At 42.2% G+C, this 144,179-nt stretch overlaps 1 protein-coding gene across 1 annotated transcript; it reads right to left on the bottom strand.

The window, feature by feature from the left end:
• Positions 1–28,517: 28,517 nt before the first annotated feature.
• LOC132395194 (suppressor of cytokine signaling 6-like) lies at positions 28,518–93,992 on the bottom strand. The gene is made up of 2 exons (XM_059971487.1): positions 93,418–93,992; positions 28,518–30,796 (listed from the first exon to the last, which is right to left on the bottom strand). The coding sequence occupies exon 2, from the start codon at positions 30,674–30,676 to the stop codon at positions 29,063–29,065; it is 1,614 nt and encodes a 537-aa protein (XP_059827470.1). The 5' UTR covers positions 30,677–30,796; positions 93,418–93,992; the 3' UTR covers positions 28,518–29,062.
• Between the last annotated feature and the right edge of the window lie 50,187 nt (positions 93,993–144,179).

A 144,179-nucleotide genomic window follows, 5' to 3' on the forward strand; every position in this document is an offset into this window, starting at 1 on the left:
CACGACCTGCTGGTTAACTCGGCTCTTCCTCGATGTCCCCTCATACTTTGCACTGCAACTAAAGGAGATGCAATACCTCTCCCTTCACCTCCTCCCTCACCGCCACCATCCAGGGACACAAAAACACTCCCCAGTTGAGGCAGAGATTCATGTGCACTTCCTCCAACCTGATCTATTGTGTTTGGTGCTTTCAGTGTGGCTTCCTCTGCTTCAGTGAGTTCAAGTGTAGCCAAAGCAGCTGTTTCACAAAGCACTGGCAATTCATCCACAATGACCAGCGTGACTGCAAACAAGAGATCATCTACAGATGCTGGAAATCTGAGCAACACACACAAAATGTTGGATGAACTCAGCAGGCCTGGCAACATCTATGGAAATAACTGCAAGTCATTTTAACTCTACACACTATCCTATCTGTCTTCAGCCTTCTATAGTGCTAAACATAAACTCCAATGCCATCTCATATTTCACCTGGGCAGCCATTTTTTTTCAGTGTGATCACTGGAGTCGGGTGTTATGTTCTAAGGGGTTGGCTATTGGTAGATCCTCAGGTGGCAGAGGATCCACATATCCAGGATATTAGGGTGGAATCCTAATAATGGAGAATGTTGTGCATGACTTTGCTTAATGTATGGAGGCTGGAGTAAGGGTTCAGTGACATGCAGAGCAAGACAACTGGGGACACTTCACAGCTACAGCCTTCCTCCACCTGCACCAGTATTGTGTTGTGTCCTCATCTTCCTCCAGCACAACTGTTGCGGTCTCGGTTAGATCTCTGTATGTCTGGGACGTTCCCCTTGACCTTGCCACCAAGGCTAAATTCCAGACAGTATCTCTCTCAGGATCTCAGGAACTCACAAGCCTCTTCAGCACAAGAAGGTGACAATACTCGGAGAAGATAGGGTGGACCATAGATCAATGACATCAACATTGAAAGTTCCAGTTTTAGATAACCCACACCCACTGTGTTCCTTCCCAACTCCTACCAGGCCACCCAGTATCCCTCTTCCATTTTCCATCTTTTCCATTCAGCTCCCCAAGCTACCTTCTTACCAAGACTTGTTAGCCTCTCAAAGGTGATTCCAACTGCCCATCAGCCACAATCTTATCCACCTAGGTCTCTTTTCCATTGGTTCTCCTTTCTTAACCTCTCCCCCTTCTGTTTCTATCTGACCTCACACTCTAACTCATTGTGATCTTGCACCAAGCTCAAGGATACCTTCTACCCAGCTTGTGTAAGAATATTGAATGGTTTCTGAGTTCTTCACCTCACAATCTTTTTCTTATTTATCTTACGCCTTACTTGCACTGCGCTTCCTCTGTAGCTGTTTCATTTTATTCTGTATCATTTTACTTTGCTCTATGTCAACACACTGTGTAATGATCTGATCTGTATTAATGTTAGGCAAGACAAGCTTTTCACAGTACCTTAAAGCATGTGACAATAACCTTGTACCTGAGTCCGTGAGGGTCTGCAGATCTGCTCGGGAAGTTGAAGCCGCAACGTTTTTGATCCTCAGGTATGTAGGAAACTGGAGGCCGATGAAAACGGCCTAGTCCTGGAGTTAGAGGACTGTATATGTGCACACAAGGGGTGGTGTGGAAATTGCTGCAAGGCAAGGGATAACATCATGACCAGGCAAGGATAGATTGAATATATATTGTCTATATATTGAATATATATATCGCAGATAGTGTGCAGACAGCCAGGCGAGAAAGGTCTTTGAAAAGCACAGCTTCCCTTTGCATCGAAAAGTTTTAATTCCATGAACAGAGAAAGCAGGATCTCCCAGTGGCCACACATTTTAATTCTACCTTCCATTCCCATTCTGATATGTCTATCCATGGCCTCCTCTACTGTCAAGATGAAGCCACACTCAGGTCGGAGGAACAACACCTTATATTCTGTCTGGGTAGTCTCCAATCTGATGGCGTGACATTGATTTCTCCAACTTCTGTTAATGCCCGCCTCCCCTTCTTACCCCATCCCTTATTCATTTATTTATTCCCTTCCCTTTTTTCTCTCTCTGCCCCTCTCACAATCACTTTTTGCTTGTTCTCCATCTCCCACTGGTGCACCACTCCCCCTTTCTTTCTCCCTAGGCCTCCCGTCCCATGATCCTTTCCCTTCTCCAGCTATGTATCCCTTTTGCCAATCACCTTTCCAGTTCTTAGCTTCACTCCACCCCCTCCGGTCTTCTCCTACCATTTTGGATTTCTCCCTCCCCCTCCTACTTTCAAATCCCTTACTATCTTTTCTTTCAGTTAGTCCTGATCAAGGGTCTCAGCCCAAAACGCCGACTGTGCTTCTTCCTATAGATGTTGCCTGGCCTGCTGCGTTCCACCAGCATTGTGTGTGTTGCTTCCCTTTGCACAGCAAGCTACCAGAGCCATTTTGTTTATGGAGATGAGATAAGAATGTAGCAGGAGGATGCAAAGCACACAGACCAACTAAGGGGCAATTACTTTACTAATGGCAGGGTATCATCAGTTATTAGCTTGTAGCTTCTATTGGCTTTTAACAACTCTTTTGTAAACGGCGATTGATGTTGCAAGTAAGGAACACATGCAGTTTACCAAATGGTTACCATCCATAACTGTTGGTCAAATCTGTATAAAAGTAGCATTTATCTGTCAGAATTCATAACAGTGTGGTGACAGGGGCCATGCTGATCTCCTTGTGCACAAGTAAAATCAAGTGTGATTGAGGAACGAGTTTGAGTTTTCAACATCCAGTTATTTGGTGAGAAAAATGGATGGTTGGTATGGTGGAGTGGGACTTGTTTTGCTGTTAGTGCTTTGTATCTTGTTCTGTGGTGTTCCACTAAGCATGATGGGTGTGTTACGTTGGCACCAGAATGTGTGGCTGCTGCACTTCTTTCAGTTATTCTGGTCGTTAACACAATCAATATACTGTATCTCTCTATATTAAACACACACAAAATGCTGGAGGGACTCAGGGGTCAAGCAGCATCTACGGAAAAGAGTGAACAGTCGATGTTTCAAATCCTTCATCAGGTGTGGGTCGCTTAGGATTTCCAGCATCTGCAGATTTTCTCATGATTGTGATATTTCACTAACTGCTTTGATGTACTGTACATAATAAATCAACCTGAATCTGAATTAATTTGAATAATAAATCAATTCCAGTCCCCTTATCTGTTTCCTCTCTTACCTACCGACCTCAGTCTCAACACTTCCTCTCTCTTCTTTATTTGGCTCTCACCCCGTAACGGTCTCAGTCTAAGGATCGCGACCCAAAATGTCAGCCATCCTTTTGCCACCACATCCGCTGTTTGACCTGCTGAGTTCTAGCAGTTTAACTTTTGCTGCTGACATCCTGCAGATTTAGTTTGGCTTGATCTTCAGTTGAGATTTCAACAGCACATCCATTATTTAGAAAATAATAATCTTCCAGAAGAACTCAAGGGGCTAAGCAGTATCTATGGAAGTGCAAAGATGGTTAACATTGTTAGATTATAGTGCAGAATTGTGCTTTTTTTCGTGTAGCTTTCTCGTAGTTTAAATTTCCTATGCATGCTTGTATTATATAATCACCTATAGACATGCAATTCTTCAGTGAATTTTCCAGTAATTACAATAAAGTTGTTTTGTATTTCATCAAGAAACTTCTTAGCTTTTAGTAGCAGGTGTCAGGCCACTTGAATCTACCAATTTAAAGATTAATTTGTTATTACAGGAACTTTGGTCATCTCTAGCCTGAGTACTAGATGACCATACCTTCTTTTTCCACTTTTTATTTTATTTAATCTCTTTGCTCCTCTTTCTTGTTTGTTTTCCATTCTTGTAACATCTAATAAAATGATCATAACTATTAAATGTCACGCTTCATTCTTGACTTCTGAAGAACCTTTGGAATAGAAAAGCATCAGGATCCAACAGCATAGAGTTGACACTTTGGCCATAGAATCCATTATCCAGATTATCTAACTAACTTCTGAGGAAGACTCTCAGGATGGACTCTAAGATAACAAGTAAGAACTGGACAGATGTGCCCAATAGGAAAGATGAGGTGGTAACTTGTAAGGTCATGCATTCCTGTCATTTATGTCGGGCTTCGATGTATGCATAATTCTGAGGTCTGAATGCCATATTAAACCCTCCTCCTCCACTTTGATTGCTCATTGACCAGGAATTCCCAAGAATCATTGAGAATGTTGGACTTTTTGAATCAGTTTTCAAAATACATCTCTTTTTTTTCTATACCATCCAGTAATTTCTTTCTCAGAGAATACAATAGAATGTCATGTTTGTCAATGTGCTTTGTAAAACATGAACATGAAAAGTAATTGGAGACTTTGGGCTGCGAGAGGACACTGACATTATCTTGCTGATTCTTGCAGTGGATTTCTGTACCTATCCAGTGCCTTAAGACCTGGTCTAAAAAGTATATACAAGGGCAGGAATCATTCATTTTGTACTAGGCTTGAGTTCTTAATGTAGTGATTGTTTTACAGGACAGAAAAAGGCCCTTCAGCCCATCACATCCACCTTGCTCATTGTACTAGCTGAAAGGTAAATAAGTTACCTGGGCCAGATGGTGTACACCCTAGAGCTGTGTAGGAGGTGGCTGAAGAGATTCTGGAGGCATTAGTAATGATCTTTCAAGAATCACTAGATTCTGGAATGGCTCTGGAAGACTGGAAAATTGCAAATGTCACTCCACTTTTCAAGAAGGGACAGAGGCAGAAGAAAGGAAATTGTAGGCCAGTTAGTCTGATCTCAGTGGTTGGGAAGAAGTTGGGGTTGATTATTAAATATGAGGTCTCAGGGTGCTTGGAGGCACCTGATAAAATACGCTGTAGTCAACACAGTTTCTTCAAGGGAATATCATGCCTGACAGAGCTGTTGGAATTTTTTCAAGAAATAACAAGCAGGATAGACAAAGGAGAATCACTTGATGTTGTGTACTTGGGTTTTCAGAAGGCCTCTGACAAGGTCCCACACACGAGGCTGCTGAACAAGTTATGTACCCACAGTATTACAGGAAAGATTCTAGCATGGATAAAGCAGTGGCTGATTGGCAGGAGGCAAAGAGTGGAAATGAAGAGAGCCTTTTCTGGTTAGCTGCTGGTGAATCGTAGTGTTCCGCAGGGGTCCAATTCATTTTACATTATACATGAATGATTTGGATGGTGGAATTCAAGGCTTTGTTGCCAAGTTTGCAGACAATATGAAGATAAGTGGAGGAGCAGGTAGTTTCGAGGAAGTAGAGTGGTTACAGAAGGATTTAGAATGGGCAAAGAAGTGGCAAACTGAATACAGTGTTGTAAAGTGTATGGTCATGCAGTTTAGTAGAAGAAATGAAAGGGTACATGATTTTCTAAATGGTGAATATTACTCCACTGTATAGTTTTACACACGGGGAGCAGTTACAGATTGGAATTCTGATCACCTTGTTCTAAGAGGCAGGTTGCCTTCAGTATAATTTCAAATACCTGTATTTTCACCTTCCTGAAATAGCTTCCTGTAAATGAACAATGCTGGAAGCAATTATAAGGGGTAGATTAGAAAGATCTGCAGTCCTTTCCTTGGCTATCATTTAATAAGATCTAATACATTTAATGCTTTAACACTCTGTACTATCAAAAGCAAGCAGAATGAAGCAGCCAAAGCACTACTCCCCTGCTGAGTCACTTTGGGATGTGCTCAAGAATTTGGAAAACCGATTGAAAAAACAGGAACTGCTTTTACAAAACATCATAACGTAATCCTGAGTAACCAGTCTCGTCTTGTTCAATAATTAATCTAACAGGCCCTCTTAAGAATCTTTTATCAAATCAGTGCCAATTAATCATACGTTGGATAATATGCTTCACTGAGTTCTTGGTAACGTCAGACATTCTCCATGTGATCATGTGGGTTTCCTCCAGGTGCTCTGGTTTCCTGTTGGTGGGTTAATTAGTCAATGTAAATTGTCCTGTGCTTAGGCTGGGATTAAATCAAAGGATTACTAGGCAGCATGGCTCGAGGGGCCAGAGGGGCCTCTTCTGTGCTGTCTCTCAATAAATAAATAAAACTATGAACTGACATTGGTTAAAGGACGGAAAACAATGAGGAAGAATTAATGGCTCATTTTCGGGCTGGCAAACTGATCACAGGGGCTGCTGCAGAGATGGGTTTGGGACTCTCACCCTGTATATTAATATCAACGAAATGTTGAAATATAATGCACTTAAATGTACAGATAAGACAAAACTGGTTGGGAAAGGAAGCAATGAAGGGTCTGTGCAAGGATAATGGACTCTGGGCAAAGCCGAAGAAGAATTAAGTATTTGATGTTGTACATTTTGAAAGGAAGAATGGAAAAGCAAAACAACAGCGTGAAGCCTTTGGACAGAGAAGGACTTTGGTACTAGGTCCATTAGACAATAGAGGGTAAAGTGGAAGTAACTAAGAGAGAAAATGCTTAGCTGACCCTAACTGCAAGGGATCTGGAATATAAAAATGCTCTAATATTTCTTCTAGAGTTTGGTTCTACCACATATTAATGCTGTGCGCAATTCTAATTTCAACACCAAAAGGAGGAAATACTGGCCTTGTGGAACCACCAGATTTATTCCTGAAATTTGGAGCTTGAAGGGAGATTCATTAATTTATTTTTACTGTATATTTAAAGATACAGTACAGGATAGGCTCTTCTGGCCCAATGAGCTGAGACGCCTAGGAACCCACCCATTTAACCCTAGCCTAATCATCGGACAGTTAACCTACTAACCTGTACATCTGTGGGAGGAGCCCAGAGCCATTAAAGGAAACCATTGGTCATGGGGAGAACGTACAAACTCCGTACAGATGGTGTCGGTATTGAACTCTGAACTCGGACACTCTGAGCTGTAACAGCACTGCGCTAACCGCTTGCTGGAAGTATCGAAGAATGAAAGTTGATCTCAAAGGGACAAAGAATGTCAAACTTGACACAATGGGGGCTGAGTGCTTTCCTTTAATGGGAGAGCCTGTAATTGGAGACAACAGAGAGGCAATGAGGGGAAATAAATAGAGATTGGGCATTGTGAATGTTGCCATTCCAATCCAGAGGGGGCTGTAGCTATTCAGGTGTTGTGAACAGAGGGGTGTGATAGATAGAACTTTGCAAAGTGGGAGATCAGATGAAATAGGCATGTAGCAGAAAAGTGAATGAGCCATGGGCTTAATAAACAGCAGAGATAACCTTCAAAAGATGATGCCTCAACAATATGGTATCCATCATTAAGGACCCTCCTGCCCATTCACCAAGACATGCACTCTTCTTATTTCTACCATCAGAGAGGAGGCACTGGAGCCTGAAGACACACACTCAATGTCTTGGGGACAGTTTCTTCCCTTCCACCATCAGAATTCTGAATGAACAATGAGCCCATGAGCACTACCTCAGCAATTTTTTACACTAATTTAACTTCCGATATATATTTATTATTATAATTTATTGCACTTTTTATGTATTGCACTGTACTGCTGCCACAAAACAACAAATTTCAGAACACATGTCAGAATAACAAAACCTGATTCTGATTCTGACCATATGATGAACCTAACAGAGAGAAAAAAAAACTTTCTGGAACTACTCCAAAGATAATTTAGAAATCTCCAGGAGATTCAGTACTCTATGGAGCATTAACAGATCCAGTCTCCCATGAGATCAGAGTTGAACGAGAGGAAGAAAGGGATAAAACAATGTATTGACAGTGTGAGATGAAGTTAACCATCAGTAGATACTTTTTCCTGTTATGCCTCTACTGCATCAGCTTGTCAAGTTTGCTATTGAAAGCAGCAGCTGGTAAATTTATACTTCCAACACATCTCTGCTAACCTATTTCCAACATTTAATGATTCTGTAACAAGAAATCGATATCATCCAAAAACGTTTTCATATTTCATGCTACTGCACTTTCGTATTCTTATCCACAATAATCTGCCTATCCAGACAGAGTCTGTTCCTACCTCAGCTGGTGTAATTTATCCCACAATGAATGGTCCACTGGAGAAACCAAAAGCTTGAGCGGTACTTAACATCCTAAACCATAAGATGTAGGAGCAGAATTAGGCAATCTGATCCACCATTCCATCATGGCTGATTTAATACAACTCTCAGCACAAGTCTCCTGCCTTCTCCCCTTAACCTTTGACCCTTAGTAATCAAGAGCCCATCAACCAACACTTTAAATATACCCAATGACTTGGTCTCCTTGGCCTTCTATGGCAATGAATTCCTTAGATTCACTGCCCTCTGATGAAGAAACTCCTCCTTGTCTCTGTTCTTAAGGGAAGCCCTTGCACTCTGAACCTGTGCCCATGGCGCTAGACTCTCCCACTATTGGAAATATCCTCCCTCCATCAACTCTATTCAGGCTTTTCAATATTTGCTAGGTTTCAATGAGATCCCCCCTCATTCTTCTAAACCAGTGAGTACAGGGGCTTAGAGCATCAAACACTTGTTAATCTTTTGATTCCTGAGATCTCCTGTCGCACGTCTCCATTGCCAGCACATGCTTTCTGGCCCAAAACTGCTCACAGTGCTCTAAATATGGTCTGACCAATGCCTATTAAAGCCTCAGCTTCCTCCTGAGGTTTTGGAGGAGGTAGGATTTGACATTAGAATAAAAAAGGAATCATATGAAGATCTTTATACTAGAGTCTTCAGTCAAAATGTATACACTTAAAACAAGCAATAGAGCAATGTGGACCTGAAGAAATGTTAAAAATATTCATGTAGACAGATGTTAGTGAACATGTTCCTTTTTGATGACTCAGCAACACAAAACTTCTGGAAAACTGGCCAGATTTGGGATATTGAAATAACAAAGTTAAGAACTGGGTAAAAGATTTGAAGTTCGCAAGCATGGTTAAAGAATATCAGTTGTCTTTGCTATCTTCTCTAAATCTGATGACTACTCTAAGGCATCATTTTTTATGACGTGTTTATCACAACCAGGCAAAACTGGCTCATTGTGATTTCTGTCCCATCAGCAAGATTCAGCACCTCTGCTCAAAGATATAGTTAGCAAGCAAAGCAACAAAAATAGTTAGCTTTATCTTTAGATGAACCTTAGAACAGAGGTGACAAATTCAAGTACCACTATGAAGTAAACAAGTTAGTATCCTGATGCAGTCACAGCACCGTGGAGTTGAATGATCTCAAAACAGTGGAGATGCATATCAGCTTCAGGAAAAATGAGTCTCCTCTCCACCCACTTATCAACAACAACTCTACGGTTAGCACTGCTTCAACATACAGGTTTCTGGGTGTCATAATTTCCCAGGACCTCATGTGGGAGAACTGTCTCTCCTTCAGTAACAAAAAGGTTCAGCAGAGGATGCACTTCTTGCAGCAGCTGGTAAAATTCCATCTTCCCCAGAACTTACTGGTGCAATTCTACACTGCCATCATAGAGAGCATCTCCACATCAGCCATTACTGTTTGGTTTGGGGCAGCATCCTCTCACAATGTACAAAAACTATAGTGCATTGCCAGGATAACAGAAAAGATCATTGGTTGCAGTCACCGCAGGACTTGTACATATCCAGGACAAAGAAGCAGGCAGCAAAAATCATTCTAAATTGCCTTTTCCCTTCTGGAAGATGCTACAAAGCAATTAAAACAAAAACCTCACATCCCTTTAAAGCTTCTTTTAATCAGTTGATCTGATCAACCATTTTAGTTAGCCCCCCGTCCCATTTACTTATTGCTCCTGTCACTGCACTGGACTGTAAGTACTAAATCAGGGTTTATAATATTGTTAATGCATGCTGGCAGTTTGGTATTTATGCACATTTTATTCCACATCACTTCTACCTTTATTTTTATATAAAACTTTATAATTGTTGAATGTTGTTCTTTTTATTGCATGTAATGTCAAAAAGGATGGTGAGGTTGAGATACATCTCGACCATAGGAGGTGTAAGGCGCTCCTTCCCTCCACTAGCCTGCCGTAGGTCACCCTTAAGGTGTAGCACCTGCTTAGCCCCAAGATCAGGGTCACGAGAAGCCAAGGGAGCAAGTGTTGAACAGTTGTATGAGCAACTGGTGCATATCACAAGTTCTGGTTATGTAACTACTGACGCCAGGCAGACAGTCTCTGAAGAGTATTGATAATGGCTGGGGTCACCCATTTTGTAGAGACACTGCCCAGCAGATGACAGTGGAAAATGAGTTCTGTAGAAAAGTTTGCCAAGAACAATCATAGCTATGGATAGACCACGAATGCCCACATCATACATCATGGAACATAATGATGTTGAAGAATGCCAACACATCACAGAAATCTCCTAATACATGTACATGTATATGGTGAATAAAGTTGATTCTTAAACATAATGAAAACAATTCAGGATTCAAGCATCAATAGAGGCCTCCAATCACAACTGAATGCAGTAATGCAGTTCCATTTATATAGGACACTTATGTCTAGAAGTTTCACTGCACACTTTGGAGTGCAATAGAGCATGGATGAAAGCTATCCAGAATCGGGCTATTGGCTCACTGCATCTGAAAAAGTGTTGTCCTCACACCAAGATGAGGCTGTGGTTAGAAGTGGCCTTGCTGGTGGGGATGTGATCAGCACAAGAAAATATGTGTTTATGCCTGCTTGGACAAGTATCTTGTCGGTTTGTGATCTCAGAGGATAGGTAAGCTGTGAGTCACAGATTCTCCACTTATATTAACTGCACCTCCTCCTATCCTATAAGAACTCCATTCCTCTCCCCCAGTTACTCCACAGATCACAGTATATTTATTATTCAAGTATGCATGCAGTATAACATTCGTCTTCCTACAGGCAACAACGGAACAAAGAAACACCATGGAACCCATTCAAAGGGAACATCAAACACCCAACGCACAAAAAAAGAACAAAGTGCACAAATGGTAAAAAAACAAGCGAATAACACAAAGAATATTAAACATCAAACCACAGAGAACTGGAAACAGTCCAGGAATGTTCAGCTTAGTGCTGTGTCATTCATTGACCTTAGGTTGCAGAGCCAATCCACTCTGATCAAAATTGCGCAATATAGCAACAAAATGAGAGTAACCAAAAATCAGAAACACATACAACATGAACTGCAGAATCCTCTAAAAATAAGTCCAATCCACAAAAACACACCGATCAAAAATTGCCCAATACCCAAGACTCTGGCACCTTCCTCTGGCAGCAGCGAGCAAGAGGGAGAGTGAGACCAGTTAAATGCAGTCACCCGCTCACCTTCAACTCTCATCCTAGTGGATTTCAATCTTCATGGACTCCCAGGTTCCTTTGCACCTTGGACTTTTGAATTTTCTCCTGGTTTAGAAAATACTTGACATCTTTTACCAAAGGGCATAACCATACACTTCCCAAAACTGGATTCCTTGTGCCATTTCTTTGCCCATTCTCCTAATGTGTTTAAATCCTTCTGTAGCCTCCCTACTTTCTCAAAACTACTTACCCCTCCACCTATCTTCATATCATCTGTAAACCTTTCAACAAAACCATCAATTCCATCATCTAAGTCAGGGGTCCCAACCTTTTTTATGCCATGGACCCCTAGCAATAACCGAGGGGTCTGTGGACACCAGGTTTGGAACCCCTGACTTAAATATTGATGTAAAACAAAATAAAATCAGTCCCAATACAGACCCCTATGGAACACAAGTCACTGGCAGCCAACCAGAAAAAGCTCCCTTTATTCCCATTCTTTTTTCCTGCCAATTTACCATGGCTTTATCCATGCTAGAATCTTTCCTGTAATACCAGGGGTTCATAGCTTATTAAACAGCGTCATGTGCAGCACCTTACCAAAGGCCTTCTGAAAATTCAAGTACACAACATCAACAGATTCTCCTTTATCTGAATGCTTGTTATTTCTTCAAAGAATTCCAACAGATTTGTCAGGCAAGAGTCTTCCTTGAGGAAACCATACTGATTATGACCTTAATTATCATGTGCCTCCAAGTACCCTGAAACCGCATCCTTAACAATCGACTCCCAACATCTTCTCCACCACTGAGGTCAGACAAACTGGCCTATAATTTCCTTTTTTCTTCTGTCTTCCTCCCTTCTTGAAGAGTCGAGTGATATTTGCAATTTTCTAGTCCTCCAGAACTATGCCAAAATCTAGTAATCCTTGAAAGATCATTACTAGTGCCTCCATAATCTCTTCAGCTACATCTATCAGAACCCTGGGGTGTACAGAATCTGGTTCAGATGACTTATCCACCTTCAGACTTTTCACTTTCCCAAGCACCTTCTCTCTGGTAATGGCACCTTCACACACTTCTGCCCCCTGACACTCTCAAATCGCCAGCATATTGCTAGTGAAGACTGATGCAAAATACTTCATTTCAGTTCATCCTGCATTTCCTTGATCTTCATTACCATCTCTCTAGTGGTCTGGTGAGTACTCTCACCTCTCTTTTGCGTTTTATATATCTGAAAAAAAAAACTTCTGGTGTCCTCCTTTATATTATTAGCGAGCTTACCTGCACATTTCATCTTTATCCTCCTTATGGCTTTTCTAGTTAGCTTCTGTTAGTTTTTTTTAAAAACTTCCCACTAACTTTTGCTCTGTTATATGCCTTCTCTTTTGCTTTTATATTGGCGTTGACTTCCCTTGTCAGCCATAATTGTGTCTCCAGCCTTCAGAGTACTACTTCTTCTTTGGGATGTATCTATCCTGTGCCTTCTGAATTACTCCCAGAAACTCGAGTCACTGCTGCTCTGCCATCATCCTTACTAGTTTCCCCTTCCAATCAACTTTTGCCAACTCCTCTCTCATGCCTCTGTAATTCCCTTTAGTTCACTGGAATACTGATACATTTGACTTTGGCTTCTCCTATCATATTGTCATCACTTTTCCCCAAGGATTACTTTACCTAGAGCTGCCTAATCTATTCTGGTTTATTACACAATACCCAACCCAGAATAGCTGATCTGTTAGTGGGCTCAACCACAAGATGCTCTAAAAGCCATCGCGGAGTCATTCTACAAATTCTCTCTCTTCAGATCCAAAATCAGCACCAATCTGATTTTCCCAATCTACCTGAATATTGAAATCCTCCATGACTATCATAACTTTGCCCTTTTAACATGCATTTTCTATCTATTTTAATTTGTAGCCCTCATCCTGGCTACTGTTTGGAGGCAAATCTGGATATTTTCACCCTTACAGGTTTTAAACTCTACAGACAACAATTATACATCTTCTGCATCTCTGTCTCTTCTTTCTAAGGATTTGATTTAATTTTTTACCAACAGAGCCACGCCACCCCCTCTGCCTATCTGCTTGTCCTTTCGATATAATGTGTATCCTTAGATATTAAGCTCCCAACTATAATCGCCTGTCAGCCACAACTCAGTGATGCCCACAACTTCATATCTGTCAATCTCTAACTATACCACAAGATCATCTACCATATGCATTCAGCCTTGTAATCATCTCTTATCGATTTTGATTCTGTTATACAACTCATCCCACTAACTGTAATGTTTCAACATCATCTGCCTTTCCTTCCTGACAGTATCATCACACACTGCTTCTGCTTGTATGCCAACTGTCCCATCCTCTGCGCTGGCTTTCCTGTCCCCCTGCCAAATTAGTTCAACCCCGCCCCCCCCCCCCCCCCAACTGCTTTAGCAAACCTGCCCACAAGGATATTGGTCTTCCTTGGGTTCAGGTGTAACCCGTCCCTATTGTGGTGGTCATACCTTACTCGTGGCCCATAGCCATTAGAAATAGAGCACTTCCCATTTCCCTCCTCTCTTCCTTCCATCCAGCGCTCTAAATAATCCCTCCAGCTAACACAGTAATTCACTTGCACTTTTTCCAGTTTAGCGTACTACTTATTTTTAAATTTTATTTATTTATTTTTATTTAGAGATACAGTGCAGAACAGGCCCAATAAGCCACGCCACCCAGCAACCCACCTATTTAGTACTAGCCGAAACACAGAACAATTTACAATTACCAATTAACCATCCGGACAGCAAAGATGATTACATCAGAATGCTCTTTATTGATTACAGCTCAGCTTCAATACTATCATCCCCACAGTAGTAATCAATACACTTCAACACCTTGGCCTCATTTCCTCCTTGTGCAGTTGCATCTTCAAGTTCCTCACATGCAGGTGCCAGTCAGTTTGGCTTAGCAACGTCTCCTCCACCGTCTCGATCAGCACAGGTGCACCACAAGGTTGTGTGCTTACTCCCTGCTCTACTCACTTTATACTTATTACTGTGAGGTTAAGCAGAGCTCCAAAGACATATTTAAATTTGCTGATAACAATGCTGTTGTTGGCTGAATTAAATGTGATGATGAATCAACATATAAGCGGGGAGATAGAAAATCTGGCTGAGAGGTGCCTCTTACTCAATGTTGACAGGACTGATTATTGACCCAGAGGAGGAAACCAGAGGTCCATGAGCCAGTCCTCATCAGAGAATTAGAGCTGGAGAGCACCAGCAACTTTAAGGCCCTTGGTGTTATCATTTCAGAGGATCTATCCTGGGTTCAACGCACAAGTGCAGTTATGCAGAAAGCATAGCAGTGCCTCTACTCCCTTAGAAGTTCGTGAAGATTCTGCATGACATCTGACACTTTGACCAACCTCTCTGGATGGGAGATGGAGAGTATATTGACTTATTGGCATATTGGCCTGGTATTGAACACCAAAGCCTTTGAATGGAAAATCCTACAGAAAGTCATGGATATAGCCCAGCCCATCACAGGTACTGTGCACATTAACATGGAGTGTTGTTGCATGAAAGCAGCATCCACCATCAAGGCCCCCATCACTAAAGCCATGCTCTCTTCTCGCTGCTGCCGTCAAGAAAAAGGTACAGGAGACTCACTGCCAAGTTCAGGAATGGTTATTACTCCTCAGTCTTCAGGCTCTTGAGCCAGAGGGGATAACTTCAATGAACTTTATTTACCCCATCACTGAAGTGTTCCTACAACCCATGGACTCACTTCCATGGACTCTTCACCTCATGTTCTTGATATTTATTACTCATTTATTTTTTTCTTTTGTATTTGCAATTTGGCCATTTGTTTATCCTGTTGGGTGTGGTTTTTCAATGATTCTATCATGTTTTGTTGATTTACTGAGCATGCATGAAAGAAAATGAATCTCAGGTTGTTTATGATAACATATATGCACTTTGATAATAGATTTACTTTGAACTTTGATAAATTTGAATATTGAGTGCTTAAGATGTGAACTTATTTTCCCCTCCACAAATGTGGCACTGCCTTTGTTTCAAATTGTTTATTTTTTATCTAATTAATTTTTGAACCAATAATTACATTGACAACTTAGGTTTGCATTCTTTCAACTTAAAATACACTTGTTTGCTCTATTTTCTGATTACAATGCAGTCACTGAGTTCATGGTTTCTTCCCTGTGAATGCTTCCTGCGCAGGGCAGGAATTTTGGATTTGGATTTTTAGCATCTGCAGTTTTTGTTTCAAAGTGAAAATATTATTGTGAATAATGAAAAGAACAAGCTTTGAAATGCATAATCCTGTAATAATAAATTCCATTTAACATCTGAATTTTCAAACAATACTTATTTGAAAATACAGTCCCTCACTGTGTTCCAGAGAGGTTGGCACAAACAGTTTATCTTGTTAAGGGGTTGGTACAATTGGACCTGGCTGAAGAGGGAAGAATAGGTTATGAAGAAGTTCAGGAGAGTGGAGTAAAAAATAGGGAAGGAAGATAGGGGAGAAATAGAGTGTAAATAATAAAAAATTATCCATGAAGGATAGCGTCAAAATCTATCCTGGGATATGGAAAGTGGTGTGAAGGGGTAGGTGGAGTCAATTGGTTATCTTTATTGCATTGAGACATGCACTTGAACTTATAACCCTCTGTTAGATCCAGTACTTTATTAATTTGCATTAGGACTGCTTTTAACTAATTGCAAATGCAAGAAGAATATGGAATCCATGTCCTCTTTTTATACTTCCACATATTTGGCCAATGAGAAATGAATATCTTGGAATAATTTACAGCAGACTGAGAAAAGTGACATGTTGGATTGAAGTAGAATCCAGCAAGCTATAATGGAAGGAGAGAGTTTGAATAGCCTTCTAAATTCATTTACACTTCAACGTTTGCCTCATTTATTTAGGCTACAACCATGGTGTACGGTTTTGGACATTTTGAGATGGTGAGACAAGTGTTAGGACAAAGGACTCATTTCCATGAGCAGGGAAGTCAGTAACAAGAGGGCATAGGTTTAAGTAAATAAGCAAAAAGATTAGCAGGTAATCACAAAGGAAAAGAATTCAATGAGCAATGGTCTTCTAGAACACACTGCCTGAGAAGTGGAATTAACCCAAAGTTGTTCTTGACTAGCATGCGCTCACTGACCACAAATTTATGAGATTCAATATTTTAGTTGCATTCAACTCTTGGTGTATCAAACAGTTGCTCATGAATTAGCAGCTGATTTTTAATATCAGAAAAGGTTAATGTGTTATTGGGGGCAGCACAACAGAGTAGCAGTTAGCGTAATGCTAGTACAGCATTGATTGGAGTTCGATTCCCACTCCTGTCTGAAAGGAGTTTGCACGTTTTCCTTGTAAGTGCACGGGCTTCCTCCTTGCACTCCCATTCCTCCCACATTCCAAAGATGTAAGATTAGGGTTAGTGAGTTGTGAGTTCCAACGCATTCAGCAAAAAATAAATGACATTTGCTCCTCTTTTCTTCTCAACTTCCTTAACCCCTCTATTTTTTTTTATTTTCAGCAATAATAGGTCAAGGCACAGTAGGTTGCCTGTGAAGAATACAGACAGGAAGTATGTGTGTGAGGCCGGTGTTCTGTGCTCGGTATCAGATTCAGGAGGTCCTGTAGACTCCCAGCCTCCCAGATGGCCACATCTGCACCAGGTACATCCAGCTGCAGCTCCTTAGGGAAATGGAGCTGCAGCTCAGTTAGCTGCTTCTGGTCAGGGAGAGTGAGGAGGTGATAGAGAGGAGCTATAGGCAGGTAGTCACACTGGGGCCTCGAGAGACAGATAAGGGGTAACAGTTAGAAGAAGGATGGACATGAGTCAGAGGCTAGAGAGTACCCCTATGGCTGTCCCCTTGATAATAAGTACTCCTGCTTGAGTACTGTTGGGGGGGGGGCGAATGGCAACAGTGGCCATGCCTCTGTCACAGGGTGTGGCCCTGTGGCTCAGAAGGGTAGGGAAAGGAAGAGAATGGCAGCAGTGATAGGAGACTCTATAGTTAGGGGGCCAGACAGGCAAATCTGTGGATGGTGAAAAGAAGCACAGATGGTAGTTTGCCTCCCAGGTGCCAGGGTCCTGGATATTTCAGATCACATCCATGATGTGAACAGCCAGAGGTTATGGTACATATTGGTACCAACGACATAGGTAGGTAAAGGGAGGAGGTCCTGAAAACAGACTACAGGGAGTTAGGAAGGAAGTTGTGAAGCAGGACCACAAAGGTAGTAATCTCGGGATTACTGCCTGTGCCACATGACAGTGAGTATAGGAATAGAATGAGGTGGACGATAAATGCGTGGCTGAGGGATTGGAGCAGGGGGCAGGGATTCAGATTTCTGGATCATTGGGACCTCGTTTGTGGCAGGTGTGAACTGTATGAAAAGGATAGGGTGCATTTGGATCCCAGGGGGACCATTATCCTGGTGGGGAGGTTTGCTAAGGCTATTGGAGAGAGTTTAAACTAGGATTTCTGGGGGGTGGGAACCGAACTGAAGAGCTGGAGGAAGAGGCGCTTGGCTCACAAATAGAGAAAGCTTGGAGACAGTGCGAGAGGGAGGATAGGCAGGTGATAGAGAAGGGACACACTCAAACTGATGGTTTGAGCTGTGTCTATTTTAATGTAAAGAGTATATGAACAAAGTGGATGAGCGTGGATCAGTAGTTGGAGCTATGATGATGTGGCCATTACTAAGACTTGGATGACTCAGGGGCAGGAGTTGTTACTTTGAATGCCAGGCTTTTAATGTTTCAGAAAGGACAGGGAGGGAGGCAAAAGAGGTGGGGGCGTGGCACTGTTGATCAGAGAAAGTGTCACGGCTGCAGAAAAGGTGCAAGTCATGGAGGGATTGTCTACAGAGTCTTTGTGGGTGAAAGTTAGGAACAAGAAGGGGTCAATAACTCTACTGGGTGTTTTTTTTTAATGATAACAGAGACATCAAGGAGCAGATAGGGAGACAGATTCTAGAAAGGTGTAATAATAACAGGGCTGCTGTGGTGGGAGGTTTTAATTTCCCAAATATCGATTGGCATGTCCCCAGAGCAAGGGGTTTAGATGGGGTGGTTTGTTAGGTGTGTGCTGGAAGGTTTCTTGACACAATATGTAGATAAGCCTACAAGAGGAGAAGCTGGACTTGATCTGATATTGGGAAATGAACCTGGTCAGGTGTCAGATCTCTCGATGGAAGAGCATTTTGGAGATAGTGATCACAATTCTATCTCCTTTACCATAACTTTGGAGAGGGATAGGAACAGACAAGTTAAGGAAGCGTTTAATTGGAGTAAGGGGAAATATGATGCTATCAGGCAGGAACTTGGAAGCATAAGTTGGAAACAGATTTTCTCAGGTAAATGTAAGGAAGAAATGTGGCAAATGTTCAGGGGTTATTTGTGTGGAATTCTGCATAGGTACGTTTCAATGAGACAGGGAAAGGATGGTACAGTACAGGAACTGTGGTGTACTAAGGCTGTTGTAAAACTAGTCTAGAAGAGAAGAAGAGCTTATGAAAGGTTAAAAAAACTAGGTAATGTTAGAGATTTAGAAGATTATAAGGCTAGCAGGAAGGAGTTTAAGAAAGAAATTAGGAAGGGGCCATAAAAAGGCCTTGGCAGACAGGATTAAGGAAAACCCCAAGGCATTCTACAAGTATGTAAAGAGCAAGAGAATAAGACGTGAGAGAATAGGCAATTAAGTGCGACAGTGGAAAAATGTGTGTGGAACTTAATAGCAGAGGTACTTAATAAATACTTTGCTTCAGTATTCACTACGGAAAAGGATCTTGGTGATTGCAGGGATGACTTGCAGTGGACAGAAAAGCTTGAGCATGCAGATATTAAGGAAAAGGATGTGCTGGAGTTTTTGGAAAGCATCAAGTTGGATAAGTCACCAGGACGGGTCAAGGTATACCCCAGGCTATTGTGGGAGACCAGGGAGGAGATTGCTGAGCCTCTGGCGATGATCTTTGAATCATCAATAGGGACAGGAGAGGTTCCGGAGGATTGGAGGCTTGTGGATGTTGTTCCCTTATTCAAGAAAGGGAGTAGAGATAGCTCAGGAAATTATAGACCAGTAAGTCTTACTTCAATGGTTGGTAAGTTGATGAAGATCCTGAGAGGCAGGATTTATGAACATTTGGAGAGGCATAATATGATTAGGAATAGTCAGCATGGCTTTGTGAAAGGGAGGTCGTGCCTTACGAGCTTGATTTTTTTTTGAGGATGTGACTAAACACATTGATGAACGTAGAGCAGTGGATCAGGTGTCTATGGATTTCAGTAAGGCATTTGATAAGGTACCCCAAGCAAGGTTTATTGTGAAAGTAAGGAGGCATGGTACCAAAGGGGACACTGCTTTGTTTATCCAGAAATGGCTTGCCCACAGAAGGCAAAGAGTGGTTGCAGATGGGTCATATTCTGCATGGAAGTTGGCCACCAGTGGTGTGCCTTGGGGATCTGTTCTGGGACCATTACTCTTCGTGATTTTTATAAATGACCTGGATGAAGTGGAGGGATGGGTTAGTAAATTTGCTGATGACTCAAAGATTGAGGGTGTTGTGGATCATGTGGAGGGCTGTCAGAGGTTACAATGGGTCTTTAATAGGATGCAAAATAGGCTGAAAAGTGGCAGATGGAGTTCAACCCAGATAAGTGTGAGGTGGTTCATTTTGGTAGGTCAAATATGATGGCAGAATATAGTACTAATGGTAATACTCCTGGCAGTGTAGAGGATCAGAGGGATCTTGGGGTCCGAGTCCATAGGACACTCAAAGCTGCTGCACAGGTTGACTCTGGTTAAGAAGGCATACGGTGCATTGACCTTCATCAATTGTGGGATTGAGTTTAGGAGCCAAGAGGTAATGTTGCAGCTGTATAGAACCCTGGTCAGACCCCTCTTGGAGTACTGTGCTCAACTCTGGTCACCTCACTACAAGAATAATGTGGAAACTATAGAAAGGGTGCAGAGGAGATTTACAAGGATGTTGCCTGGATTGGAGGGCGTGCCTTATCCAAATAGGTTGAGTGAACTTGGCCTTTTCTCCTTGGAGCGATGGAGGATGAGAGGTGACCTGATAGAGGTGTACAAGATGATGAGAGGCACTGATTATGTGGATAGTCAGAGGCTTTTTCCCCAGGGCCGAAATGCCTAGCATGAGAGGGCACAGTTTTAAGGTGCTTGGAAGTAGGTACAGAGATGTCAAGGGTAAGTTTTTTTTAAAAAAACGCAGAGTGGTGAGTGTGTGGAATGGGCTGCTGGTGACAGTGGTGGAGGCGGATACGATACGGTCTTTTAAGAGACTCCTGGACAGGTACATGGAGCTTAGAAAAATAAGAGGGTTATGGGTAACCCTAGGTAATTTCTAAGGGAAGGACATGTTTGGGACAGCTTTGGTTTTCAGTTTCCTTATCCTACAAGAACCTGAAACCCCCTTTCTGCTTTTGGTTTCCTTGTATTGTTTCAAAGCAACAAACAGCATTACATTGGATGTTTCAACATAAATCCTTAGATCAGTTTCCCTCTCCACGTACTGTTTGACTTGAGTAGCTCCAGTATTCCTTCCATTGCAAGTTTTACATGGTTTTAAAGCTAACATTCAAAAGCAGCACAAATACTGCAACACAAAATGCTGGAGAAACTCAGCAGGTTAGGCACCATCTACAGAGATGATTCTGGCTGAGAATCTTCGTTAGGATTGAAAAGAAAGGGGTGGGGTGGGGAAGACTCCAGGAAATGTAGGTGGGTGTGGGGGGGGGGGAAGGGGAAGGAGTACAAGTTAGCAGGTGATAGGTGAAACCAGGTGAGAAGGAAGATGGATGGTTGGGACAGGAAGATGAAGTGAAAAGCTGGGAGATGATAGGTGGTAGAAGGGCTGAAGGAGAAGGAACTGATAGGAGAGGTCATGGTAGAAAGCGGAGGGGGAGCAGTGGGAGGTGGTAGGCAGGTGAGAAGAGAAAGATTAAGTGGGGAGCCAGAACGAATGGATAAAAAAGGGCATTGAAGGGTGTAGTAATTTCTGGAAATTTGATGTTCATGCCTTGAGATTGGAGGTTACTCAAATGGAATACAAGGTGTTGCTCCTCCAGCCTGAGGGTGGCCTCAGTGTGACCATAGAGGCAGCCACAGACTGACATGTCAGGATGGCATCCTGATGTACTGGAAATACTATTGACACAGCTGGGTTCCCAAGTACTGGGGATTAGAAATCACCCTCAAAATAGAATAATCTATCAAATGATAGTCATATTTTAGCACAAACCATTGCAAGCTCTTTTGAAACTCTTTCATCTCCAGACCACTTAGAGATAGATGCTTACATTTACTGGAAACATAGTCAATCAACATCAACGATGAAATTTTTGCGTAACTACTTGCTTTCAGTCAATGAAGCCTACATTTAAATAGCAAGCATCACTTCAAGGTGAAGCACAATCATACTTAAGGATCTCCACGTTTGTTTCTTGTTGCAATGGCTTCATTTGTGATACTGAAGGTTGCCATACTTTGCTGGTATTCTACAGCTGAAATCTTGTAGCTTGCAAGGATCACCAGGTTTACAATGATTTGGAGTGAATTTTTAATGATGTACAACCCTGCAACATAGGTCAAAAACCCTTGAAGCAAAGGGTTCAAAGATTCAATTTTCGAGATTATTTGTCATGTGTGCATTGAAAAATGTGTCATTTGAGTTAACAACCAACGCATTGAAGGGTGTGCTGGGGGGCAGCCTCTAAGTGTCGCCACATATTCTGGCACCAGCGTCTCATGCCCATAATCCTCAGCATAATAACAAAGACCATGAGCAACTAAACAGCAAAAGCAAGCCTTGTTCCTTCCTTCCACAAACACAGTCCTTTAACACCAGGCCAGGCCTCCAGCAAGCATGACTCAGGCCTGAAAATACCGGACTTTGACCTCTCGAGCAAACACAGAGATTCAGATAATGGAGCAAAATGATCAACCCACTTGTGGTGAATAGGAAATGAATGGATCTACAGCCTGTGGCCATCTGCTTGTTAATGCAAATATCTAATCAGCCAATCATATGCAAGCAGCTCAAAGCACAGCAGCATGAAGACATGATCAAGAGGTTCAGATATTCTTCAGACCAAACATCAGAATGGGGAAGAAATGTGACCCAAATGATTCTGGACTGAACTTGAATCACAGGATGTTTGACAGCAATGTCAGGGCTTGAATGCTATCACCTCTTCCAAAGAAAAAGCAAGTGTCATAGGTGACCAAACTGGTAACTTGCCTCAATAGCTATTAACCAGTAGCACTTACATACACAGTGTTGAAGTGTTTTGAGAGGTTGGTAATAAGACATATCAACTCCTGTCTGAGAAATAACTTGGATGCACTTCAATTTGCCTACAGGCACAATAGGCCCAGTTTTTCCACATCACCCCTCCCCCACCCATCTTTCCCCTCCATTTTATTGGCTCTTCACTCTACTCACTTGACATATCACTGTGTGGCTAAACCCAACTCCAATGCTATATTTAACTTTTCTGGTGCCACCATTGTTGTAGGCCGAATCCAAGGTGGTGACAATCAGCAGCACTTCAACTTCCTTAAGAGTTTGTAAAGATCCTGTACAAAATCTAAAAACTTTGTCAAATTTCAATGGGTGTACAGTTGAGAGTATGTTGACTGGCTGCATCACAGCCTGGTATGGAAACACCAATGTCCTTGAATGTAAAATCCTACAAAAAGTAGTGGATATGGCCTAGTCCATCATGGATAAAGTGCCCCCCCCCCCAAATCGGGCACAACAGCATCCATCATCGACCCCCACCACCCAGGTCATCCTCTCTTCACTGCTGCCATCAGAAAGGTACAGGAGCCTACCAGGTTTTAGGAACAGTTATTACTTATCAGCCATAAGGCTCTTGAACCTGAGGGGATAAGTTCACTCAATCCATCACTTAACTCTTCCCACTAAATTTGATTCAATTTCAAGAACATCTCATGTTCTCGATATGTATTGCATATTTATTTAATATTATTTTCTTTTCCTTTTGTATTTGCATTTTGCTGTCTTTTGCACACTGGTTGTCTGCCCTGTTGGTGCCGTCTTTCATTGATCTAATATGGTTATTGGATTTATTGATTATGCGCATGGAAATGAATATCGAGGTTGTACTGTATATGGTGACAGGTATATACTTGGGTACTAAATTCACTTTGAACTTTGTGGAACGATTGCTGGTGCAGATGAGATGGTTTGAGTACACAACTCAGAAATTGCTGATCTCCTGGGATTTTCATGCACAGTAGCTTCTAGTTTACAGAGAATGGTGCGAAAAACAAGGAAAAAAAATATTCAGAGAGCAGCAGTTCTGTGGGTGAAAATGCCTTGTTAATGAGAGATGTTAGAGGAGAATGGCCAGACTGGTCCAAGCTGACAGGAAGGATTCAGTAACTCAAATAACCATGCATATGAACATTGGTGTGTAGAACAGCATCTCTGAATGCACAATGTATCAAACCTTGAAACAGTTGGACTACTGCAACAGAAGAACACAAATATACATGCAGTGGCCACCTTATTATGTACAGGAGTTACTTAATAAAGTGGTCACTGAGTGTTTTTTTTAATTAAACTTATGTTTTGGAATGAGGCAAAACTGCTTAAATTGTTTATTTTAATGAATTTGTCAGAAATATATGGTAATTGCTATTGCAGCAACACAGGCAACTGAGGAATAAAGTCTTTTCCAGCTACCCAGTTACTTGCTACAGGTTGTAAATATTAATAAGGAATAATTACTTAAAGCAGAAAATGTGAAAATGTGCTCCACGGGAGTTAAGCAGGAAGCAGAAGGGCTAATGAGGGGATCTGACAGTGATGAGGAAGTTCCAGAGGCCAGAATTAGGAGATGACTGCCGTCTGGTGGGGCTCATCTCAGAACAATGAATAGCAGAAGTTGGAACAATTGGCTGAAGTTGAGTGTAGCTTGTAAGTTGTGAACAAATTTTCCAATGGACTGGAATACATAAGAGTTCACTGAATAAAAACACACAGCAGGTCAGACAGCAACTGTGGAAAGAGAACAAAATCAATTTCAGCGGAATCCAACAAGGGATCCACTATATCCAGCATTTTGTTTTGATTTCAGCGTTCCAACATCTGCAGGGTTTTGAAAACATGAGATTCCACAGATGCTGGAACTCCAGAGTAACAAACACAAAATGCTGGAGAGACTCAGTAGGTCAAGCAGCATTTATGGAGCAAAGCAAACAGTCAACGTTTCAGACCGAGATCTCTTATCAGGACTTCTGTTCTTGGCCTGAAATGTCGACTGGTTATTCCTTTCCATAGATGCTACCTGACCTGCCAAGTTCTTTCAAATTTTTGTGTGTGTTACTCTGCAGGTTTTGATTTTGATTGTCACTATAGCTCCCTGATTAAATCAAAACCTTCAACTAACATTTTGCTAACAGGTGATTAAGTCAGGAAGTGGGGTGGGGTAGGGAGGGCTCGGATATTGTTCCAACTTTTACTTTAGTATTGGTCCTCTTCAAAGCATATCACACGCTCCCTTTCACATAAGAAACTCAATGCCATTCTGCATGGCAGTAATGGGAAACTTAAAATCCATTCTTGAACAAGAATGAAAAATCTGAAAAAGCAACGGATTAATTTAATTCAGACTTTTTTTTGAAGTGTAAAAGTTGCAGAAAATAGACCTGCTCGTGATTTGGAAATAATTTCCATTACATGGATCTGCAAAAATGATTGAAACCAATAATGTTACTCCTTAATCTGCAATTTGATTGGAATGGAATGTTCCAATATACCCCCAAGTCAACACAGTCAGAAAACAAAACTGAAGGTGGCCTGTACTGGGGTTGGAGGTCTGCCGATGTGGGTATGTGGATCGGTGGGAGGGAGGAAAGGGGCTCGTTTTGCTGTTGCTTGTTGTGCTGAACATTATGGTGATGCTATGTTGGCGTTGGAATGTGTGGTGACACTTACGGGCTGCCCCCAGCACATCCTGAAGTGTGCTGATTGTTAACAGCGCACTTCCCTGGATGTTTTGATGTAAATGTGATGAATAAATTTGAATCTTGAATCTTTTGCTGTGTGTTGATACTTACATAACAAGTTAATGCCTTCAAGCTAAACATTGATGATTTAAAAGTCGCTGAAATAAACACAATTGGTCATAAGAAAGAACAGGGAGAAAAATCAACATTGGATACTTTACTGCTATCCAAAATCATGTGGAGGGATAATCATACCCTTGGTCACTTTAGGGTATGATTACAAGTGTCAGTTTCTCTTTAATTTCAGTATTTCATTACAGATATAGGAAAAAATGTCAGTGTAAAAAGTTAGGAAATAATCCCTTTTTAATGATCTTCCTTTTCCATCCATTGGGAAGGACATCTTTCTTTGTAATAAAGCTCAAATAATGCTGATCTTTTAGCAATTGTATCCATTATTGTTTTTCCTCAAATCACTATCGATCAACAATCACAGATTTAATGTCAACAAAGACTGAGGTGCATACTGACATTTCTGGGATTTTGAGTACGAATATCTCCCTTATGTCTTCAGCTGAGTGATCTGGCAGCACCATTAGTCACCAGTACAACACTTTTTTTGTGTACCTGCACTACAAATAGTGAAAATATGGTTCAGTAATAATTTAATGGACACCCTGTCACCCTTGCTACTGCACTATAAAGCAGGAGCACTGGAGAACCATGGAATTTTAAAAATTTGATATCTTAATAACGTAAGAGTGAAACGGCACAGAAAGATGCCATTTGGCCCATCTAATCCACGCCAATCTATTCTGCCTAGTCCCATCAACTTACACCCGAACCATAGCCCTCCAAACCTCTCCCATCATGTACCTATCCAAATTTTTCTAAAATTTTGAAATCAAACCCACATCCACCACTTCTGACAGCTCGTTGCACATTCTCATCACCCTCCGAGTGGAAAAACTTCCCCCTTCATGTTCCTCTTAAATATTTCTCCTTTCACCCTTAACCCATGACTTCTAGTTCTAGTCACACCCAAACTCGGCAGAAAAAAACCTGCTTGCATTTACCCCATCTATACCCATCGTAATTTTGTACACCTCTATCAAATCTCCCCATCAACATTAATTATCCGGTGGACCACTTTGTTGAGCACCTCTGCTCCATCTGTCAAAAGCAGAATTTCCCAGTGGCCTATCATTTTAATTCCTATCCCCACTCCCATAGCTCTTTTGCCACATTAATGCCACTCTAAGGGTGGAGGAACAACACCTCTTATTCCATCCTACTCCAACCTAATGGCATGAACATGGATTTCTCCTTCCAGTAATTTTTTCCTCTTTCCTAATTTTTCACCTTCTTCTTCCATTCCTCACTCTGGTAGCCTCTTACCTCTTCTCCTCACTTGACTATCAGCTTCCTCCTTATGCCCCTCCTCCCATGGTCCACTGTCCTCTGCCAACAGATTCCTCCTTCTCCATCCTTCCTTCCCCCACTCCCCACCTTTTTTATTCTGGCATCTTCCCCCTTCATTTCCAGGTAGGTAGGTGGGTGGGTGTGGGAGAGGGATGAAAGAGAATGATGTGAGAAGCTAAGAGGTTATAGACAAAGAGGCAAAGGCCTGAAAAAGGAATCTGTCGTCCCCTTCCTATCCGATGAAGGGTCTTAGCCCAAAACGTCAACTGCTTATTTATTTCCACTGACGCTGCTTGACCTGCTACGTTTGTGTGTGTTGCTCTGGATTGCCAGCATCCACAGAATCTTTTGTGCTTTCTTATTTATCCCAATTACAGTTGAATTAAAAAAGCGAACTATGCATAAAAATAGCTAAATTAATAATTTAAAGCTGAATGTTACTGAGCACTGAACATTTTGCAGAGTGCATTCCAAAGCACCCAGTCTGGTGAAGCTGCAGATATCATTTTCCAGCTGGCTGGCTCTAACCTGTGATTTCAGATTTGATGATGCTTGAATATACAAAATGGTTTATTACTTATGTCACTCACAGCACATAGAGGAAGACCAATCAGAAACTGTTATACTGAGTGACGAATGACAATGCACACTAAGAAAGGTATATTATGAATTATTTTATCGGGACAATTTTGCCTGTACACTACAGAGGTTTTTCTATATGGCAATACAGGGAAATGTGAAACTGAACACAACCTAAAAGTGCACAAAGTACATGAACAAAAGGAGGAAAATAAAGGAAGGAAATTATTGATAAATTTCAGCCAAATGGTCTATTGAAATACAAATGAACTACAGGAATAATGTGCCAACTGATTAAAAGAAAACACAAAAAACATCCAATTTATCTCATTGGCATGATTAATCAATCTTTACCTGATTTCTACAAGGACACAGGGACATGAAACAATTACTCAAAGTCCTCAATCATGATTTCCAAATTACAATTTGTGTAACTGAAAACAAAGGAATTCATAAAATTCTGTATTACCTCAAAGAAATGAATGCTGGTGCCCTACACCTTTTATCCAAAATGCACAGAATTTGAAGTATGCACATAAAGCTCAATAGTTCCCTTTAAAACCAGGGACAATACTTCTCAATATTTACTGATTTCTATGTGGTGTCCCACTGGATTTTAAACTATTACTCAAAATACTGGCATGACAGCCTTTTTCAAAATTCCTGGGCTCACAAGCACAAACTGGCATAAGAACCTGCAATCCAGGGTGATTCAAAATAAATCTACATTGTGCTCTACCTTAAAAAGATATTTGGAGACAAACTTTCGAATCAAACACAAAATGAGAACAAATTTAAAATGCAAAAAGGACAAATGTTGGGATAATGTTTTTAAACTCTGAGAAGGAGGAATTTTAAGGAAAATAATTCCAATCAAAGAAATAGGGTTTGGACTTGCACAGAAGTCGGTACAAGAAAATTATGTAAGAAAGAGAAACAGAGAACAGTACATTGTCTGCAGGGTGAGTGGTACAAGGTGTGATCTTTCAGCCTGCCAGCAACCGCTTGGCTAAATATGCCAAACAGAAATAAAGAGCAAATTGCACATGGATCTATGAGCCCCTCTACCATCTGCTGAATTGAACACATTGTGTTGTTGTTTTTCTCCATTAAGCATTTTTGTTTTTAATTAAAAACAAATCCTAGCTTGATTTTAAAGCAGAAAAATTGCCCAGGTACTACCTTATTTGGTGCATTTTTCCCTGGGAGGTCACTTGTTTTTGAGCACAGCTAATTCTGAACAGAAGCACTAATGTTAACATGGTGGGACTAAATTTTTTAAATGTAATATATCGAGAATATACCAAGGTATTTATTCAATTTCAATGTATAAATGTACAGCTAAATAATTAATGACCAAAGCTTCAATATCATCCATATCATTACCAATTAGTGGGAGTTCAACAAAAGGTGTTGAGAAGCAAAATGTTGAGTTCTAATCATTGCTTTTAGTTATCTGACAGGTCCAGGGAGTTTATTCCACTGATTCTTTTATAGATCCGGATGGCAAGGATAGAAACCTGGAGTTAATAGTGTAAAATGTACAAAAATTAGGCGTGGACAAGCTTCAGTACTTCTTCCACAGGTGAGAAAATACTGCTAGACCTCGACAACTTTACTTTGAAAATAGGCTGGGCTAAGTTTTGGATGGGCACACGGTGGAAGGACTGGGGGGAGATTCATTAACAAACAGAGGCCCGTGATTACAAAATGAAGGAACATCTTCAAATAAACAATGATTTTTTTTCAGCTAATTTTCGATAAATTATATTTAAAAAAAATATTCCAATGCATTCCAGTTCTGAAAAGTGCAATCTGCAAGACTTCAAAACTTCTCAGTAGTGCTTTTCCTGCAAATAATCCTTCATTTTGTTTGGCAGAGGCAATTTTTGAATTAAGTCTATTCGAGTGTATTGACGGATAACGAAACGGCAGAGATATTGTAGTGAACGGACTTGCATGAACCGGGAAACTGGATTTGTTAGTCTTACAGGATACGTTGCAGAGCCAGGTAGGCGAGACCTAGAATAGCAAAATGCTCCATTTTCAGAGTCTTTAATTGAATGCTCAATCAGCTCTACAATGGATGTGTGTCCTTCCACGTCAGGCTGTTCATAAAAGCTAAACCTGCCATTTGAGTGTTCTATTCTAGTGTGAAGAGTTTTGCCTTGAGAACGAAAACTCAGGCTTAAAAGATATCGGTCATCAGAACTATCACGCACAAGAAAAGATCCATCAGGCACATTGGCAAGCTTCTCCTCTGCCTCCCACCGTGTTATGGGGCCCCAGTACCATCCTTGCTTTGCAAGTTTTTTCAGTTCCTCCGTGAGACTTGTGACCACCATCGGACCATTATTTTGTACAGAGTCGTAAACTCTTCCCACTCCTGGAGCAGAATTTGGATCAAAGTTTAGATGATGGCGTACTCTTTCTGCTACATGGGCTGCTGTACCGACAAATCCCGGAAACGTCAACTGCATTTGATTGGAGCCTGGAGGTAGGAGTGGAGACAGTGGAGGGATATCAGTGTGGTTGGAGCTTGAGTTCTGCAAGAGAACTCCTGTAGTACCAATCAAAAGACCATTAACAGGGGGGTCCAAGAAGATATCAGAGGCAACCACTAAATCTGGAACCATATGTCCTTCATCAGTCTGTAGTGTGCTACCGCATACATGGGATGGCACTGAAGCAATTTCCATTGGCAATGGATTGTCAAGACAATAACTACGTGACCCTTCCATAGGATACATTCCATCATCTAAAGGCATTGTGTATTGAATGTAGTTCTGAGGCATTAATCCAATTACAACAGGAACATGACAAGATTCATCAATATTTGAATGGGAGTTGCCATTTTGAGAGTCAATTTCCTTGACTGTGTTGCTCTGTTCCTGAAACATATGGTCCGTCTGCATGTCATGGAACTCTTTTCGAACTCCATTTAATGCCTGATTCGGGCTATTATTATGAACCAACGCCTTAACTTTGCCTTCCATTTTAATACACGTCTCTTCAGAGCTAGTCGATCGCAATGGCCAAGGGGTAGGGCTGTAATGGTGTCCACGAAGCGATGTGGACCTTAAGGGCCTTTGCGCTTTTAAATCATTAATGCTTGCAGGGGTCGAAGAGGAGGAAAATCGATCATCCTCCACGAAGCCGACAGAAGGAGAACTTCCTTTAGGCTTCTGCTTCTGCTTTGCAGAGAGCCTCCTCTTTAGCGTGCCCATCAAACCTTCACCTTTTGTTTTACTTTTTGGTCCTTTGTCATCCTCGTCAGATTTGTTTATATCATTACCAGCCAGATCTTTCCCATAACAACTAAACAGAGAATCCTCCTTCCCAAAATCATTCACAAGCGACGACGGCTGGACGACCACAAATTCATTTTCATCTTTGCCTTTGCTCAAATTGAAGGATTTTTTGATGGTTTTAAGGCTGATTTTCTTCATCCTGGCGAAGGCGTGCAATTCCTTTTGCACAGTAATTGCCTCAATGATGCTCTTTGGATCAATCTAGCTAACGTTCTTTTCTTCATCTAAAACACGGGTGAACATCACGACCTCCATATCCTGTGGAAGAACACAAAGACTTCATTACATTACAGCATTTAAATATTTTGAAAATTAGGATATAATGAGCAGGTTTAGAGCATGTCATAGTGTCAAGCCTATTCCAGGTATTAAATGCAACAATGCACAAAGGTAAGTTAAATCTAATGCTAGAGGGCAAGCATTTAAGGTGAGAAGGGGGAGTTCAAAGTAGTTTGGGGCATGGTCTTCTTGTTTTACACAGAACTTGTTGGGTGCCATGCTGGAATGCACTGTTAGGGGTAGCAACAGAGGCAGATACAACAGAGGCATAAGAGGCTCATGGTTTACAAACTCACTCTCCGCTCCATGTTGACAATTATAGTACTGTGCAAAAATCTTAGCATCGTAGCTACATATGTGTGCCTAAGACTTTCCCCACAGTACTGTACATGCACACTCCCAGCTTCTTCGGACTACTTCATATCTTAAGGCTTTGCTTTACATACACTGTTCCAGGCCCAGACGACAGGATATTGACCAGACTAAGTGGCCACTTTATTAGGTACATCTGTACACCTGCTTGTTACTGTAAATATCTAATCAGCCAAACATGTGACAGCAGCTCATTGCATAAAAGAATGCAGGTGCGGTCAAGGGATACACTTGCTGTTCAGACCAAACATCAGAATGGGGAGGAAATGCGATTGAAGTGACTTTGACCATGAAATGACGTTGATCCCAGATAGGGTGGTTTGAGTATCTCAAGAAACTGCTGATCTCCTGGGATTTTGCACACAACAATGTCTAAAGTGTACAGAGGATGGTGCAAAAAAAAAAAGAAATCCAGTAAGAGGCAATTCTGTGAGAGAAAATGTCTTGCTAATGAGAGAGGTCTATGGGGAATGGCCAGACTGGTTCAAGCTGACAGGAAAGTAACAGCAGCTCAAATAACCATGCATTATAACAGAAGAGCGTCTCTGAACTCAAATTACAACAGAAAAAGTCCATGAACATACACTCAGTGGCCACTTCATTTAATAAAGTAGTGCAAAAAGAGACCAAAAGTAGTGAGTTAGTGTTCATGGGTTTACTGCCTGTTCAGAAATCTGATGGTGGAAAGGAAGAAGCTGTTCCTATAATGTTGAGTGTGTGTCTTCAGGCTGCTGTACCTCCTTTCTAATGGTAGTAACAAGAAGAGGGCTTTGCACAGTAAAATGAATACACACTAGATTAGAGGTGGCGTGTATTATCAAAGCTAACTTTCTACATAACTGACTGTGTCTAAAGGAATCACTCATAATATAACATTTAAGAATAAACCTCACCAACGCAAACAGTAAATGCAGCCAGTTCACATGAGGTAGGAGCATTTCTGTTATCTAAAAAGAGAGCAAAACTCTGCAAGAATAAATCTTCTGCAGATGCCACAAGACAATCAGCTGAGAGGAAGTGGATAGGTTGCCAGCATGATAAACCTCAACTTGCCTGCAGCGATGAAAGACGTCTGTTCTGAAACCAGTGCAATGTGTTGTTCAGTGCCGACAAGAGTCAAAAAGCAAATTTAAAACAAATGCTGTTTACTGGATTAAATATAGTAATTATGTCAACTGTGCCTGAACCTTTAACAAACTTGTCTCACCAAGGAGTTTCAAAGGGTTCAGTGAATAACAAAAAAAAGTACAGCAAGCTATATTTTTTGATTCACAATAATACGTTTGGGTATTTACAGAAAGAATAATTTAGTTTTCATCAATCACCCACATTCTGCTTTGAGTGAACCTGACAACTGCCTACCCCCTCTCTCTGTCTCCCCAACTTTTTTTTAGTGAATTGAATGCAAAGGAGAGTTGTGAATGGAACTGCTACGTGCTGGGAAACAGGCTGGCGTGGACGTGATCACATAGATAGGTTTTCATTGCGTTCAAGAGATTCTGCAGATGCTGGAATTGTAGAGCAACATACACAAACTGCCGGAGGAACTCAGCGGGTTAGGCAGCTTCCATGGAGGTGAATAAACAGTCAATGTTTCGGGCCAGGACCCTTTATCAGGACTGGAAAGAAAGGGGGGCAGAAACCAGAGTAGGAAGATGGAGGGGGGGGGGGGGGATAGAAATACAAATTGGTAGGTGATAGGCGAAGCTAGAGGAGGAGGAAGGAAGTTGGGTGGGGAAAGAGGGATGAAGTGAGGATCTGGGAAGTGATAGATGGAAGAAGGAGGAATCTAATAGGAAAGGAGAACTGACTATGGGAGAAAGGGAAAGAGGAGGGGCACCAGAGGGAGGTGATGGGTTGAACAGTTTTCCAGCAGTGAAGCTGATTGATAAATGACTTGATGTAATCAGGGAATGATTACATCTAAACTAAATGTCCAATCACTTCAAACTATTCTTTGAAGTAGACACTCAGTGGCCCCTTTATTAATTACACCCACACATTAATGCAAATATCTAATCAGCCAATCAAGTGGCAGCAACTCAGTGCATGAAAGCATGCAGACCTTGTCGAGAGGTGCAATTGTTGCTCAGACCAAACAGCAGAAAGGGAAAGAAATGTAATCTAAGTGACATTCACCATGGAATGATTGTTGGCGCCAGGTGGGGTGGTTTGAGCATCTCAAAAACTGCTGATCTTGTGGGATTTTCACACACAGCAGTCTCCAGAGTTTACAGAGAATGATACAAACAAAACAAACAAACAAAAAAATCCAATGAGAGAGGTCAGAGGAGAACAGACAGACCATTTCAATCTGTCAGGAAAGCGACAGTAACTCAAATAACCGTACATTACAAAAGTGGTGTGAGGAAGACTACACCGAGTGCTACCCCTGTATCTAATAAAGAAGCCTCTGAGTATAGAAGTAATTTTTGTGGTGACTGAAACACAGCACTTTCCCTACAATTGCAACAAGTACATGCCATACAGAAGAGCTCCAACAAATAAATGGAGCAGCAGAACATTAGTTAGACAGAAATCAGATTCCTTTATTTGGGCTAGTGAGGACAGGATAGGTGGATCAGGTGATAGTGGCCTAGCACATCTGAATCATCATCAACTGACAGCATTTAAGTGTCCAGATGAACACCTGAATCTCCTGGGCATGGAGGACTACAGGCTAACTGCTAAGATTAATATGGATGAGCACCTACCAATGTGCATGTGATGGGCCGAACAGCCAGCTTCCATGCTGTATTGACCCCACCTCTACGTGGATCAATTCTCCACAAGCAAGAGTCATACAATTTTACAGCATTGAAACAAGCCCTCTGCCCATCTCATCTATGCTGACCACAATGACACAGAACGCAGAACAGGCCCTTTGGCCCCACAATGTTATGATGAACCAGCTAAAAAGTAAATTAAAAAAAAACAAAAAACCAATCACTCCTACCTACACAACATCCATATATTTCTATCTTCCTCTTGTTCATGTGCCTATCTACACAACTTTTAAAAGCCTCTAATGCCTCCGCCAACATACTACATTCCAGGTATCCACCACTCTCAGTAAAACACTTACCCCTCACATCCCCTTTGAGCTAGTCCCATTTCATCAGGTTTGGTTCATATCATTTTGAAACTTTCTTATCCATGTATTTTAGACAAGTCCAAATGTATTTTTATTTATTTAGAGATAAAGTAAGAAAAAGTCCCTTCCAACTCATTGACCATTACTGCCTAGCAACCCACCTATTTAACCCTCGCCTAATCATAGGACAACTTACAATTACCAATTAACCTACATCTTTGGAATGTCGCAGGAAACCCTTGTGATCACAGGAAGTACAAATTCCTTAAAGACAGCACCAGTATTGAACAGCCCTGCTCTGTAAAAGCATTGTGCTTCCGCAGCACCCCTTAACAGTTAAGTTTACAGCAGGAACAGTTGAGGATTCCTCATATTAGAAGCACACAACTCATCCAATTTGCATCTGTGCTTATTCTGGGAACATAACAAAATGCAACACATCAAGAATGCGACTGAAGAATTCACGCTAATTCAGCTGGAGGTCTGGTCTCCTGATCAAGGGAGCAGTTTGCAACTCTGAAGGACCAGCAGTCTGCTACATTGAACATCTTGGTGTTGTCATCGAGGAAGTGGTGTCCTAATGAGATGCCATTAATTTCTGTTCTTAGTGAGCACACAATGCAACCCATAAATGTCTTGTGGTTGTCCACAGGAAAATGTGGATTTGGTGCACATTAATAGCTAGAAGTCAATGAAACAATGCCAATTTAGGGCTAATTGTTCTTTGCTCCTGGAGAGAAGATACTGCATATGAGGACTTAAATTTTCCTCTATCGGGGCAAAGACAAACTACACCATGCTCTGACTCCCACTTGTAACCTTCTCTAATGTGAACAGAGAACTGCTCAGATTGTACAGAGATAACTGAGAGAAACTGGACTAGGCATTGCCTAGTTGCTAAATATGCAGATACAACATCAAAAGCATCAAATCACCTGCCATACAACACCTTCAGCAACTGTGACCCACAGACAGATGAGGCGCCAGGTAGCAGTCTGAGGTCAGATCAAGGGAACAAGCTTTTTATAAGTTGTTACCAACATCTAATCAGACTCACAACTGAAAGCAACATTTCCAGCATTCAAACTCCTGTTAGACTGAAGATTCTGTGACTGAGCATTCAGACTGTGAAACTCACATAATGTAAAAGGTAGTGAAACTGTAAAGGAACCAAGTTGTGTCATTGTAGTGAAAACCATTCCATTTTTCAACAGTTGTTTTACTTCAATCTGTTTTTTCCTGTTATAAATGTTTCTGAGTTCAGTCAAGCAATTGGGGTTTATCAATGTTTAGGGCAAGACATATCTTTTAGTATTCAGAAATAAATGACACTAATGTTGTGGCATCTGGCTTTTACCATGAGACCATAAGACAGAGGAGCACAATTAGGCCATTAAGCCCATTGAATCCGTTCCGCCATTCCATCATGGCTGACTCACTTTCACCCTCAAATCATTCCCCTGCCTTATCCCTGGAAACTTTGACATCAAGAACCTATCAACCTCCTCTTTAAATATACCCAATGACTTGGCCGCCAGAGCCGTCTGTAGTATTGAATTCCACAGATTCACCAACCTCTGGCTAAAGAAATTCCCCCTCATCTCTGTTCTAAAGGGATGTCCTTGTAGCCTGAAGCTGTGCATTCTGGTCTTAGACTCTCCAGGTTAACTTTATCTTGGCTTTTCAATATTTGGTAGTTCTCATTGAAATCCCCCCCCCCCTTCTTCCAAACTCCAGTGAGTACACGCCCACAACCATCAAATGCTCCTCATATGTTAACCCATTCATTCCCAGCATCATTTTCATGAATCTCCTCTGGACTGTCTCCTAGCACACCCTTTCCTAGATAACGGGTCCAAAACTGTTCATAATAATGGAAGCCAATGCACTGAGGCTTTACTGCAAACCTTGCCTTGCCTCAGAGAAGAAGTTTTAATGTTCTGCTGTTAGCTGTATCTATACTGAAGTAGACATGACTGATTTTGTCAGCATCTAACTGCAGAAAGGGAAAAAAAACGCATCTTCTTAACTTGTGTACACTGTGTGAACTTTGAAAGCCTTTTGAGCAGCAAGCAGTGGGTTCTGGAATTGTTCAGTCATGTTTCCTAAAGTCAGCAGTGCAAATATAAACTTAATGATAATGCAATGGAGAACAAACAGAAAAGGATAGAAACACTCAGCATGTCAGGCTACAACTCCTGAAAGATAAACAGAGTCCATGTTTCAGATCAATTACAAACAAAAATACCTAGTCCAATTTTCCTGATGGATACATTTCGTTGGAAAAGATAACTAGCACAATCTATTATTTATTATTGGCACAGTTCTTCTCTTTTACATACTGGTTGTTTGTCAGTCTTTGCTTATGCATAGTTTTTCAAAGTTCTCCTGTACTTTTTTTATTTTCCTGCAAATGCATCCAAGAAAATGAATCTCAGGGTAGTATATAGAGGCATATACATACTTCAATAATAAATTTACTATGACCTTTGAATTAAATTGCATCAATTTTATGCTGGTTTAGCTCATAAAATTTTGGCAATGTGTCAGATTTTGGGGCTTTTATGTTTTGAATAAAAATCCTGAACAATGTCTCTCATCTTTTTTTCCCATTCAGATTTTGAGCCTGCTGTGCAATTTAAACATTTTAAAATTTGATCTTATAAAAAATACAAATGTTTATATTAACTCTTATTTTAACACTGCCTCTCACTATTCACTTCATTCATTTAGTAATGCTGCCACTGGCTAATAGATACAACTTTACTTGTTTCTAAAACATTCCATATTATAAAAGTCAGATTAATTCATTGGGGGAATAGGCCAAATAATTTTTAAACAATTCAGCAATGCCCCTCCCACAATGATATGAAGGTCAGCTCTCTACTCTTTCCCTGAAACCTTACATCCCACCTCAGAAACCTCTGCATCCATACCTCTGGTCAATCCTCACATTACAAACTTTCCTTCCTGCTTTGCAAGTTTACCCATCCCACATATCTGACTGTGCTGGGGAACAGAAGAGGTAGCTAAAGCTTTGATGTGAATCCCTCCTCACAAGCAGCACCCCACATCCACCACTGGGTCCACAAGGAAATCAGTTTTTAAAAATCCAAAACAAGTCTCTAATGGGCCTCTTCATTTTTTGTGCAAAAATGTACTCACATACAAATGAACCAAAACATTTCTTAAAATATTATTGCTTATTCATGTGATTCTTCTCTGTCTCTGCCAAGTAAATGCTGAACAACTTCCTTCAACCCATCCTCTCAAGCTCCAGTTAGATTTAAAAATTTAAAAAGAAATGCTTTTATGTCCTTTTCTGCCAACTTTGCAATTACACATATATCTTTATAGAGAAGGAGTACATAATGTTCATCCTGTATTAAAAATGCAAATGTTGCAAAGGTTGCTGTAGAGTAGTCTGCCAAGCAAAGACTACTTAAACAAAATCTGGATAAACCTTCAGATTCTCTGAATGTGCTGGCATTTTCACTAAGATAAAATAAAGCTCTCTGCTTTTTTACATTATGGAAAGGATCCATGACTGTCATACAGTTCTCTAAAGGCCCATCACAAAAGATCACCTTCATTAAAAAGGTGAAGGCATAGAAATTTATTTGGAAGTTAACGTCCAGTAAAACTCTCAAGGCACAGTTTGTCTTAACTGTGGATCACTGTTAGAGTTGTCATCCTGCAGTCATTAAGTCATGAGTTTGAAGATTTGAACATCAAATTTAGACCATAATACCATAAGGCTATAATGTATTTTCATCGTTCCAATAAGACATTAAAGGAACTTCACCTGATACAAAATAGATAACTCAATGCCATTACTATGAATAAATACAGTGCTTTGATAAAGTATTCATCCCCCAAAATATTTTAACTTTTTTGTGTCTCATTTTCTGATGTTAAAATATACTGAAGTCAGAGTTTTTGAGCTAATCTACAAAACATTGTGCACCTTGTCAAATCAAAAGAAAAATTCCAATACCTGTTAACAATTTATGAAAAATTAAAGCTGAAAAGTATGCATCCCCTTTCTAATTACTACACTAACTTTCCTCAGGTGCAATATACATATTACCTTACCAACTCACCCAACTTGTAGATGTAGAAAATTGTATGATCACCTGTTTTCAAAGAATTTATAAGAATTGTCTTTGTAAGGTCCAACAGTATGGTAAATTATCAACAGACCAAACCAAAATGAAGACAAAGGAGCATTGAAGACAAGTCAGGGAGATGATAATAGAGAAGCACAAATCTAGGGAAGGATAGAAGACCATCTTAAAGGCACTGAACATACCTCAGTGTAGTCCATCAAGAAAAAGTAGAAAAAATATGAAACCACAGCCACACTAAGCAGCCACTATAAACTGTGGCTGAAGAAGAATGGTACTTGTAAGAGATGTTACTATGTCGCCGACAGTCACTCAGAGTGAGGAGCAGAAGTCAGTGGCTGTTACTGGAAATGAAGTTCATGGCTCCAAAATCTCTAAGGGCTTGCACAAAAAGGGTATTTATGGAAGAGTGACAAGGAAGAAGCCCTAGCTAAAAAAAAAGCACATCCTTGTTCGTAAAAACTTTGCAAAGCATCACTTAGAAGATACTGTTAAGATGTGGAAGAAGGATTTTGAGACCGGATGAGACTAAAGTGAAAATTTTGGCTTCAACACCAAACAGTATGCACAGTAAATCTAATACTGCATATCGACCAGCTAACACCATTCCTACTGCATGGTGGAGGTAGAATCATGCTATGGCAATGCTTTTCAGCAGCAGGGTCTGGAAATCTGGCCGGATTGATGGGAAGATGAGCAATTTGGCAAGGAGGAATGGGCAAATGTTGCTCTACCACATTGAACAAAGTTAATAGAGAATTATCCAAAAAGACTACTGCCTGTAATAGCTGAAAGAGGTGGTTCAACTAAGTACTGACCAAAAGGGAATGAATACTTTTGAAATGCTGACATTTCAGTTTTTGTATTTTTGGTTTCTCATATTTTACAATTTTCCCTATTTTTTTGGGCACTATTGTGGAAAAAAAAGGAATGCAATTCACAAGTAAAAACTCTCAGTTAAATTGATCAAAATCCCTGGTTGTAATATTCATTTATGTGAACAAAGGGTTGGGGGCCAAATACTTCTTCAAAGCACTGTAGCTCAATCCACTATTCACTGGGTCAATGCCAATCCACTATTATCAGGAAATTATTTGTTCAGTATCACATTGCTTTAAGCAGTACCTGGACTTGGGTGAATTGGCTGCCTCGTATACTGTATAAAATAAGTAACGATACTTCAAAAAATATTCACCAGAACTTAATCTCATGTGCAGCTCCCCTGATCCTGTCCAACAGTGCTCCCAACTGCTTCAGACTCAAAGTAAATATCCAATTCTTCTCTGAATGCCCCTATTGCGTCTGCTACCTCTACCCTTTTCAGTAGTGAGTTCCAGATCAAAAAAAAAATTTCTGGGCCAGATCTGGTCAATTAACTGGCGAGTTGCCTGACCTCACTAGTTGTCTGCCTTGCAAATCCACACTGATTTCAGTCACGAGCCCTAAACAAACCATCTCTAAACTTAACATGCACTGCATCTATGTCTAAAGTTCAAAGTTCAAATAAACTTATTATCACACTACATACTGTATGTGTCACCATACACTACCCTGAGATTTATATTCTCATAGGCATTCACAGTATGACAATAAAAGAAAATTAAATAAAAGCCACACACAAGGACTGATGAAAAATCAATGTACTAAAAATAAACTGTGCAAATAAACAAAAAGCAAATAATAGTACAGATAAGGCATTTCAGCCAATGGCATCTCCCAATGGGAATAAACAAAGAAGCTGGCAGGTGAGTAGAAAAGGCAAAGGGCTGGAGAAGAAGGAGTCTAATAGAAGAGTAGACTGCACATGGGAGGAAGGGAGGGAGTAGAACCGGGGGAAGTGATAGGTAGGCGAAGATGTAAGATGCCAGAGTGAGGAAATGGAGGGGGGGGGGGGGGGGGAAATTTCCAGAAGTTAGAGAAATTGATACTCATGCCATTGAATTGGAGGCTACCTAGACAGAGTATCAGGTGCTGCTCCACCAGCCTGAGAGTGGCCTCATTGGGGCAGAAGAGGAGACCATGGACCAAAATGTTGGAATTAGAATGAGGATAGGAATTAAAATGATTGGCCACCAGAAAATTCCACTCTTTGCAGATGGAACTGATGTGCCCGACATATCTGACTCCCAATCTAAGTCTGGTCTACCCACTGTCGAGGAGGCCAAGTTGGGAGCACCAAACACAGTAGACCACCCCAAAAGATTCGCAGGTAAAGTGTTGCCTCACCTGAAAAGGGTATTTGGGGCCCTTGATGGAGGTGGTGAATGGGCAGGTGTAGCATTTCTGCCACTTTCAGGGAATAGTGCCAGGACAGAGATTAGTGAGGAGAGACTAACGGATCAGAGAATCAGTGGCTGCTGAAAGCAGAGAGTGAGGGTAGGTAAAGAGGTATTTGGTGAATGATCACCAGGATGTGATTACCCCTGACAGACCCCATGAGGACTCTGCTAAGAGTGCAGATTGCTGAGAGTGGTGGTCAACTAAACAGAAGGCTTGGTCTGAGGAATTCAAATCTCAGGTGGGCAGCAATTAGTTGTTCTGAATGAACAGCAAATCCATTGATTGGAAGTTCTAAATCTATCCATGTTACCTTATAGCTGTGACCCATGGTTAACCAAGCATATAATACTTTACTCTGTCCATCAATCAAAATCCTGCAAAACTGCAAATCCCACCCTCCACCCTTAAACCCATCTGCTGTAGTATTCCCAAAGCTGTCATAGCATTCAACATATTTTTTGGTAGTATTCCAGTAAATCTCCCCTCTGCATTCTTTATGGCCATGGCAACTTTCTGCACCTGTGGTATGTAGCGTGACCAGGTGAATATTTATCAATGATATTTAAAAGTTTCTTCTTGTGCCCACCTGATGCCTCTGGTTCTGAAGTTTATAAAGGCAAAGATATGTAATTTAAACAAAAGATTCAAGATACAAGTTTATATAGCAGGCCCACTATGCTCGACAGAACAACACAAAACACAACAAGCAACAAAACAACATCAGCAAATCTCTCTCTCACACATTTTTAACCCCAGGACACATCTCCAGACATTGAACTTTGACCTCCCCAGTAGACTTGTAGTGATTCACAGACTCAGCTCCAGACAAAGGGCCTACACTTCCAGGCTTCCAATTCATCTCTCTGGCCTTAACCCTCAGCAATGATCCAAGGCTATGCTGATAACTGAACGCCAGGCCCCACACACCAGACTTTACAAAGATGGGACCCCAATCACTAGGCATCAAGACCATTCTCACTGGTTCGCAAACCCATGGCGTCAGTGGAAGTTGTTCCTCCTGCCCACATGAATCCAACTCTAGAATTCGCCAACAACACGCGTGACCTAAAGGTGCCTCCACCTCTGTCAGCGTGAGGTTACACGTCCTTGTCAGTGGCCTTCAAACACAGACTGGAAGCAGACTCCAGCCTGAGCTCTAATATCCCCACATCCGTGTCCCTAATCTGTAACTTGAGCCCTAACGCTCTTCTACATCCCAAAAATCATCTCCAAGAAACACCCCCCCCAAAAAAAACTATTAAAATTAAAACAATTAAAAAACAACTCTGAGATGCAACTCAACAGATGTCACAATTCAATGCCATCTTGGAACTTGAATTAAATGTCAAAATTGCTGCTAAAAGACAGACTGTGAATTATAGTCTTCATATGGCCCAGTGTGAAATAGCTGTTAACCACAACAGTTGTGTCTTTGTCTCTTATTCATTTTTGGAACCAAACTGCCAACAGCTCTTTAATTTCACTGATGAAGGCATGTCAATAAATGGAAACCAAACACCTTTCATTAGTTACTGTGATTACAGCATCTTCCTGAAACATCTTATGCATTGGAGGGACTCGAGTTTGTTAAACATGATTTGCCATTAATAAATCTGTTGGCTGTCATTTATTAATCTACATTTATTAAAATTTTAATTTTGAGAAACTTCCCCTCGTTTTTTTTTTAATGACAGTTACAGTTTCTAATCCTTTTATCCATGAAGTATTCAGAAGTCAGATTAAGGTATTTGTTCTTCCCCTCAATTCTCATGGCAGCCCAGACTGTATTTTGTACTAGTTAAGTGACTTCTGTACTACTGAGAAGCTTCATGAATCAGTTTATATTGTTATGAGTGCTGAACAGAGCTGATGGAAATGGGGTGCAGAGTGAACCAATTCCCCCCCCCCTCCCGGGAACTATGAACTATGGGGGGGGGAGGGAGAGAATTTATTGTATTTTGACTCTTCCTGGATTATTTACCTTTCGCTACAAGGACATTCCTTTGCTTGTTAACATTCCTCAGGAGACAGCAGGTATGGCCTGATTTGATGGACACAGTCATTTAGAGTTAATGGATGGCTGAGACCCCGTTAGTAGGGATAAAAGACAGGTCTGAGGAGACACCCCTCAGACACACCAGTGGACACTGACCATGTGTTGTGTACCCACGGGAAGGTGGGAGCTTCAGAAACCGAACCAGGAGATCAGTCAGTAAAGCTCACAATGTTACAGCAGGACCGGTGGGGACTTGTGTGTGTGCCCACTCATGCCAGAGTGACAAGTCCACCACAGAAGAACGGTCTGGCTGAGGATGGAGGGGTCATAACCGAATGACCACAACGATATGATGGGATCAGAATACAACAGAAGGTTTGCTGGCTGCAATCTCTTGCTCACGCTCTCTCTCTCTCTCCCCCCAACGATTGCAACACAACCATAACTACCTCAACACACATGAACTGAACCCTATATTCTCTTATGACAATTTATTTACCCTTAGACATTGATAGTTTGTTTATTACTGTTGATTATTATTCCTACACTTCTATGTTTATTATTGCTAATCTGCTTTATATGTATATTTGCATTTTTTTATACTGTATTGTGTAGTTTACTAATACTTTTAGTTTTCAGTACCACCAGACTCCAACGGATTCTTCTATTTCCGCTGGTCTGTAAACCCAGTTACGGGGTATGTAACAATATGCTATCCAATTTTACTAACCTTTCTTTTCAGTAACTTCACATCTGCTTTAATGAGCAAAAAAAAAGCATGTGTTGAAGTACAGATTTAACACCTCAACCTGCCTCTGCATGATTTCCTTTCTGGGTCTTAATGGGCTCCACCTTTCCTGTCACTGTCCTTCACCATATGTGTGTTTACAACATACTTTACTGTCCCCAAAGATGCTCATCGTCTTTTTCTCTTTCTTTTCTCACTTCCTCTCTGCACTTCCAGATTTGCCTGTTCATACCAAACCGTAAGGTTTAGCCTTAGCCTCTCTTTTTGCACTTTCATTGCAACTTCCTCTAATTGCAAGCGTTAAATGCCTTATCTTTTCCCATGAGCCCTTCACAGCAATTTCCCAAACATGTAAAGGAAGCACTTCTTCCATTAAGCCCTCCCATCAGTTTTATCTGATAGACTCTGATTGTATTCCACCCAGGTCAGACTTACTCTACATTAATGAATTGAGCCCCTGAGATTCGACAATTCCACTCTTCCACGCTTCGCTTCACTTTGAATATCCCGCTCATTTTCCGCACACACTCCAAACCTAATGGTGTGCGATCAATATTTTTCATATGTTCTCCAACCAGAACATCCTCCAACTACCTTACTTTTCAATAATAAAGCTAACATTCTAAACTGATTTTTCTTTAATGTTTCTGAACGTTCACACAAAGATTGTTCTAGAATGTTTTAATGTGATACTTAATTAAATATTTCACAAACATCCATACTTCCAGATGGATGTGTCTGAAAGCTGATGGAACACATGTTCCTTCCAATTAAACTAAAGCTTCTGTAGTGTATTTTCCAGTATACCATGGTATACCCGTCTCTGAAATAAGGTTCACATGATATCAACATCCAAGTCAACTATAATGGTGAGCAGTTAGTTGTTGTTACTTGAGTAGATGGACAAAAAGCAATTAAAATTTGCAGTCATCAGTCCCGCTGTTCTCATGAAATCATGTTTTCCAAATATGGGTACAGCTATGAGTATTACCACAGACATCACTAAACAATTTAAAACTGCGAGAAGGGAATGAAGGTTTTACATTCAGAAACCTTACATGGGTAATACATTTATCTACACTTGGCAAGTGTGGCAAAGAACTGTTATTGGTTGTAGCTGAATTTTGGCTCCTATAAAAGGTATCCACAACACTGGTATGAACTGCAGCAAATGATCAACACAACAGCATCAATCACCTTCCTGCCAAAAATAAATATCCTTATGATAGTGGCAAGGAGAGGTTGCATAAATTGAAATCAATAGCATGCTCTCCAGTGTGTCTGGCAGCTTAGTGAAGACAGAAGACAGTGCTTTCTAATTACACAATGATATTCATCTAGTACCTTGGTTTCCTTGCAGCATCTTGTTTGGAAATCCAATACTAATTATGTAATGCTGCAAGCTGCTGTGGTTTGAGTCAGTGATTAGAGAATCCAAAGTGACTAGATCAGTTTTATGATGGTAACAATGTTAGGGATAATTCCAGAAATATGAAATTACGTGTAATTCAAGCAAGAACCAGTCTTCAGTTCTTAATGCACTGCAAGCAGATATCAGTTTGAAGTTAGAAGTGCAGCACTGTCTACAGATTGCAGGCTGCTGGCCCACAGGTTTGAAAAGTGACATTCCCACTTGCATCAGTCAAACATAAAACAATGGGGGTATGTTAATTGGCCTGCATCAAATTAGGCAACACTTGAGTTATTTTCACCAATGTGACAAAGTTCAAGTTGATGTTATCACTTAGCATATCGAACATCATCACAGGTATATTCATCAATCAATAGTTATGTTACTTGAGTCAGCCCAGACAACATTAATTTTAGATGTCTGGGATCTTTTAGACCTTCTGTGTGAACTACATGGCCTAAGCAAAGGTCTTTGAACTTCCAGAGATGTCTCCTACTGTAGATACATAATTCAAAAGAAGCACCTGAAGTAAACAAGATCATTGCAATGATTGAAATTGCACTGAATCATCAGCTGTCATCTTTGATCTTTGGAGTTCCAAGTTTTGGAGACTATCGAGAGTGTGTCTAGGAGAATGCCTGCTTCTGATGAATCAAGGCCTTTAAATTGCCAGCTTCAGTCTCTCTCTAGTGACTCCCAGTGCCTTTTAAAATTATTCAGCCCCCACAACTAGTTTCACATTACACAGCCTCATTTTCTAAATTTAAAATATACTGAACATTCCTCAGATCCAATACTATACGTTACCTTACCAACTCACTCAGTTTGTCGATGTCGACAATTGGAGGACCACCTGTTGTCAGTGAATTCATAAGAATAAACACCCTCCCTCTCAGTATGGTAGATTTTCAACAGACCAAACCAAGATGAAAACCTCAAGATTGCTGTCCACCGATGCTCCCCAATTAACCTGGCAGAGATTGAGCAATTTTGCAAGGAGGAATGGGCAAATCCTGCTCTGTCACACTGTTCAAAGCTAACAGTGTGACAGAGACTTATCCAAAAAGACTTGGCTGTAATAGCTGCATGAGATGGTTCAACTAAGTACTGAGCAAGGGGAGATGAATACTTTTGAACTGCTGTCATTTCAGCTTTTTCTTTTGTGATGCTTCACAATTTTCCCTGTTTTTTTGGGGGGCTCTACTGGGGAAAAAGCAGCATATGATGCACAAACAAAAAATCTCAGTTATATTGATCAAAATCCCTGGCAGTTTCACATACCTAGGCAGTCATCGTTGCTTGAGCCTCACAAAAACCTCCCACAGGTTCATAAAAACACATCGCAACACTGAAACCCATAATACGTTCAGTTTTGTAGTGTATTTGGCAGTTCAAATATACATTCACATCATTTAATTTTCACCTTGTGGCAATGAAGTCACTTGAACACCTGCTTAAAAAAATGTGAAAATGTATGAATGTTTCTTTAGAAATCTCATTTCTATTGTGGAATGTACAAGTATGAAGAGATCATTTTGGTTACATGGACAATATTGTATGCTCTCTAATGAAAACATGATTTCATATTGGCAATTTGGTAAACAATTGTGTACAGTGCATGCATTTAACTGTGAAGTAATGTTGATTGTCAATGTTTAACTGAACCTGTGTTCACTGTACAAGGTTGAAAGCAACTTGGCTGCCTACAGATCTGCACAGAGATCGTGAGATGTCAACATGGATATCGCTCACCATTGGCTACCCAGCTAGGAGTAATTTTATGATCAACTCATAATCTCATTGCTTGTCAGTTCTGGATACTGCCACAATTTGGACTGACTTCCACCAAGACAATTTTATTTTCTAATTTGTCCTGCTCTACCTGTTTTTTTTTCCCCAGTGAATATAGCAGAGGGCATGGTGTATAATATCACTCTTATACCTTGCAACTTATAACATCTGTGAATGTTTCTTTAGAAATCTCATTTCTATTGTGGAATATACAATTTCAGAATATTCCCATGGACCCTAAACACACCCATCCAAGTGAGCTTCAGATTTCTTAGCCAACTTCTGCCTTGAAGCACTGTTGTTCAGTACATTCTGCTAAAGCTAGCTAACTGAATTCTAGCTCCCTTCTCTTCTCCTCACTTGCCCACCACCTCCTATAGATGCTCCCTCCTCCCTCCCTTTCCTCCATGATCCACGCTTCACTCCTATCCCTTCTTCAGTCCTTTACCTCTTCTACTTACCCCACTCAACTTCTCATTTAATCCCTACTCCTCCCACCTTCCCACTCACTTGGTTTCACTTATCACCTGCCAGCTTATACTCCTTCCCCTCCTTGCCTTCTTATCCTGGCTTCCCCCCTCTTCCTTTCCAGTCCTAATGTTGGTTCTCAGCCCGAAACTTTGACTGTCTATTCCCCTCTATAGATACTTCCTAACCTCCCGAGTTCCTCCAGTATTTTGACAGTGTTGCTCTAAATTTTCTCCTCTTGTTCTCTCTATGCAGGGCAAAACAATCGAGCAATGTGTCAATTTACATTTCTACCAAATGAATATTGATTACTACTGTTAAAATTTCATTGCTTTCCATGAATCACACAGATGTTGTACACCAATGGCTTCAAATGTTTTTTCCTGGATTTTCTTGTCATAAAGAAGCAAAGAATATTTTCTTGGAGGAGAAATCCCTTCATTGCACAGGTTGCATAAGTAGTACTGCTCAGTCTAGCTGACCTGGGTCAGGATTTACATACTCTACTGAATGCCATTCACTCAGTGGGCCACCAGTACACCTGGTCAGTAACACAATCATCTAATCAGCCAACTATGTGGTAGCAAGTCACTGCATGAAAGCGTGCAGATATGATCGAGAGGTTCAGTTGTTGTTCAGACCAAACATCAGAATGGGGAAGAAATATGATCTAAGTTACTTTGACTGTGGAATGTCTGTTGGTGCCAGACACGGTGGTTTGAATATCTCAGAAACTGCTGGTCTCCTGGAATTTTTAAGCATAACAGTCTGTAGAGATTACAGGGAATGGTGCGAACAACCAGAAGACCTGGTAAGTAGCAGTTCTGTGAGCGAAAACAGCTCACTAATGAGAGGGGTCAGGGAATGCCCAGTTTGCTTCCAGCTGACTGGAATGCGACAGTAACTCAAATAACTGCATGTCACAGCAGTGGTGTGCAGAAGAGCAGTTCTGAATATACAACACGTCGAACCTTGAGGTGGACGGGCTACAGCAGCAGCAGATGACGGACATACATACAGTGGCCACTTTATTAGGTACAGGAAGTAGGTACACGACTCTGGCTATTTTATAGGTTAATTATTATCACTGGAACTTGCTGTTATCTCCAGTATGGTATGAGAAAAACACAACTTCCAAAAAGCCTTTGGATTGCAAAAGCATCAAGATCCAACATCATCATACATAACAACTCCAGTGAGTAGGTTACATTGTTTACATGCCAAATATCCAACAAACATATTAGGAATTATTTTCCATGAAAACAAAGAGAGGTCTTCATTGCTGTTAAAGTTTTCTATAAAAATTACAACATCCAAGCTCGTTTATGGGAATCTCTGGCCTCTAACTATTCGTAATGGGAAATCAACAATCTTTCACAGCATAAAAAGTCTTCCATGGGAGTACTGAAGGCCAGGCACAAATTACAGGAGCCCAAAGCCTCCCAAACTACACACATATCCAATCCACATAGCAAAGTATGTGAATGAAATACAAGACTCTCCTGGTACTTCAGGACTATAAACACTGGAGTGGAGGAAGTCACTTTTAACCCTGATGGGCTGCTTCATAGTCCCGTGATGAATATTCTTACTACTTTCTATGTATATTGTAAATACGTCCCATACCCGAACGTACATGCCTAGCCTCCTCTATATCGATGAGACCCAACATAGGCTGGTGAACTTTCCCTGCGTCCTGCACAGGAGGATTTCCCAGTGGCCATTTTAATTCCACTTATCATTCCAATTTTGACATGTTCTCCTCTACTTCCACGTTAAAGTCACTCTCAGGTTGGAAGAGCAACACCTCATACATGACTGGGTAGCCTGCAACTTGTCGGCATGAACATCAGTTTCTATAACTTTTGGTAATTTCTCCCCCTCTCCTTTTCCCAGTCTTCATTCCTACTTATCCCTCCCTTCTCGTCACCTACCCATCACCTCCTTATGGTGCCCCCTCCACCTTCTCTTTTTCCCAAGGTGTACATTCCTCTCCAATCAGATTCCTTATTTTTCAGCTTCCTACATTTTCCACACATCATCTCCCAGTTTCTCACTTCATCTTCTCTCCCCTACCCAACTGCCTTCCTCTTTATCTGGTTTCACCTATCAACTGCTAGCTTGTATTCCCTCCCCTCCCGCCCCCCCCCCCCCCCCCCCGTTCTGGCTTCTTCTACCTTCCTTTCCAATCCTGCTGAAGGGTCTCGCCCCAAATGTTCAGCTCTTTATTTCTTTCCATTGTTGCCTGTTGAGTTCCTCCAACTTTTGTGTATGTGTTACCAGGAAATTTTGTCCGGTTTTCCACCTGTATGGTGATGTTATTGCACCTAAAACTCCACTATGCTTACTTCTCAAATAATCAGAAACTTTCTCCACAACACAGATTTCAGTGATCTCTTTTCCTGCATTTCTGCAGCTGTACGGGACAGGGCTCATGAGCCAGTTTCGTTGTGCTGGATGTCCTTGGGGACATCTGGAACTTCAGAATAACGCTGCACACACTGTCCCCTGGTTGTGGACACCTCTACATATGCTCAATCACCCATGATATTATTAAATACAAAACTCTGATAAACATACAAAAGTTTGTGCCCAGGAACTCTAGAACCAACTCCGATTCACTTTCCACTTTTAGTGACAATTCTTCATCAGCCTTACATAATTAGGATGTCATTCATTACAATACTGTGGATGTACAATTGCCAATATATGCACAGCAAACTTCGATAATGCACAGTGGAGAGCATCCTGACTGGTTACATCGTACTCTGGTATTGACACACTGATGCCCAGGAACAGAAAAGTCTATAGAAAGTAGTGGATATGGCCCAACCCATTATAGGCGAAGCCTTCCCAGTATTGATCACATCTATAATGAGCAGTGCCATTAAGAAAGAAGCAACCATCATCAAGGTGCCTTGCCATGCACTCTTTTCACTACTACCATCAAGTGGAAGGTCCAGAAGCCTTAGGTCCCACCCATCAGATTCAAGAACAGTTATTACCCTACAACCATCAGACCCCTGAACCAGCATGAATAACTTCTCCCACCTCAACTCTGAACTGATTCCACACCTTATAGACTCACTTTCAAGGACTTGACATTTCATGTTCTCAGTATTAGATTTTTTTAAAATCCACACAATTTGTCTTCTTTTGCACGTTGCTGGTTTGTCAGTCTTTGTGTATAGTTTTTCCATAAATTCTATTGCATTTCTTTATTTTCTGTAAAGGTACTAGATGATGACATATACCTGTACATACTTGGATAATAAATTTTCTTTGACTTTTCTGTACTTTCCAACTTGCAAACAAAATCAATTTACGTACATCTGTAAATATGGAACCTGTTCATTACTATGGATGGCTTGTACTTTAAAAAAAAATATATGGACTAACAACAATAGCACGCAATAGTATAATCACCTTACTTATACATGCTTACGTTCGCCTATACACCATAAGAAAGTGGCAGGAAGCAGTGGGCTATGACTATCAGATGACTAAAATTTGTTCAACTACAGCCATAACAAGACAAAGACAAGGACGTAACATTGATAAGAGCAACAGCCTATATTGTTTCAGAAATATTGAGGTTTCACTACGACTTATCAAAAAGTACTGAATTTTTACTTCTGATAAACTGCTCCACAGTGTAAATGACCCAGAGTTGTTTCATTAAAGAAAACAGAAAATTCCAAAGATTCTTCACCTTTAGGAAGAAGTAATACCTGCATACTTTGTTTGTAAATGATTACACCCTTATCACTGGAGGCATCAAAAATATTGAAAGTTTTGTTTCAGTGCTAATATAATTTCTGCTTTTCTAAATCAAATTTCTTGGAAAACGGGAAGGAAATGTAAATCTGATCAGTCAAAAAAAAAGGAACTGACTGATGCTTGGTTTCCCTTGGTTTTAAACAGATATTTAAAGAAAGCTATCAAACTCAAACACCCCCCAGCACGAGGGCAATAAGAACATCAACCCCAAAGCCGCCATCCCCAGCACAAAACTAACAAAATGCAACACGAGTATCCAGCACCAAACCCCTGCTCCTCGCACAGAACAAAACTAACAAAATGCACCACACAGCAATGAAAAAGAACGGGCGAATATAAAATCATAAAACTGAAAAAGTCCATGGTCCAATCCATAAATGTAAAACCTCGGCAACATCTTCTGACAAGAGACAGAGTGAGATCACTTAAGCACAGAGGCCTACCCTTCAGCAACAGCAAGCAATAGGCCGCCACACAGTCTCCTACTCCGGCAGCAGAGATCCATCTCATCGCGACCAAAAGGCAGGCAGTTGTCACTGAACCCTCACTCGCCTTCCACATTCATCTTGGTGTTTCAATTTTCGACGCTTTAATCAGCGATCAATGGATTGTTTAATCAGCAAAATGGAGTCTCAAAGCTTCATCGAGGCCACTCAAGCTTGCACTTGCTTCATTGAATCTTCTTGGAGACAGCAAAGCACTAGATCACTGAGTTGATCTCCAAACTCTATATTGCGGCTCTTACAATTCCATAAACACATTTAAGATGAAAAGCAGACATAAAAGAAGTGAAATAAGCAGTTTTGGGGACTATCTGGAAGATGTTGACCAAGGGAGCATTGTACACTGGTGCCATCTTAGCTGGATTCGACTACTGTTTAACTGCGTAACAAATTATGTATTTAAATGAAATACAGAACAAATTAGAACACTACCAATAATACTAGTACAATATTATAAAACTGTGTATTGGTTCCTTACAGTAACCGATGGAAGAATTCATCCAGTATACACTGCCTGTAAACAAACAAAATCAATGTGCACTCTGAGTGTAGGTAACGGACTACCTTCATACAGTGCTATCACCAATTGCACTTTCTAAATCATAATTTTCATTCTAACATTCAAACGATTGTCGATATTTTCAAATTCTTTGTAGTTCCTAACTTACTGAAGCAGAGAAGTCGTTTCAACTTCACTCATGGCTGTTTCTGGCATCTCCAAGACTGAATGCTTGAAACTGCAGTGAGCAAAACAGTTCTGAATTGCCTTACAGCTTATTTCTCACCAACTATCAGTGACAAAAATCACAGCTTTTTGAACGCCAACACATGCAGCTGATGCTATTTAAAAACTGCTTGCTCTAAGCACGGTGTAGTGTCTTAACAGCCATGCAAATGCCTGCGACTGACGCTAATTCAAAACTGTTCAGCAACAGTCCCCTGACCCAATTAAGTGGCATAGTGTCCCAAATAAGCAAGGGAATCCCGGCAAATTTCTAGATTAGTTTTTGTTCTTTAAGATTTGTCCCAAGTAAGTGGTTGCTCCGATTAACCATGGCTCAATTAACTGGAATCCACTGCATATTGAAATATGTTAAAAATAACAGTACAGGCAGCCCCTGGGTTACGTACGAGTTCCGTTCCTGAGTCTGTCTTCAAGTCGGATTTGTACATAAGTTGGAACAAGTACATCCAGTATTATTTAGCTTTAGTTAGTCAAACGTTTGTCTTAGTAATATAGTATATATTTTACCTTTCTATGCATATTAAACACTTAAGAAACATATGTATTCCAATAATTAGACCACTGCGTTGTTTAGTAATAATTGTAGCTTTCATCAGGGCAGGGCCTTTCACATGCTCCATTATTCTCACTTTATCCATTATCCTTTAAAATTGTTCCAATCATTGACCGTAGCCTAACGCTTTTCTAATGACCGAAGGCGTTTCACCTCTTTCCAAAAGCTTTATTATCATCACTTTATTTTCAATCGCGATCGCCTCCCGTCAATGGAACAGAAATACTACGTGCGGCGGGTCCCAACCTCTGCTGGCTCCCGAGGTTCGCTGGGTCCTAAGGAGACAGGCTAAATGGGACAAGTGGGGTCTGTGCTGGGTTTGGGTATTTGATCATCCACAATATTCCGCATGGGAATTTAAACTGGAGGTAGCCGTGTTTTTTTTTACAAGGTCGAGTTGCGAGCTCGACATCAACCTGGCACGGATGGTACGGGAGTCACTGGATCGATATCAATCAAACTCAGAAACCTCCGTTCTCCAGCCTGGCGCTGATCTCACTGTGCCACCAGCCGACCAGAATGGGGGGGGGTCAGGGTGAATCTTACTAAGAAAAATTTAAGCCAAATACAAAATTAAACACTCAACACAGTGACAACGACAACAACAACAACTTAAAGTGGCGGACAACGTTCTCCTTCCTCAGTTCGTAAGTACGTGTTGTCCGTTAGTCAGACGTTCGTAACTCGAAGTACGAACTTGGTATGATCAAGTATGATCACTTCAGTATGATGTTCTCCTAAAGGGTTGTCCAATGTTGAGTCCTCAAGTGGCTGTAGAGGCTGTTCCAGGATCCACATATTCGGTGTTTTTTCTGGGCATAGTAAGAACTATAAAAGTCGTCATGAAAAATGCATGACTGATTTTCTTCTCCATATGTCGTTTTTATGAAACTCCAAAAGATAATTTAAAAAATTAACATTATCCAGCACATTATTCACTGCAATGTCCGCCATCTTCAATGGGATCCTACCACCAAACCCATCTTTACCTCACTCCCACTCTCTGCTTTCCACATGGATGACTCTCTCCACAACTCCCTTACCCATTCGTCCCTCCTCACTAACCTGGCACTTATCCTTGCAAGTGGAAGAGCTATACCTACCCTTTTACCTCCATTGAGGCCCCCAAACAGTCCTTCCAGCTGAGGCAACATTTCACCTGCAAATCTCTTGGGGTCCTATGCTGTATCCGATGTTCCTGAGACAGCCTCCGCTACTTTGATGAGCACCTTCGCTCCATCTGAAACGAGCAGGATTTTCTGATGGCCAAACATTATAATTCAACTCCCCATTCCCATCCCAGTAAGTTGGGTCATAGCTTTTTCTATAGCCACGATGAGGCCACTCATAAGAGAGACAACACCTGATATTCCGTTTGGCATGAACAATGATTTCTCTCATTTCCAGTAATTTCTCACCCTCCCCCCTTCCCTTTTTCCATTCCCCATTCTGGATGCCCTCTTACCTCTTCTCACCTGACCATTACCTCCACCAAGTGCCCCTCCTCCTTCCCTTTCTCTCATAGCCCACTCTCCTCTCCTATCAGATTCCTTATTCTTCCTCTTTAGCCCTTTACCTTTTCCACTTATCACCTCCCACTTCATTCCCCCCTCCCCCATCCACTAGGCTTCAGCTATCACCTGCCAGTTTATGCTCTTTCCCCTCCACCCACCATCTTATACTGACTTCTTCCGTCTTCCTTTCCAGTCCTAATGAAATGTCTCAGCCCAATTCTTTTCCATAGATGTTACCTGAGCTGCTGAGTTCCTTCAGCATTTTGCTTGTGTTATTCTGGATGTCCACCACCTGCAGAATCTTGTGTTTAACATTACAATCATATTTATTGTTTTATCAAGATCACCTGCAAGTTTCTATCAGACTTTGACCCCCCAAGAACAGTCAGCTGTATCCTGGAACCGATTATAAGTCAAGCTTCCTTTTATAAAGGAGCTGTCAAGAAAGGAGCTACATCATTTCAGCAGAAACAGATATTATGCTTCATTTTGACTTCATAATTAATCTTGATAATCTACCTTCTGGCATGGGTTAAACTTTCAACAGTCTCAGAAAGCAAGTTAAAAATCCTGATTTCAGTTCTGCTACAAGATGGCTTGTACGTTGCATGAGTAACACACACAAAATGCCAGAGGAACTCAGCAGGTCAAACACCATCTATAGAGAGGAATAAACAGTCGATATTTCGGGGGGGGGGGGGGGGGAGGAATGAGTACAAGCTGAAGGTGGTAAGTGAAGCCAGGTGAGGGGAGTAGGTAGATGGGTGCGGACAGGAATGAAGTGAGAATCTAACGGGTGATGGATGGAAAAGGTAAAGGGCTCAAGAAGAAGAATCTGATAGACGAGATAGACCACGGGAGAAAGGAAAGGAGGAGGGGCACCAGAAAGGGAGGATAAGCAGGTGAGGATGAGGAGTAAGTGGGCCTTATTGGGGAATGGGGAATCAAAACACAGAGAGGAGGAAAGAGGGAAAATTACCGGAAGCTGAACTTGATGTTCATGCCATCAGACTGAAGTCCACCCAGACAGAATAAAAGGTGGTGTTTCCCCCAGACGAGAATGGCCAGCGTTTTCAATGCCTGCAGAATCTCATGTTTATGATTTTCCAGTTAAGAGATAGCCTACTGCACTGCATATTCAAGTGCAACTTGGGGTCAAACAATATCTTTTTCGCACAATTTACAAACGTCCAGAATTACAAATTTAAACAAAGGAACTAGCTGTCATTTTGTAAACTTGCTCTCTACAATATTGCTTTTGGAAAAACAAAATGAGCGGAAGAGATTAGAGGAACAATGTCTCAAACTTCTTCCATGATTTAACACTTAAATTTGGTGTTAATTATGGTATGTGATAAAGAAACAGGCTTTTAAACATCCACCCCACCTTTTCAGAATAAAAACTAGCTGCAAGCCAATTCAAAATAATCTCTCCTTTTCAAAAATGTAATTGGAAGAAAATATATATAGTTTAGGTAGCAAGAAAAAAAAAGCAACAACAGGGAAAAATATACACTTTTCTGGTGACATTCTGGAAACTCTTTTACATGCAAGCTTTTCTGGAAGATGTACAACTTCAACAGGAACGTGAACTGGTACACAGCCGCTGTCAAATCACTGCAGGATATCGCCAGTTCCTTACGCTCCTCTATAAACAACATTCCTGATGCAAGCACCCATAATTTCTAAACTTCATTCAATTATCATCTCAAAACTGATGCATTAATTTCAACATTCTATGCTTGGAGGAGCTTGCAATCTGAATATTTCAAACACATGTTTTTAAACACGAGAGACTTTACAAATTAGCTATTAGACAAAATAATCCCAAATTATGGAGGCTATTGGACTAATCTGGTCATTAAATCATTATCCAAAAATCAACAACAAATTTGTGACATCCAAGGCTGTTGCTACAGCACGTTTCCTGGAAGTTTAATACATATTTGGCCTAAATGATATTTAAACTATCACAAAGACCCAGCAAACAGTGTCAGTAACCACTATGTCCAGATTGTCACATTTGCTTAGTTTAACATAAAATTCATTGATATTTGCTGTGATTCAACAGGCCTCTACTGGATGCCCTATTTCATAAACATTCTCTATTGCAATCCAAAAAGGACACAACAGCAGATGTCCTTTATGATATTCATACAGCAGATCCTTGAAATATTATCCAGAAAATCCTAAACTTAATTACTTGTCCAATAAATAATGATTACTGCAAACTACTTAAGGGCTAAATGGAAAAAATAAGCAAATGTAAGTTCCCAACATAAATACTTAAAAAAAAAAGATTTTTAAATATTGTGTTTGTAAGATAGAACAAAATAGTGCAGCACAGTACGCACCCTTTGACCATGATGCTGTGTGACCTTTGAACCCATTCCACAATCAATCTAACCCAACATAGCCCATAACCCTCCAATTTACCTTTATCTGGATGTCTATCTAAACGTCTCTTAACTATCCCTAATGTATCTACCTCTACCACCACCCTTGGCAGTGCATTACAGGTCACCACTGTGTAAATAAAAAAATCTTCCCCCAAAACTTCCTCCATTCACCTTAAAAGGATATCATCTAGTTTTAGCTACTGCATCCTGGGAAAAAAAGCCACTGACTGTCCACTCCATGATGCTTCTTATAATCTCTATCAAGTCACCTTTCATCTTCCTTCATTCCAAAGAGAAAAGTTACAGCTCATTCAACGCTTCTTCATAAGACATGCTCTCTAATCAAGCAGACAGAACTGAACACAATATTCCAAGTGTGGCCAAATATAGAGGGTTTTATAGAGCTGCATGTTTCCTTAATGTTGTTATAGCTGTACACCAGCTATTAAATGCTCCCAATGGCATGAAATTCAAACAGCCTCTGACAACTAGGTCAACTCCTGGTCTTCACGGATGGTTTAACTACCTACTAAGCCCAGCAGAACCATTTCTACTGACAGGAGAAGAGACAAAGGTGGAATACTGGTGCCTTAAAACGAGTTGCAGATGGGGCTCGTCAGTTGTGGTTGGCAGCTCATCTAGGAGAAGAAAAATTCTGATCTCAAGCCTCTGCTGCCTTGCGGATACACCCACTCATGGGGAAGGCCTCAGGAGTAAACCAGGAGGGACAAATCAGGAGCTGGAGTCCCGAAGGCAATTCTAAATTGAGTTCAACCTGACTAGCTACTCCTGTGATGCTGCTAGTGCCAAACTGTATCAGTCTCTGCCGTTCCTTTGGCTTCATCAGATGAGTGGAGGGGGGCAGCTTGCTACACATGCAACAGCTTGCTCTTCATATTGTACTACCCTGGCTTGGGCATCTAGACAGCTAGGACACAACATCCATGGTCAACCCTGACCAATGGAGTCCTATATATAGAGCTGCAATGTTACTTCGTGGGTCTTGAACTCCATCCCCCAAATAATGAAGGCTAAGAAACCCAATGCCTTCTTAAACACCCTATCAATTTGCACAATTTTCAGGGAACTATAGATGTGGATCCCTTTGTTCACACAGCTAAGAATTCTGCCACTGACATTGTATTCTGCTTCTGTATTAATCAAATATATTTTTCATTCTGGTTAGAAAGCTATTAAAAACTGCTTTGTTCTACTTAAGCTCTGGAATGAGTATGGCCAGCTGAGCAGAAAGCCTGAAGATATTACAGGTGGTGGGCTCCCTTGAACTGATGCATGAAGTTCTTGCCACAGATTCTGCTAGATCTTTGTGGCAGACTTTTCTCACATTCAGAAGCAAAGTGACAGTGGGCAATATTCATTGCAATTTTTGACTCAATGAATTTTGAATCTGACAGTGATTTTTTTCAGCTATCAGGGCACCAGTCCTAAGAATGTCTTTGATCTGTTTGACTCTATGTCACTGAAATATTTATTATAATAGTGGCTAACATAACACTGTTACACCACCAGTGAATTGGGATCAACTTTTCTGCTGCCTGTAAACAAGTAGTTTGTATGTTTTCTCTGTTGTTACATTAACAATATCACCTGAGATGCACTGAAGCTAGTGGATATAGGTATTTTATTCAAGAAAAACAAGCAACAGGCATAATATTGAGACACTCTTAGAGGAAGAGGCCTCTTAACCCAATATTACATGACTTTTTTTTATGCTATAAGGGCAAAGATAACAGCTGGACAATTCTACAGTTACAATGCTTCCTTTGAATTACATAGTTTCACATACTTCCTCCTTCGCACCCACGCTGCAGACACACAAAATTGATGTTAATCAACATTGCCTGGCTTGCAATCAACTCCATCCACAGCTCCAGAAAAAACTACTGTTCAAGGCTGCATTTTAAAATCAGTCTATAATCTACATACATGTTTTGAAGATTGGTTGCTGGTGAAGTTAACATTTGCTAAGTCCAGAATACTCCCTAACACTCCCAGTGACTATGTAGATTTTTTCCAGATGTTCTGATTTCCTGCAACATTCCAAAGGTTAGGGGTAGTAAATTATGAGCATGTTATCTTGACACCACAAGTGTGGTGACACTTGCCGGCTGTCCCCAGCACAATCCTTGCTGATTTGATTTGACCCATGGACAGCACCTGAAGTCAGATCAAGATCTACACGTGGAAGGGCATTCAATCCACACACTCACTCTGCTCTATGTAAAAAAAAATTGCCTCTGACATCCTCTCTATACTCTCCTCCAATCACCTTAAAATTATGTCCGCTCGTATGAGCAACTTCTGCTTTGGAAAAAAGTCTGTGGAGCTACACACAATCTATGCCTCTTATCTTGTACATCTCTATAAAATCATCTTTCATCCGCCTTCACTCTAAAGAGAAAAGCCCAATAGGACATGCACATATAGAAACACCCTTTATGAAAGGTACATTCAGGAAGTTTTTGTGCAATATTTCAGTTTAAACTCACAGAATGAAGCTGCAGGCCAACCAGACTATTCTCAGTTTCCACAGGTTCGAGGCTTTTTCATCTTCCATGTGGCTCTGAGCAATTTACTTTCAGTTTAACTAACAAAGATTCTACTGCCATTTGGCAAGGTTTCCCAGCAATAAAGCTATTTCAGCATACTATATACCCATGATAAAACTAACAATTAACAACACAGATGTTGTGCTACAATCAAAAGAAAGCATGACAAAAAAAAACAAAATTCTCTACGCTTTTGGAGATTTGCACAAATCTATATATGAAGCTTTTTCATAGAAACACATTGTTAATATTATTTATAGCATAAACAGATAATCATTACCTTTCCAACATTACACCAATGATGACACTTCCTTCGTTAGCAACAAAATGCTTTATAATGACTTCTTGTAATAAAAGATGCTACAATGAATGTGTACCTTGATCTCTTTCACATACACATGTCAGCTTATTCCTGAAAGCCCCACCAGAGGAAGAACTACACCTCTCTTATGTTAAAGTAAATTTAATATCAAAGTACATATATGTCATCATATATGAAATCCATTTTCTTGCAGGTATTTGCATTAGAAAGAAACATAATGGAATCGATGAAAAGCTACATACAAAGACTGACAAGCAACCAATGTGCAAAAAGAATACAAAATGCAAATACTAGATGGATGGAAAGATAAATATTAGTTTCACTAGTTAGGCTTAAAGAGTAAACTCTTATTCTGGATTGATGTTAGGCAGTCTGTTGGGACAGAGGATAACTTCCTTGCATCTTGGTTCTTGGGTGATCAAGGTGCCAATGCAGGAACCAGGTGCAACTACTTCAAATGGGGCTTAAAGTGTCTGAAAGAGGAGTCGGTGAAGTACGGCACTACTGCCTTTCAAGCGGGGCATTTCAGATACCGCATCAACAAACTGCTGTTCCAAAAGGTACAAAGTAAATTTACTAGAATGGTATCAGGAAAGAGGAACTTCAGAAATGTTAATCTGGGAATCTTCTCATTAGAGAATGTTAAGTAACCATATAATAATTACAGTATGGAAACAGGCTATCTTGGCCCTTCTAGTCCGTGCCAAACGCTTACTCTCACCTAGTCCCACCTACCTGCACTCAGCCCATAATCCTCCATTCCTTTCCTGTCCATATACCTATCCAATTTTTTTTTTAAATGACAATATTGAACCTGCCTCTACCATTTCTACTGGAAGCTCGTTCCACACAGCTATCACTCTCTAAGTAAAGAAATTCCCCCTTGTGTTACCCCTAAACTTTTGCCCCTTAACCCTCAACTCATATCCTCTTGTTTGAATCTCCCCTACTCTCAATGGAAAAAGCCTATCTACGTCAACTCTATCTATCCCCCTCATAATTTTAAATACCTCTATCAAGTCCCCCCTCAACTTTCTACGCTCCAAAGAATAAAGACCTAACTTGTTCAACCTTTCTCTGTAACTTAGGTGCTGAAACCCAGGTAACATTCTAGTAAATCTTCTCTATACTCTCTCTATTTTGTTGACATCTTTCCTATGATTCGGTGACCAGAACTGTACACAAGACTCTAAGTTTGGCCTTACCAATGCCTTGTACAATTGTAACATTACACCCCAACTCCTATACTCAATGCTCTGATTTATAAAGGCCAGCATACCAAAAGTTTCCTTTTCCACCCTATCCCTATCCCCCTATCCAAAGAACAGATTTTATGAACACTTACACAAACCTATAAAGGACTTTTGACAGAAAATGATACCTTAGACTTATTCCTGTTCCCAGATTCTATAAGGCATCATTTATTACATCAATAGAAAACAAAAATAATTTAATGATACACTGGAATAAAGCACCAAGGAGAATACACTACAGTTTTGGATCATTGTTTGATTCAGAAATGAGAAAATTATTTCTTACTTAATAAGTAATGTCATACAGATGAAAGGAAAATGGAGGGCTATGTAGGAAGGAAGCGTTAGATTGATCTTAGAGTAGGTTAAAAAGTTGAGACAGCATCATGACCTGAAGAGCCTGTATTGTACTGCAGTGTTCCATTGGGTATACCAGTTTGAGATACCACTCTAATAAGTTTGTAACACAAAACATTAGAATGGAACTTTCAATTACATGTACAGTAGCTTCTTACCTCTCATGCACAAATAATCTCAAAATTCTGAACTGTCACAATAAGCTAATGAAAAAGAAAACTTAAAAATAAACATTTCAAAAATAAACTGAATGTCATGCAGGTTTGAGTTTCAGCCAAATTATCTGGAATCCAGGAAATGCTAACTGGCAGCAGGAACCAGAATGAGAAGGTCACAAGCTCCTGAGCATTATAATCAACTTTTCCTCTATTTATGTATATATGCATGTATTTATTAATTACAGCTGCACTGACCAATCATTGCTCTAAGCATGAATTTATTCATTTTTATATATCGGCCTGAAAACTGTGGCACATTATATAAAAGAAAATTCCAGCTGTTTGCCAACAAAGGCTATGTGCTTGGGAGCATTTCAGTTACTGCGTGGCCATGCACCCACACTGTGTAAAGGGAATAGTGATTATAATCGGGGCTGACATTGCATTGTTCAGGATGCCATTCCTCAGATGACCCATATAACCAAATGCTCTTCTACTTGTGAAAATTATTACAGGTGGCCCCCGTTTTTCGAACATTCGCTTTACAACAGCTCGCTGTTACAGAGGACATTAGTACCTGTTTTCGCTAACCAAAGAGGATTTTCGCTTTTACAAAAAAAAAAGACGCCCGCTTTATATGTGTGTTTACCCTGAGAAAGACTTGAATGACCGTGAACCCTTGCGCGGGCAGTTGTGTGCACATGCGTGTACATGCGCACGCACGTGCCCATTTTTTCTCTCCAAATCAATTTTGGCTTGCTGTCTTCTCAATTTTGGTAAGTGAAACTACACCTTACATACAATATTTCTACTTTATATAGCTGTGTATTTATCATATCATTCCTGCTTTTACTATATGTTTGAGTTATTTTAGGATTTATGTGCTATTTGGTAGGTTATCTTTTGAGTCTGGGAACGCTCAAAAAATTTTCCAATATAGATTAATGGTAATTGCTTCTTCGCTTTACATTTTGGCTTATGAACGGTTTCATAAGAACACTCTACCTTCGGATAGCGGGGGAAACCTGTATAAAACATCCAAGGAAATGCACAACTTCTATTTCTCAATAATGTTCCAGATTTATTAGTCATTACTCCAACACTGTTCAGTAGACTGGACCGCATGGTAGTGTACTGGTTGGCATAGCACTATTACAGCATCAGCGACATGGGTTCAATTCCCACCACTGCCTGTAAGGAATTCTCCCTGTGACCATGTGGGTTTCCTCCAGGTGCTCCAATTTTCTCCCACATTCCAAAGATATGCAGGTTAGTAGATTAATTGGTCACACGTTAGTATTTGGGTAGCGTGAGCTTGTTGGGTCTGTTATCCTGCCTTACCTCAAAATAAATTTTAAAAAATAAACTTTTCTATCGTATTTAACATCAGTAAAGGCTGAATCTCCCCAGTGATTTAATCATCCCCAGGACCAAAAAGCCATTTTATCAACGCACTTCCCTCCGCGAATGATTGCCAATAGAACATAATTTGTGGCTATTATTATCAGCTCTAGCAGAGATACTTGTAAAATTCATTTAAAGTGAATAGCTATAATCATGAAAATAGCCCTTAAAGACCAAAAATCAGGAATTAAAAATAGCCAAGGAAGTACTTCAGCCATCACCAAAACTTTTAATTCAAGTGGTCAGAACAAACTGCCGCTAACATCCTTACTCATTATTGGTCACAACGTAGTTTCTGAGGGAACATATGGTGCAGATATGAACAATATGTCAATTTACTTGGCACACATGAAAGGATTATTCAAAGTTGCTTTATCTTGAGGGATTTTGCTATGCTTTATAAATACAAACCATTATGTTAAAAAAGTTATGTTTCCTGCACAGTTTAACAGTTAAAAGGAAAACTATAACTACAAGCCAACTCCCTCATTACAGCCTGCTCCAAAGGAAAAAAAAACACTATGATCTCAGTGGAATATGAAAGCATATATTTCATCTGTAGTGACATCAAAATAATCCTAATCCACCCCTAACTGGTGTTTTGATTGTAAAACTGCAGGGTATTTTAAATTCTTGGTGTTCTAATTCCCAGCTGCTGATCAGGACTCAAGTACGCTTTTAATCCTCCCTCAGAGATACAACATAAACAGATATAACTTCGAAAGACAAGTGTTCTGGAATTCAAAGAGTTTTAGGTCCCGGAACTGTGACCAAATGGGGTAAAAATTTGCCACAAACCGGTGATTAGCAGGACAAGTTATTTACCCCTGCTATATGTTTGATTTTCTAGCTGGAACACACACAAAACGCTGGTGGAACACAGCAGGCCCGGCAGCATCTATAAGGAGAAGCGCTGTCGATGTTTCGGGCAGAGACCCTTCGTCAGGACTAACCAAAAGGAAAGATAGTAAGAGATTTGAAAGTAGTGAGGGGAGGGGGAAATGAGAAATGATAGAAGACCGGAGGGGGTGGGGTGAAGCTAAGAGCTGGAAAGGTGATTGGCAAAAGTGATTCAGAGCTGGAGAAGGGAAAGGATCATTGGACGGGAAGCCTCAGAAGAAAGAAGGGGGGGGGGGGGAGCACCAGAGGGAGATGGACAACAGGCAAACAACTAAATGTGTCAGGGATGGGGTAAGAAGGGGAGGAGGGGTATTAACGGAAGTTAGAGAAGTCAATGTTCATGCCATCAGGTTGGAGGCTACCCAGCCGGTACATAAGGTGTTGTTCCTCCAACCTGAGTTTGGATTCATTTTGACAATAGAGGAAATCATGGATAGACATATCAAAATGGGAATGGGAATGGGACATGGAATTAGTGTCCACTGGAAGATCCTGCTTGTTCTGGCGGACCGAGCGTAGGTGTTCAGCGAAACGGTCTCCCCGTCTGCGTCGGGTCTCACCAATATATAAAAGGCCACACCGGGAGCACCGGACGCAGTATACCACACCAGCCGACTCACAGGTGAAGTGTCGCCTCACCTGGAAGGACTGTCTGGGGCCCTGAATGGTGGTGAGGGAGGAAGTGTAAGGGCAGGTGTAGCACTTGTTCCGTTTACAAGGATAAGTGCCAGGAGGGAGATCGGTGGGAAGGGATGGGGGGGGGGGGGAACAAGTGGACAAGGGAGTTGAGTAGGGAGCGATCCCTGCGAAAAGCAGAAGGGGGGGGGGAGAGGGAAAAATGTGTTTGGTAGTGGGATCCCGTTGGAGGTGGCGGAAGGTACAGAGAATTATACGTTGAACCTGGAGGCTGGTGGGGTGGCAGGTAAGGACAAGGGGAACCCTATCCCGAGTGGGGTGGCGGGTGGATGGGGTGAGGGCAGACGTGCGGGAAATGGGAGAGCCTCCAACCTGATGGCATGTTTTAACTCAAACGCATCTCTCCAGCAGAACCCTCCAGGACCTTCTCTTGGACCAGGTTACTAAATATTCACATGATCAACCACACGGTCACACTCTTGTCATTACACATTTGCACAGCCATCTGTGTCATGTTCAAAACTGAAACTTACATCCAAAAAACTAATAAATTATTAATGGTAAGGTGGAATAAAAATCAACAATCAATTTCTAAACAGCTCCAAAAGGCAATGTTTAAAATGTTTCTGTAAATTTAATTGCATTACCCATTGGGGAGGGGGCGGGGGGTATGGCAACCAACTGTTTTTTTTAAACTTAGTTTCTCATGTTTGCGATCTTAATTTTCTATTTTAGCCAAGTACACTATCACAAGTTTCTTGGTTGAGTAATACAAGCACTCAACCACAAAGGAGTAAGCTCTGCTTCAAGGATGAACAGTTCCACATTTTGCAGAAGTACCAAAATTAACCACTAGAATACACATGGCCTTATCTCTGATAATATTTCTACCACTTACCCACTTACTTGAAATTCAATACACTGGGATCTAATGCACAAGAAATTTAAATTTGTTCGCCAAAGGTGTTTTTCCAGAGGAGTCTGCACCGTAAACTCATGCTTGTTTACTATCCCTTTCTCATTTATATATGACTTCATGCTTATGACAAGCTCATTTACTGCCCACATTTATGTTATAAATCAAACTAAGATTTCCCATTCATCAATCTGAGTCACTCTTTTATCACTTACCAGAATACAAAACTAAAATGTGTTTACATAACCCTTTGGATCGGACATTAAGCTTAAGTCCACGCTAAGTGCTGTACTCACAATTCCAACACTTTGAGTCACCAGATAGTAATCTGTAAGATGTTTGCACAAAACAGCACAGCTAACAGCAACTGTGTGTAACAGAAGCAGGATCCTTGCTAAAACATGCTCACTGGGACAATGGTTAGAAAAAGACTCATTTATATAGCACACGGCATTTACTTTTCAGCCAATGTACTTAAGTCATCATTGCTAACATAGTAAATGCAGCAATCAATTTGCACGGAACAAACTCCCACCAACAGCAACACCATAATCACCATCTGTTTTAGTAATATTAATTGAGGAATGAATAATGGCTTGGACTTGCTTTAAACTCATGGGTTCCTACATTATATCAAAATGAGTAGGCATAACCACAATTCAACATCTCATAAAAGGCAGAGATCAACACTCCACTGTAGTTTCTTAGATTATAGTGCTTAGAAGAACTCTACCAACGGAAACACTGTCGATACTCTGATACTAGGGGCAAGTAGTCAGGTCACATAGATAAATGTTCCATTCTCTTGAATATTGAAGATTAAGTGCCAATTGAATTCTAAAGCAGTCTGACAGATTTTATGTGGTAGAAGGAATCAATCCTTAGATCTGAGACTCCAGAACAAGAAGCATAACCTGTTGAAGGGTGAGATATTGAAAAAGATTTTGCACAGAGTGGTAGAAATCTGGACTTCTGTCCAATGAAAATTATATGATCGATCACACTTATGCCATAATGCTTTTCAATATGATAATGCAATTAAATGTACAGAAACTTTTTAAAACATTGAGAGTATTTCAATATTTGCTTTACTTAGGATGCTGTTGGCCTATTTTTGAGTTTCCAGATTGTCATATTTGACTATGTATTATATTATCAGTTTTAATTGAACCATGAATTCCTGATTAAGGTTTTCTATGCTACTACCTGTACATTTGCGATGTCTACTCCAAGTTGTTTTTTTAAATTAGAATCACAATCTTAGTTCCAGCTATGCCATCGCTCATCCTTTCTGGACTCTCCCCAACAGGAATACATAAGCTCACTGGATTCCAAAGCTAAAATTAGCCGGTTAAACAGGGATGAAGGCCCAAATCAAGAAAACCTTCCTACTTGAAAGAGATGTGGAAACAGATTCAAGTAAAAACCTTCAAGACAATGTCTTAAGGGATAACAAATGGAGGGAAAAGATCAGAGTAGAGCTACTTATAAACACAAGTGATTCTTCAGATGCTGGAAATCCACAGCAACACACAATTTGGGCTGAGATTCTTAATCAGTCGACAATTTGGGCTTCAATTGTCTGTTTATTCCTCTCCAGAGATGTTGCCTGACCTGCTGAGTACCTCCAGCATTTTGTGTTGCAGTAGATGGACTGGAAAAGTAGGTGCTTTTCCAAAGAGATAGCACAGAACAATAGACCACATTTTCTATTATGCGGCATCATATTATGTTGCTAATAATTGCTGCAAAATAGGCTACTTAAAGGGTGGCACAAGGAACCTGATGTGATTATAAGAACCAATGATAATAAAGCTTTAAAAGGCCTGATTATGCCATGGGAAAACAAAAGAATGTCTGCACAATGGAATTTAACTCAAGGCCTACTGGTTTAGTGACCGAGCTTCAGAAGTCTCAATAAAGCATGTTTATCATACAATTTCACACTTTGACAGAACATTTATAACAAGAGCTTAGAGAAACACACCTGATATAGACTACGCAAGTACAAGTGACAGACAGTAACCATTAGCAATAACAGGGTTTCAGTTTACAGTCCAAAAGCAGCAGGCGGCCCAATCAACTGTACTATAATTAGTTAATGAACATTTGAAAGATTATCACATTCAAATGATAACGTGAAGTCTTAAGTCATTACTAAGCTGATCTATTATTTATTACCATTACTTGAATAGACCAACTGGCAGACACTCAAGGAGGCTACCACAAATAGAATAGACACAGGCCTTAAGGAATACGCCTCATCTGTCAGAAGCAACATCAGTAAGTGTGTAGATGACTCTGGTACCTCAAGAATGGGCAGCTCGCAGCTCAACCTGAAGCACTGGCTGAGTGCAGAGGTGTGCTCCCTAGTAAAGGCCTGGCTCTCAGCCTTCTAGTCCAGTGACAGAACAGCTCTCAGAGCAGCCTAGAGAAGACAGTCTACACACAAGAAATTCAGGAAAACTTGTCTGATAACCATCCCTGAGTATGTGGCTGCGCATCAAGGGCACTACTGACTACACAAGGAAAATGAGCGTTGACTGTACCAGTGATGCCTCCCTCCCTGATGCTCTACCAACTGTTATGCATGCTTCGAGGCATGCAACACAATGCCAGATACAAAAGCTACCCTCATCCCCTGTGAGCAGCCACAGCAGCAGCGTCTGTAACAGCAGCAGACGTGACGGACTGTGCAGTCAACCGCTGTAAGGCAGCTGAGCCAGACCACATCTCGGGGAGGGTGCACAACAGCTCACTGACTTCTACACGGACATCGTCTCCCTCCCGATCATCCTCAAAGCGGGTGTCCCTGCAGCACTGTGTGCTGAGCCCATTCTGTTCACATATGACTGCATGACCAAAGACCTGAGCAATCACACTGTCAAGTTCACTGATGACAGGACAGTGGTCGGGCTCATCACCAACAACGACGGGACAGCCTACAGAGAGGAGGTGGAAGAGCTCGAGGCCTGGTGCCTGGCAAATAACCTCTTCCTCAGTGTCAACAAGACAAAGGAGATGGTTATCGACATCAGGAGAGCTTGCACCACTCACACCTCTTTACAATGGTGGCACAGCAGTGGAAACTATAAGTAGTTTCAGACTCCTGGGAGTGCACATCACACACCCCCTCTCATGATCCCAGAACACATCCTACATAGTTAAGAAATCTCACCAACAACTCTACTTTCTGAGGAGGGTGAAGAGAGCCAAACTACACACATCATTCTACAGATGCGCGGTAGCAAGCATTCCAATAAGCTGCATCACCGCATGGTTTGGAAACTGCACTGTGGCAGACAGGAAGACTCTACAACGGGTAGTTAAAATTAACCAAAGCATTACTGGGACCTGCCTACCTATTATCAAGGACATATGTACAGAAAAGGTGTCAGAAAAGGGCCAGTAACATCATAAAGGATCCTGCACATCCTGCTCATGGGCTATTTGTCCCACTCCCATCAGGGAGGAGGCTATAAAGCATCCACACTAGGACCACTAGACTCAAAAACAGATACATTCAACACCTCTACCCACTAGCTCTACCCTCTACCACTAATCCTTTTATTTCTCGTCAGTCACTTTATGTACACCCTAGCCTCAGTTTACGGGCATGCGATCAATGTCTATGAGCTATCTTATGTATTTATATTTATTGCATTTATGAAACCATTATTGTGTTCATTATAATTTGTGGGTTATTTTGTGGGGGTTTTTTGTGCTGTGCCAGATCCAGAGTAACAATTATTTCATTCTTCTTGCACTTGTAATAATATTGAATTCTTGAGTTAACTTGAAAGTTCTTAATATAAAGGCTTTAACTACTAAAATTACACATCATTCTCAGGGCTAAAGCTATATTTCTATCTCATCACTGAGGACACTTTCAATGGGTGATGCCTCAATAAGACGGTATCCATCATTAAGGACAATCACCATCCAGGGCACGACCTGTTCTCAAAGTTCAAAGTAAAATTTATTATCATTGTACATACATGTCACCACGTACAACCCAGAGATTCGTTTTCTGATAGCATTCTTAACAAATCTATAGAACAGTAACTGTAAACAGGATCTACAGACATCAGGAACTGTAGACTGTAAACAAACTGTTTACAGATAATAAAAGGCAATAAATAATGAGCATGAAATGACAAGAGTCCTTAAATAACAGTAGTTTTGTCCAAGAGCCTGATGGTTGAGGGGCAGTAACTGTTCTTGAACTTGGTGGTGCAAGTCCTGAGGTTCTTGTATCTTCTATCTGATTGATGGCAGCAGCGAAAAAAGAGCGTGGCCTTGGTGTTGAGGATCTTTGCATCAAGGAACAGATACAGGAAGCTGAAGCACACACTCAGTACTTTAGGCACAGGTTCTTCTCGTCAGATTTTTGAACAGATCATGAAACACGACTTTTGCAACGAACATCAGTGATAATCAAAGTGACTGATTTTGTAAAACACTTAAAAACTGTAATTTGACCCTGCACTGCGTTGTCCAAATACAGAAGTCAAAAAATTACCAAAACTCTAAACAAGGAACAGGAAAGGCTTGAATGGGATAGAAGCACATTATGTGTTGCTTCAAGAACATTCAAAAGCACATGACAGAATTTTGAAATATAGTCATGTGAACTTTATGAAATAAAAACTCCAAGGTCCAAAACATACACAGGAATTATACCCAAATCTATTTTGGACATGACAAATGTGGTAGAACTCTCCTAATGATTAATACCCACCTAACCCACAGAAACAAAGTATCATTTTATGTTTTAACAAATGCCTGCCAATGCAACACTCATCAATGTATCAGCCTACCTCATTGTATTCAGCTTCTGGCTTGGCAATAATGCTGTTAGTTGAGCTTCAAAACGGCTGATCCTCCCTGCCAAAGTCTGTGTTCCTTGTTCCAAATTACCTACTTTGGAAGTCTGTGGTGGCCAGTGCTATCATGTTTGCTGTTGTGTGCTGGGGCAGCAGACACCAACAGAATTAACAAACTCATTCGTAAGGCCAGTGATGTTGTGGGGGTGGAACTGGACTCTCTGACGGAGGTGTCTGAAAAGAGGATGCTGTCCAAGTTGCATGCCATCTTGGACAATGTCTCCCATCCACTCCATAATATATTGGTTAGGCACAGGAGTACATTCAGCCAGAGACTCAGAGATGCAACACTGAGCGTCATAGGAAGTCATTCCTGCCTGTGGCCATCAAACTTTACAACTCCTCCCTCGGAGTGTCAGACACCCTGAGCCAATAGGCTGGTTCTATACTAATTTCCACTTGGCATAATTTACTTATTATTATTTAATTATTTATTGTTTTATATTCCTATATTTCTACCTGTTCTTGGTTGGTGCAACTGTAATGAAATCCAATTTCCCTCGGGATCAATAAAGTATGTCTGTCTGTCTGTCTTAGAGGGAAATAACTCTTGACATCCATCCTGTTAATATCATAACAGAACCTGAATGTGTCAAATTGTCCACTTCACATTCTTCCAAACTTGTGAGCCAAGCCGAACTGGAAAGATTGGGTACTGACCATTTCAAGGCGACAGAGCATGAGCCATGGGCGAGGAATGACCTCAGGTCTGGACAATTTAAGTGCCAGACCGGAGTGAAATGGTCACAATGTCAGGGTCAGAGGCGAGAGACGGGCCTGTTTGGCTCACTGCTCTGCGGGGTTCACTTGTCTCTATGCTGGACTGAGGCTACGGCCTACAACTAGTGGACTTCTGGTTACAGTGACGCCTAGCTTTGTGAACCATTATCATTTGCTTTCATTGCTTGCACGATCTGTGCTTTTGTTCCTTCTCTGCATACCGGGTGTTTGGACGGACTTCCCTTGTTCTTAATAGGTTCCACTGGGGTTCTCTGGTTCCTGGCTGCCTGTAAGGCAATGAATCTCAAGTTTGTACAAAGTGCTGAAAAAAGAGGAACCTGATTGGAAAGGAGAGGGGATTATGGGAGAAAGGGGAGGAGGAGGTACCCCAGAGAGAGGAGATAGGCGGGTGGAAAGCAGAGAAAGTTTCAGAGGGGAGCCAGAATATGGAATGGAAAAGGAGAGAAGGGGGGAAGGGGGAGAAGTGACCACAAGTTGGAGAAATCAATAAGGTTGGAGGCTATCCAAATGGAAAAATGAGATGTTGCTCCATCAACCTGAGACTGGCAGCATCATGGCAGTGGAGGAGGCCAAGGACCGATATGATGAAATGGGAATGGGAAGAAGAATTAAAATAGCTGGATTTTGGGTCCTCTCCTCAGGCAGTCTGTTGGGCTTGAGGATGATTTGATTTCACACTATTTCTTTGGAAATAAACATGATAATATATTAATTCTTTTAACAAGGGCCACTTACCACAGTTCACATAGACCCCCTAGGCTCTAGAAAACAAACCAACATCAGCATTCTCTCCCAGAACACCATTACCAACATTGAGACCCTCATTACACTCACCAGGCCTCAGCATTTAGATTCCAAAACCAGATTCACAAAACTACACTCTAATTCAAGTTCTATAGTAGGAAGAGATTACATTGCAGTCAAAGGAAAAGATTCAAGGACATTCTGGGAAAGCTCTTGAAAAAAAATACAACGACCCAAGCTACTCATGGGAATTTCTAGTCCATGGCACTCAAAATGAAGAAACAGCATTGGATTTAAAATATTGAAGTTCATGCCCTGGGGGTACACAGCATAACAGAATAATAACATAACAAACCACCATTAACAACAGAAGTACCCACCGCTAACCAGCATCTCCTTACAATTTTACTCAAATATTAAATCAGAAATGTTAAATACACAACAGATATCTTCAAATTTTTCATAGTTCCTAAGTTGTTCAAGTAGTGAAATAGTTTAATTTTCACTCCTGTCTACTTCTGGCATCTCAAAGCCTGAAAGCTTGACACTGTAGTGAGCAAACCCGTTCAGAACCATCTTGCTGCTCTTTCCTCTCCAACTATCAGAGACAACAAACACTGCTTTTTGACAAAAAAAAACCACGTGCAACTGGCTCTACTAAGAAACTACTCCCTCGAAGCACAGTGTAGCATCTCACAAGTGCCCGCAACTGGTATTAGTTAGAACCAGTTCTGCAAAAGTCTCCTGCTCCAATTAAGCGGTATAGTTTCCCAAATAAATGAAGGAAAAGAATCCTGGCAATTTTCTTTGATTAGTTTTTGTTCCTTAAGAATTATCCCAGTCAAGCAGTTGCCCCAATTAACCAATAGCTAAATTAACCAAAGTCCACTGTAATTTGAAATATTAGGTGCTTTTACAACAACTTACAAACCATTTTTAGCCAAATCTGTCAGGAATAATTATATAAAATTGAAAATACTGTTTTCTCACCATCTTTTTCCAATGTACTTAAAAACTTGGAGTGTGGAAAGAACTGGAGTTCTTGCTTACCTATGCCTTCCATAGAAGTAACTGTTGTAATGTAAGTATTATTAAAAGTAAATTAATACTAGTCGGGGAGCTGTTGGTAGCAAGAGGCGGGATCCAGGGTTGGCAGGGTCTTTACTTCCGCTCTTTTTACTCCCGGTATGTATTGTATATCGTTCCTCCACCCATGCCGCACGCGGTACCTGGAAGCCTCTGTATTGTAAGTATCATCTGCCATCTCAGATAAAGATGCTCTTTTGGCCATCAAGTTGTCGAGTGTTTTTTTTGTAAAGTAGAAGTTACCACATATTTTTGGCGACGAGGTAAACTGGTTTTGTGGGGACGGGTCGGCCCCGTTTTTGATCAGGAGCTGTGAGTGGTCGAGGAGTCTTGTGTTCAGATGGCTACGTTCGGAACGGTCGGTGTGTTCAATGAGCAATTCAAGGAGTGGCCGGAGTATGAGAAAAGGTTGGCCCACTTTTTCCTGTGCTAATGGAATTACTGAGGAGGCTAAGAAGCGCTCTATTCTCCTGAGTGCGTGTGGGGCAAAGACGTACAAGCTGATACGGAACTTAGCAACACCACAGAAACCAGGAGAAATTCCATACGACAAACCGGTCAAGCTCATGGGGAACCACCACAATCCAAAGCCTTCGGTGATAGTTCAACGGTTCAAGTTTGACAGCCATGTCCGGAAGCCAGGTCAGTCTGTGGGTGATTTTGTGGCTGAGCTTCAGCAGCTATCGGAGCATTGCGATTTCGGAGCTGTGTTGGATGACATGCTCCGCGATAGATTGGTGTGTGGCATTAAAAAATGACGCCATACAATGCCGCTTGTTGGGGGAAACCCCACCGTTGACTTTCAAGACAGCGCTAGAGATTACTCAAGGCATGGAGTTGGCTGCTGCTAATGCCAAGGATATACAGAAAGGATATGGGGGGTGGGGGGGGGGGGTCGCAGTCAACAGCAGTGCTCCAAGTCAGGAGGGAGACTAGTAGACAGGAAAAGCGGGTGGAATGTTTTCGGTGTGGAGGAACGCACTATGCAAATGTTTGTAAATACAAAGATACTGTCTGCCGTGCTTGTAGCAAGAAGGGACATTTAGTTAAAAAGTGCAGGAGCATAAAGGGTAAGGTTAAGCCTGGGCAAAGAAAAGCTCAACAGACTCAGGCAGCCACACACCACCTATGAGAAGCAGACGAAGAGGCAGCGTGTGCCTACAACATGCCACCACCAGCTCCTTTGCACCCATGGGAGTGGCCAGTCTACCCTGGTCTAGGCTACATTTGGACTTTGCTGGCCCCTTTATGGAACAGATGTTTCTTGTAATGGTGGATGCGCATTCCAAATGGATCGAAGCTCACATCATGAGCAACATCACAGCCCCTCAACCACAGACAAACTCAGGCAAGTGTTTGCAGTCCACGGGTTGCCTGACACTCTGGTCACTGATAATGGCCCGACGTTCGGTGAGTTCATGCGGCAGAATGGCATTTGTCACATTTGGACGGCCTCTTTTCACCCAGCCTCAAATGGTTTGGCTGAGCGGGCTGTTCAGACAGTAAAGGAAGGCCTGAAGCAGATGACAGGGGACGACTCTCTTAGTACCCGGCTTTCACGTTTCCTGTTTAAATACTGCCTCACTCCATAGACTACGACTGCACGCACTCTGGCAGAGATGCTGATGGGACGTAGGCCTAAGTCAAGTTTGGACCTGCTGCGCCTGGACATGAAGGCAAAAGTGGAGGGAAAGCAAGAAGGAGGGACATGATCAACATGCGCAAGACAGACAATTAGAACTGGATGACAATGTCTATGTGAGAAACAATCAGCAATGGCTACCTGGTGTAATTCTTAAGCAGAATGTTCCAGTCTGTTATATTGTTTAACTGACTGATGGGCGTGTTTTCCGCAGACATCAGGACCATGTGCGCTTGCGTCATGATTCCGGCTCAGAGGTAGACAGTTCCATGGAGTTTCCAATGGTGAGACAGACTACTGGGGAAGCATGTCCACCAGTGACCTTGCTCGAGGGAGACACACTGGCAGAGGGGGCGGAGTCCCTGAAGGGGATGGACGTTCTCACATGGACACACAGACCCCTCGTGTCACCAACACCAGATCCACCCAAAACACCCTCACCAGCAGTGCCTGCTGGGTCACCGGGGGTAGTATGTAGATCGCAGCGCCCTCGCAAACCTCCTGACAGACTGAGTCTTTGATTGGATATCTTAGTATCTCTCCTTTCAGTTAGTTCTGACGAAGGGTCTCAGCCCGAAACATCGACAGTGCTTCTCCTTATAGATGCTGCCTGGCCTGCTGTGTTCACCAGCATTTTGTGTGTTGCTTGAATTTCCAGCATCTGCAGATTTCCTCGTGTTTGCTCTTTGATTGGATAGTTTCTTTTGTCGTTAGATTGAATGCTGAATTTGCCATTTTTTTTTAAATAGGTGTTTTTGTATTGGTAACCTGTTGCAAATGATACCACTGTTTTTATTTCCCAGTTCTTCTATATTTGGGGAATGTTGGATTTTAAAGGGGGAAGAAGTGTTGTTGTAATATGAGCATTATTAAAAGTAAGTTAATACTAGTCGGGGAGCTGTCTGTAGCAAGAGGCGGGATCCGGGGTTGGTGGGGTCTTTACTTCCGCTCTTTTAACTCCCGGTATGTATTGTATATCGTTCCTCCACCCATGCCGCATGGGGTACCTGGAAGCCTCTGTATTGTAAGTATCATTTGCCGTCCCAGATAAAGATGCTCTTTTGGCCATCAAGTTGTTGAGTGGTTTTTTTGTAAAGTAGAAGTTACCACAGTAACAATACTAACTAAAGCAGCTGAGAAGTTGTAACACACACACACAAAAATGCTGGAAGAATTCAGTATGTAAGGCAGCAGCCATGGAGAGGAATAAACAGCCGATGCCTTTTATTTATTTATTTATTTATTTTTACGCTGAGACCCTTCATCGTGACCCAAAATGTTGACCGTTTATTCCTCTTCATAAATGTTGCCTGACCTGCTGAGTTCCTTCGCATTTTGCATGTGTTTCTCAAGATTTTCAGCAACTTCAAAATCTCTTGTGTTTATGAACATTTGTAATGATGTGGCAATGATAGTGATGAAATAAAAACTTGCATGAGTGGCATCTTTCATGGCCTCAGACTTGACTCAGGCACCTGTCAGTGGACAGAAACCTTAACACTACAGGACCTTGCAAGATGAGTATGTTGTACCATTTTGGGCTTGATTTTGAATTTAAGTCCACAAATTTTAAATGACTTTCTGGTCTCAAGTAGTAACAATAATGCTCCCCAAAAAGAGAGAAAAAATACCAGGTTGCAACCCAGACTGTAAATGGCAAAAGGGGCAAAGTGTAGACAGAGAAAAAAAAAAGAAAGCAATATTAAATTAGTAGGGAGGAGAAGAGACTCATAAAATAATTATCATGATTTCCAGTCTGAATTGCTGTCACCTGATAACCACTGAACAAGAGGAATAATACTAGTACATTTTCATTCCCATTATGGCAGAAGTTTGCAAAAGAAACCAACCATACAGCAGTAAGTTCATAAATATTGCAATAGCTAATATAGATTACAAATAAAACCCGCTCTTCCAAAATTTATGCCCTTGAAATTCTGCAGTGCCATTACATTTCCTACATTTTGTGCCTAATTCAACTTCCATGGTAAACAATCTATCATTGATTATCAACTACAATATAATTCTTTTAAGCTCAGCACACAGCATCTCTGTGCTCCCAAGGAAAAACAGATTGCTCTGGATGCCTCTTATCCCTTGCACTTCAATTAAATGGCTTAGGCAGCAAAATCAAAGATGCTCCCAGCACTGCAGAAAGCAATTTCTTCCATTCGAATACACTACCTCTGCCAAGTCAATAACCATGCATGATCATCTCCATGTGTATAATGCTCCACAATGATCTGAATCTAAGCATACAAAGTGTGGACATGGGAACGGAAACCACAATGAAGTTACTATTATAGTTCACTGGTACGCTCAGCAGGCAAGGGAAAACCGGACTTGGTCAAACATATTGATCACTTCCTTTCTGCCTAGATTGTATGGAAAACTTTATTGCAGCTAATCAATATACTCTCCACCACACATCTATAGAAGTTTGTCAAAGTTTTAGATGGCATGCTAAATCTTCACAAACTTCTAAAGAAGAGAGCTACATTTGAATAAGCCCATTTTAAAACTGTACTAATCACTTTTAGAATTATGTTAACAATATCCTTACAATTACTGAAGTGGCTAAGGGGAAGGCCTGATTGTCTGATTTCCTTTGTCAATGTAAAGTCTAAGATAAATCTACAGTTGGAGGAAAAGCTAAAGAATTTGGTTGTTTAAAACTACTTAATTCTTGTCAAAAATGGCCCAATGCATCACTGGCATCAGCCTACCCTCCATCAAGGACAAATATACAGAAAGGTACCAGAAAAGGGACAGTAACATCATGAAGGATTCTACACACCCTGCTCATGGACTGTTTGTCCCACTCGAGTCAGGGAAGAGGCCACGTAGCATCCATGCCAGTACCACCAGAGTCAAAAACAGTAAGACTGATCAACACCTCCACCCACCAATTCCACCACCACTTTTTTTTTAATTTCTTTATGTACAGCCTAGCCTCACTTTATGGACATACCAATGCATATAAGCTATCTTATATATTTATTGTGTTTTAAAAAAAAATTGTTATTACGTTCTTTATCTTCTGTGGGTTTTTTGTGCTGCATTGGATCAGGACTAGCAATTACTTTGTTCCTCTTACACTTCTGTACAGGAAATGATATTAAGCAATCCTGAATTTTGATTAGTTTATAAATTAGGATTATCAAGAACACCAATTCCTTCACCATTTCCAACATATTTCACTATATTTTGTAATTAATAATCGAGGAGTAAGTACCACAACACCAGGTTCAGGAACAGTTATTACCCTACAACCATCAAGCTCCTGAACCAGCATGGGTAATTTCACTCCCCTCAACACCGAATGAATGCACAACCTAAAGGACTCTACAACTCATGTTCTCAAAATTATTTTTTATTTATTCATTATTACTGTTTGTTGTGTACTTGCACTGTTTGACTTCTTTTGCACATTGGCTTTTGCCCATCCTTGTGTGTAGTATTTCATTGATTCTGTTGTGTATCTACTGTGAATGCCTGCAAGGAAATGAATCATAGGGTAGGATATTGTAACATATACTGTATGCACTTTCATAATAAATTTATTTTGAACTTTGAGTCACCCCTACAGTCACTCCAAGGAAGACTGCCAACCCTGTACAATAATCAGTTGGAAAGTGAAGTGAGACTATGCTGTTTTCTCTATTTAAAAGCCACAAGAAAATATCATTCCTATAGTCTTCAGTGGATTCAGTACCATCTCTTGGTAATATAATTTGCTGTTTTAAAATAAAATGAGAGTTATTCAAAGTTTAAACAGAATAACCTATATTTCCCATGAAAAAAATTCCTCCTGGTCAGGAAAAGAGATTGTTAATTTTGCAGCAAGTGTAGCGTGATACTTTCAATACCAAATTCAACCTCAGAGCAGATTAGGTTCTTATAAAATGACTATAATAGATGATACCTCCATGAGCTATATAAATATACTCAGGGACCAGGCTATTTTTAAAACTGCTGAGCAAGCCAAGAGCTTAAGTGCATTTTTCTTTGAAGTACCTCTCAAAACTTAGTGGCCACTCTACTAGGTACAACTGTACTGCTGCTCGTTAATCCAAATAACTAATCAGCCAATCATGTGATGGTAATTCAATGCATGCAAACATGGTCAAGAGATTCAGTTGTTCTTCAGATCAAACAACAGAATGGGAAAGAAATGTCATCTAAGTGACTTTGGAATGATTGTTGGTGCCAGATGAGGAGGTTCCAGCACCTCAGAAAATGCTGATTTCCCACAACAGTCTCTAGAGTTTACAGAGAATGAAGTGGAAAACACAAAAAAAAATCCAGTGAGTGGCAGTTCTGTGGGTGAAAATGCCTTGTTAATGGGAGAGGTTGGAGGAGAATGGCCAGACTGGTTCAAGCTGACAGGAAGGCGGCAGTAACTAAATAACCATGCATTACAACAGTGGTGTGCAAAGTAACATCTCTGAATGCAGAAAGCATTGAACCTTGAAGTGGATAGGCTACAGCAGCAGAAAACCACACTAGGGTGAAAACTGTACCCAATAATGTGGCCACTGATGAAAATACTTCTCTTTATTTCCTCACTGGTTGCCCCACATCTTCACTGAGTCCACCATCACTGTCACCCTGAGCTCGCTGGTTAGGCATTAAAACAATGAAGCCTGGTCTCTTTATCAAGATAACAAATTACTTGCTCTTTGATTTCTTACTTCCCCAAAGGAACATGGTCAAAACTGGCAAAGTGGTGGCACAGAAGTAATCACACTTCCACAACTGCTACTGCAAAGCGCCACAATCAAAGTAAATCTTTGTTAAGGCTGTTCATTACACGGAAAGGAAACTACACTTGACCATCAGCAATAAGGTCAAAGCTTACTCTGTTCTAGACCCATAGGTTGGTTCAGTTGACCCACCATTTCCACAGGGTGACCAACACTAATCAGGAATGTGTGGGGCTGTGCAGTGCTAGATTGGTGATTTTGCTGAATCACAGCTAGTGAGGTTAGGATTAAATAAATAAACACCTCTAACCCATTTGATGATCACCTCACCCTTGGATAAAGAAGAAAAAAAAACAACAAATGAAAAGCAATTCTTTCACAAACTTCTATACTAGTCTGCCAGACTCAACTGCACTCAGTAGCTGCTTCATAAACAGGAAGTGATATTTAGCCTTCAAAGAGCGAATATGCCATTGTCCAGGGATTGAATTAATGACATACAGTTAGGTGGCAGGTAGATACCATAAACATTATTCTTTACCAAGAGTTCGACTTTTGGGTGTGCAGAGCAGGTATCTAAAATCAGCAGTAGCTTAAAATTGGTGTCGAGACCATTGGTCAGACAGCTCTTGCTTCTGGAACAAAGATCATTCCAACATAAGCAACACACACAAAATGCTGGAGGAACTCAGCAGGCCAGGCAGCATCTATGGAAAAAAGTACAGTCGATGTTTCAGGCCGAAACCCTTCAGCAGGATTGGAGGAAAGAAGCTGAGGAGTAGATTTGAAAGGTGGAGGGGAGGGGAGAAAGAAATGCCATGCAATAGGTGAAACTGAGGGGGAGAGACAAAGCAAAGAACTAGGAAGCTGATTGGTGAAAGAGACAGAAGGCTATGGAAGAAGAAAGAAGGGGGAAGCACCAGAGGAGGCAAAGGGTGGGCAAGGACATAACATGAGGGAGGGACAAAGGGATGGGAAATGGTGACTGTTGGGGTGGGGGGGGGGGGGGAGTTAAGGCATTATGGGAAGTTTGAGAAATCGATGTTCATGCCATCGGGTTGGAGACTACCCAAACAGAATAAAAGGTGTTGCTCCTACAACCTAAGTGTGGCTTTATCCCAACAGTGGTGGAGACCATGGATGGACATATTGGAATAGGAATGGGAAATGGAATTAAAATGGGTGGCCACTGGGAGATCCTGCTCGTTCTGGCAGATGGAATGTAGATTCTCAGCAAAGAGGTCTTCCAATCTACATCAGGTCTCACCGATGTACAGGAGGCCACACCGGGTGCACTGAACACAATAAATGACCCCAACAGACTCACAGGTTAAGTGGCGCCTCACTGGAAGGACTGTTTGGGGCCCTGAATGGTAGTGAGGGAGTCATCTACTGTACTTTTATCCATAGATGCTGCCTGGCCTGCTGAGTTCCTCCAGCATTTTGTATGTGTTGCTTGGATTTCCAGCATCCACAGATTTCCTCTTGTTTGTCATTCCAATGTAATGTCAGTTGTAATGCATCCTTTTTTTGTTGGCATGATAATTTACTGGAAGTTGCTTTGAAAGCTCTGGGATGTAAACTTTTGTTGAAGACTAACAACATACACCTGTGGGTTCCTGCAGCATTAGAGCAGCCCAACATAGTGACACGATCTTTTGACGCTTTATAACCTGCTGGCAATTCTGCATCCTCTGTAGTCCACGTTCGTCTTATAGTACAACACCAATATAATGCAGTTTTGTCCGCATTGTAGACTGGCTCGGGACCCAAATTTTCATCAGAAACTAACTTAGCAAACTCATTATCAAACTCAGCAGCTGCTTCTTTGTCTGCTGACCATTTTTAAACACACTGCACAAATTATTATGCCATGTCACTGCTTGTAGCACTGAAGCCACCCTCCACTGTAGTCATACTCATAATCCAGTCCTAATTCTTCATGAAAAAATTTTGTTTGCTTATTCACCATCTCTCCTGACAGTTCTACCTTCACTGACCTGGATTTAAACCACTTTTTGAGAACCTGATCTAGTTCTGAACATCTTCCATCTTTCATTGTTTTCCTTATACACATCTGTTATTTTTTGATTTGCTGTCAAAGAACTGGAGAAGCTTTTCTTTTTGTTTCTTCATATCATAAACTGTGGAAGAGCCAATTTTATACAAGTCACATATGATTTTCAGAGACACACCACTGTCAATTTTTTTCAGAACTTCCACCTTATCTTGTATAAATAATATATGGGTGTTTCTGCTTCACACCACGGTAAGACCATATGACTGTAAGATACAGGAACAGAATTAGGCCATTAGGCACATCAAGTCTGCTCCACCATTTCATCATGGCTGATCTGATTTTCCTCTCAGCCCCAATCTCCTGCCCTCCCCCGTACCCCTTTATGCTCCGACCAATCAAGAATCTATCAACCTCTGCCTTAAAGACTTGGCTTCCACAGCAGCCTGTGGCAATGAGTTCCACAGACTCACCACTCTCTGGCGAAAGAAATTTCTCCTCATCTCCGTTCTAAAAGGACACCCCTCTATTCTGAAGCCATGTCTTCTGGCCTTAGACTTTCCCACCATAGGAAACATCTTCTTCATATCTACCCTATCAAAGCCTTTCACCCCTTATTCTTCTGAATTCTAGTGAATAAAGGCACAGAGCTGCCTATGAAGCACAGGTTATGAAAATAAATGCAGAAAACACAGAAGAACAACTTACTTCTTTTAAAGACCATGCCAACAGCTAATTCTGCTAATGGCACCACCAAAGCAGAGGCGACGGATTGGCGCGGTGACATGGGATTTTTGAAACTAGGCTGGTGAAATTTATGTCCGTACCAGCGGCAGAACCGGATTGCTAGATTCTAGGCAGTCAAAGATGGCTCAACTGCAGGAGGATAATTGAAATAATTGCCACACTTAAAGCCAACTCTCCCACCAAGTTCAGGCAATTAAGAGATGAGATAGGAGTTGCAAAGTCACAAACTTACTGATCAATATATGCTGCTCTGTCATTTCCTTCACACAGATAGCCCACAACCACAACTAACACATAAGATGATCAAACTTGGTAGGAAAATGAAAGTGACTGAAGCAAGTCTCCCAACAGATAACAAAGTATTCCAATAAAACACAATTGCCATCCTGAGGAAGAATGCCTTTTTTATCAATGGAAGGTGACAGGGAATTGTACCTTTCAGATGTTGGATTTGGTAATACCCTGATACCATCAGATGAAGACAAGACAACCAAGGTCCAATATTACTTTACTGTCACCAAACAATTGATACTAGAGCGTACAATCATCAGTGATATTTGATTCTGCGCTTTGTGCTCCCTGGAGTACAATCGAAGTAAATATAATAAAAATTTAAATTATAAATCAAGATTAGAAAATAGAAAAGGGGAAGTAAGGTAGTGCAAGTCAGGTCCGGATATTTGGAATGTACGGCCCAGATCAGGGTCAGGATCCGTTCAGCAGTCTTCAGATTATACACATCGGGTTGGAAAGATCAGAGGGATTCACAGCACTAATCCTGGAATCTCAATTATTAGCAATCTGGTGAATTGTGGATACTGGTAGGTGACCCCACTGAAAAGGAATCACAGACCAGGCCATGGAAACTCCCCTCAAGAAAACAGCTGAAAAGGTCTGGGAAGGTTCGGGTGCTCACAGTTGAGGAGGTGGGGAAGCTGGGAAGGTGGGTGATTGAGTTGGGAGGATTTATGAAAAGGACAGCATCAGTGATATATTCGGCAGTGCAGAAAACTATTTAGGATAATTCTTTTTACACTGAGAGTGGTTGATATCTGGAACATCCTGCCAGAGGTGGAAGTGAAATCGGATACAACATTTAAGCAGCATTTTATCAGACACTTAAATAGGCCAGGCATAGATGGATACACTCCTAATGTAGGCAAATGGGTTAGTGTGGATGGGGAAAATGGTAGTTATCAACATAGTGGGACAAACGGCCTGTTCCTGCGCTTTACAACTCTATGGCTGTAATGTTAATTAACCCTTCTTGCCAAGAAAGAAACCAGTTCACTCGATTGTCTCATTACTGCTTAATGGGAATTAACATTTTTAAGATATTTCTATTGTCATTTTTCACTCTTCTTCAAATCAATTTTCTCACCAACTTGAAAACTAAGTTACCTTGTGCATCCTACGTTCATTTCTCTATCAATCTTTAAGACTTAACTGATAAGAAAATACATTATTGATGCCAGGTTTCCCCAATATCCCAATATCCTTGACACCCTCATGGAAATAAAAAGTTTCCACAGCCTCTGGTTAACTGACACCACTTTATTACCAGTGCTATCACATCTTTAATGGAACCAAACTCTTCAACGATTGACTAACACAAAACTGTCAAAAACAAGAAAGTAATATTGATACATTATGTTCATTACGTACTAAATACTGAACAAAATACCATAGATGTTTACTTAGAGTAACACATACAAAATGCTGGAGGAACTGATGAACCATGGACACTGCCTGAGCTCATCCAGCATTGTGTGTGTGTTACTCTGGAATTCCAGCATCTCCAGAATCCTTCGTGTGGACGCTTACTTGATCTTTTATGAAATAGTACTATTGAATCTTATGTCCATTGTACGGGAGGGCTTTAGTTTAATACTTTATCCAAAAAAAATGGCACCTTTACATGTGTGCACAGCTCTGCAACTAGGAACAATATTTCACCAAATACATAAACATACACAATACTGTACTCTTGTTCTTTAAGATCCCCTATTCTCCAAATATGCTCACCTCAAAAGCATCAGTTCGCCTCAGTTTGGGTGTGGCAGCAATACAACTGCTGTCCACAGTTTCCTTTAGTAGACACTTGACCTTAGGTTTCTTAGCTTTGAGCTGTTACCTTTAGGCTGAGATCTATTTTTCACAAGACAGTATTTACAAAAATTTATTTGGGAAAGACGCAGAGTACCTTAGAAAGTACTTTGATAATTGCATAGCTTTGAGTACCATCACTCCAAAGCCAAATGCTGACCAAGAGTCCCAAGTTACAGGAGAAACTTTCATAGAAGTCAAGTTCCATATAATCAATGTGAAGACTTCTGGATGGGCACTATGGTAAGAAACACACCATCAAGCACTAAAGACCATATTCTTACTCTAGAGATGAATCCCTTGCATTGTGCATGATATTAAACCATTAGCTTCAAACAAACATACAGTACATTAAAACAACACAGACAAAATGCTGGAGGAACTCAGCAAGCCAGGCAGCATCTATGGAAAAGAGTAAGCAGTCAACGTTTCGGGAACATCAACTGTTTACTCTTTTCCATAGATACTGCCTGATTTGCTGAGCTCCTCCAGTATTTTGTGTGATGCTTGGATTTCCAGCATCTGCAGATTTTCTCCTGCTGTGATTGGAATACAATACATTAAACCTGCTTTTTGCAGACCTCGATGCAAGCAGCTTGGGCAATAGAACAAGGATATCCAAAGCACAAGAGAGTCTGCAAATACTAAAAACTCCAGAGGAACACATACAAAATGCTGGATGAACTTAACAGGTCAGGCAGCATCTATGGAGAGGAATACACAATCAATGATTGTGAGGCCCTTCATCAGGACTGGCAAGGATGGGGAAGAAGCCAGAATAAGGTGGGGGAAAGAGGAGGGAAGGAGTACAAGCTGGCAGGTAATGAGGGGAAAGAGAAATTAAGTCAGAAGCTGGGAGGTAATGGGTAGAAAAGATAAGAGCTGAAGAAGAAACAATTTTGAATAGAGGAGAGTGGATCATGGAAGAAAGGGAAGGAGGAGGGGTATCAGAGGGGAGCAGTAGGCAGATTAGGAGAAAAGGGTGAGAGGGGAGCCAAAATTCAGTTAGTTACCTTTGGCTGAATAAAGATTTGGCCAGAATGGCAAATGGAAAAAGGCGAAAGTAGAAGAAATTACTGGAAATAAGAGAACTCAATGTTCATGCACCTCTAGCCTCAGGTTAAAGGCTAATCAGCCAGAATATAAGGCGTTGCTCCTCTAAAGAGTGACCTGTCCAAAGTACTTCCAATAATTTGCCAGCAGCATCAAGGAAAAGCCATTATCCTCCAAATTCAAAAGAAACAGATCCCAATGTAAAAGTTCATCCAGAGATTTCTGAAAACACACTGTTCTCCACTACACCAAAAAACAAAGTATATTATCATCAATTCTCTGCAAAGGAATTCAGAGGTTGACTACTTCAATCTCAACTCCCTACAGAATCACTAAGAGCCTCAATCCTAAATGGAGCATGAGTAAATAATTTTACTCATCACCAAGAGAAAGTCAACAAATACAATTTTCATACAGTTATTGTTAGGCATGGACAACTAAGTTTCAGCAGAATTCCAGAAGTTAGTCTTATCATATGCCAAAATAATATTTAGCCTACTATCAGCAGGTCAAGAAACTTAGATATCACATGTAGATTAGTTCAAAGTACAAAGTAAATTTGTTATCAAACTATGTCTCTGACACCATACACAACCCTGAGATTCAGTTTCTTGCAGGCATACTCAATATATACATAAAATAATCACTGTGACAGAATTAAAGAAAAACCACACCAACATGGGCACTTAATCAGTGTGCAAAAGACAACAAACTGTGCAAGTACAAAAAAACAAATATAATAATTAAGGAATAGATATTTTGAACATGAGATTGGCTGTGGGAATATTTCAATGATGGGGCAAGTGAAGTTGAGTGAAGTTATCCCCCTTGGTTCAAGACCTTGACGGTTGAGGGGTAGTAAATGTTCCTGAACTTGCTGGCATAAAGTCCTGAGACTCCTGCACTTTCCTCCTGATGTCAGCAGCGAGAAGGACCTGGGTGGCAGAGGTCCTTGATATTGGATGCTGCTTTCCTGTAAGTGTTTCACACAGATGGGCCCAATGGGCCGTATCCACTACTTTTTGTAGGATTTTCTGTTTAAGGGCATTGATGTTTCCATACCAGGCTGTGATGCAGCCAGTCAATATACTCTCCACCGCACATCTATAGACATTTGTCAAAGTTTTAAATGTCATACTGAATCTTCGTAAACTCCTAAGTAGAAGCACTGTCGTGCTTTCTTCATAAATGCACTTGTACTGGATCCAGGACAGGTCCTCCAAAATAATAGCACCAAGGAATTTAAAGTACGTGACCCTCTCCATCTCCGATCATCCAATGAGGACTGGCTCATGGACCTCTGGTTTCCTTCTCCTGAAGTCAATAATCAGCACCTCGGACTTGCTGACATTCAGTAAGAGGTTGTTGTCATGGCACCACTCAGCACAATTTTCAACCTCCCTCCAATATGCTGATTCATCACCACCCTTGATTCGGGTAACAACAGTGGTGTCACCAGCAAACTCAAATATGACATCGGAGCTGTTCTTAGCCTCACAGTCATAACTGTTAAGCAAGTAGAGCAGGGGTATAAGCACACAGTCCTGTGATGCACCTGCATTGATGGAGAACGTGGAGACGTTGCTGCCAATCAAAACAGACAGGGGTTTGCAAGTGAGGAAATTGAGGATCCAACTGCACAAGGATGTATTGAGGTCAAGGTTTAGGAGCTTATTGATTTGTTTTGAGGGGGTTGTATTGAATGCTCAGCTGCAGTCGATAAAGAGCATCCTGATGTATGCAACTTTGCAGTCCAGATGTTCCAGGTTGAGTGAAGAGTCAATGAGATGGCATTTGCTGTGGACCTGTTGCTCCATAAGGCAAATTTGAGCAGATCTAAGTCGCTCCTTAGACAGGAGTTGATATGTTTCATCACCAACCTCTGAAAACACTTCATCACTTTGGATGCGAGTTCTACTGGACGATAGTCTTTGAGGCAGGTCACCACATTTTTCTTGGGTACCGGTATAATTGAAGCCTGCCTGAAGCAGGTGGGTAGTACACACTACCAAAGCAAGAGTTTAAAGGTCTTCGTGATCACTCCAGCCAGCTGATCAGCACAAGCCAGGTACCCCGCCGGGCTGAATACTTGTCGTGGGTTCAACAGGCTGCTTGTACATCAGCCTCAGACTGAAATCATAGGTTCATCGGAGGCTGTGGGAGTTTGTGATGGTTCGCCTACGTTTTGAAGGTTAAAGCAAGCATAGGAGGCATTGAGCTCATCTGGCAGCAAAGCCCTGCTGTCACCCTTAAGATGTGATAGTATTCAAGCCCTGCCACAGCTCTTGAGCATCCTTCATTGATTCGTTTAGTCTGGAATTACCAGTTCACCTATGAGATGACTTTCCGGAGATCACACCTGAACCTCTTGTTACTTCCTTGGTCACCAGATTTGAATACCTCTCATCTGGCTTTCAGCAGATTGCAGATCTCATGGTGCAACTGGGACTTGTGATTGGGGAAGACTCTGAATGATTTTGTGGGGGCACACACATCTACAAATGTTTTAATGAAGTGCGTGGCAACCATGGTGTATTCATTCAGATCCACAGATGAGTTCTTGAACACAGCCCAGTCCACAGACACAAAGCAATTGCATAGCCACTCCTCTGCCTCCTGCGACCAACTCTTTGTTGTCCTAATCTCTCTAGAACTTTGCTCTTTAGCTTCTGCCTGTATGTGGGTAGGAGGAGGACAGCCAAGTGATCAGATTTACCAAGATATGGGCTGGGCATGGAACTGGAGGCATTCCTCATCTTAGTATAACAGCGGTCTGGTGTGCTGGGACCTCTGGTGCTGCAAGTTATATACTGATGGCAATCGGGCAGGATTTTCTTCAAACAAGCCTGGTTGAGGTCACCAACTATGATTTGAAATGCTTCAAGATGGACAGTTTCTTGTTTGGAGATGGCATCATGCAGTATCTATTATTAATAAATTAATACATAAAGGCTTGACCACAAGACAATGCTCTCTGGTAAATATTATGCAAATATTCGAGAGTCAAAATACATAAAGCGCAATGATGGTTGGAGCTCATAAGTACTCAACCCCACAGCAACTTTCCCCTCATTGCAAGCTTCTGTAGCACTATGAATCACTAAAGATTTTATGATTAGTCAGTTCCCAGCACCTCACTTCCTAAAATCCAACGAATTCCACTAAATATTCGGACAATACAAACCCTAATCTAAAAATAAGTTTATTATCCCTGTCCGTATCCAAGACATATATATATATATATATATATACTGCGGAGGAGTTCTCCGTAGCACAGTGTTTTAGAAAGTTAAGGTTGATGTAGCTGCTGTATCATGGTTTCTAGTAGTTCAGTGAAACAGATGCTGCAGATATAGGAAATCCTGAGTAACACATACACACACTGAATGCTAGAGGACCTTGGCAAATCAGGCAGCATCAATGGAGGGAAATAAACAGAAACTGTTTCCAGTCAAGATCCTTCATCGGGACTGGATAGAAAAGGGCTGACACATTCCTTCTTTTTCAGTCCTTTGCCTCTTCCTCCTAGCTTGCCGCATCATTCTCTTTCATCCCTCTTCCCCCACCCACCCACCTTCTCCCTCTCACCTACATCCTGCCAGCTTGTGCTCCTCCCCTTGTCTTTTTATTCTTGCCTCTGCCCCTTCCTTTCCAATCCTGATGAAGGGTCACGGCCCAGATACCGACTGTTTATTCCCTACCATCGGTGCTATGTGACCTACGGAGTTCCTTCAAGATTGTGTGTGTGTGGGGCAGTAGTTAAGGAAAGTTGCATTTAGTATTCTGCTGCTGCCATTTAATGACAAATTCAAGGGTTGGTACATGTTAACTGCCTCATGACATTTACACCTTTAAAACTGGCTCCTTTTTTGCAGCAAATTCAAAAGCCCCACGAAAGTCTGGGTCAATGATCTACAGACAGGATGAGGACACTGGCTTTTGTAGTCAAAAATCCACTCAGAGAACAGAAACTAAAGAAATATCACATGATCATTGGTTACCTAGTCTTAAAAAAAAATCAGGTTGAGAGAAATGTTGACAGATGCTAACATCCTGGGTCCTGATCCTTTCTGGTCTCTTTTCTTGGAAAGGAGAATTTTAGCAGTCATATAACCTTAAACTAAGAGTACTTTATAGTCAACTAAAAAAAGTCTAAAATAGGAATATTTGACAATTTCCATCAGAGATGTTCTGATCATCAACTCTGGCACACCTCAAGGATGTGTGCTTAGCCAAATGCTCTACTTTATCTGCACTAGGGATTCTCAACTTGGTTTCATAGAACCCTAGGGTTCCGCGAGAGATCGTGATTTAAAAAAAAATTGCTCTTTGAACTTCGTGCAATGTGCAATGCTAGTGCTTGCAGTGGTGAGCAGCGACCGAGCAGCCCCACTAGCAATCTCGGTCGACGTCGCTCAGCCCAGTATGGCAGTGCACAGTAGGACCATGTTTATTAGGCTGAGCCCATTCTCAGCTTTTGATGCGAGATAGGGGAAGCCACTGATAATTGGTGAGTATGGTATTTCATGGAGGGGAGGACGATAGCCTGATGGTGACCACTGTATTGCAGACAGAGAGGACGGTAGACTGATGAAGAGCATGAAAAACGTTTCCCGAGCATTGCGTAGACTTGCCCAACTTGAGCTGTGACATCAACCTCTCCTTCCCAAATTACATCCCCCCCACCTTCCCTTACATTCTGCTGACCGACTTATTGCAGCAAACAAACTCTACCGGTGTAGTAAAAAAATTAAATCTAGCGAGCCTACCTTTAGAAAAATTAAATCCCACTTTGGCTTGCCAGTTATTTAAGAGAAATTTATTATAGTTTGTCTTATGAGTTTTTCAAATTTATGAAAGGGAAAGAAAGAGATAAATTTCAAGAAAGGTAAGCTAAGCTTAACTACCTTTTATTTTTCAAGAAAGGATGGCTAAAAATTCATTCCCTACTTAAAAGAGCATTGACAGTTATTTTTGGATTGTTATATCTGCAACTTACTGCTCACACTAATGTGAGCTGTAGATATAATAATTTTTAGAGGGGTTCCCCGAGACCTGAAAATTATTTCAAGGGTTCTTCCAAGGCAAAAAAGCTGAGAAAGGCTGGTCTACACGCAGGACTGTGTGGCTAGGCATAGCTCAAATGCCATCTAGAAATTCACTATTGGCAAAACTATTGTTGGCAGATCTTCAGATGGTTACGAGAAAGCATCTTGGAACGAGATATATCAGCTAGTTGAGCAGTGTTGCAGCAACAATCTTGCACTCAATGTCAGTAAGACCAAAGAATTGATTGTGAACTTCAGAAGTCCACAATCAATTCTTTAGTCTTAAGACAATGGCGATATTTCATTATGAGTTTGAGGAAATTTGGTATGTCACTAAAGATATTTGCAAATTTCTACAGGTGTACTGTGGAGAGCATTCTAACTGGCTATATCTCTGTCTAGTATGAAGGTGGAGTGGTGGGAAGCCACAGAACATGATCGAAATAAGCTACAGAAAGTTATAAACTCAGCCATCGCCATCATGGGCACAACCCTCTTCAGCATCCAAGACATCTTCACGGAGCGATGCCTCAAAAAGGCAGCATCCATCATGAAGGAAACCATTGACTCAGAACATGCCCTCTTCTCATCAGGGAGCAGATCCAAGAGCCAGAAGACACATACTCAATGATTCAGGAACAGCATCAGATTTGTGAATGGGCACTGAACCTATGAACACTACCTCACTTTTTTTAAAAACATTTTTGCCCTACTTATTTTTAGTACATGCATACTTCTTACTGTAACTTAGTTTTTATTATTATGTATTGCAATGTACTCCTGCTGCACAATAACAAATTTCACAATGAATGCCAGTGATATTAAACCTGCTTCTGAAAAAAAGTTGTTTTCTAACCTACTTAAGCAAAACAGTTTCACAGCAAAAATAATTACATCTAACTGATAATTGCTACCTCATTACTTCACTAAATACTGTTTTAAGTTATTAAATACATAACCAATGCTCATAATTTTCAGCAGTCCAAACCTTAAAATAATACTTTCAGATTACCTATGTATCTACCTGCCAACTGAAAACCAGAAATGGCCCAACATGCTTGCTTCTAATTTTAAAGAAATGTGATTTACACAAAATTGCTGTCACTTTTTCAAAAGCTGAAGTCACAAAGAATATAGTCGAGGATAAGGCATGCAAAGAAGGAACATTAAGCATGACAAAGTGAAGATTTTACTCTTAGCCCAGGTCACTGTTTAAAACAGAGAGAAACCTGACTATATTCCTGCAAAGCTTTATCTGACTCAGTTTGGCAAGGGCATGGTTTTATGATCCGAGTCATTTTAACAGAACTCAAAACAAGGTGGAGGAAAAAAGTGATAAGAGTTTTGAAATCAATATCTGAAGTATTTAATTTTCTATGAACAGAACACAAAGCTTAAGAACAGATGCTCGACTTCAATGACACACAACAGACTGTCGTCACAGTCAGTGTGGCCCAAGTTTATTTTCCTTTTGACCAGTCAAGTTCCTGTTACAAAGACTGCTGCTAGAATTACGTTATTCAATACAGGATTTTACTCCCTCATTTCAAACGTTCCTTCTGGGCCCCACTCACAGTTGTAATGTTTGACATTTGGACCCAGAATAAACCTCATAGAAAAAAAATACACCACCAACAGAAAAGAAACTCTCACAATGAAGTTAAATACATTGGATTCCAGTTAATTGGCCCAGGGGCTAGTCAGGGTAGCCACTTATTTGGGACAACTCTAACTAATCGAGAAAATTACTGGGATGTATTTGGGACATTATGTCACCTAATTCGGGCAGGAGACTGTTGTCGAATGTTTTAACGGCCACGCAAGTGCATGCAGACTAACCAGTGTGGCCATTAGATGCTAAACCATGCTTAGAACGAAGTTTTTCAAGTGTCAGTTGTGTGCGTTTGTGTTCAAAAAGCAGTGACTTTTGTCACAGATAGTTGGCAAGAAATAAGGAGAGAATTCTGAACTTTCTTTGCTCACCACAATTTCAAGCATTCAAGGTTTGGAAGTGCCTGAAATGGCCAGGAGAGAAAATGAAATGACTTCACTAGTTAAGAACTACAAAGAAATGTGAAAGTATTGTCAATAGCATTGCATGAAGACAGTCCATTATCTGCACTAATGTTGTTTATTGTCTACACTAGATGAATTCTTCTGTTGATAACTATTAGAAACTAATATGCAGTCTTAAGGCAAACAACAAACAAGACAAAATCTGCAGATACTGGAAATCCTTTTGACTGGTTTTGGCTCAAAACGTCAACTGTGTTTTTTCCATAGATGCTGCCTGGCCTGCTGAGTTCCTACAGCATTTTATGTGTGTTGCAGTCTTATAGTACTATTGGTAGTATTCCAATTTTTTCTTTATTTTATTTAAATACATAATTTGTTACTCAACTAAACGGTAGTTTGCCTTTTTATACATTTTTATCTATTTCCATGAAACTTTGATTAATTGGAGCAGCCACTTAATTGGGCCAAAACGAATGCTCCTGATGTAACCCAATTAACTGGAATCCACTGTAATAAAATTGTGAGTTTAAAAGGCGGGTGGAAGGTTGGATGAACTCACGTGGGCAGAGCTACAACATTACTGAAATGCTTTAAGGGATTTCTCCCTCCACTCCGCACAAAGTGAAGGGCTGGAGTTCCCCCTCCCGCAAGGAATTTTAACTCACGGGCGAGAGTTTGCATAACTTTAACTGGGAGCAAGCGGGGTTGTGGGGCAGAACCCCCCTACCTCACACTCACAGGACCAGTCACTGAGCTGAGGACCCACACACCTTCTCAGGCCTCGACAGCGATCTCCAGTCTATCGCCCCTCACCACCCCGACCCTTCTCCTAGCTCGGGCCAGACCTCCCCAGCCCGTCCTGGGCCAAGGCTCTGTCGGCTCCCCTTCACCTTCTCGGGCCCAGCAGCGCTCTCCCTCTCCTCCAGTTCATACTCTATCTCCCCCAGTATACTGACCCGCTGCTGCTTCCCCACTTCACCTGCCCTGCCCTGCCCTACCACCCGGGTCGCCGAACCCCTTCCCCTCGGGACCCAGCCCTCCTTCCTCTGCCTGACCCTCCCCCTGCGACCCAGAAGCTCCCCTCCATCACACCTCAATTCCACAGGGGACCAGCCTCCCCCACTTTCCTTCATTCCCCTGCCCCTTCCCTCGGGACCCCGGCCCTTCCTTCCTGTGTTCGCCCCCCCCCCCCCCCACTTCTCTCGGCCGCCCTTCGGGATCTCGCCCCCACTTCTCCCAGTTCCCAGCCTCACCTGCCCCCGGCTCTCGTCCCCTCGTCCGCCGGAGACATGTTGCGACGGATACCCCCCCCCCCCCCCCTCCCCACGACCCCGTGGGCCTGAGCCGAGGCCGCTCCACGAGCTCCGGCGCCCGGGCTTGGGCCAAGGCCACTGAACGAACCAAGCCGGCCCTGGCGAAGGCCCCGCCAGCCTTTCCCCCGTTTTTCTCCCTGTACCCCGGATCATCCACCCGGCCGCCACATCCCCCTCGCTCCCGTCCTGCTCTCTTACCTCGGAACATCCGCAGCATCTCGTCTGCGCCATCAGCGCGGCCGGTCCGGGAGCTGTGGAGGGGCGGAGACAGGCCCGGCCCGGCCTGGTCCGGGACACCCAGGCACTCCCAGCCCAGCAGCCCAAGTTGCAAAGGACGCGGAGCCACCGGACACGGATTAATGAACCGACCGCCTCCCTCTCTCCTTGTTACCAATTATCTCTATTTCGTCCCCTTTCTCTTTACTGCTTCTCTGCCATACTCTCTCAGAAACTGACTGTCTCTCGCTCGCCCTCTCTAAGGCTATTACTGATTCACTCACTCTCTCCCCCTCCCTGTTAACTGACTTCTCTCTGCACAACTCTACAACTGACTCTATATCTCTATATTCCTCTCTCTCTCTCTCTCTCTCTCTCTCTCGCTCGCTCGCTCGCTCTTCCTGTTCCTATTCCCGTTGCTGATTCTCTCTCTTATTCTCCCTCTTAACTGACTCTCTGTATTCCTGTTACCTATTTATTCATTTATCCCGTTCAGCGTTACCGATTCTCTCCACCCATCTCGTTACTGATTCTCTCAATACTATTCATTCTGCCCTCCCCGTTACAAAATCCTGTTACCCCCTTCCCTGTTATGAAACCCTGTCCCCCTATTACGAATCCCTCTGTCCCCCCTCCCTGTTAGGAAGCCCCCTGTTCCCGTTACAAAACCCTCAGTTCCCCCCTCCCTGTTATGAATCCTTGGTTTCCCCCCTCGCTGTTACGAAGCCCTCTGTTCCCCTCTCCTTCCCTCTCCTTGTTATGAAACCCTCTGTTCCTTTCCTCATTACAAATCTTTATGTCTCTCTCCCTGTTACAAATTCTTCTATCCCCCCTTCCCTGTTAGGAATCCTTCTGCTACCCCCTCTCTGTTATGAATTCTTCTGACCTTTTATGAGCCCTGTCCCCCATTAAAAATCCTTCCGTGTTTCCACCAGTACCAATCTGTCTTGTCCCACCTGCCATTATGGATTTTGCTTCCCTATTACGAATCCTTCTGTCCCCCATTCTAAATGCCACAGACCCCTTCTTGTTACACATTCCTGTCCCCCTCCCTGTAACAATTCCGTGCCTGCTATGATTTTCTCCAGCCCTCTCCGTGCCTTGAATCCCACCATTCTTCCCTTTCCCAGTTCCTTCTGACCCCTCCCTGTCACGATTCCCTTTATCCCTCCATTACTGATTCTATCTCCCTTTCCCCGATGTTTCTTTTTTGTCCACCTAGCTACTGTTTCTGTTTTTGCTCTCTGTTAGTGATTCCCTCTCCTTTCTCTGTTAGTGTTTTCCTCTGCTCCTTCAGTTGCCCTGATTCTTTCCCCAATTTTTGTTTCTTCTTCACTCTCCCCTCTAAACGTCTCTCCCTTTCATTTCTTTCCTCTGATTGCTGTCTCTCTCTCTCTCTCTCTCATTTCTCTCCTCTGATCTCTCTCTCTCTCTCCCTTATTGCTCTGTTCTTCTAATAACCTTTATAATCATACTGAGGAAGGCATATGTTGTCCCTCTGCATGCAACAGTATTTTTTCCATCTTGCCTCCCCCTGCTGGTTAACTACTTGTCAGCCAGCACACCAGCAATGCAGGGCAGTCACGATAAATTGCAAATGTACAATATACCTCCCCTTTAGATCAAACTCTCCTCATTTAGCGTAGATAAAGTGGACAGCCAGGGCAGAAATGATTAATATGAGGGGGCATAAATTTAGTGTGACTGGAAGAAAGTATAGGTGGGATGTCAGGGGTCACAGAGTGTTGGGTGTGTGGGATGTGCTGTCAAAGGAATACTGTATACATTAGGGACATTAAGAGACTCTTAGACACATAAATGAAAGAAAAATGAAGGGTTTGAGAGGGAAAGGTTAGGTTGATCTTGAAGCAATTTAAAGGGTTTGTACATCATTGTACAAGAACATCATTGGGCCAAAGGGCCTGCATTCTGCTGTATCCTTCTATGCTCATCAGCGCTGCAAATAACAGACACCTGGGACTGAAGTTTAGGCACAGAACAAAGTCAGGGAATTAGTTTACAATCACGTTCGGCACAGATGTCAGGAGCCGGAAGGCCTGCTCCTGTACTGTACTGTTCCATGTTTATGTTCAGGCAAAACAAAATTAGATATCTCCAATTTACTCTCCCTAATGATTAAGATTGCCTTGTAGAGTTTGTGTTTGGGAGTAAGGGATGCTTACTAAAAAATCCACGGGTATTTTGGATGTCTGTAATCACCCTCCTCTTGGTGCTGGATATAAGGACAGCCTGGTCATCTTGCCGTGAGTTCATAGCAGATATATGGAAACAGTGGAAGACAAATCAGGTTTGATCTTGGCAGGCTAATGGGAACTTGTAGAAACAGCCTTTTGGTAGTGCAAGTAAGAACTTTAGCCAACTTTTGGGAAGAAGAACTGGTGTGAAGTTTTATAAGGCATTGGTTGGATTTGTAAGCAGTTTTAGGCCCCTCATCTAACAAAGGATCTGCTGGGATTGGAGAGAGTCCAATGGAGGTTCACAAGAATGACCCCAGGAGTGAAAGGGTTAAAGTATGAGGAGCATTCAATGGATCTAGGCATGTGCTCACTGGAGTTTAGAAGAATGGGGGGGATGTCATTAAAACCTGTCGAACACTGACAAGCCTAGATAGAGTGGACGTGAGAGAGGACATTTGCTATAGAGGAGGAGTATAGGACCAGAGGGTGCAGCTCAGAATAGAAGGATGTCTCTTACGAAGAGAGATGAGGAAGCATTTCTTTAGCCAGAGGGTGGAGAATCTGTAAAATTCATTACCACCAAAGGCTGTGGAAGCTAAGTAATTAGGTATTTTTAACGTGGAGGTTGATAGGTTCTTGATTAGTGAGAGCACCAGAAGTTATGGGGAGGAGGCAGAGGAATGGGGTTGAAAGGGTTAATAAATCAGCCATGATGGAATGGCGGAGCAGACTCAATGGACCCAATAGCCTAATGCTGCTCCCATGTCTTATAGTCTTACGGACCGAGAATCATAAATATTCATGACAGTCTATTCATCTGCAAGATATGATGGGGGGGGGGGGGGGGGTCAAATAAGACAGACTACACTTCATTTCAGGAAGGGTCCAAATTTCTACAGATGTACCGTGGAGAGAATTCTAACTGGTTGCATCATGGTCTGGTATGGAAGGGCTAGCATACAGGATCAGAAAAAGCTGCAGAGGATTGTAAATTTAGCCAGCACTACCATGGGCATTAGCCACCCAGCCATCAAAAGCATCTTCAACAGGCAATGCTTCAGGATGGAGGAGCAACACCTTATATTCCGTCTGGGTAGCTTCTAACCTGGTGGCATGAATCCACACAGTAAAAAAAATTCCTCTCCTTCCCCTTGTATTCTATTCCCCACTCTGACCTTTTTACCTTTTTTCACCCCCTATCACTTCCTTCTGGATCCTCTTCTCCTGTGGTCAATTCTCCTCTCCTATCAGATTCTTTCTTCTCCAGTCCTTCACCTTCCCCAACCACCTGGCTCCATCTTCTAGCTAGCGTCCTTTCCTTCCCCCCACAACCTTTTTATTCTGGTGTTTCCCCCCTTCCTTTTCAGTCCTGATGAAAAGTCTTGACCCAAAACGCCAGCTGTTTATTCATTTCCATGGATGCTGCCTGACCTGCTGAGTTCCTCTAGCATTTTGTGTGTGTTGTCTTCTATATTTGTAAGTTTGCCTGCTGCTGCTATTGGAGATGCCCTTCATCTATCTCTCTGTCCTACTTAATCTAACTGATTTCCTTCTCTATGCCAATCATTTTTATTAGTTTCCTTCACTATCCCTTTTACTTATTTTATATTATTTTCATTCTTTTATCGGAAAGATTTTTATTTGTTCTTTAAGGTTAACATAGCAGGGAAAGGTAGTAGGGATAAGCTCCCACTACTTGTTAAATGCTCCCAATGGTGTGCAATTCAAATAGCCTCCGGCAACATACTCTAGCTCCTGACTTTCATGTGTAGTTTAGCTACTAAGCCCCACAGAACTGTTTCTACTGACTAGGGAAGGGGCAAAGGTGTGTTACTGGCACCTTAAATCCAGTTGCTTTAGGCAGCTGGGGCTCATCAGCCATGGTTGACAGCTCATCTAGCAGAAGGAAAACTCTGACCTCAAACCTCTGATGCCCACTCATGGGGAAAGCTTCGGGAGTAAACCCCAAAGAAAAATCAGGAGCGGGAATCCCTAAGGCAGTCTTATGTTACATTCAACATGGCCTGGCAACTCCTGAGTCATCGCGGCTGCCAGACTGTATCGGGCTGTGCTGTTTCTTTGGATTCATCCACTGCTTGGAGTGAGGGCAGCAGTTTGCTCTCCATAGCGTACTGCCCTGGCTTGTGTATCATGTATTGTTGACATCTACAATGCAATGTCCATGGTCAACCCCAACCAACAGAGGCCTTGCTCTTTTATCCGCAAGAATTGAGGACATCTGGAGTGGCCACGTTTCACACCCAACTAAAACCGTCTCAGAAGTTTTTCACATCACTTTCATGATATTACAAAAAAACACCCTCTAGCTCCAACACAGTCTGCTTTTGTTTACTCTCATGAGAAAAATAAGCGAATGCTTGTAAGCAGCAAGTTCTGAAACATTTTTATAAATAGTTTTGAGATCAATCTTTGCTGTGAGAAATGTGTACTCAGTATATTTCTCATGTCTAAAGAGCCACATCATATTGACTCACACATAGGAAAAAAAAAGGCTCAGTCACCATAAGAAAGAGGAGCAGAGAGAGCTAGGCCATTTTGCCCCAACAAGTCTGCTCCTCCATTCCATCATGGCTGATTTATTATCCCTCTCAGCCCTATTCTCCTGTCTTCTCCCCGTAACCTTTGATACATCTACTAATCAAAAACCAATCAATCTTTGCTTTAAATATACCCAATGACTTGGCCTCCACAGCTGTCTGTGGTAATGAATTCCACAGACTCACCATTCTCTGGCTAAAGAAATTCCTTTTTATCTCTGTCCTAAAGGGCACAAGAGATTCTGCAGATGCTGGAATTTCTGAGCAGTAATCACAAATGTTGGAAGAGCTCACCAAATGAGGCAGCATCTATGGAGATGAATAAATAGGTGAAGTTTCATCAGAGGCATTCAAACAAGATACTTCCAGTTCAGTCAAAATTTCTTCACTGATTGCCTTTGAAAATTTCTATTTACACTGCTGCAGCCCGGAAAGCAGTTAGTTTCATGACACAATCTTTAAAGGCGTCACAGCTCTGAGGCGATAATTATTGTTTGTTACCAATATTACATACACCAGAGGACTGATCCTTACAAAAAAAAGTGCACAGAAATGACAGTTTGGAAATGAATGAGTGATTTATCCTGATTCTTTTCTCCATGCTGCTAAATCAATGACTTTCTCATGGTTACTTTTGTTTCCCCAGGTCCCCAGTCGTCATGCATTCTATGACACTGGAACCTGACCCTGATCTATCAAAGACTCTGTGGTGGCTGCTGATGTGTCAGCCTCCCCACATTAAACAAAGTCACACACAGGCATTCTTCATTAAGGGAATCGACCCTGACGTAACAGATTAAGTCCAGTGGCAATCACCAAGTGGTGAAGGCGGCAGGACTGTGAGGAACCGAGGATCCACAGCCACCAGAGACCTACCAACAGACAACCCTTTAGGAGAATATCGTACTCAACTCGAGTGATCACACGAGTACTATTACTACTGTTTCTTTCATCTCTACATTCTCTCATCTTTAATTCAAACTCTTATGTAGAATGTTTTCAAGTAATTTTGGAGAAGTTGGAAGTACAACACATTTTGACTCTTCCATCCCTGTCATATAGGATGGCTGCTGTTCAAAGTCAAAGTAAAATTTATCATCATCATACATGCAGTATATGTTACCATGAACTACAATGAGATTCATTTTCTTGCAGGCATTTATAGGAAAACAAAGAAATGCTAAAGAATTTGGGAAGAAAACTAACATAAACAAAGACTAACAAAGATAAATAACTGAGAAGTGGCAGATGGAGTTCAACCCAGAGAAGTGTAAGGTGGTACATTTTGAAAGGACAAACTCCAAGGCAGAGTACAAAGTAAATAGCAGGATACTTGGCAGTGTGGAGGAGCAGAGGGATCTGGGGGCACATGTTCCACAGGTCCCTGAAAGTTGCCTCACAGGTAGGTAGGGTAGTTAAGACATTTTATGGGGAGTTAGCTTTCATAAGTCGAGGTATAGAGTTTAAGAGACGCAATGTAATGATGCAGCTCTATAAAACTCTGGTTAGGCCACACATGGAGTACTGTGTCCAGTACTGGTCGCCTCGGTATAGGAAGGATATGGAAGCATTGGAAAGGGTATAGAGGAGATTTACCAGGATGCTTCCTGGTTTAGTGAGTATGGATTATGATCAGGGATTAAGGGAGCTAGGGCTTTACTCTTTGGAGAGAAGGAGGATGAGAGGAGACATGATAGAGGTGTACAAGATATTAAGAGGAATAGACAGAGTGGACAGCCAGTGCCTCTTCCCCAGGGCACTACTGCTCAATACAAGAGGACATGGCTTTAAGGTAATGGGAGGGAAGTTCAAGGGGGATATTAGAGGAAGGTTTTTCATTCAGAGAGTGGTTGGTGCGTGGAATGCACTGCCTGAGTCAGTGGTGGAGGCAGATACACTAATAAATTTTAAGAGACTACTAGACAGGTATATGGAGGAATTTAAGGTAGGGGGGGTTATATGGGAGGCAGGGTTTGAGGGTCAGCACAACATTGTGGGCTGAAGGGCCTGTAATGTGCTGTACTATTCTATGTTCTATAAACAACTGAAGTGCAAAAGATGCTGTAGTTAGATTTATAGTGACAGGTTTTTGGTCTTGTGGTTTTGCTTAGAGTAATCTCATAATTGAATTTTCTCTCCATTCAAGTTAGTTTCTACTGTCATCTTCACAACTTCTTTTATCTTCTTAGGCCACGGTTTATTCACTTCAGGACTATGAATGATTCTAATTTGGCTCATATATACTAAATCTAACATCTGGCTTGGCATTCTGCTATGTACAAACAAGAAAATATTTGCAGTCATTTCTTGCCCCATTAGATCTTTGCACTTTGCCTGTAGGATATTGAAATTCCATATGACTATCAAAATATGTTCTGTAGTTTCATACATGCCTGGACAGCACATTGCCTGGTCTGTTCATCTGGTGCTGGCAGTTAACTGAGTCTATTGTGTCACTTTATCATTAATAATGTCAAGCCAGATTGTTTTTGCTGTCTCATTTCCAGGCAAATATTCCTTCTCTTTGAGTACTTGTTATATTATCCCTTCTCTATAAATCTAACCCTTCAGATAGTAAGACCATAAGACATAGGAGCAGAATTGGGCCACTTGGCCCATCAAACATGTTCTGCCATCCCACCAGGGTTGATTTATTATTTGTATGAGAGGTAGGGAGACGGCTTATTTTGCTGCTGTTGCATTTTTGCTTTTTATGTTCTGTTTTGTTCTGCTGAGTAATGAGGGCATGCGAGAACGTTGGTGCTAGAATGTGTGGCAACATTTGAGGGCTTCCCCCTGCACAATCTTAGGCAAAGTAAGCCCTTTCCCTCCCTCCCACCCACCCACATACATGGACAACCTTCCAAATCCAGAACAGGCCTCTTGTCTCCAGCCTTCAATCATTGGGCTTCAAATGCTGGACTCCTATTTGGCCGGCTGGCTTCGATGTCCAGTATCAACCATCAGACTAGCTGATGATGGCTCCCTGACTTCCAGCCTCAAACACTAGGCACACTAACTCACCAGCCGCATGTCTCCTGCTTGCATGGATATTTGATCCCTAGGCCCACCGACTCGGGACAGCCCAACATCCACAGATGTCCTTTGTCACTCTCCACGTGGTTGGCATTTGAGCGTGGGATGGAGGTCTGAACTCAGCCATCTCACTTGACTTCAAATGTGGAGCTCTGAGCAGAGCCCTAGCCCTAGACTCTGGCCAGACTACTAACTCCTCAGTCGCTGTCCCTAAATCTTAATCTGACCACTAACTCCCTAGCAACTGTCCCTCAACCCTAACTTGACCACTAACCCTCTCTAGGGCACTACATTAGTGTAATGATGGTATTACAGTTCAGGATGTCAGAGTTTGGAGTTCAATTTGAGTGCCATCTATAAGGAATCTGTATGTTAGACAATAGGCAATAGACAATAGGTGCAGGAGTAGGCCATTCGGCCCTTTGAGTCAGCACCGCCATTCACTGCGATCAAGGCTGATCATCCACACTCAGTACCCCCGTTCCTGCCTTCTCCCCATATCCCTTGACTCCACTATCTTTAAGAGCTCTATCTAACTCTTTCTTGAAAGCATCCAGAGAATTGGCCTCCACTGCCTTCTGAGGCAGAGCATTCCATAGATCTACAACTCTCTGGGTGAAGAGGTTTTTCCTCAACTGCGTTCTAAATGACCTACCCCTTATTCTTAAACTGTGTCCTTTGGTTTTGGACTCCCCCAACATCGGGAATGTGTTTCCCATCTCTAGTGTGTCCAATCCCTTAATAATCTTATATGTTTCAATCCGATCCACTCTCATCCTTCTAAATTCCAGTATATACAATCCAGTCGCTCCAATCTTTCAACATATGACGGTCCCACCATCCCGGGAATTAACCTCGTGAACTTATGCTGTACTCCCTCAGTAGCAAGAATGTCCTTCCTCAAATTTGGAGATCATAAATTGCACACAATACTCCAGGTGTGGTCTCACCAGGGCCCTGTATAACTGCAGAAGTACCTCTTTGTTCCTATACTCAACTCCTCTTGTTATGAAGGCCAACATGCCATTAATTTTCTTCACTGCTTGCTGTACCTGCATGCTTACTTTCAGTGACTGATGAACAAGGACTCCTAGATCTCGTTGTACTTCCCCCTTTTCCTAACTTGACACCATTCAGATAGTAATCTGCCTTCCTGTTCTTGCTCACATTTATCCACATTAAACTGCATCTGCCATGCATCTGCCCACTCACCCAACCTGTCCAAGTCACCCTGAATTCTCATAACATCCTCCTCACATTTCACACTGCCACCCAGCTTTGTGTCATCTGCAAATTTGCTAATGTTGCTTTTAATCCCTTCACCTAAATCATTAATGTATATTGTAAATAGCTGCAGTCCTAGCACCTTGCAGTACCCCACTAGTCACTGCCTGCCATTCTGAAAGGGGCCCGTTAATCCCTACTCTTTGTTTCCTGTCTGCCAACCAATTTTCTATCCATCTCAGTACCCTACCCCCAATACCACGAGCTCTAATTTTTCCCACTAATCTCCTATGTGCAACCTTATCAAAGTTCTCCCCATGGGATTCCTCAGGATGCTCCAGATTCTTCCCACCATCCAAAGAGGTACCAAGTTAGGAACTTAATTAGTCATTGTAAATTGTCCTGAGATTAGGCTAGGGTTAAATAGGTGGGTTGCCAGGCATTGCAGTTCATTAAGCCAGAAGGGCCTGCTCCAGATGATATATCTAAATAAATAAAAACATAAATGAAAACCATCCCTACAAACTTAACGAAACAACTAAACCTGAGCCACAATCTTGACAGAGGCCACAGCTCACCTCCATCCTGACCAGAATAAAAGGGCACTTCCCTGTTATACTGTAAAACTGAAACCTGTCCTAGAAGTTTTAGATTTTAAATACTTGTCTTGGTAAGGAACTGAAAGTAGGAGTGGATATGGTTAGATGAAAGGAAATAGGCTGTTTGTTCACAACCAGATTAAACAATTATGAAATGAACATTGCATACATTGTAAAGGAAGTACATTTAAGGGGAGATGTATTCATTGTGTAACAGGCTACTGAGAAAGAAATACATTGATTAATAAAGGAGGGAGAAAAGAAACTGATGGAACCTGAAACATTAAATCATAAACATGAAAAATTCTGCAGATTCTGAAAATCCACAGTAACACACGCAAAATGCTGGAGGAACTCAGCAGGTCAGGCAGCATCTGTGGAGATGAATAAAGAGTCGATGTTTCTAGCCCAGACTCTTCTTCTGGACTTGAAAGGAAGCGAGAAGATGCCAGAACCATTAACAGTTGAAGCAGTAATTCTATTTCTCTTTTCACTGCCTGATTGACCAGCTGAGGTTTCCCAGTATTGTGTATTTTTTGTTCTACAAAATCTGTCACTTCCCTTTGAAAGTCTTTGTTGCAAATGAAGGATCTCCAGCCAAGGCTTCTTAACCTGACAGAGATACATCTGGAATTCCCTGAAAGTCTACACAAAATTGAGGGTCAACCTTTTAGGACAGAAGTAATGAGAAATTATTTTAGCCATTGAGTAGTGAATCTGTGGAATGCTTTCCCACAGATTGTGGTGGACGCTATGTCTGTGAGTATATTTAAGGCTGAAGTTGATTGTTTCCTGATCGGTCAGGGCATCAAAGGATATAGTGAGAAGGCAGGTGTCTGGGGTTGAGTGGGATTTGGCTCAGCCTTGATGGAATGGCAGAGCAGATTTGATGGGCTGAATGGCCTACTTCAGCTCCTTTGTCTTATGACCTGATGGTATGCTTGCCTTTATTAGTGAAGACACTGAGTTCAAAAGTCAGGAAGTTATGTTGTAATTTTATTAAACCAGTTAGGCCACATCTGAATTTTTGAATACAGTTCTGATCACTCATTATGGGAAGGATGTCGGGGATTTAGAGAAGGTGCAAAAGAGGTTTACTAGGATGCTTCCTGGGTTAGAGGGCATGAGCAAACTGAACAAACTTGGGTGGTTTCCTCTGAGGCAGCGGAGGCTGAGGGGAGATCTAATAGAGGTTTATACTCAGTGGCCACTTTACCAGGTACCTCCTGTGGCCACAAGTGTATGTTCAAAGCAGCCCATCCAGTTGTGCATTCAGCGATGCTCGTCTACACACCACTGTTTAAAACCGTGGTTATTTGAGTTATTTTCACCTCCCTGTCAGCTTGTACCAGTCTGGCCATTCTCCTTAGAGTTCTCTTCTTTACAAGGCATTTTTCTCCACCGCTCCTCACTGGACGTTTTTTGCTTTTCGCACCATTCTCTGTAAACTCTAGAGAATATTGGGTGTGAAAACCCCAGGAGACCGAAAGTTTTTGAGATATTCACACCACTCCATTTGACACTGACATGGTCAAAATCATTTTCCTTCCCCATTCTGATGTTTGATGTTTCTCATTGCATTTCTTCGCCATTCTGATATTTGATGTTTCTCATTGCAATTCTTCGCCATTCTGATGTTTGCTCTGAACAACAACGGAACCTCTTGACTATGTCTGCATGCTTTTATGCATTGAGTTGCCTCCACATGACTGGCTGATTAGATATTTACATTAATGAGCAGGTGCACAGGTGTACCTAAAAAAGTGGCCACTGAATGTATGTTGTCAGCAGTTACAGTACGTTCCAGTAGTGGATGGAACCAAATCTCCTCCAATTAAATTTACACTTCTTCATCAGAGAAAGAAATGTCATGATTTCAACCTTGTCTTTTTACTCTCTGTTGTGTTTGTGTCAGTGTGGCACTGGTGTAATAGTGTACACAACTTGAAGATTTTTAAAGATAAAGGTTAGCTTTATTTGTCACATTTACATCAAAACATCAAACATACAGAGAAATACGTTGCTAGCGCCAATGACTAACACATTCCAAAGGTAGCCCACAAGTGCTGACACACGTCCAGTGTCAAACTTGCACCCCCACAACTCGCTAACCCTAACTATAAGTCCTTTTGCAATATGGGAGGAAACTGCAGCATCCAGTGGAAACCCACACGGTCATGGGGAGAAGGTGAAGACTCCTCGCAGATGGTGGTAGGAATTGAAACCAGATTGGTGAGTGCTGTTGCTGGTGCTGTAAACTGTTACACCAACCACTACTCAACCAAAATTGAAAGTGTACAGTTGATGGCTGCTCTCTTTCTAGTCAGGTGCTTTAGAGACTTATAGTGTGTCTCCTCTTCCTGCTGCCATTGGGAAGGAGATACAGGAGCCTTATGTTCTTCACTCCCAGGATAAGGTTAGAACCCTCCAACCAGGCTCTTGAACTATTGTGAGTAACCTAAATTCTGAATTGATCCCCCAACCCATGGACAATACAGCTCGTATTCTCAATATTATTTATCTGTGCATGTACAGTATTTATCTGCTTGCTACTTACTTATTTGTTTGTTTGTTTATATTTTTGCAGCTTCTCTTCTTCAGCACATTGATTGTCAGTCTTTGGGCGCAGTTTTTCATTGACTCTATTGTATTTCTTTGTTCTACTGTGAATGCCTGCAAGAAAATTAATCTCAAGGAAATATATAGTGATATGTACGTACTTTGATAATGAATTTGCTTTGAACTTTGAATTTTAAATTAAAGTTCATTCTTCAGGATGTGTGTTTGCTTTTTTTCAAGACTGCGCTTCTCTGCAAACCTAGCCCTGTTAGTGATCAACTGAAAGTATTCTGCCAACCCAGCTAAGTTGCCCCTGCTAATCTTTCCCTGTTACGTAATTTGCTATGATAATAGGAAGCAATATTCCTTGTTTATCATATGCACTGTACACCCCATTTGTCCTAATTTCTGTAAAACTTGAGAATCAGAATCAGAGTCAAGTTAGTATCATTGACCAATTTTGTGAAATTTATTCTTTTATGGCAGCAATACATAAAATACAATAAATTACAATAATAAGTATATACAATGGTTTCTGGATAATTGGGGCAGTGGTTACTTGGGCATCAGTTTATATCGGACAACCCTTAAAGTAATTGAGAAAATTGCCAAGATTCCCTTTATTTATTTGGGATACTATGCCACTTAATTGGGACAGAAAACTGTTGCCAAAGAGTTTCTAAGTAGTGTCATATGCATGCATTTGTGTGGCCATTAGACACTACACCTTGCTTAGAGTGAACAGTTTCTAAATAGCATCAGTTGCTGTGTTTGTGTTCAAAACACAGTGATCGAGGACCATCATCCTCCGAGGGATGATCGTGCTCAGCTCCCAGTTGAAGTTGATGAACAACATCCTGGTATATGAGGCGTCGTTTTCTGGGTGATTCAGGATGGATTTGAGGGCCGAGTCTATAGCATCCTCAATGGGCTGGTTTGAGTGGTAGACGAACTGGAAAAGGACCAACGTAGCTGGAAGATGGCATTTTATGATCCATGACCTACTGCTCAAGACTTCATGATTGTTGATCAGTGCCACTGGACAGTAATCATATAGGCCAGTTACCATCGCTCTCATTGGAATACAGTGGCTGCCTTGAAGGCTGCAGGCACAGTGAACTGTTTCAGAGAGATATGCAAGTTATCTGTTAAGACTTTGTTAGCTGGGCCACACAGTCCCTCAGTAACTGATGAGGTATGTTGTCCAGCCCTGTATCTTTGCTTGGGTTTACTCTGGCTTGGCTAGGCTACATTCTTCAAAGCCAGTTACATTCAATAAAACTAGTTATTATACCTTGAACCATCTGACTTCTGAACCAGTGGATAATTACACTCACCTCAACTCTGAACTGATTCCACAACCTATGAGCTCGCGTTCAAAGACTGTACAACTCATGTTCTCAGTATTATTTATTTACTTGTCACTACACAATAATTGAGGGACTTCCTGACCCAACACGGCCCCTCCGTCTCCAGTAGCAGAACCCTACACTGTGGTCCTCCTCCATCGAGGACTCGCAGTGGCTGTACAGAGCTTCAGTGCATCCCTCAGCACGTACTCCTGCAGCCTGGAATGTGCCAGTGGCCAGCATTCCTCCACGGACATCTCGATACGCTGCCAGACCGGCAAGTTTCAGGCTGACCAAAGGGCCCCTTCCATTCTGAGCTTGGTTTTATAGCCTCAAACTGTGCTACAGCTCTTTGCCACAGACTGATTTTCTTAAAATGTCAAAATAAAATTCATTCATAATAAAAAATATTATTTTCAAGATTAATGCTTTAAGTCAATGCTTTAAGTCTGTTCTATTTCATTCCTTAAAAAGAATAGGACTGTTGCCACCCTTGTGGCTCCCTGGGGTGACACCCTTCTACAATAAATGAGGTCTTCCTCACCCAGACTAGCATATCCCTCTGCAGTAGCAGAGAAACCCTACACTGTGGTACTTCCCCAACACATTCTTGCCGTGGCTACATCAAGCCTTAGTGCATCCCTCAGCATGCACCACATTCCTGCACAGTGTCTTTTAAAAAAAATGATAACTTTCCTTTCTCCTTCCATGTTCTCAATCTGTGTGCCATTTACTTCTTGCCCAATCCACATTAGGATTATTGTTTTCTTTTTGTGCTCAGATGTATTATTCTGGCTCGGACAGCATTTCTTTCTCCTTCAATCTCCAGAATATTATTTCTTTTTCAAAGAAGTTCATTAATTTGTTAGACTAGTTAAATAATTTACAACCTTAACGGTACATGCCTAGTCTTCAAGCATAGCCAGCAGGAGCAGCCATGCTCTACCTTTCAATTCAACTTCTAGAGGGTGCAGTGATATCTCAATGATGTTGTCCTTGCTACTGTAGTGTGCTTTTTATGCACTGTTGTCAGTACGCATAAAAGATTCTATATTAATAGTTGGAGAAAATGCTGCTAAAATCTCTTTAGATGCTTCATAGCCGCTATCATCAAGTCCTTCAATGAATCTGGAGTGAAAATGGCTTCCTCATCACCAATAAGCCTTCGGAATCTATCAAGACATAGCAAATATAGACCAAAGGCATTGGTTTACCAGGCAGCACATTTACCTTTTACATGTTGAGTCCCAAATTTGTTGCTGCAAATGAATGTATCTGATTGTGAAGGATTACTCTGTTCATGAAATAAACATACCACATAATTCTGCTGTCCAATATGTTCACAATATAAACACATCTGCAGAAACAGAGTAGATAATATAATTTATACTTAAAATTACATTACAGGCTCCTATCCATGAGAGAACTGATTTCAAACTCTACTTGGATTGGATTATTTAATGGGTGTGTTATCTTGTTTTCTGCAGCCAAAGCTCTACAATCCCATGTCTTCTCATTTAACTTCAAATCTTATTCTAAAAATGTAAGGGAATGACAGTCTAGAATTCTTTCCCATCAGTTAACATTTTATTCAGGCCTTACCCATTGCATGTGGGTTTACTGCTTTAATCGTCTGTGATCCAGTGAGTCTTAGATACTTTAAACACAAAGTACACTGCAGATGCTGTGGTACAAACAATCTGGAGGAACTCAGCAGGTCAGGCAGCATCTGTTGAAAGGAGCAGTCAACGTTTCGGGCCGAGACCCTTCTTCAGGACTGAAGAAGGAGGGGGCAGGGGCCCTATACAGAAGTTGGGGGGAAGGGAAAGGTGCAGGTGAAAAACCAATCATAGGAAAGATCAAGGGGTGGGGGAGGGGAAGCAGGGAGGGGATTGGCCAGAGAGGTGAAGAAGGAATGTAAGGGGAAAGCACTATGGGTAGTAGAAGAAAACAGAATCGTGAGAGAGGTAATAGGCAGCTGGAAGAGGAGGTAGAGTGAAAGTGTGATAGGGGAAGGGAGACAGAAGGAATTACTGGAAGTTGGAGAATTCGATGTTCATACCAAGGGGCTGGAGACTACCCAGACAGTATATGAGGTGTTGCTCCTCCAACCTGAGTTTGGCCTCATCATGGCAGTAGAGGAGGCCATGTATGGACATATCCGAATGGGAATGAGAGGGAGAGTTGAAGTGGGTGGCAACCGGGAGATCCTGTCTGTTGTGGCAGACGGAGCGGAGGTGCTCGACGAAATGGTCCCCCAATCTGCGTCAGGTCTCGCCGATGTAGAGGAGGCCGCACCGGGACCACCAGATGCAACAGATTACCCCAACAGTGAAGTGTTGCCTCACCTGGAAGGACTGTTTGGGGCCCTGAATGGTGGTAAGAGAGGAGGTGTAGGAACAGGAGTAGCACTTGGGATCATTGGGATTTCTTCTGGGGAAGGTATGACCTGCCCAAAAGGGATGGGATGCACCTGAACCTAAAGGGGACCAATATTCTTGGGGGCAAGTTTGTTACAGCTGTTGAAGAGAGTTTAAAGTAATTTGGCAGAGGGTTGGGAACTGACTCATGTGAAGAGACTCAGGATAGTTGGATGGTAAATAAGCAAACAGAACATGCAGTCAGACTGTCAGGAAGGGCAGGCAGATGATAGTACAAAATTAGAGGGATAAGTACCAGATGGGAGATCTGTGGGGAGGGACGTGTGGACCAGTCAGTTGCGGAGGGAATGATCCCTGTGGAAAGCAGAGAGGGGTAGAGAGTGAAAAATATGCATAGTGGTGGGGTCCTGTTGAGGGTGGCAGAGGATAATATGCTTGATCTGGAGTTTAGTGGGGTGGTAGGTGAGGACAAGGGGAACACGGTCCCTGTCATGGTGACAGGAGGATGGGGTGAGTGCCGAAGTGCGAGAAATGGAGGAGATGCGGGTGAGGGCATCATTGATGATGGCAGAAGGGAAACCACAATTCTTAAAGAAAGAGGACATTTGAGATGTCCTTGAATGGAAAGCCTCATCCTTGAAGCAGATGCGGTGGAGACAGAGGAATTGGGAATAGGGAATAGCATTTTTACATTTGGCAGGGTGGGAAGAGGTAGTTATGGGAGTCAGTGAGTTTATAGAAGATGTCAGTGGACAGTCTGTCTCCAGAGATAGAGACCGAGAGATCGAGAAGGGGCAGAGAAGTGTCCGAGATGGACCAAGTGAATTTGAGGGCTGGGTGAAAGTTAGAGGCAAAGTTGAAGAAATTGACGACCTCATCATGGGTGCAGGAAGCAGCACCAATGTAGTCATCAACGCAGTGAAGGAAAAGTTGGGGAGCAGTACCAGTATAGATTTGGAGCATAGACTGTTCCACATAACCCACGAAGAGGCAGGTGTAGCTGGGGCCCATGAGAGGGCCCATAGCTACACCCTTGGTCTGACACTTTAAACTGCATGGGAATTCTGACTTAGAACAGTAAGTTTCTCTGCATCCATTCACATAACTTCTCCCCACTAACTGCTGCTTCCCCAAACTTCAAATACACTATTTATTCTTAGAATGGTCTACCATTTACAAGCATTGCAACTTCTTGCATCTTAGAAATATATACTCATTTAGTTACTGCCTGTTACGCCACTGGCACTTAGGGCAGCAATGAAGGTCCTCCATCCCTGTCTGTCCCTGGCTATCTTCTCTATTGTGCCCCCGTGTGATTCAGGGTCCTCATTTCTTCCTCTATGGTATGGCGCCAAATTGTCTTTGGTCTCCTAAATTTCCTCTGTCCTTCAGAGGTCCAATGAAGTGCTGTCTTGATGATGGAGTTGGCCCCTCTTCTCTCACGTGGCCAACCATCTCCAATGTTTCCTCATGATGATCATGGCTGATAATTTGGTGCAGGGGGCAGGACCTCAGGTTCTGGGATCATTGGGATTTCTTCTGGGGGAGGTATGACCTGCACAAAAGGGATGGGGTGCACCTGAACCTAAAGGGGACCAATATTCTTGGGGGCAGGTTTGTTACAGCTGTTGAAGAGAGTTTAAAGTAATTTGGCAATGGGATGGGAACTGGAGTGAAGAGACTCAGGATAGTTGGGTGGTAAATAAGCAAAGAGAACATGCAGTCAGACTGTCAGGAAGGGCAGGCAGATGATAGGACAAAATTGCAGTCAGCTGCATGAGTATTAGTGCATTAGGGATTCAAAATCAAAAAGGGTAGCAAATACAGTATTCAAAATGATATCTCTCAATACACGGAGTTTAAGAAATAAGGTGGAAGATCTTGTTGCATTTTTACAGATGGTCGGGTATGATGTGGCCATCACTGAATCATAGCTGAAGGATGGTTGTAGTTGGGAGCTGAATGTCCAAGGTTACACATTGTACTGAAGGGATGGGAAGTTAGGCAGAGGGGTTGCCATGGCTCTGCTGGCCAAGAATTACATCAAATCATTAGAAGGATGTGCTAGGATCAGAAGATGTTGAATCCTTGTGGGTTGAATTAAGAAACTGCAAGGGTAAAAGGATCCCCAAGCAGTAGTTGGGATGTGGGATACAGATTACAATGAGAAAGAGTGGAGGTGTGTCAAAAGGGCAATATTATGATAGTTATGGGAGATTCTAGCAGGTAGATTCTAGCAGGTAGATTGTGAAAATTTGGTTGGAAATGGATCTTAAGAGAGTGAATTTGTTGAATGCCTATGAGCTCACTTTTTAGAACAGTGTTCAGCCTACTAGGGGATCAGCTTTACTGGATTGGGTGTCAGGTAATGAACCAGAGGTGGTCATACATTTTGGTGGAGGAAATAAATGGGCAGACAATGATTTAGATGGGGAGAGAATTCAAAATGCAGAGATGCAAAGGGACTTGGGAGTCCTTATGCAGGATATCCAAAAGTTTAACCACCAGGTTGAGTCGGTTTCTAGAGGTATGGAATATAAAAGCAAGGATGTGATGTTGAGGCTCTATAAGGCACTCGTGAGACCACACTTCGAGTATTGTGTGCAGTTTTGGGCCCCTTATTTTAGAAAATATATACTGATATTGGAGAGAGTTCAGAGAAGATTTATGAGAATGATTCCAGGAATGAAAGGGTTACCATATGAGGGACATCTGGCAGCTCTTGGACTGTATTCCCTGGAGTTCAGGAGAATGAGGGGGGATCTCATAGAAACATTCCGAATGTTAAAAGGCCAGAACAGATTAGATATGGCAAAGTTATTTCCCATGGTAGTGGATTCCAGGACAAGAGGACACAACTTCAGGATTGAAGGATGTCCATTTAGAACAGCGATGTGGAGAAATTACTTAAGTCAGTGGGTAGTAAATCTGTGGAATTTGTTGCCACGAATGGCTGTGGAGGGCAAGTCATTGGGTGCATTTAAGGCAGAGATAGATAGGTTCTTGATTAGCCAGGGCATCGAAGGGTATGGGGAGAAGGCAGGGGAGTGGGGATGACTGGAAGAATTGGATCAGTCCATGATTGAATGGTGTAGCAGACTCGATGGGCCAAATGGCCTACTTCTGCTCCTGTATCTTATGGTCTTATGGTGATAAGGGTGCTTAAGGTAAAGAAACCCTTAGGAGAGAGTGATCACAATATGATTGAGTTCAACTTGAAATTTGAATGGAAGAAAGAAAGGTAAGATGTAGCAGTATTTCAGTGGGGAAAAACAAAATTACATTGGTATGAGAGAGGAGCTGGGCAAAGTAATTTGGAGGAAGATGCTGGCAGAGATGACAACAAAGCAGGAATGGCTTGAGTTTTGGGAACAATGAGGCAGCTGTATGATAAATGTATTCCAAAAAAAAAGAAATGCTCAAATGTAGAACAACCATGGCTGAGAAGGGAAGTCGAAGCTAAGATAAAAGCAAAAGAGAAGACATACAACAAAGCAAAAATTAGTGGGAAGACAAACGATTGGGAAGCATTAAAAACCCTATAGAGAGCAACTAAAAGAATCATTAGCAAGGAAAAGATGAAATATGAAAGCAAACTAGCAAACAACGTCAACGTGAATAGACAAAGCTTTTTCAAGTATATAAAAAATAAAAGAGAGATGAGAGTGGATATAGGACAGCTATAAAATAAGGCCACAGAAATAATAACAGGGGACTAGGAGATGGCAGATGAACTAAATGAGTGTTTTGCATTATTCTTCACTGTGGAAGACACTAGCAGTGTGCCATGTGTAGACGGGTCTCAGGGGAGAGAAGTGAGACTAGTTACTATTACAAGGGAGAAAGTGCTCAAAAAGATGAAAGACCTAAAGGTACATAAGATTGCACATTGATCGGGTGAATCAAGTCAGTTAAGGCAGTCTTGTGGAGGACCTCGTAGACAGGTCCAATTAGCAATCCTGAAGTTAGAGATCCTCTTGGAAAGAGTGATTGCAGTGATTGAGTTTTTTATACAAATGGAGGGTGCAACAGTTCGATCTAAATCTAGTGTATTTTGCCTAAACAAGGGAGACTAAAATAGGGTGAGGGAGGAGTTGGATAGGGTATACTGGGAACACAGGCTATATGGTGGGATATTTAGGGAACAGTGGAAGACTTTCAGAGAGATTTTTCACGGTGCTCAACAAAAGTATATTCCAGTTAAAAGCAAGGGCAGTAAGGGTGGGGAGAGCCAGCCATGGATAACTAAGGAAATAAAAGAAGGCATCAAACTAAAAGCTCATGCTCACGAAGTCACCAAGAGTAGTGGGAAACTGGAAGATTGAGAAAACTTTAAAAAGCAACAAAGAACCACTAAGCAAGCAATTAAGAAAGGGAAGATACATTATGAAAATACACTAGAACAAAATATAAAAAAGGATAGTCAAAGTTATAATCATTTTATAAAGTAGAAAAGTGTAGCCAAAGTAAATGCAGGTCCCTTGGAAGACAACAATGGGGAATTGATATTCGGCAATGAGGAAAAGGCCGAGGCTTTGAATGACTATTTTGTGTCCATTTTCACAATGGAGGACACATCTAATATGCTGAAGATAGATGGCATGGATGTGATGGGAGGTGAAGAACTCTATACAATGTCTATCACTAAAAAGGTAGTGCTGAGCAAACTTGTGGGCCTAAAGATGGACCTGGTCCTGGTCCTGATGGAATGCATCCCAGGGTACTGAAAGAAATGGCAGAGGTTATATTTGAGGCTTTGGTGATAACTTATCAAAATCCACTGGACTCTGGGCAGGTCTTGGCAGATTGGAAGATGGTGAATGTCACACCACTGTTTAATAGAAGGATGTAAGCGAAAGGCGGGTAACAATAGACCTGTTAGTTTAACATCTGTAGTTCAGAAAATGTTTGAAGTTATCATTGAAGAGAAAAAAATGAGGCATTCTGTAAAGAAATGGATCAATCAGGCAGATGCAGCATGGATTCAGCAAAGGCAGGTCCTGTTTGACAAATTTAGTGGAGTTCTTTGAGGATATAACAAGCACAGTGGATAGAGGAGAATAGGTGGATGCTATTTACCTGGATTTCCAGAAGGCATTTGATAAGGTGCCACATAAAAAACTTATCATTAAGTTAAGGATGCGTAGAGTTGGGGGTGATGTATTAACGTAGCTAGAGATTTGGTTAACCAACAGAAAGCAGAGAGTTGGGATACATGGGTGTTTCTCTGGTTGGCAAACAATGGTGAGTGGTGTGCTGCAGTGGTCAGTCCTGAGCTCACAACTGTTCACGATATACATCAATGATCTGGAAGAGGGAACTGAGTATAGTGTATCGAAATTTGCTGATGATACTAAATTAAGTGGAAAAGCAAGTTGGGCAGAGGATAGGCAGAGTCTGCAGAGAGATATAGATAGGGTAAGTGAGTGGGCAAGTGTTTAGCAGATGGAGTGCAATGTTGGTAAATAGGAGGTCATCCACTTTGAAAGGAAAAATGGAAGATCAGATTATTATTTGAATGGTAAAAGATTGCAGCATGCTGCTGTGCAGAAGGACTTGGGAGTATTTGTGCTTGAATCACAAAAGGTTGGTTTGCAGGTTATCAGAAGGCAAGTAGAATGTAGGGCTTCATTGCTAGAGGGATTGAATTGAAGAGCAGGGAGGTTATGTTGCAACTGTACAGGGTGCTGGTGAGGCTGCATCTGGAGTACTGTGTGCAGTTCTGGTCTCCTTACTTGAGGAAGGATACACTGGCTTTGGAGGTGGTGTAGAGAAGGTTCACCAGTTGATTCCAAAGATGAGGGGGTTCTACTATGAGGAGAGATTGAGTCTCCTGGGACTGTATTCACTGGAATTCAGAAGGATGAGAGGAGACCTTACGGAAACATATACAGTTATGAAAGGGATAGATAAAATAGAGGCAGGAAAGTTGTTTCCACTGGTAGATAAGACTAGAGCTAGGGGACATAGCCTCAAGATTCAGGGGGAGTAGGTTTAGAATGGAATGAGGAGGAATTGATTTTCACAATGAATGGTGAATCTGTGGAGTTCTCTGTCCAATGAAGCTGTGGAGGCTACCTCAGTAAATATATGTAAAACAAGGTTGGATATGTTTTTGCATAGTTGGGGAATTAAGGGTTATAGGGAAAAGGCAGGTAGGTGGAGATGAGTCCATAGTCAGATAAGCCATGATACTGAATGGCAGAGCAGGCTCCATGGGCCAGATGGCTGACTCCTGCTCCTATATCTTATGTTCTTATAAGTCACCCAGACCAGATGAACTGCACACTAGGGTTCTGAAAGAGGTTGCAGTAGAGATTGTGGAGGCATTAGAAATGATCTTTCAAAAATCATTGGACTCTGGCAAGGTTCCAGAGAACTGGAAAATTGCACATGAAACTTCACTCTTTAGGAAATGGGGGAGGCAGCGGAAAGGAGATTATATACCAGTTAGCCTGACCTCAGTGGTTGGGAAGCTGTTGGAGTCAATTATTAAGGATGAGATTATGGAGTTCTTGATGACACAGGATAAGATAAGACAAAGTCAGCATGATTTCCTTTGGGGAAAATATTGCCTGACAAACCTGTTGGAATTCTTTGAAAAGATTAAAAGTAGGATAGATAAAGGGGATGCAGTGGATGTTGTATATTTGGATTTTCAGAAGGCCTTTGACAACATGCCACACATAACGCTGCTTACCAAGTTCAGAGCTGGTGGTATTACAGGAAAATTACTAACGTGGTTAGAACATTGGCTGATTGGTAGGAGGCAGTGAGTGGGAATAAAAGGATCCTTTTCTGGTTATTGTCAGTGGCCAGTGGTGTTTCACAGGGGTTGGTTTTGGGAGCACTTCTTTTTATGCTGTATATCCATGTTTTAGATGATGGAATAGATGGCTTTTTTGCCAAGTCTGCAGAGATACAAAGATTGGTGGAGGGGTAGGAGGTGTTGAGGAAACATAAAGGCTGCGGAAGGACTTAGACAGATTGGGAGAATGGGTAAGAAAGTGGCAAGTGAAATACAATGTAAGAAAATGCATGGTCATGCACTTTGGTAGAAGAAATAAATGTGCAGATTATTTTCTAAATAGGGAGAAAATCCAAAAATCTGAGATGCACAGGGACTTTGGAGTCCTTGGGCAGAACACTCTACAGGTTAACTTGCAGGTTGAGTGTGTGGTGAGGAAGAAAAATACAATGTTAGCATACATTTCAAGATGTCTAGAATATAAGAGCAGGGCTGTGATGCTGAGGCTTTGTAAGCACTGTGTGAGTATTGTGAACAGTCTTGTGTCACAACCATGGATTCGGCAGCGCAGTAGATACGGTGATTGCACTTGTGAATATGCATGTATCAACTAATTCTTATTTATTTATAATAGTATTTAACTCCATAGTTGTCATCCTAGAGCTTGCTGAGAGTTGGACAGAGCACAACGACACTTTGCTGCCTGTTTGCATTCGGTGTTCCCTGAGAAATTGGACTGTGGAGTCAACTGACTCTGAAGACTATCGGTATTTGTTTAATGTTTAGATGTTGTTTTCAGCCATAGTGTAGGCTTGGTTTTCCCTTTGAGAGTTTTAGCTAGCCCCGTTCAGTGTAGCATTTATTGTTTTCTTTTTCCTTTAACACTGTTCGCATTGAAGTCTGTGAACTGTCAACCTGCTTCAGTGTCTCTCACTCTGCACTTAGGCCATATCCGAACCTGGTAACGGCAAGTCTCGAACACACAAAGATGGACCCAGCAGGGAGAGAGAGCAGCTGACCTTGGCCGTGAGGTTCATTGGTCAGGTAGGAGACAAGCTACAGGCAATGGAATCTGTTCTCAGTGAAGTTATGGAGGCAATGAGGCAGATAATCTCATGCCAACAAGCCCAGTGTCAGTTGGAGGAAAAGGTATCAGTCCTAGCCACAACTGTTGAACAGCTCACCACAGACAATGGGACACAGGTGTCTGCAATTTCCGCACTCACGGCTGCTGTCCACGAACTTACTGTGAACAGCCAGCATCAGCTGACAGCCATTAACATTCTCGCTAACTCAATTCTGCAGTCTCAGGCCACCTCAGTCCCATTCCCAGCATTTTTCAGGTCCTCCTTTTCTGCTGCCCCAAGTCTCTGCTAATAATTCTCTCGATCCCGCGCCTGGACCAGATCCGACTCCCACAACCGTACAGGAACTGAGTATTCCACCACCAGGCAGATATTCTGGTGATCCCGATGGTAGCAGAAATTTTATTACCCAATGCAAGCTGACATTCGAAGCCCAGCCTGGTCGTTTTGGTGATGAATCACGGAAGTCGGCATACATGGTCAATCTTCTTGACGGACCTCCACTCAGCCTGCTCAATGCTTTACGGGAGGAAGGGTACCCCGCAGCCCAGTCATTCTGATATTTTGTGGCGGAATTAAGGAGGGTGTTTGATCTTCCAGTGCGGGGTCAGGAGGCTGCCCACCGACTCTTGGACCTGCGCCAAGGCAGAAGAACGGTGAGAGCCTATGCAGTTAAGTTCCGTACCCTTGCAGTAGAGACAGGATGGAATGAGAGATCTCCCGTCACTGCCTTCCAGTATGGACTGAATGCAGTGGTCTGGCATGAGGGTGCTGTCCAGGACGAGCAGGGTAGTTTGGATAACCTGATTAATCTGCCTATTCGAGTTGACAACTGGGTAACTGAGTGGCACAGGGAAAGAATGCTTCAAACTTCCAACGTGCCACCTGATCACCGTCTTTCCTCACCCTCTCCCCCTCCCTCACCACCCAGCACCCAGCCCACTGAGGAGCCTATGCAAGTGGGGTGCAGGCGCCTGTCTCAGGAGGGACGAGAGTGGCGCCAGAGAACAAGTTCCTGCCTCTATCGTGACGATCCAGGACACTTCCGGGCAGCATTTCCAAGCGTCCAGTAAAAGAGAATCCCCGTCAGCAGAGAGGGAATCCTGACTGGTCGGTTCTCTCTTCAGTCAGCTTCCCCTAATTCCGTAATGCTCGCAGCTTCCTTGTCGTGGAGGTCTCAGACCCATGGACTTCAGGCGTTTATTGACTCTGGTGCAGCTGGGAATCTTAGGGACATCTCACTCGCTCAGAGATGGGGAGTTCCAACTCAGGAATTAAGAGAAAAGATCTCTTAATGGCCGAACACTGGGAATCGGCCAGAATCACCTTTCCACCCAACCCCTCCAACTGGTGCTTGAAGGCAACCATCATGAAGAAATATCTTTCTATCTGGTTAATCACCTGAACTGTCACTGGTACTTGGTCTCCCCTGGTCATCCCGACATAACCCACCGATCGATCGGTCTCCTCCAAGAGTGGGGAGCGGCATGCCTGTCTACCTGTCTGGGTCCAGCTCAAGCTCCGTTCCATGAATCCCCTCCTGTGTCAACTAAGAATGTGGACCTGTCTGGGATTCTGGCTGAATATGCGGATCTCCTTGAGGTTTTCAGTAAAAGAAAGGCCACCCTGCCTCCACACCGGCCATATGACTGTGCCATAGACCTCCTACCTGGCACTAGTCCACCCCGGGGTCAGCTCCTTTCCCTCTCTCATCCTGAAACGGTGGCCATGGAGGAATACATCAAGGAGGCATTGAGAATGGGATTTATCCATCTGTCAACCTCGCCAGCAGGAGCGGGCTTCTTTATTGTGAGTGAGAAAGATGGCAAGCTCTGTCCCTGCATCGATTATCGGCCCCTGAACAGCATCACGGTGAAGAACCGCTACCCTCTTCCCTTGCTGGTGTCTGCATTTGAACATCTCCAGGGAGCAACAATATTTTCCAAAACTGATCTGCACGATGCTTACAATCTGATTCTCACAAGAGAAGGGGATGAGTAGAAAATGGCCACTATGAATATCTGGTGATGCCTTTTGGTCTGGCAGTATTCCAGGCCTTGGTTAACGACGTGCTCAGGGACATGTTGAACCAGTCTGTGTTTCTTTCTTCAGATGACATCCATGTCTATTCCCCTTTTCATCAGTAGCACATCCAGCATGTCTGGAGAGTTCTCAGACACCTTCTTGAAAATCACCTGTACACCAAGCCTGAAAAATGTGAATTCTATGAAGACTAGGTGTCGTTTTTGGGCTAAATACTTACCCCATCCAGTGTTCAAATGGACCCTAGTATAATTCAGGCAGTTGCAGGGTGGCCCAAACTGTCTATAGTCAAACAGGTACAGCGCTTCATGGGGTTTATGAACTTTTATCAGCGCTTTATCTGGAATTTCGGCTCCATCACAGCTCCAATTAATGCACTCACCAAGAGCAGGATTCCGTTGGATGGATGATGCCGACCAAACATTTTCCGAGCTAAAGCGACGTTTCACCACTGTCCCGCTGCTGTAACACCCAGACCCATCTCAGCCATTCATTGCCGAGGTGGACGTATCCGGTGTCGGCATTGGAGCTGTCCTCTCTCAGCATTCGTCTGAGGAGAGCCGGTTGCTCTCTTGTGCCTTTCTTTCCTGTCGCTTGACTCTGGCCGAGAAGAATTACAACATTGGGAACCAGGAGCTTCTGGCTGTCAATGGAGAAATGGTGACACTGGCTGGAGGGGACAGAGCATCCATTCTTGGTCTGGACAGATCACAAGAACCTCTCCTATGTCCAGAATGCTAAGAGACTCAACTCTTGTCAAGCCCGGTGGGCTCTCTTCTTCACTCAGTTCAATTTCATCCTCACTTATCGTCCCGGCAGCAAGAGTACAAAGGCTGACACTCTCTCCTGGCAGTTCAACGGAACTGAGGACAATGCCGATTCTTTTTAATTTGTGTATCGCCGCTCCAGTGATCTGGGAAATAGAGGCAGAGGTGAGGGCCGCCCAACAGTCAGATCCAGGCCCGGATGGGTACCTCCCAACTGGCTGTTTGTCCCTGCTGCGGTGAGTTCCAAAGTGCTGGAACACGGTCACTCCTCCCATCTGGCTGGACATCTGGCAATTCAATGGACTCAGGAGTTTATAAAGAGACAATTTTGGTGACCATCTATGTCCCAGGATATCCATGACCTTGTATCTGCCTGTCCCACCTGCGCTCGGAACAAGACATCATGCCAGTGTCCTGCGGGTCTGTTATGTCCACTGCCTGTGCCCCAGTACCCCTGGTCCCACCTGTCAGTGGATTTCATCACTGGTCTGTCCCTGTCTAATGGAAACTCCACCATTTTGGTCGCTGTGGATCAATTTTCCAAGGCTGCCCACTTCATTACCCTCCCCAAGCTCTCATTGGCTCGTGAGACTGCCACACTCATGGTTCAACATGTGTTCAGGCTCCATGGCTTTCCTCAAGACATAGTGTCTGATCGTGGACCACAGTTCACTTCCCGCTTTTGGAAGGCTTTCTACTCTCTTGTAGGAGCAAGGGCAGCCTATCTTCTGGCTTCCACCCCCAATTTAATGACCAGACAGAGAGTGAACCAGGAGTTGGAGACAACCCTGTGCAGTCTTGCCTCTTCCAATGCCATGTCCTGGAGCTCCCAATTGGTTTGGGCAGAGATCACCCACAATAACCTCCGTCATCCTCCGCTGGTATGTCTCCTTTTGAATGCCAGAAGGGATTTCAGCCCCCCCTCCCCCACTTGATCAGGAGACTGATGTAGAAGTTCCGACTGCTGAATAGCTGATCCAGCGCTACAAGCGCACCTGGAGACGAGCCAGGGCTTCTCTGCTGCGCACCCAGAAACAGCGTTCCCCGCAGGCTGATCGGCTCCGTCGACAGGGAAGGCCATTCAAACCAGGAGAAGGGTCTGGTTGGTATCAAGAGATCTTCCTCTGAAAGTAGAGAACCGGAACTTGGCACCGTGCTACGTGGAAATATTTGTAGTGGAAAAGGCTGTTATCAAGGTGTTCTATGATTGTGTCTTCCAGCATCACCAAAGATTCCATGTTTCTCAGCTCAACCTGGTTACTACCTCTCCCCACCTCCCCGCCTAGTAGATGGTTGCCTTGTCTATACTGTGCTGCGCCTCCTGGCATCTCACCGGGTATGTGGTAAGGTCCAGTACCTGGTGGACTGGGAAGGGTACGGCCCTGAAGAACGTACTTGGATCCAGATGAAGGACATCTTGGACAAGTCGCTGAACCGGGACCTCCAGCGGGCACAGGACTGTGGCCCTGTCACAACCACGGATTCGGCAGCACAGCAGATACGGCAATTGCACTTGTGAATATGCATGTTTCTGCTAATTATTATTTATTTGTGATAGTATTTAACTCCATACTTGTCATCGCAGTGCTTATCGAGACTTGGACAGAGCACAGCAACACTTCACTGCCTCTTTGCATTTGGCCTTCCCTGAGAAATTGGACTGTCAAGTCAACTGACTCTAAGTACGAGCAGTATTTGTTTAATGTTTAGGTTTTCTTTTCAGCCACAGTGTAGGCTTCATTTTCTTTTTGAAAGTCTTAGTTAACAGCCCTGTTTGGCCTAGTGTTTATTGTTTTATTTTCCCTTTAATACTGTTCACATTAATGTCTGTGAACTATTGACCTGCTTCAGTGTCTCTCATTCCTCAGTTGGGCCATATCAGAACCTGGTAACACGTTGGGCTCCTTATCTAAGAAAACATGTGCTGACATTGGAGAGGGTTCAGAGGAAGTTCATAAGGATGATTGTGGGAATGAGGGATTTTTGATGGCTCTGGGCCTATACTCACTGGTAGTTTGAAGGTTGAGGGGGGATCTCATTGAAACTTTTCAAATATTGAGTCCTAGACAGAGTAGGTGTAGAAAAGATGTTTCCCATGGTGGCAGAGTCAAGGATAAGAGGGCCCAGCCTCATTTATAACAGAGATGTGGTGAAATTTCTTGAGCCAGAGAATGGTGAATTTCTGGAATTTGTCACCACAGGCAGCTGTGGAGGCCAGGTCATTGGGTGTATTTAAGGCAAAGATTGATAGGTTCTTGATTGGCCATGGTATCAAAGGCTACAGAGAGAAGACTGGTGAATGGGGCTGAGGAGGGGAACAAAAGATCTGCCATGATTGAATGGCAGAGTGGACTCACTGGGTCAAATAGCCCAAATCTGCTTCTATGTCTTATGGTCTTTTTGTCTTATTTCCTCTTGGTGACATTGATGGAGTAGGGCATGGTTAGAGATCTTCCTTGTCCAGGAAATATGGAGGATCTTCCAGATTATTATGGTGTGGAATGATGACAGCTTGGCAAGCTCTGTCATGCACCAGCATTCTGACCCGTACAAGAGTGTGGACAGAACATTACTCTGGCACTGCTTCACCTTGGTGTGGATATTATACTTGGTTGGTCCAGCTCTGTTGCTCACTGATCTGAAGACATTTCTAGCTTTGCCAAGTCTTCACTGGAGTCGCCCTTAGTCCCACCATCCTGCCAAATGATGCTCCCCATGTAGGTTAATCTCTCAGTTCTGGTTAAATCATCACCATATGCCTTGATGGAAGGAGGAGACTCTTCATTGAGGGTCATGGTCTCAATCTTTCTCTGGCTGACTCTGAGTCCAATCTGTCCAGCAAAGGTACACAAGCACTGAGTTTTCTCCTGCATGTGTTGGTGTGTATGTGATAGAGTCCATCTAATGCCTCTCTGCTTATCTTTTGTTGTTTGCCTTATAACCCACTCAATCACTAGATTAAATAATATCACCAACATCACACAGCCTTACATGATTCCTGCCTTGACTTCAAAGCTCAAATTGCAGCCCCCAATTGGGCAGATGAAGTTAGCATTGAAACTCCAGAGAAGCTAGACAACTTTGGAAAGGATCCTGTGTGATCTGCAAACTTCTGAGAGTTCTATGATGTTACATGGTGTGAACCAGTGTGTCTGGTTGACAGAACTTCTGTTTCTCCTGTTTCTCCTTGCTCTTTCCTCAAGCACACATCGACAGCATCTATAATCCACTGGACAATGACTTTGGTTAGAATCTTGCTGGGCACTGACAAAAGTGTGATGCTATGCCAGTTGTTGCAATCACTTAGTGCTCCTTTAATGGGGTTCCTAACAATAACTCCCTTTGTCCAGTCCTTGGGTACTTGTCCCTATTCCATGATTATTGTAAACAGTGGTTGCAGGATGGTTGCTTCAACTTTTAGTTCAACTTTCAAGCAGTTTGGCATTCAAATTGTCATGTCCGGGAGCTTTGCTGTTCTTTAATGATTTAATCGCAGCAACCTTTCTGAAGTGAATCTATGTTGATGTCAAGGTCCTCTGGTGCCTCTTCATTTGGTGGCGGTCTATTCAGATATTCTCTGAAATACTCTGTCCATCGTGCTTGTTGCTCTTTCTCCTTTAACAAAAGCAAACCATTCTTGTATCTCATGGGACCTCTGGATCCGGCCTGGAACTTTCCACACGCCAGTTTTAAAATCTTTATGTACTTTATGTATTTTCCTGATTACCTTGATTGAATGCTGCTTCAGTGAGGTCATCCATGTAGACTCTCTTATCCTTTCTTACAAGTCTCTTCATTTTCTTCTCAGTTTCAGTACAAACTAGTTGAAGTTTCTCCTTAATTCATGTTGATTTTGTGTCTAACACTTACTTCTTAATTTTCTGTCTTTCTTCTAAAGCCATCCATGTTTCCTGCTGTATCCTTTCTTTGTTCTTCTTTACAGCTCTGTATCCCAGACAAGCCTCGCTGCTCTCCTTAAGACTGAGGCAATCTGTTTCCCCATTGTGTCAATCCTGTCTACTAACACATCCTCATCAAGGTCTTGCAAGACCTGGAATCTGTTCTTCAGATGAATGGTGAAGGCAGATCTCACACTGGTGCCCTCGAGCTTTTCAGCATCAAAACGTCTTTGTGCATATGTTCTGGTCCCAATGCTTCTCAGCTTGTTTCATCACTGCTCCTACAACTGCTCCTCTCTTCACCTTTAGATCTTGCAAGAATCAACTCCACGTACCATTGATTATTAAATGGTCAATCTGGTTCTTGTCACGTCCACTGGGTGAGCCCCTTGTCAGTTTGTGGATTTTACGATGTGGAAAGATGGTCCCTCCTATGACCAGATTGTTCATGGCACAGAATTCCACCCGTCCTTCACTATCGTTATTCATCATTCCACATCCATGCTTTCATGAAATGTGTGTTATTATTCCCCACTTTGGTGTTTAGATCTCCCATGATGATGATTATGTTATGGTGTGGTGTTAACTCTACCGCCAACTGCAGCTGTTTGTAAAAAATGTCATTTTCTTCAATGTCACTATTGTTAGTTGGAGCATAGCACTGGATCACAGTCATGTTCTCTCACTTCCCTTTCAGTTTGACTCTCATCAGCCTCCTGTTGATTGGTTTCTACTCCAACAAGCAGTTTTCAATACCGTTCTTCAAAATGACAGCTACATCATCATGATGCTGACCATCTTCCCTTCCTGAGCTGAGTATAAAACTGTTTCACCGGTTGCTGCCTTTAGTCTTTCAGACCCTGTCCATCTGCTTTTACTGATGCTCAGTGTAGGTAGTTTGTAATGACACATTTCTACAGTTATTTGTGCAAGCTTGCCAGTGTGGTACATGGTTCGTATAGTCCAAAAAACAGTTTTGGTCTTGATCTTAGTGGTGTTCAGGGTTTCCTTCATTGTGCCAGTAGCTTCCTCTGGGTTTTCACCACTGCCTGTCATGCAAATCCTGGGTGGAGACTTGGACATGCAGTCACACATGATATAGGATTCTTCATGGCTGTTTTTGTAGCAATTTTTTTGGCTAGTCAGAGTTGTTAGCTCTGAGCTGAACTCCTGAATCTGGAGGACCAGTGGACCATATTTAGTATGGTCTCTACCCTTTGACTGGTCTGGCATGGGTGACTCCAGCCAACATAGCTCTCCAGGTCATTGAGACAAGCAAGCCTTCAAACCCCACAGCAAGGTTCTGGTCCTCTTGGAGGAAATATGCACTCAGTGGCAACTATATTAGGTACTGCCTGTGGCCACTGAGTGTATGTTCATGGTGTTCTGCTGCTGTAGCACATCCACTTCAAGGTTTGATGTGTTATGTGTTCAGAGATGCTCTTCTCATACCACTGTTGTAATGCATGATTTTTTTTTCAGTTACTGTCGTCTTCCTGTCAACTTGAAACATTTTAGCGATTCTCCCCTTACCTTTCATTAACAAGGCATTTTCATCCACAGAGCTGCCACTCGCTCAATGATTTTTTTTGTTGTTTTTTACATCATTCTCTGTAAACTGTTGTGCATAAGAATCCTAGGAGATCAGTAGTTAATGAGATACTCAAACCACCCTAACTGGCACCAACAATCATTCCCAATAAAAGACACTTAAATCACATTTCTTCCCTGTCTGGACATTTGGTCTGAATGACAACTGAACCTCTCAACCATATTTGTATGCTTTACGCATTGAGTTGCTGCCACATGATTGGCAAATGAAATATTTGCATTAACGAACAGGTGCACAGGTGTACCCAGTAAAGTAGCCACTGAATGTGTTAGAGCAATTTTTGGGGTTAGCATTTGTAGCAATTAACTTAACCAACTTCAGTCATGAGCCTTCAAATTTGAATATGCATTGAAGATTAAATCCAAAGTGCAACTCTGAAAATGAGTAGACAATGCTGGTTTAAGTTCATTATTTGTGTGTATTTGAGTATCCGTAGTATGGGTGTGATTGGGGAAGGTGTGAAAGGGGTATGTATTTCAGTCAGCAGTTGAATGTTCTCAGCAGGCCAGGCAGCATCTATGGAAAAAAGTACAGCTGACGTTTCAGACCTTCAGCATTTTGTGTGTGTTGCTTATATTTCGAAGGAAGCATTGTAAATATATGGATTTGATGGAATTGTCCTGAACTTTTCTTTGATCTTTAGTACATTAAAGTGTTGTGTAAGGCTGGGCCAAGCAGAACTTTCCACTGAAAGGGTCTCAATATGATGCCTGCTGTATGTTGTTTTGTTGAATGAAAAGGCTGCTTCATGTCTACCAGCACTTCTCTATGGTGACTTCATTCGCACAACAGCAACTGTGTATGTATTCTGTTAAATTTTCTTCTTTCCACACTTGCATCAATCCAATAGCTTTTAATTTCTTCTTTATTAATAATTATTTCCTTTATTCACTCTTCTTCTGTCATTGTCTATCCACCTTGTAAAGGGTGGCATGGTAGCATAGCAGCTATTGCCATGCTTTATAGCACCAACGGTAAGATTGGGGTTTGATTCCCTCTGCTGTCTGTAAGAGTTGATACATTCTCACAGTGACCATGTAGGTTTCCTCTGCATATTCCAGTTTCTTCACACATTCCAATGACGTACAGTTAGGGTTAGTAACTGTGGCCATGGCCTTCTTTCTGTTAAGCTTCCCTCCATCCTCTCGTTCTAACACCAAAGCCCGACTCACTCTCTCTGTCTTCCTCATACACTGTCAGCTGTACGGACACAGGAGGCTCTGGAGGATTCCAACACAGCTGGCAACTTTCTGGATTGGACTTTGTGTGTGCAGCTTTAACTCTGTATCTCTCACCCCTTCTGCTATCGTCGGACATCTGCTGGGATCTGGGCTGGTCAGAGTGTACATGTGGCCTGTGCACATGACCATCGAAGAGCACTGCAATTCCATCCAGTTCCTCCTTACTGGCTCACCCAACACTCCTCTCATCTTGGAATACCCCTTGCTCTCCATTCACGACCCTCACTTTGCCTGGTCATCGGGTTCACTGCTAAGTTAACTCACTTGCAAGAACACCTGCCTGCATCCTCAGCTGACTTCACCCCGTAAGTCCAAGGAGCTGGAGGAGACTCTTGACCAACTCCCATAGAAATATCCTGATTTGTCCATCCCCTTCAGCAAAAGGGAAGCCACCACCCTTCAGTTCACCAACCAACGGACTGCACAATCGACCCCCTGCAGGGCACCACCCCTTCCTGAGGTCCTCTGTCCTCCCTCTCCCCTCTTGGGGTCCAAGCCATGAATGACTACATTGCCAAAGTACTACAGCATGGTTTCATTTGACCATTCCATACCCCAGGCAGTGCAGCATTCTTCTTTGTTCAAAAGAAAGATGAGGATCTTTATCCCTGCATCAGCTACCATGGACTCAACAAAGTCACCACTAAGAATTACCCTCTTCCCTTGATTCATAGCAAAACTGTCCTTGGGGCTCAGATTGTAACCAACTGGATTTATAGAGTGTGAGCGGAAGACAGCGTCCATAACACCCACTGACCTCTGCAACTACTTGGTTACACTTTTTGACTTTTCAACAATCCAGCCATTTTCCAAGCCTTCAACAACATCCTCTGTAATAGGCTACACAGGTAAGTGTTCATCTGCCGCGATGACATCTTCATCTTCTCCAAGGATCCCCAAGACCACATTGTTCACATTGTTCAGACCTTCAGCGTCTCTTCGAAAACCGGTGTACTGTAAGTCTGAGAAATGCCAGATCCATACCTGAGTCATCTCCTCCCTGGGATACATCCATTTCACCTAAAGGCATAACTGTGGGCCCACCTTCATTGAATGGTCACATCCACGCTCCCTCAAACAGTTACAGAGCTTCTCCAACATCTACCACTGTTTCATTAGAAACTACAGTCAAATTGCCACTCCTTTCACTTCACTAACAAAGTCATCTACCTTACGGTAACCTGGTCTGTGGCCGTGAGCTATGCTTGTAAGGAGCTCAAGAAATGCTTCACCACTGTCCCCATTCTCTGCCACGCAAACCCCTCCAGACTTTTTGTGGTAGAGGTGGACGTATTTATGTGGGTGTTCGGAACATCTTGACCTAGCAAGGACTGGATAAGAAGACTTAACCCAGTTTCTCCTAGCTTTCAGTTACCTTGCTGCCTTCTCACTTTAAGTATCTGTTCTCTCTTGTTTTGTGGCCCCTTGTGGGTTGCTATTTTACAGCTTATTAGAAAAATACCATTTACTGCTAAATTGTCTCCACTGGTCTGCTTTTGGATCAAGCCTCCTCTACATTTCCTGACACCTTCAACATATCTTCACTATGGACAGATTAAATTACAGCTACAAGTCTGGTAAGCTCTGGTTTTCATCAACTTCCAAAAATTGGCAACTCTAAAGCTAATGCCTTTGACCAGTCTCCATGCACCAGTGATTGTTTCGATGTCCACTGTTAACTATGACAGAGAACCGGATCGACCTCAGCATTTATATGCTGCACTTCTTGCATTTGGCATTCCATCTTCTGTATTCTCCATCGCTGAGTTTTCCTATTTCCAGATACTACTAGTATCTCATTTCCAGTCAAAGCCTACTAAATCCCCAGTCATCCCTTCATCTTTCCTTGGATCTCACCTTTTATCTTCCATTAATTTCAGCTTCAAATTTTTGCTGTCCATGTAATCGCCCATTCTAAGGAATATTCAGCCTCAATATCTCTCTGGGAGTTATTGTAAGCATTCAAATAATTCCAGATTGAACTCCATCTGCCACTTCTCAGCCCAGCTCTGCATCCTGCCAATGTCCTGCTGCAACCTACAACAACCCTCAGCACCATCCACAACACCACCAATCCACCAACTAGTCAGGCAGGTTTTGTTGCACTTTGGTCAATTTAGAAACATAGAAACATGGAAAATAGGTGCAGGAGTCGACCATTTGCCCTTCGAGCCTGCACCAACATTCAGTATGATCATCCAATTCAGAACCTTGTACCTGCTTTCTCTCCATACCCCCTGATCCCTTTAGCCACAAGGGCCATATCTAACTCCCTCTTAAATATAGCCAATGAACCGGCCTCAACTGTTTCCTGTGGCAGAAAATTCCACAGATTCACCACTCTCTGTGTGAAGAAATTTTTCCTCATCTCGGTCCTAAAAGGTATCCTCTTTATCCTTAAACTGTGACTCTCGTTCTAGACTACCCCAACATCAGGAACAATCTTCCTGCATCTAGCCTGTCCAATCCCTTTAGAATTTTATATGTTTCAATAAGATCCCCCCTCAATCTTCTAAACTCCAGCAAGTATAAGCCTAGTCGATCCAGTCTTTCTTCTTATGAAAGTCCTGCCATCCCAGGAATCAATCTGGTGAACCTTCTTTGTACTCCCTCTATGACAAGAATGTCTTTCCTCAGATTAAGGGACCAAAACTGCACACAATACTCCAGGTGTGGTCTCACCAAGGCCTTGTACAACTGCAGTAGAACCTCCCTGCTCCTGTACTCGAATCCTCTTGCTGTGAATGCCAACATACCATTCTCCTTTTTCACTGCCTGCTGTACCTGCATGCCCACTTTCAATGACTGGTGTACAATGACTCTCAGGTCTTGTTGCATCTCCCCTTTTACTAACCGGCCACCATTCAGATAATAATCTGTTTTCCTGTTCTTGCCACCAAAGTGGATAACCTCACATTTATCCACATTAAATTGCATCTGTCATGAATTTGCCCACTCACCTAACCTATCCAAGTCACCCTGCATCTTCTTAGCATCCTGCTCACAGCTAACACTGCTGCCCAGCCTCGCGTCATCCACAGTGTTAGCGGATTTACTATGCTTATGAACACAAGTGACCATCTAAATTTAAGTGGATATCAGAACATGTGCAGGTGAGCTAGACAGAACATAACTGTTTTGAAAAAAGAGTTGCTACCTTGTCAATGTAAATGGCACAGATGGTAGTGTAACAGTTAGCATAATGCTATTAAAATGCCAGTGATCAATGCTAGGGGCTCAATTACCATCACTGCCTGTAAAGAGTTTATACTGTATATTCTCCTTGTAACCTTGCGTATTTCCTTTGTGTGCTCCAATTTCCTCCCACCTTGCACTTACATTAATATTTACATTTATATTTATATTTATTGTGTTTTTCATTATTATCTTATTCTTTTTCCTATTATGTTTTTGTGTACTGCACCAGATCTAGAGTAGCAATTATTTCATTTTCCTTTACCCTTGACATTGAACTATCTTGAAAGTTGAAAGATAGATTGGTTAGGGTTCCTGAGTTATTGGCAAGCTGTGTCAGCTCTGAAAGTGTGGCAACAATTGTCTAGCACAATCCTCACTGATTTGATCTAATTTGACACTTAAAGATGCATTACACTATATGTTTCAATGTACATCTGGCAAATAAAGCTGAAGCTAATTTTTAATACTTATATAAATTGTTATGGGACAGAATGGTACTCGTCAGTTGTGTGCCTCTTCTGTACAGGGGAGATTCTCCAAATGAATCTAACAGCGAATTGTCAAACTCTCACTTTCACTAAGTCTCCACCATGAAAAGCAATATCCACCAGGGCTGGAGAGCACAATGTGGTGCCAAATTCCTGCTATATTTCATATTTTATTAGGAATTTTTCAGTTGTGTCAGTGAATAATTTTTGGTGTTGCATGTAATTTCACGGCATGCCTTCAAACAACTAAATATGTGCTTTTGATGCTTTTTTTTGGCAGAGAGCAGAAAGAGGCATTTGTACCATCATTAATACAAAACTCTGAAATGTTTGCATATCTTTAAATGAGCGATATGAATATTTGCAAGCAAAGAAATACATAAACATTACAATGTTTGTCAATGACAAGTTTTGTAGATAAAAATAAAAACAGTAATTTGCAAATCAGGTCCTGTCTGTAGTTATGTATGAATGGGCAGAAATGATGTCTTGAGCCATACATACAAAGTGCTGGACAAACTCAGCAAGTCAGGCAACATCTATGAAAAAGAGTAAACAGTTAATGTTTGGGCTGAGATCCTTTTTTGAAATGAAAGATGAGAGAGGGGAAAGAGGCTAGCCAGAAGGAGGTAGGTGAAGCCAGGTGGGAGGGAATGGTCACGGGTAGGAGAAGAAGGAATCTGATAGGAGAGGAGAATGAGCAATAGGAGAAAGGAAAGGAGGAGGGGACCTGGGGGAAGTAATCGGCAGGTGAGAAGAGATGAAATGTCAGAGTGGGGAATGGAGGAAGGCAAGGGGAAGGTTGTTCACCGGAAGGAGAAATCGATATTCATGCCATCAGGTTAGAGAGGGTACACAGGTCTTGCTCCTCCACCCTGAGGGTGGCCTCATCTTGGCACAAGAGGAGGCCATAGATGAACACATTGGAATGGGAATGGGAATCAGAATTAAAACCTTTGGCCACTGGGAAGTCCCACTTGAGGTGGATGGTGTGGAAGTGCTCAATGAAGCAGTCCTCCAATTTACGACGGGTCTCATCAAGGAAAAGGAGACCGCATTAGGAGCACTGGACACAATAGATGACACCAGCACATGTGGAGCTGGTGTTGCCTCACCTGGAATGACTGTTAGGAGCCCTGAAAGGAGTTGAAAGAGGAGGTGTATGGGCAGGTGTAGCACCTAGGCTGCCAGGAGAGGGATTAGTGAGGAGGGGTGAATGGACAAGGGATCACAGAGAGGGTGATCCTTGTGGAAAGCGGGTGGAGGGGTGGGGGAAGGTAAAGGTATGTTTAGTGGTAGGATGTTCAGTTGTGTCCCGAGCTGTGGCTTTTGGGCCCCCTTATCAAAGAAAGAATGTGATGCACTGTAGAGGGTCCAGAGGTGATTCATGAGAAGGATCCCAGGAATGAAGGGGATAAGGAGTTTGATGGTTATTGGCCTGACCTTACAGATTTTATTGAAATGAGGGGGGTTTCACTGAAACCTATCAAATATTGAAAGGCCTAGTTAGAGCGGATGTGAAGAAGAGGATTGCTGGAGGAATTTTAGGACCAGAAGGCACAGCTTCAGAATAAAGGATATCCATTTAGAACAGAGATGAAGAGGAATTCCTTTAACAAGAGTGTGGCGAATCTGTGAATTCATTGCCACATACAGCTGTGGTGGCCTAATCGTTGCGTATATTTAAGTTGGAGGTTGATAGGTTCTTGATTAGTAAGGGAGCCAAAAGTTATGGGGAGAAGGCGAGCGAATGGGGTTGAAAGAGATAATAAATCAGCTATGAGCAGAGCAGATTTGATTGGCTGAATGGTGTAATTTTATCCTATGTCTTATGGTCTTATGGTCCATGAACAAAACAGTTGATGACTGAGATTTTCATCAAATAAAGAACAGGAAAAATGTTGCTGTAAACACAAGGATTAGATCATTTTAATCTTTTCCCCAAAATATTCCTCTGGGTCATAATTATAAATGTGCTTTCTCCAGAAGTTATTCTTCAAAATCAATAGTTTGTTGTTAACATCCAAGACCTGGTTGTCGTGGCATGCTTGCTTTCCAATATTTGTTGGCAAAGCATGGGGGCGACGTATTGTTCATTGACAGCGTTATGCTTTGAGAAAAGGGTGATTGTTTATTAAACTGCTTTGTGTAATGCATGGGCAAATGGACAGGGTTGTTTAGACATTAAGGAGTTAGCTGTTTCTTTTTCCCCATGTTAAGTGAAACATTCTGGTATATAAACACACACATACAACATGTACAGTATATATTTACATATACACACATACATATATAAATGTGTGTGTAAAAGTATTTATGTACTGTATGTATATGTGTATATATGTGTGTGTTTAGTTGTGTTTGTGTATGTATATATATGAGTGTGTATATATATTTAGTATATACAGTATATATTGGGCTTCTTATCTAAGAAGAGATGTACTGGCACTGGAGAGAGTTCAGAGGAGGTTCACAAAGATGATTCCAGAAATGAAAGGGTTATCATGCAAGGAACGTTTGATGGCTCTTAGCTTGCACTCGCTAGAATTTAGAAAGATGAGGGGTGGATCTCATTGAAACCTTTCAAATATTGAAAGGCCTAGGATATGGAGAGGATGTTTACCATGGTGAAACAGTTTATGACAAGAGGGCACAGCCTCACGATAGAGGAGCATCCATTTAAAACAGAGATGTGGAGAACTTTCTTTAGACAGAGGGTGCTGAATTTGTGCAATTTGTTACTACAGGCAGCTGAGGAGGCCAAGTCACTGGGTGTATTTAAGGCAGAGATTGATAGGTTCTTGACTGGCCACAGCATCAAAGGATACGAGGAGAAGGCTGGGGATTGGGGCTGAGAAGGAGAAAAAAAGGATCAGCCATGACTGAGTGGCAGAGCAGACTCGATGGGCCAATTCTACTCCTCTCTTGTATGATCTAATAGTCTTATACACACACACACACACACACACACACACACACACACACACACACACACACACACACACACACACACACACACACAAACACACACACACACACACACACACACACACACACACTGTAAGTACAGTAATTAGCACAATTGGCTTCTTTCGCACAATGGTTGTTTTGCAGTGTTAATTTATGTATAGATTTTCACAAATTCTATTGTATTTTCTTGTAAATGCCTGCAGGAATATGAATTTCAAGCTAGTGTATGTTCAAAGGTTCAAGGATTGATTTATTATCAAAGTATGTATGCAGTGTACAGCTCTGAGATCTGTTTCTCCAGATGGCCGTGAAACAAAAAAAACCATGGAAGTAATTTCAAGGAGAAACAGCAAACCTATACTCCGCATAAAAAAAGAATGGCCACATGATCTTCAATCCCCCCAAAACCCTCATCCACCAAACGCAACTCAAGAATATCAACCCCCAAACCCCCTTTCCCCCACATAAAATACAAAACATCAATCTCCAAACCCCACTTCCCCAGAACAAAACACAAGAACAAAAACCCCAAAACGCAACTAGAACCTCAACTCCCCAAACCCCCTCCCCCCTTCCCCACATAAAAATATGTGAAGGAATGGGCAAAAACACAAAATATAAAAATTTTAAGACTGAAAAAGTCCGAAGTCTGTATAGTCCAAAACCTCGGCAACATCTTCTGTTATTATTGAAAGAGAGAGTCAGCAGTCAAACACCCAGGACACAGTGATAGGCCACACAGGCTCCGTCTCTAGTAGCAGACGGATCCTATCAGCAAGTAGAAGGCAGGTAGTTGACTCTGAACCTTCTGCATTTGCCTGGTGCTTCAATCTTTGACATTTTAATCGGCGATTAATGGTGCAGAACATAGGCTTGTGTCCTATCTCAAAGTTTCTTCACCTTGTAGCCTTTAGGAATTAAGCTTGTGCTTTCTTCCCGGAATCTTCTTCGAGACAGCAAAGCACTGGCTCACTTGATCGATCTCTGTACTGTAAATCACAGGTTCCAGAAATACATTTAAGATGAAATAAACAGTTTTGTTGACTACCTGGAAGATGTCAACCGAGGGAACATTGTACACAGGCGCAATCTTGATCAGACATTAATGTACTTTGATAATAAATTTACTTTGACTTTGATTGGTCTGAACTCTGAAGAGGACAGAAGTGACAAAAGCTGTAATTAATGCTGCAGTGACTGGAATAATGAAGCATTTGGTTTGATTTATAAAATAGAAGAACAGTAATTTTTATATTGTTTCTACAATGAAGCCAAAATTATGTATTGAAAGATCCTGACATAGTTGATCATTTTCCCGATTAGTTATTCATATCCACAGATCTGTTTGCAAACCCTCCTGAAGTAAAATGTTTGCACCACTACATAATTTCTGGCATGATAATTGATAGCAAAGGAATCGTTCAAAAGAAACAAGTAATTATTTTTAATATGTATAAATATAAAATAATAATTAACAGCTCTGTCCCTTATTTTGCAGATTTTTGTCCACTACCTAAAAATCAGCTCTAGATTGCTTCATTTCTTGCATTTAATTGTAGGTTTTCTTTCTGGATAAAACACCATTGTTGCAAATATTGATTGTTCTTGACCTCACATAGCTGATCACAGATAATTACCAGAGCTAGCTAAAAGGATCAGGAGCTGCTTACAGATTAGTCATTGGGTTATTTCTCCTGGTTATTGCAGCAACTCTAGTGTGTTCTATAAATCATTTGGAAGTCACTTCAGAAGCCTACGGGGAGTAGCAGCCAGGTGCTTAAATGCGCTTCTGCTGACTCAGAGATTTGCCCTTACAGGCCAAGTAGTTTCTATACTTAGGCAAAGCTAACTTTGGAGAGGTGAGAGGGGGAATAAATCATAATATGATGGGCAACACTGTTAATAGTACTTGAAAAAAAATAGTTGGCCACATTCCCCTGAAGAGCAGGAGGTTGATGTACTGTATCTACTTATGTAGATGACCTAAGTCAACAAGAGAAGAGAGAGGAAGCATAAAACAAAATGGTAGTGCTTATGTAAATATAAAGATTTGTCACATTTACATTGAAACATATATTGAAATGCATTGTTTGCATCAAAGCAAAACAGCAAGGATTGTGCTGGGGCAGCAGTAAATGTTGCCGTGTTTCCGGAGTTAACACAGCATGCCCACAGCTTACTAACCTTAACCGTGCATCTTTTTTTTTGGAATGTGGGAGGAAACCAGAGCACCCAGAGGAAACCCACACAGGGAGAACATACAAACTCCTTACAGAGAGCGGCGGGAATCAAACCCAGATCGGTAATCGTTAAAGCTGTAAAGCGATGGCACTAACTATTATGCTACCTTGGCCACCTTATGTATTGTAAAGAATAGTAGAAATCACACAGATTGGGGGTGAGATAGAGTGACACAGTGAAGGGAAATAAAGAAGGCATGAAGAGAAGTTAGAATGTTATGAGAACAAGTTTGCAGAAGTTGTTAAGGTGAACACTAATGTTGTTCTCAAGATAAAAAGAAAAATGGTTGATTAAGAATAATGTGGAATCTTTATTAATAGATTTAGACAATATCATAATTGAAAATCAAGGAATGAAAGGCTTCTTATACAACTAGTTTATCTTACTTTCAGAACCAAGGCTGGGGATAAAATATCGGAGATACAAGGTGAACTAAAAATAAATCACGGTGAAGAAATAACTAGATTTAATACAATTGAAGAAACAAAGGTAAAAGAAAAACATCTAAGAAATCCTGCAAGATTAATGATAGAAAAACCTCCGATTATTTTCAACTAGGATATCAGGTAAGGAACTGAAAGATTATGTGTTGGTCACGATCTTCCAAAACTCCATGTTGGAATTGTCTGGATTAAAATACCTTCATTGACATTCCATTATTTCAAATATATGAGAACTCTAAGAACTGTAAGTCTAATCTTGTTTTGTTACAGTTAGTGGAATATATAATTTAGGATGAAGTCATCAGGCATTTGGACAAAAAGAAGGCTAAGAAGAGATAATAATACGGATTCATTATTTTTAACCTGCGTCAAATGAATTTAGTTGAATTTTTTTTCATACAGCTATGTGGTGGTTGAGGGAACCATATATTTTCCTTACATACTCAGTGGCTACTTTATGAGTACACATATACACCTGCTCGTTAATGCAAATATCTAATCAACCAATCCTGTGGCAGCATAAATCATGCATAAAAGCCTGCAGACATGATCAAGAGATAGAATTGTTGTTTAGACTGAACATCAGAATGGGGAAGAAATGTGATCAAAGTGATTTGAACTGTGAAATGATTGTTGGTGTCAAATGGGGTGGTTTGAATATCTCAGAAACTGGGATTTTCATGCACAACAGTCTGTAGAGATTACAGAGAATAGTGCGAAAAGCAAAGACATCTAGTGATTGGTCGAAAAATCTTTGTTGATGAGGAAGGTCAGAGGAGAATTGCCAGACTCGTTCAAGCTGATAGAAATGTGAGAGTATTTCAAATAGCCACACAGTGGTGTGCAGAAGAGCATCTCTGAATGCACAACATTTTGAACCCTGAAGTGGATGGACTACAGCAGCAGAAGATCACGAACATATACTCCGTAGCCACTTTGTTAAGTACAGGAGGTACATAGTAAACTGGCCACTGTGTGTACAGCATATGTTCAACAAAGTTTTGCTGATGAGACTGTTAACAACAATGATGGTATTGTGGCGACCCACTTCCTAGCGCACTCGAACCGGCTCACAAATAGCCAGCGCACCGGCATAAAGGCCAGTCCCAAAAGGGCACCAGGTCTGCTTCACCAACAAAGGGAAAAGCCCGCGCGCAGGACAGGACTGTGAGTACGTGCCCCCTACAGCATCCATGTGCGGGACAGGACTGTGAATATGTGCCTCCTACAGCATCCGCACCCGGGGAGGGCGGGATCAGGGAGGCTTTAAAGCGAGGCTGCGAAGTTCGAATAAAATCTTTTTTTAATTGCAGTTTACCGACTCCGTGTCGTTACTTCAGCGCTGCGTGTAGCACACCACTACAATTGGTGACCTTGACGATCACCAATGACCGTCGCCGCATCAGTTCATGCAGTTTCATTGAAACTGCCAAGCTTCTGGACGCTGCGACCTCACCTATGGTTCCAGCAAGCAGAAGCCAATTCCACATTCAGCAGATAACCTCGGAGGACACACGTTACTACTATGTGGTGAGCTCCCTCGACCAGGACACAGCGGCCCAGATTGAGGAGTTCATACAGTCTCCCTCAGCGGACGGTAAATACACGGAATTCAAAGCCTTGCTCATAAAGACTTACAGACTCTCACGGTGCGAGAGGGCTGCCCGTTTACTGCACCTCCCGTGCTCGAAGGCTCCCCCCGGACAAACTCCGACTGGCAAGGGAGGAGTTCAAGAGGATGGAAGAATTGGGGATCATACGGCGGTCCCATGGGCCTCCCCCCTGCACATGGTGCCCAAAGCGACAGGGGGCTGGAGACCATGCGGCGACTACCACAGGCTGAAGGAGGCTACAACACCGGACCGCTACCCTGTGCTGCACATTCACGACTTTGCAGCAAACCTGCACGGCATACGGATCTTCTCCAAGGTAGACCTCGTCCGAGGGTACCATCAAATCCCGATGCATCCGGACGACGTCCCCAAAACAGCATTCATCACCCCATTCGGCCTTTTCGAGTTCTTCTGCATGCCGTTCGGCCTGAAGAATGCCGCACAGACGTTTCAGTGGTTAATGGACGTGGTGGGACGCAACCTGAAATTTGCTTTCATCTATTTGGACGACATCCTCATAGCCAGCAGCAGTCGTCAGGTGCATCTGTCCCACCTCCGTCAACTCTATGCCTGGCTGAGTGAATACGGCCTGACAACCAACCCGGCCAAATGCCAGTTTGGGCTCGACTCCATCGACTTCCTGGGCCTCAGGATCACTACAGATGGAGCAAACCCTCTGCCCGCTAAGGTAGACGCAGTCCGCCATTTTCCCCGACCCACCACTATCAAAGGCCTTCAGAAATTGGTGGGTATGGTGAATTTCTACCACCGCTTCCTCCCTTCAGCTGCCCGAATCATGCGCCCCCTGTTCGCCCTGATGTCGGGTCTGGGCAAGGACATTACCTGGGACGAGGAGTCCGCTGCTGCTTTCATTCAAATGAAGGAAGCCTTGGCGAACGTCATGATGCTAGTGCACCCCAGAATGGACGTCCCTACCACCCTCACAGTGGATGCATCTAACACGGCAGTCGTTGGGGTACTGGAGCAACTCATCGCGGGTCGCTGGCAACCCCTGGCGTTTTTCAGCAAACACCTGCAGCCACCCGAGCTCAAATACAGTGCTTTTGACCGGGAACTGTTGGCGCTATACCTGGCAATCCGGCATTTCAGGTACTTCTTAGAAGGTAGGCCCTTCACTGCGTTCACGGACCACAAGCCGCTTACCTTTACGTTCACGAAGGTGTCCGATCCCTGGTCGTCCCGCCAGCAGCGCTATCTGTCCTACATCTCTGAATACACGACGGATGTCCGGCACGTCTTGGGTAAGGACAATGTTGTGGCGGACGCACTCTCTCGCCCTAACATTCATGCCCTTTCCCAAGGGGTAGACTTTGGGGTGCTGGCAGAGGCACAGCAGTCAGGCGAGGAGATCCCAAGTTACAGAACTGCAGTCTCCGGTTTGCAGCTCCAGGACCTCCCCGTAGGCCCAGGTGAGAGGACCCTACTCTGTGACATCACCACCGGCCAACCCCGTCCCGTCGTCCTGGCACCCTGGTGGCGACGCGTTTTCAACTCCATTCATAACTTAGCGCACCCCTCCATCCAGACAACCGTCCGGATGGTCTCCAGCAGGTTTGTTTGGCACGGACTCCGCAAGCAGGTCAGTGAATGGGCCAGAATGTGCATACACTGCCAGACGGCCAAGGTGCAGCGGCACACCAAAGCTCTGCCACAGAAGTTCCACCCCACCCACCGGCGTTTCGACCATATTCATGTGGATATCGTGGGCCCCCTGCCAGTGTCGTGCAGAGCGTGGCACCTCCTGACTATCGTGGACCGGTTCACCAGATGGCCAGAGGTGATCCCGCTCGCCGACACCACCTCCGAATCTTGTGCCCGGGCACTGATTGCCACCTGGGTGTCTGGCTTTGGTGTACCGGCCCACATTACCTCCAACCTCCAGCCTGTGGTCAGCTATGGCCAGCCTTTTGGGGACACAGCTGCACCACACCACTGCCTACCACCCACAGTCGAACGGCCAGGTAGAGCGTTTTCACTGTCCCCTAACATCGGCTCTCATGGCCCGCCTGAGAGGAGCTAACTGGGTGGACGAGCTTCCCTGGGTCCTACTCAGCATCCGCACAGCGCCCAAAGACGATCTGCACACCTTGTCGGCCGAGTTGGTGTACAGCGTACCCCTGGTCGTCCCCGGGGAGTTCATACCAGCCCCAAGGGGGCATGAGGAAGAACCCGCAGCAGTCCTGGGCAGACTATGCGAGAGGCTCGGCAACCTGGCCCCCCTACCCACTTCACAGCATGGGCAGTGCCCGACCTGCATACCCAAAGACCTGCAGAAATGTAATTTTGTGTTTGTATGAAGGGGCGGACATCAGCCTCTGCTGCAACGGCCCTACGAGGGGCCGTTTATGGTGATCAGGAACAACGGGTCCACGTTTGTGCTGGATGTTGGGGGAGAGAGGAGGTTTTCACGGTGGACCGATTCAAACCGGCCCACGTGGACCTGGCACAACCGGTCGAGTTTCCGGCACCACGGTGCAGAGGCAGACTCCCAAACAGGGTCCGGCCCAGACTGTGGACATTGGGGGGGGTGTATCGCCGGTTCTGTGGGGGGTGTTATGTGGCGACCCACTTCCTAGTGCACTCGAACCGGCTCACAAATAGCCAGCGCGCCGGCACAAAGGCCAGTCCCAAAAGGGCGCCAGGTCTGCTTCACCAACAAAAGGAAATGTCCGCGCGGGACTGGGAATACGTGCCCCCTACAGCATCCGCACGTGGGACAGGACTTTGAATACGTGCCCCCTACAGCATCCGTGCCCCGAGAGGGTGGGATCAGGGAGGCTTTAAAGCGAGGCCGTGAAGTTCGAATAAAATCTTTTTTTAACTGCAGTTTACCGACTCTGTGTCGTTATTTCAGCGCTGCGTGTAGCACACCGCTACAGTATGTGGAATTGAAGGTAACTTTACTTGATTAGGAAACTGTTAAAGAAATGCAAAACTGAATGGTGATAATGTGCATATATTTAGAACAACTTTTTTGTCTCATATATAACACCATAAGACTATAAGATATAGGAGCAGAATTAGGCCATTTGTCTCATTGCATCTGTTCCTCCATTTCATCATGGCTGATTCAATTTTCCTCTCAGCCCTAGTCTCCTGCTTTCTTCCCATATCCCCTCATGCCCTGACCAATTAAAAATCTGTCAACCTCTGCCTTAAATATACATAAAGACAGCCTCCACAGATGCCTGTGGCAAAAAATTCCACAGACTCAACACTCTCTGGCTAAAGAAATTTCTCCTCATCTCCATTGGAAAAGAACACCCCTCTATTCTAAGTCTCTATCCTCTGGTCTTAGACTCTCCCACCATAGGAGACATCCTCTCCATATCCACTCTATCAAAGCCTTTCACCATTCAATAGGTTTCAATGAGGTCACCCCTCATTCTTCTGAATTGCAGTGAATACAGGCCCAGAGCCATCAAACGCTCTTCATACGATAAGCCATTCAAACCTGGAATCATTTTCACAAACCTCCTTTGAACCCTGTCCAGTTTCAGCTTATCCTTTCTAAGGGGCCCAAAACTGGTCAGATATCTGTACTGTCTGGAGTGTATGGTGTGGCCAGGAAGGGCTAGCACCTCTGGTGAAGGGACTGGTCGTGTCCATTCTGGGGCAGCTCACTCACCTTTGGTCCCCCCCAGACACTCAGCTCTCGCCTGTGGCCCCAAGTAGCGGCTACACCACTTCAACAGAGGGGCTCAAGCAGGTGAAGATAGCTGTCAGCCTTGTTCCCCAGTGTAAAGGGGACTTGCCTGTCTTAACGTGCAAAGTCAGCTTCAATGGACTGGGCAGATGAGATCTACAGTGAGAACCAACAGCCAGGGAGGTGGTTCTGCAACACTCCCTGGAGAGCGAAGGACATGAGAAGGCTCAGCAGACATCATGGTCATCCGCTACAACCAAGGAAGACTGCAGTTTATATCGCTTGTTCATACCACTGGACCTGTACTTGTGAAGTCGAAAGAATGGAAGTGCCCCACTTTTCCACTCTCCTGCACAGGTCTCCTGTCATTGTTGGACATGATGGACAACCATTGGCCTTGTTCTGAATGTCCAGAATAAAAGATTTTCCAATTATCTAAGTTTGTCGGTGAAATTAATTTCAACAATAGTCAGCCAAACTATACCAGGCAGAGTTCAGCATAGGAAATAAAGGGGACAATGATTTGGTTTTACAAAACATAGATTAGTAGCTACCAATTAACTGTTATAGATTCAGAGATGTCACTGGAAGGTACTAGATTGGTACAAAATAAAAATAATTCAGAAGACCGAGGGGATATTGGGTTTTACTTCAAATAAGTTAGAATATGAATGGGTGGCTTATATCAGAGTTATATAAAGCTTGGATTAAATTCAACTTAAAGTATTCATATCTGGGCAGTACACCACTTAAAGGATGCACTGTCCATGAATCATTAACTTCTTATTTTTAAAAATATTCAAAGGTTCAAAGGTACAATTTAATGTCAGAGAAATGTCTATAATATACACCTTGAAATGCTTTTCCTTCACAAATGCTTTTTTAAAAAATATTGAAGATAAATGAGCTATTTGCTAAACAAGGTCAGGGAAGCTGGACACTGGACGTCTTATGGTGACACCATGAGAATGTATCAAGGTGGTGCTGCCCTTTTGTTGAGATGTGAATGCGAAGCTCTGAGTGCAGGAAGAGTACGATCCAAAAGGTCGTCCTCTGCCACAATCCAATGAAGAGCAAGGGCATCACTCCGGTGTCACGTAAAGGATCGGTTCTTCCACTAATCCCATCACAGAAATAGTGCACAATTTTTATTTATTGATCAATTGATTGATTTAGAGATACAGTGTAGAACGGGCCCTTCTGGCCCAGCAATCTACCTACTTAGTCACAGGACAATGTACAATGACCAATTAACCTACTAACGGGTATGTCTTTGGACTGTGGGAGGAAACCGGATCATCTGGAGGAAATCCACGCGGTCACGAGGACAACATACAAGCTCCTTACAAAGGACGCCAGAACTAAACGCCAAACCCCGACACCCCATGCTGTAATCACTAATCGCAATGCTACCATGGCGCCCCTATTTTCAGTTCACTTTTTAACATTATAGTATTTCAACACCTACCACTTTCAAAGTTTAAAATTAATTTATTAGTGAAGTCTGTATATATTGCCATGTACTACCCTGAGATTCATTTTTTTGCAGATGTTCATAGTAAAACAAGTACAACAGAATCAATGAGAAACTTCACACAAAGGCAAATAACCAATGAGCAAAAGATGACTTAGAGTCTTATGTAAATAATAAATAAATGAATAACTACATGAACAAACAAGTAACAAAAATAGATAGATAAATAAATGTATAAACAAATAAACAAATATTGAGAACATGAGATGTAGAGTTCTTGAAAGTGAGTCCATTGGTTGTAGAATCAGTTCAGTGTTGAGGTGAGAGAAATTATTCACGCTGTCTCAAAGGATCTCATTGCCTTTTAAATATCTTGACAACGTCCTGAGATTAAGAATGGTGATGCATGAATTCAAAACTTACTTTTCTACATCTTCACCCTTCTGACAGTTTTGTTCTCTGTCTATGGAAGGACTGAAGGAGTGTGAATGACCATCCGTGAAAAACAGAGGCTGATACCTTTCTTGAGTCAATAGTAGTGAGGAACGGGGCTTGTTTTGCTGTTTGTTGTGTTCTGTGTTGTTCTGCCAACCATTGTAAATGAACCATATTGGATAGAGAACGTGATAATTGTGCTATGTAGTCCGATCGATTGTCTGATTAATTGGTTGGGCCTCCTATGTGCAAAGGCCCCTGTTCTTTGCAAGGGTTTTTGTGTGCACATGTTTTCGTCTCGGAGGGTTTAGTTCATTGCTAGGTTTGTGCTGAATTGAAACACAATTGTAAGTTGACAGGCTAAAATTGAATTATTAAATAGACAAAACTAAAATGAAAATTACACTTGGTTGAAAAACTCATTGAATTTAAATAAACTAAATTAAAAGCAAAATTTACTATCAAATTACATATATGTCAGCATATGCAACCCTGAGATTTATTTTCTTGTGGGCATTCACGGTAAATACAAAGAAACATATATTTAAAATGTTGGTATCTACGGTGAGATGCTGGAGGATTGGAGGATAGCTTATGTTGTTCCGTTGTTTAAAAAAGGCTCTAAAAGTAATCCAGGAAACTATAGGCTAGTATTTTGACATCGGTAGTAGGTAAATTATTGGAAGGAGTACTAAGAGATAGGATCTACAAGTATATAGATAGACTGAGACTTATTAGGGAGAGTCAACACAGCTTTGTGTGTGGCAGATCATGCTTAACAAATCTATTAGAGTTTTTCGAGGAGGTTACAAGGAAAGTGGATGAAGGGAAGGCAGTGGATGTTGTCTACATGGACTTCAGTAAGGCCTTTGACAAGGTCCCGCATGGGAGATTAGTTAGGAAGATTCAGTCACTA

This window comes from Hypanus sabinus, chromosome 1, assembly GCF_030144855.1.
Source record: "Hypanus sabinus isolate sHypSab1 chromosome 1, sHypSab1.hap1, whole genome shotgun sequence".
In the NCBI taxonomy this organism is placed as follows: domain Eukaryota; kingdom Metazoa; phylum Chordata; class Chondrichthyes; order Myliobatiformes; family Dasyatidae; genus Hypanus; species Hypanus sabinus.

Bases quoted from the DNA above. Each gene is read 5' to 3' on its own strand.
- LOC132395194 (XM_059971487.1), bottom strand. From the start codon at position 30,676: ATGAAGAAAATCAGCCTTAAAACCATCAAAAAATCCTTCAATTTGAGC.